This window comes from Cnephaeus nilssonii, assembly GCF_951640355.1.
Source record: "Cnephaeus nilssonii genome assembly, chromosome: 3".
NCBI classification, from domain to species: domain Eukaryota; kingdom Metazoa; phylum Chordata; class Mammalia; order Chiroptera; family Vespertilionidae; genus Cnephaeus; species Cnephaeus nilssonii.
The window spans coordinates 7,906,788-8,020,066 of NC_137074.1; the positions used below are offsets into that span (position 1 = coordinate 7,906,788).

Here is a 113,279-nt window from a genome sequence, read left to right on the forward strand (position 1 = left end):
GGATGACAGTGGGAGGTGAAGGGCAGAAGGGGGAAGGTGGGGCTGAGTCCCCACCCCATGGAAGACCGCTTTTGAAAGAGGAGACAGACCAAAACAAAACAAACAAAACAAAACAGCAAATAATTTTTTTTTTTTTAAGAAAGAGGAGACAGGGCATGGGTGGTGGGGTGGGCACTGGCCAATGGTCCAGCCAGGACACCCTGAGGCAGAGAGCCTGCGAAATGGCCAGGATTGAGGGCTGGGCGCCTTGGTGTCCCCAAGTGTCTCATGGCCTTGCGGATGTCTCCCCTAGTCAGCTCCTAGTCCCACGGGCAAGTGCGCCCCGGCGGGGTAGGGGCCCTGGGCCTGGGACCTTGGGTGTGGAGCTCATGGGTCCTCTCGCGGGTCTGCGTGGTGATACCAGGTGTGGATCGGACCCCGGTTCCGGGCCCTCCAGGGACCTCGGCGGAACTGTTGCCGCTGGAGCGGGAACCTGGCCCGCAAGTGCCGCGGGGCAGTCCGGTCACTCCCAGCCCCGCCCGCCTCCGCGGTCACCCTGCCCGCGCCATCTCTCGGGGAGCTGCGCCCGCGCGTTGCATGCGTGGCTGTTCCTGGCAGACGGGCCAGTGGTCCCGGGGCGCCCGGAGCGTGGGCCCGGAGGTCGGAGGCGGGGCACGAGCTAGCGGTCCGGATGAATGAGTCAATGAATGAATCGAGGACTCGAATGAATGGGCGCCGCCGCAGTGCCCTTCCTGGTAAAATTAAAAGGGCAAACCCAGCATTTTGGGGGGGTAGTTGCCCCCCTCTACGAGGCAGGAGCGCAGAGTGACGTCGGTCGCCTAGATCCGGAGCGGGGAGCTGGAAATAAGGAATGGCTGGGGGCAGGGTGGGAGTGCGGTTTCGATTTTTTCCTGTCCCGGGGGCGGGGCATGAGGGACAGGAGGGGCGGGGCCTGTTCATAGCCACGCCCCCGCTCCGCCCCGGCGCAGCGCAAGCCCCGCGGGTTTCCAGCCGCGCTGAGGTCACAGGCAGGCGGCCTGGCGTCCGAGCCGAGAGCCTGCGCCGAGCGGGGCCGGAGCGGAGCCCGAACCGAAGGAGAGCCCGAGCCCCTCTAGCAGGGAGAGGCCGCCGCGCACGGCCCCGCGCCCACCCTGCAGGCCGGCATGGAGGAGGAATGCCGGGTGCTCTCCATCCAGAGCCACGTCGTCCGCGGCTACGTGGGGAACCGGGCGGCCACGTTCCCGCTGCAGGTACGCTTACGTAACCCGCGGGGTCCCGCGAGCCGCCGCGCGGACCGAGGCGGGTGGCCACCGCCGGCCCGCGTGACCTTGGCCGGTCCCCGTCCGGCTAGGAGCGCCTGGTGGGTTCCTGCGGGTAGACCGGCTCCGGGGCGCCGAGTGCGGCGGAAGCCTCCGTGCTCGCCTCGCGCACCCGGCGGTTCCCACCCCTTCCCGCTGCCTGACCCCAGCAGACGGGTTCTCTGTGGGCGAGGAGATGCCGCGCCGTGGCCCGGACCCTGCCCCAAGGCGAATGAGACAGGGTGGGCAGGTGTTTGCAGTGCTCACCTGCCGGGAGCTGTGTTCTGTCTGCCCTTGCCCGCTGTGGGTCAGGTTGCCGGGACAGGAGGAGAAGGAAGCTCACAGTGAGGCCCCGCCAGCTAGGATGCCCCTCCCCCCCCCCATGTGGGCCCCCACCCTGCCGCTGGCCATTCCGGGAGGTGGTCGCTGGAGAGAGAAGGGTCTACCTGCTGGTGCTGGCTGTGAAGAAGAAGAGCCCACAGACCAGTTCGGGCCCCTGCAGGGTTTGGGTTTAGAAGCTGTTCTTTCAACGTGTCAATCTTTCCATCTGGCCTTCCCCGTGGGCTGCCCTCCTGCCTTCCCAGCCTGTTCTTGCTGAGGGGCTCACCATTTCCTGTGGCTCGCTGGGCATTCACTGCTTCATACTGCAGCCCTTGGAGGGGCAGGAGGAGGCCTGGGGGCCGTGAGGTGGGCTGCTGGACAGCAGGCAACACCACAGTGCTGGGCACCTTGGCAAGGTGGTGACTCTCCTGGCCTGCCTGCCTTTGGTTTGATGTTGGAGCTAGGAACAGGTATGGCAGGTCCCAGGGCCCCCTGCAGGGGCACAGGCCGGCCAGAAAGACCATAGGAAGGGCCAGAGCTTCCGAGTAGAATTTGAGGCTGACCTAGGCTGCCATTCCCAAAGCCTGAAGAGGAAATAGTGGAGCAAAAACTTGAAGGTGGAGAGGTACAAAGGTTCAAGTTCAGAGTGACCAGCCAGCCCGGACGTGTGAGCAGCTCCACAGGTCTGGTCCTCATCCCTCCTGCTCTGGCCAGCAGAGGGCAGACTCGTGGGGTAGCCACCCTGCAAACTTGGGGTGTCCCACAGTCCCCACTCCTGGTCACTGCTCTGGAATGCCTCCTCCTAGCTTGTGGGGGGAAGGGGTGGAGACTTGGCAGGTAGGTGGAAGTCTGAGTAGGGCCATTGGGGTGGGACTGTGCCCGGGGGGTGGGGAGGGGGGAGGTGAAGCTGCAGGGTCCTTGGGGCAGAGCAGGAGCAGCCCAGGGAGGTGGAAGGAGAGGGCTTTGAGAACAGGTTCTGCTCGCTGCCCAAGGGCAGCAGCAGCTCCAGCCTGGCCTTGGCCGGGGAGCCGTGGGAACCGCCCTTGGCAGAAAGTGTGCTATTAGTTCCCCGCGGGCTCCTTTGTGCCCTCTGCCCAGTCCCCCTCCCCTTTCTCTTTCCACAGGGCACACTGTTTTCCCTTCCTCTGCTCACCAGGGTCCTGCAGTGACGTCCCTGTTCTTGAACTCCCAGGCACATGCCTTCAACTTCCACACCAAAACCTTCCTCCTCCAATCATCCAGGGGAGGCTGCTCCTCCAGGCCACCAACCCGGAGAAGTGCCTCTTAAAGACAGAGCTGTGGTTTTTAACCTGGGCTTTCCCCAGGGCCCTGCATCTTTACTTAGGGGCACGTGTGCTGGGGCTTATGGGACACAGGCTGGGGGGCAAGGGTCATGTCATTTCCTTCCTCCTGTCATGGGCGGGGGTTGCTGACACATATTCCCAGCCCTGCACTTCCTCCCCTTAAGGTTTCTGGGGCTTAGGGGGAGCATGGCAGGATGGGGGTCATGGAAAGCAGGGACCATTAGGTTAGTGACCTTGAAGAGGCCACCTTCTCCACTGAGCCCTCTGGTGTTCGGTTGCCTCCTGTACGAATGGGCCTGACGCTGCTTCACAGGTCATTTTAGGCTCAGGGGAGATGGGGAGTGTGCACAGTTCTCTGAGGTGCCCCCTGTGGAATGAGGTGGGCCAGCAGCGCCTGGGGGTGTTTTATTCACCTCTCCCCGTGCAGACAGTCAGGCATGCCTGAGGCACCCTCAGGAGTCCAGGACCACTGTCAGGAGTGGATGTGGGTCGGGGCCCTACTTCCTTGTGTCCTTTGCCCTAATTACTTCCTCTTCCTGATTGCGGAAATAAGATGTAGGTTGGAGGGAGGGGAGGAGGAGAGGGATAAGGAGAGGGAGAAAGCCAGGGTGGGTCTCAAAATACGCTTCCTTGTTTCTCAGTGGGTTAGAGTACCAGCCCGCGCACCGAAGGGTCGGTCGCAGGTGTGATTCCCAGTCAAAGGCACATACCTGGATCGCAGGTTCCATCCCGGCCCTGTGCGGGAGGCCACCCAAGATGTGTCTCTCTCACATCGATGTTTCTTCATCTCTTTCTCTCTCTTCCTTCCTCCCTCCCTTCCACTCTCTCTAAAAAAATCAATGGAAAAAAGTACCTTCGATTGAGGATTAACAACAACAAAAAATAAAGAAAACACACTCCCTGCAAAGCTGGAACTCAAACAGAACTGCGTTAGTCAGTTCAAGTGGCCATAACGGATACCACAGTCGGGGAGCGGGGGGCTCAGACACAGGTGTTTATTCTTTCCCAGTCCTGGAGGCTGGAAGTCTGAGACAAAGTGTGGGAAGGGCTGGTTTCTCCCAAGGCCTCTCTCCTTGGCGTGTGGAGGGGGCCTTCTTCCTGTGTCCTCACATGGTTGTCCCTCTGTGTGTCTGTGTCCTAATCTCTTCCTCTTATGAGCATACCAATCATGCTGGACCAGGGCCCATCTAGTGGCTTTGTTTAACCTCAGTCACCTCTGTAATGGCTCCATCTACACTAATAAAAGAGTAGGATGCAAATTGACCGTGCCTTTGCAATGCCCACCAGCCAATCAGGAGTGAGTATGCAAATTAACCCAACAAAGATGGTGGGTTGATTTGCATACGCAGGCGCTAAGTGGCTGGGGTGGGGTGGTCCACACTGCCCCAGCTGCTCTGGGCCTCTGGGCAGCGTGGGAAGGTGGAAAGGCAGAAAGGCAGCTCTAGCTGGAGTGAAGGCAGTGCCAGCAGCCAGGGGAAAGAAGGCCCATTCTTGCATGAATCTTCTAGTCTCTAAATAATCTTCCATTCTGAGATGTTAGGGGTCAGGGCTTCCACATATGGATTTTGGGGGACACAGTTCAGACCATGACAAGAACAGTTTCCAGAAATATCGTATTTCATTGGACTCTTTCTGCACTTGCCCACTTAGTGCTTCTTTTAGCAGAGCCTGTGCAGGCTTGTTTCGGCCTTGGCTTAGCTCCTGTGACATGATCTGTTAGTACTACGGGGTGCTCCCCACCCCCACGCCTGAGCACCGCTGGAGCAGGGAGAAGCAGGGAGATGGGTGGGGATGGCCTACTGATGGGGCTTGAACCAGCCTTTGCCACCACAGGACAGGCATCCCCTAATACTGACCCAGGGCAGCTAGAGACTGCAAAGGCAGGCTCGTTCACAGCTGAGTGTGGAAAGAGAACTTGGAAATGATTGGAGAAGGTCAGCTCCGGCTGGGCCACACAGATTTGCCCTCATGCCACTCAGAGACTGGAAAATGGGTGTGATGGGGGCTGGAGAGGCTGCCTGCGGGGACTGATTTGGTGTCCCCAGTCTCGGAGTTCCGGCCCTCTGAGCCTTCCTAAGCCTCATCTGCAGAGTGATGCCAACAGAACCTTTGTGGGTTTAAGCAAAGAGTTTTTCACTTGGGCCCAACTGAGGACGGGGACATACAGCTGTGCACAGCAGTTTCAGGGAGTTACATTCACCAAGGACTCAGTTTTTCATCCGGTGGGGAGAATGTTCGGATACGGCGGGGGCGTCAAGCTCCCGGAGCCGGGAGTCCTGGGAAGGGTCTGGAAGCAGTTATTTCTACAGATTTACCAGGATGAGGAGAGAACAGGTTATCGCCTTCTCTAATCGCTATCTTTTTCGTTGGAAGTGCTGGAAATATATGTGGCCGCCCCACGGAAGACTGCGGTTAGGAACTGACTGTGCTCCCTTGGTTACTGATCAAGTTGGAGCAGTTTGACACCCTTTCCTTGTTCTGTGAGGACAGTCCTCCTGGTGATCAGAGGGTGCCTGGCTCCCAGGGTGCCACCTGGCTCCCAAGGTGCTCCTCGGCCAGCGGTCAGCCTGGTGCTGATCTGTGCCGGCTGGATGTCTGTGAGTCTTCAGGGCTGAGGCTCCCAGACCGCTTTGCCAGGTCCTGAAGCACACAGTCTCGGGCAGGCCGGCCCATGGGCTTCACCTTCCACGGGCAGAGAAAAACGTTATCCAAGAAAGAGAAGGGCCCTGGCTGGTTTGGCTCCGTGGTTAGTTGGCTCTCGGACCAAGGGTCTTGGGTTTGATTCCCAGTCAAGGGCACATACATGGGTTGCAGGTTTGCTCCTCACCCCCCATAGGGGTGCGGTAGAGGTGTGTGCAGGAGGCAACCAGTCGATGTATCTCTCACATAGATGTCTCTCCCTCTCTCTCTCTCTCTCTCTCTCCCACTCTCCCACTCTTTCTGAAAAAGCAATGGAAAAAATGTCCTCTGGTGAGGATTAACAACAACAAAAAAGGTGGGGAGAGGAAGAGAGATCCTGCTTTTGGATTCATTTCTGCGCTCTGGTGCAGCAAATCCATGGTACATTTTAATATTGAGGGGAACGTGTTAATGGGACCAGCGACAGAGGAGGTAGCCTTAGCTGAAAATCCATTTAAATATGGTGTCACCGAAACAGGAAAGACCACAGGAGGCCCCAAAGACACTTTCTTTTCTTTTCTTTTCTTTTTTTAATATATATTTTACTGATTTTTTACAGAGAGGAAGGGAGAGGGAGAGAGAGTTAGAAACATCAATCAGCTGCCTCCTGCACACCTCCTACTGGGGATGTGCCCGCAACCAAGGTAATGCCCTTGACCGGAATTGAACCTGGGACCTTTCAGTCCGCAGGCCGACGCTCTATCCACTGAGCCAAGCCAGTTAGGGCTCTTTTCTTTTTTTAAATATTGTTATTGATTTTCAGAGAGGAAGGGAGAGGGAGAGAGAGATAGAAACATCAATGATGAGAGAGAATCATTGATTGGCTGCCTCCTGCCCGCCCCCTACTGGGTTGGGGGGGATCGAGCCCGCAACCCAGGCTTGTGTCCTTGGCTGGAATCGAACTTGGGACCCTGTAGTCCACAGGTCGACGCTCTATCCACTGAGCCAAACCAGCTAGGGCCCCAAAGACATTTCGGGGGTGGGGGGGTGACTCAGTTTGGGGCCTGCCGAAATCAGCCTCATTCTCTGGCTCTTCGGGCCCATCTGTGCAGGAGCGGTCAGCAGCGGGTGTGCTGAGAGGCCCCGGCGGGGAAACCTGGATTCAGACTCCTTTGGCCACAGTAGCTGGAGCAGAGGTTCTGCTGGAGCCCACCGGGAGCTACAGAGCTCAGGGACCTGGGCGTGTGAGCCCACATGCTCCTGTGGGCGGCTCCCAACAGGTTCTCCTGGAGGCACCCCTGGGTCCCCAGGGACCGCTGCAGGGCCACATGGAGCCATTTCCACCTCGCACCTTTGAGAACCCCCTGAGCCCCAGGGTGAACTTCTTCAGAGGGTCTCTGATCAGTCCCTTGGAAGATGTTTGCCACTTTTTCCTTAGAGTCCCCAGGATAGAAGGGACCTTCTCCAGCAGAGTTGCATTTGGAAGATGCTGGAAGAATGGCATCCTACCCTTAAAAAAAAAAGTTGGTTTTAGAGAGAGAGGAAGGGAGGGATAGGGAGAAAAACATGGATCGCCTGCTTCCCATACCCACCCCGACCAGGGATCGAATCGGCAACCTAGGTAGGTGCCCTGACCGGGAATTGAGCCTGCAACCTTTTTGATATACGAGAGGACTTTCCAACCAACTGAACGGGGCACCCTGCCCTTCAATAGACATAGTTTCTGTCTTAACTGTTTTCATGGTGACTCATCCTTAGCAAACAGTACAAGAGCTGCCACCAAAAAGCACGCCTCCCTCCCCCGCACTCAGCAGTCATCCAGTCCCTGGGAGTGACCCACGGGGTTTGAGACCTCCTGAGCGTCCTCCAGACGTCCCCGCATGCTGTGCAGGCCCCACAGACCTGCTGCTTTCCTCTGTGCTGTGTGACTCTCCCATTTCCTTCTGGAATCCCCCGGTCTGATCCAGACGTGCTCCAGTCCTGGAACATGGATGTTGGTTTTGCTGTTTCTCCCGGAAAGTCCAGAATTGCTTAATATCTTGATTTCTAACTTTCTTGCGTAATTTGGGGTTGAAGTTTCAGTTTCTCTTGGCCTGTCATAGAGAAAAGCAAGAATTTAATTGGTTCCATTTTCTGATCTTTTCCCCACCGTGTATTTGTGTGTGTGTGTGTGTGTGTGTGCGCGCGCGCGCGCGCGCACGCATGTGAGGTGTGAGTATGCATGTGCTGTGGGCATAGTTGTGCATCTGTGCACGTAAGGGTGCATACGTGCTTGGACATGTGTATGTCCAATTTTGTTGTGTGGTGTTGCTGTTCTCTGCGTGGGACCCTGTCTTCTGTTTGAGTGACCGCCCTCACGGGGACGGAGAGGGAGCATCTGCCAGCAGGTGGCTTCCGTGCTGTGGGGGCTGATGGGCTTTGCCGCTCGTGGGCTTGGCGGTCCCCTTTTGCACACCCCACGGAGCTTTTGATCTGGAATCAGCCAGTTCTATTCACAGAGCGAGCTGGAAGAGTGACGCTGTGGGACAGAGTCAGGGGAGTTTCTCAAGGAGAAAGGAAGGAGGCATGGGGACATGGGCCACCCAGAGCAGGCGCCCTGTTACCCATCTGTACCCAGGTGCCATCGGGAGCTTGGGATGAGACCCCCCCTCTTAGGGCTTTGCAGTGCCACCCAGCAGACCCTGACCCTGTTCAGGGCCTGGCGGGAGCGTGGAAGCCAGGGAGCGGGGTGCACCGCGCTGGTGTACATGGACTGAGGTGATGGGGTCCAGGGCTGTGACAGCTGAGGCAAGGGCGCACACGGGACAGCAGCGGCTAAGGCGGACCCGGGAGGCTGCTTCGTGGAAGACAGGGCTGTTTCCAGTAGGAGTTCCCGTCGGAGACCAGAGGGCGGTGGGTGGGGGACCAGCTGAATTGTAAGACTGACCGGTAACCAGTGGTGGAAGGGACAAGGCTGACCAGGATGACAACAGACACGCGACACTCATGTCCCCTCTTGCCTAATTCTGATTTTCTGTGCAAGTGGCTAAAAGTCTTGCAAACAAGCCACAGTGAGCGTTCTTGAAGACAGAGACGCCTCCTGGTGCCCAGCACGAACTTCCCCCCTAGAGGAACCAGGCGGTCTGGATGGGGTGAGGAGCTGCCCTGGAACATTCCAGCGTTTCTGGCTGCTGCTGTGATGCAGGCGGATCGCAGAGCCGCGCCTGCCTCGCAGTTAGCACAGTGCGTGGATGATTCAGCCGCGAGGTGGGTGTGCAGCCGCTGGGGCCTGTGTCCCCCACCGAGGCTGACACGGGAGCCCTGCCTCATGGCCCCAGCAGGTGCAGCTGTCCCTGAGGAGGGGTGTTGTGTCCGGAAAGGCGGATTGAGGTCTGTGTTGGGGCAGAAGATGGGTGCCTGCGTGGATCGAAGACCCTGCCTACGCCCCTGTGTTCCTCTCCGTGGCTCGGTGACTGCGGAACGTTGGGGAGCTCTCCCGGGTACACACGTGCTCCGATCGTTGCAAATGCTTCCCCCCCGCGCTGGCAGGGGCAGGAAGCTGGAGCCACTTCCAGGCCATCCCACTGGCCTGGGCTTGCTTTGAGCCCTGGAGCAGGCAGTCTGAGGGGCCTTCCCTCTGGGCAGGGCCAGTGCCTCCTACATACCATGCACATGTCTCCCCTTCGCTGCCACTTCACTTCTCTTCCTGCAGCAAGTCCAGGTCGCCTGCCACGTGCCAAGGGTGGATTAGCATTGACAGGCAGCGTGTCCTGCCCAGGGACCTCGCTTGCCAGCAGTGCCCTGGTTTTGACTGGCTGTGCATTGCTGTGGCTCCTCTTGGATCTGAGCCCTGGCTCCTCAGCTAAGCCGTGCTGATGTGGTCACGTGAGGCCGCCTCTCTCCGCAGCCAGAGTGGGAGTGGCGGCATGCTCAGTGTGGGCACCTCGTCTTTCTGAAGGGGGAGTGCGTTTGCTGGTGGAGCGTGGGGCTGGGGCTTTTGCTACCACTGGCTTCATTCAGAGGCACCGGCGGTGGCGGACTCATCCTGGGGGGCTCCCGGTTGGCAGGGCGTCCCTAAGCCATCAAAACCCCACCAAGTGCAGGTGCAGAGCCGAGAAGACAAGACATTCCTTATGTGCCCTAAACAGGGTCCTGGGGGCTGAGTGAGCGATGGTCTGGGCTGCGGAGAGGCGCGCACACAGGTTTCAGACGTTTCAGGGTCAGGAAGTGGCCACAGTGTGGAATGCACGGAATTGGGTGTGGTGGTGGCACACGCAGCCCTGGGACCTGGCTTCCTGCCACGGGCAGCAGCGAGCCGGGAAGGTTAGGGCTCACGGGGTACACCTAGGGGCCAGGGGAGGGGACGAGGAGAGGTGGTGTGGCGCTCACAGGCCCTGGAGTGAGGAGCCCTTGAACAGCCTGCACTGGGCTGCCACAGCGGGGATGGGGCACTAGGGCGGGGAATTCCAGGAGCACCCAGCCCCCAACTGGTGGGACAGGGAAGTCACCCCCCTGAAGGAGGGCCGAGCTGGGGGGCGGGCTTCCTGTTGCAGCGCGAGGTGGCGGAGGTCCTTCCCCTGACCCCAACCTGGGCTGAACTAGTCAGTTGGTCTTCTGTTTCTTTAATTTTTTTATTCTTTTTAGAGAGAAAGAGAAAGAGAAACATCAGCTTGTTGTTCTAGTTATGTATGCATTCATTGGTTGATTGGGTGCCCTGACCCAGGACCAAGCCCACAGCCTTGGTATCGGGATAACACTTGAACCACCCGGGCTGCCCGGCCTGGGCTTTCTCTCTTTTTTTTTTTTCCTTTTTTTTTAAAAAAAAAATTCTTTATTGTTTAAAGTATTACATACGTCTCCTTTTTCCCCCATTGCTCTCTCCCCAGCCGCCACCACTCGCCCCTCTTTTTTCTTAAAATGACAGTTTATATCTTCTTTTTTAAAAATAAATAGATTTTATTGATTTTTTACAGAGAGGAAGGGAGAGGGATAGAGAGTTAGAAACATCGATGAGAGAGAAACATCGATCAGCTGCCTCCTGCACACCCCGCACTGGGGATGTGCCCACAACCAAAGCACATGCCCTTGACCGGAATCAAACCTGGGACCCTTCAGTCCGCAGGCCGATGCTCTATCCACTGAGCCAAACCGGTTAGACAGTTTATATCTTTTTACTGTGTGCTGGCAACTGTTAAAAAACTGGCTTAGGCCCTAGCTGGTTTGGCTCAGTGGATAGAGCGTGAGCCCGTGGACTGAAGGGTCGCTGGTTTGATTCTGGTCAAGGGCACGTACCTCAGTTGCAGGCTCGATCCCCAACCCCAGTTGGGGGCCCGTGCGGGAAGCAACCAATTGATGTGTTTCTCTCTCTCTGGATCTCCCTCCCCCTTCCTCTCTCTCTAACAATCATTGGAAAAAATATCCTCGGGTGAGGATTAACAGCAGCAGGAAACTGGCTTGGGGTGGGGAGGGTGTGTGCCAGTGTGTGTGGTGTAAGTACTGCCCCCGGCTGAGCCCAGCCACGCAGTGAACTGGGGGGCGGTGAGGGTAAGACAGTCACTGCATTTGCATTTAACGTGGTTCCCTAGTGCGTGTTCTGCCTCAGCTGTCAGTTCCGGCTGATGCAGCGCTGACGCACAGCTGCGTGGCTCATCCCGCAGCCTCGGTCTTCAAAGCCAGCGACGTGCGTGGAGTCCTCTCAGCCAGATCGCTCTCCTTTTCTGCCCATCAGCCGGAAACTGCCTGCTGCTGAAGGACGCGTGTAATTAGATCAGACTCGCGTGGACACGCTGCCTTTTGCTGCGGAACACGGTCACATCCACGGGTTCCGCCGCACTCGGATGGGGTTGTGCACGGGCGCGCAGGGCCATGGGGCCCCACAGCGCTGCTTCCCGTAGGAGCCCCGGCTGTGTGAGCCCGGCTCCGCTGTAAAACAGCCTGTTCTCACCCGCAGGGACCAGCGTCTGTCCTGTCAGCTGCTCTCCTATGGGGTGGTCTTGTCAGCCAGTAGGGTCCACGGGCATCCTGGTCTGTTCCCATGTCCTGTGACTTATGTGCAGGCTGTCAAGGGGTAGGAACTCAGATCTGCCCCCCATGCCGAAGCTGAAGGCCAGGCAGCGCCCAGCTGCTCACCGTGTGTGTGTGTGTGTGTGTGTGTGTGTGTGTGTGTGAGAGAGAGTGTGTGTGTATATGTGAGTGTGTGTGTGAGAGTGTGTGTGAGAGTGTGTGTGTGTGAGAGAGTGTGTGTGTGTGAGAGAGTGTGTGTGTGTGAGTGTGTGTGTGTGTGAGAGAGAGTGTGTGTGAGTGTGTGAGAGTGAGAGAGAGTGTGTGTGAGAGAGTGTGTGTGTGTGAGAGTGTGTATGTGTGTGAGAGAGTGTGTGTGTGTGAGAGTGTGTGTGTGAGAGTGTGTGTGTGTGAGAGAGAGTGTGTGTGAGTGTGTGTGTGTATGTGTGTGAGAGTGTGTGAGAGAGTGTGTGTGTGAGAGAGAGTGTGTATGATTGTGTGTGTGTGAGTGTATGTGTGTGAGAGAGTGTGTGTGTGTGTATGTGTGTGAGTGTGTGTGTGTGTGAGAGAGTGTGTGTGAGAGTGTGTGTGTATGATTGTGTGTGTGTGAGAGAGAGTGTGTGTGTATGTGTGTGTGTGTGAGAGAGTGTGTGAGTGTGTGTGTGTGCGTGTGTGTGGTCTGCTCTGACCCCTGGGCCAGGAATCAGCCTGTCTCTGGCTCCCCCGGGCTGGAGGAGATGAGGTGTAGCAGGCTGGGGCCAGTCCAGAGACAGAAACCACAGCAATTATTTTCAGAGAGTTTAATAGAGACAGCTGTTATCGGGAGAACCGAACAGGGAAAAGGGCAACACAGGTATCGTGTGGGAGGCCCCTGCCTGCAGCCCAACACCCGCCCTAAGTAGCTGACGTGGGACCAAAGAGAAGAGGTTGGGGAGTTGGAACTTCACGCTGGGAGAAGGGGGGGGTGAGGCTGGCTGTGCTGAGAGTGGTGGGAAGCCACAGTGTGGATGTCACCGCCGGGGCTCGGAGGACAGAGAGCTGCTGGGTACAGCCCTTCCCTCCCCCAGTCTCTCCTTGTTGGCCGTGCCCAGAGGCAGCCACTGGCTGAGCTGGGTGCGAGTCCCAGCGTCTCAGCCCCCGCTCCACAGGCCCAGCACAGAGTAGGGGGGGGGGGGCAGGGGTCTGAGCTGAAGCCTGGGTTTGGACAGCAGGAGGTCCTTTTTCTAGGGCCCAAGGCCTGAAGGTCGGTCCCCTGTCTGACTTTCTCCTGGGTCTGGCTCAGCCCTGCACCCGGGTTTGGCAGGTGCCCTCAGAGGAGTTTGGGATCCTGGCGAACACGCCCATGTCACTGGTGGCATCTGAGATGGAGCTGGCCACCAGGGGCTTCGCGCTCACTGTCATTGCAAAGCAGGACACGGCGACTTCACCTTTCCAGCTCGGAGGAGTCGTTATCCACCCCAGAAGCACTGAGAGGGGTTCGGGCAGGATTGGCAGGGCTGGTGTCATGGCTTCCAATCTGTCTCTTCAGGATTTGAAATTCTGCAAACTGTATGTGCGTCCAGGAGGCCATAAATCCAGGCAAGGACATTTGCAAAGCTCCCATTTTAACTTTTTACTTTAGTAAGAGTTGACTTTTTATTACTTTAAGTTCTGATAATACCGGCTTAAAATGTTTAAAAAGACGTCCTAAGCGTGTCACTCAATGAATTCACCTGTGTAACCGCCGCCCCCGTGAAGACATGGGCGGTGAGCCGCACACAGCCGTCCACCCGCTCCCCGTCACTGCCGCCACCGTCCCCGGGCAGCCGCCCCGACTGCCGGCAGCAGAGGCCCTTTTGTCTATTTTGAATGTTAAGATGAGACGTGGAGGTTGTTCAGGTGAAGAGGGAAGGAGTGGGGGGTGGAGGTTGTTGGTGCACAGAAGCGGGGGGGGTTGCTAGAGCAGAATGGCAGACGGAGGGCAGGGAGGCCCCAGGGCCAGCACGTCCCTGCACTTCTGTCCTCTCCGTCGTTTCTTCCTTACACACTTTCTGCTGCTTCTTGTCTGTCTCACACTGTCTGTCTCTCAGTCTCTGTTTTTTAAAAATATATTTTTATTGAGTTCAGAGAGGGAGAGAGAGGGAGAGAAACATCAATGATGAGAGAGAATCATTGATTGGCTGCCTCCTGCATGCCCTCTACTGGGGATGGAGCCCCCAACCCGAGCATGTGCCCTGACTGGGAACCGAACCGTGACCTCCTGGTTCATAGGTCGATGCTCAAACCCTGAGCCACACCGGCCGGGCTCTCAGTCTCTGTTTTTTTTTACGTGGTCTCTCTCACTCGCTCTCTCTTGCCCTGTCTCTCTGGGAGACTGTACAGCTGATGGACCCACTTCTTCCCTGTGCCCCCAGTAGGCACTGAGATTTTAATTTAAAGGCATGGCAAGTGTCTGTTTCAGCTCCTCCACAGTTTGTTGAAATCTCTCGTCGGCTCCCTTTTGTTGTCTTGTGGATCAGCGTTAAAGATCCTTGTTCTCCCGTTGAGCTCGGGGAAGGGGGAGGTGTAAAGTCCGTGGACCAGGTCAACCAGAAGTCCCGGAGTTGACTAGAGGCTTTCCTGCCCCTGGGCCTCTTATCCTTATTCACTGCCCTGGCCAGTCGTGTCTCCTGCGTCATGTCCCCTCCTCCTCACCCTGGGCAGGGCCATTGGCCTCACACTTCCCTGGTGGCTTCCGGCTCGCCACTGCTTGTATGTGGCTCATTGGGGGGTGGTCTTGGTTGGTGGCCCACTGGTTTCTTTGCGCGCTCCGTTAGTGAGATTTCCAGGAGTGATCCGAAGGCACTGAGCCCCAGCTGGTGGCGAGTGGCCTCTGTGTCGCAGCCCATCACCTGGCACAGACACCACCAGAGTGCGGACACGGAGCCTGGCTCGGGGAGACCCTCCTGGGGGCCGGCATGCGTTGGCTCCGCTCCTCCAGGCCAGGGGGTCACTGCCAGCCACAGGCTCTCTCACCCCGGGTCCTTCTCTGTCTGTCTTGCAGGTTTTGGGGTTTGAGATCGACGCGGTGAACTCTGTCCAGTTTTCAAACCACACAGGTAAGGCACAGGCTCAGCCGAGTGTGGGTGTGAGAAACGTCCCTTTAGAAATGTGGGGTCTTGTGCCCCCATCTGACAGAGCTGAGAGGGCTGCCTTGTGTGAGGGTGGAGGGCTGGGGTCTCCCATCTGCAGGGTGGACTGCCCACCTGAGTCTTAGCCCCACGGCTTTGCGCTGGCTGGCCAGGGCAGGTGCGGTAACCAGGGAGGTGGTGCCTCAGTTTCCCCCGGTAAAACAAGGACGTGATCCTAGCACCTACTCTAGGGCTCTGCCATCCTCTGTACATGAGTTGCTCATGCCCCCCGTGACGCCATGGCTGCGTGGAGGGCCCCATGCTGCGGGTGGACGTGGGGGTGGACCCTGATTGTCTCTGTTAGAGACTGGTGCCTGGGCGAGCACACGCATGGGGGCCTCGAGGATTTCTGGACAAGCCTTGCAGTGGAGTTGCTGGCTGGAGGGTGTGTGAGGGGCAGTGCCTTAGAAGGCCCTTGTTTTCAGGGGTGAGCCCCCTGCTCCCCGCACCCCCTGACCCCACACTCCCCACGGCCGCGGAGGCAGGAGGACAAAGCCTCCTTGGTTCTTGGAAGTGTCCCCACATTGCGTCTCATGAGATTGCTCTGAATCCAGGAAGAACCTCCGGGCACAGACGTCTCCGACCGCCTGGGGAGCCCCGGGGGCCCCGTGGGAGGTGCCTTGGCCTCAGCCCTCGGGAGGGATTTCTTGTAATTCTTCTGGGTGCAGTGTTTCCTGGAAGGGAGAGGGGATGATAGGTCATAGGCAAGGAGGGAAGAATTCTGTGGGTTTGGATGAAAAGGCTACAACTCGCCCTGGAAGTCCTTTTTTGCTTTCACTTGGCGGAGTGTGCTGGACGCTCTGAAATTTGAAGAAGTCCCAAAAAGTTTGAGTCAATCCAGCAAACTTCCCTGAATCCCACATGTTTTTACTGGCTGTTTCAACCACCTTCCCTTTTTTTTTTTTCTTTCTTTCTTTTTTAAAAAATATATTTGTATTGATTTTAGAGAGGAAGGGAGAGGGAGATAGAAACATCCATGATGAGAGAGAATCATCGATCAGCTGCCTCCTGCACGCCCCACGGGCTGGGGATCAAGCCCGAAGCCAGGGCATGTGCCCTCACCGGGAATCGAACTGTGACCTCGTGCTTCATAGGTCGATGCTCAACCACTGAGCCTCAGGCTCTTTCTTCCTTTTATTTTTATTTTTTATTTTTTAAAATATATTTTTGTTGATTTCAGAGAGAAAGGGAGAGGGAGAGAGAGAGACAGAAACATCAATGATGAGAGAGAATCATTGATAGGCTGCCTCCTGCACGCCCCCGACTGGGGATGGAGCCTATAACCCGGGCATGTGCCTTTGACCGGCATCGAACCTGGGATCCTTCAGTCTGCAGGCCGACACTCTATCCACTGAGCCAAACGGGCTAGGGCTTTTTTTTTTATAAGTAAATGAGCCAAACTGGCTTGGACACTAAATGACGGAATTAAACTTATTGGTGAATATTACATTGTGCCATAATGACATTAGCTCAACGTAAGCAAGGATTTGGTTCACAACTCCTGCTGCCCTTTGCAGGGGCGAGGGGAGAGGCCTTCCGGCCTCGGTGGTGACGGCTCCTCCGGCCTCCTGTGGACCCTCTCAGGGGATGGGGGGCTGGCTGTCCTGAGGGTCTGAAGCAGGGAGGCCTCTGCCTGCCCCGGGCGGGATGGGTGAGGAACAGACCACAGTTTGCCTTCGAGCAGTGGTTCTCAACCTTTCTAATACCGCAACCCTTTAACCTTTTGCACTCGGATGTCGAGTGTGACTCGACATGGTTAGCATTAGAATAAAGGAATCGAGAAAAAAGCAAGCGAGTGCAAAGGGTTCCTCATGTTGTGGTGACCCCCAACCATAAAATTACTTTCGTTGCTCCTTCATAGCTGTGATTTTGCTACTGTTATGAATCGTCATGTAAATATCTGTGTTTCCCGATGGTCTTAGGCTCTACAGCAGCGGTTCTCAACCTGTAGGTCACAGGGTCGCCCAAGACCATCAGAAACCACAGATATTTACATTGTGATTCATAGCAGTAGCAAAATTACAGTTATGAAGTAGCAACGAAAATAATTTTATGGTTGGGGTCACCACAACATGAGGAACTGTATTAAAGGGTCGCGGCATTAGGAAGGTTGAGAACCACTGCCTTAGAGCCTACGCAGGTGCGGGCATGGGTAGGGCTGGGATGGGGGCTTCTCTCCCAGGGAGGCACCCCTCTGGCTCCCGGATGGGCCTCCTCACCCACAGAAAAGAGCCTCCTGCCTCCCATCCAGCCTTCGATGCCCTGTGGGGCCTGCCTGGCGAGAGGACCCCTCAGGCAGCTCCCCCTGTGGGTGACTTTGAGCACCTGTCTCTGCAGCCTAATCAGAGGGCCTACAGGGGGAGGTCTCCCCAAGGCCACCTCTGTGGCTCAGGTGCCAGCCCCTCGACCTGGAGTAGCCAGGTGATGCCTCGCTGTGCCCCAGCCCATCTCTCTACCCCTCACCCCTGCCCACGCCCTGCTGCTCAGAAGTGAGGCTGGTCTGGTTCTCACACCCACTCCCTGTGGTAGTGTGGCATGTGGCACCTGGCACCTGAGGCCCAGGAGCTAGTGCTCAGGCCACAGTCTGGTCAGAAAGCTGGTCTCACAGAGGCTGTGCTCTGCCGTGGTGCCCGGTGTCTGAGGCCTGGTGGGGGGCTGTGTGTCTCACCCTCATCACTGCTCTGATGGGCTGAATTGTGTCCCCTCCGATTCATGTGTTGAAGCCCTGACCCCCAGCACCTCAGAGAATGACTGTATTTGGAGACGGGTTGTGTAGAGAGGTGATAAGGTTAAATGAGGTCATTGGGATGGATCCTAATCCAACATGATGGTCGTCCCCATACGAAGAGATCGGGACACAGGCAGGCATAGAGGGACAACCATGTTTGGACACAGGGAAAGGGGTCATCTAATCCCAGGAGAGAGGCCTTGGGAGGGACCAGCCCGCCCACACCTGGACCTCGGCCTCCAGCCTCCAGCCTCCAGGACTGTGTTGGAGCCGCCCAGTCCGTGGAACTTGGTCTCAGCAGGACTCGAATATGCTACACGTGCAATGGAAATAAACCAACCCTGGTCGGAAGGAGGTTAGGAAAACAGACGGGCAGGAAGGACCACTGTTCTTCCCACTCTGGGCCTGCAGCGTTTTTGTGGCCGCCCAGCCCTCCTGGAGCAAACACCTGCCCGGACACAGCCAGAGGCTGCCAGCATTTGGTGAACGTGAGAGCCGGTGAGGCCAGTCCTGCACTGGGGAGCTGTTGGACTCTCCCTGCCTGGCCCTCCTGACCCTGCTGACCCTGCTGACCCCGAGGGTCTCTGATGAATGGAGCCAATCAGGTTCTTCTACTGACAGACTCACCCTCCTGTGTCAGTTCAATCTGGTGTCTCTCAAGGGACATACAGATGCGCATTTGCCCCAGCTGGGTGTCCCAGGGCCACGCTGCCTGCAGAATCGCTTTGACAGTTGGAGTTGTTCAGAATCAGGTTGACTCTTGCTCATGCACACAGGCTGCCAGCAGAGGGCGCCGTCGCCCTTCTCCTCCTCCAGGCTGAGCAGCCTGGCTATGGGCGGTCTGAGTTAGTCCAGATCACCACCTGGTGGTCCATGTGGAGGGTCGTAGGGATAACTCTCCGGTGGTTTTTACTTACATGCTTGGAATCACATACTTTAAGGCTCTCCCATTGCCATAAAGGACACCAGGAGGAATTCTCGTGGGTGAAGTGTGGGGTGTCCATGGCGTGGCCCTGCCCCTGGGGAACTGGGAGCCCTTGGCCTGTCCCCATCTGAGCCTCTGTGGGCAGGGGCTCCACATGGCAGGCAGGTCCCCTCAGGATGCTCACATGTCTGTCTGCACCTGCGTACCTATCGGGGATGAGAGCAGATTGAGCATCTGGGCCCATTTCTAATTCACGTTTGGCTCTTGGTCACGATTTGATCCAAGACTTGCTTTGGCCGCATTTCAACCTTACGTGGAGGTGGTGGGGGTAGAGCTGGGATGTGACAAGCCCTTACCTGCCAGGGTGCCCAGATGACAGCGATCAAACAACTCAGCCTGGATGGGGAAACTTGCACAGTAGAAGCTGGCAAAGCAAGTGACTGTGACATGTGGGGACACAGCCCAGGGGCCCCCTCGAAAGGCAGGGAGAAGTGACAGTTGTGTGAGCCCAGCATGTCCTTTTCGGAGTGTCCCTCTCCCCGTCCTGTCATATGACACGGGTTCCACAGGTGTCCATGGGCCGGCCTGGAGAGCTGATGCCCTCGCTGCCTTGGATTCATTCCAGAGGGAACTGGCGGTGGGAGGTGTGACCCCTGATGCCAGTAATGACAACCACAGTCTGTCAGCCAGGGTGCTGTCAGGGGCGCTTTGAGGCTGCTGGGCACCCACAGGGATCAGCCCACTGAGACACCGTGCCTGGGAGGTCTCAGTCAGCCCCCGTGTCAGTCCCTGGGGAGGGGACCATTCACCCCACCAGCGTATTTGAGGTTGTCTGGGCTGTGCTGGGCCATCAGGTGAAGCTGTCTCACCCGTGTGCCGTGTGCCGTGTGCCCAGCCCTGACCGCTCTGCTCTCCCCAGGCTATGCACACTGGAAGGGTCAGGTGCTGAACGCAGACGAACTCCACGAGGTGTACGAAGGGCTGAAGCTGAACCACGTGAATAAATATGACTACGTGCTCACGGGTAAGGGCCCCGAGGGCGCAGGCGCTGGGACCTGCGAGCCTGGCTCCCGCTGGGATGGACTCGGGAGTCCCAGAGCACCCCACGCCTGGGCTGGTCCCCGGTCCCTGCCTCCTTCGAGGAGGGGAGGCGCATGCCACCGAGCACCTGGTCCTGTCCAGGCCAAGTCACACTGCTGGGCCCACAGTGGGGTTGCAGTGCGCATGGGGTGGGGCCAGGTGGGGTGTTGGGAAGAGGTTGGGGTGAAACACCCAAGTAGGCAACACGCTGCCGCCTTATGTTGGTCTTATTTATACCCGCCCTTGGTAAAAAAAAAGTACCTGTTTGTGTTTATATACGTGGTTAAAAGTGAATGTGTTTATTATTGAAATGGACAGGACAGAAGAACATCCCCTGTACACCCATCACCGAGGCTTCCTCCTCTGGGGAGGTGCCGGTGACCCTCGCGGCTGCATTTGTTGGGGGACACTTGGTCTTCCCCCTGGCACAGGATGGTTTCCCTTTGCCGCGGTCGGTGGCTGTGAGCCTTCTGTTTTGTGAGGGGGGCCTGCTCTCCCTCCCACAGGGTACACGAGGGACAAGTCCTTCCTGGCCATGGTGGTGGACATCGTGCGGGAGCTGAAGCAGCAGAACTCCCGGCTGGTGTATGGTAGGCGCTGGGCGGTCACCTGCTGGAGTGGGGGAGCCTGTGCCTGGGTGTAGGCTCCCTCTTGCATCCCAACTTCATGGTCCACCTCCCAGCCTGTACGCACTGAACCCGGGGGTGGAACACCTTCACCAGGAACCTGGCCTCTTTGTGGGGGGCAAGCAGGTTGTAAGCTGGCTTTACCAGTGTCAGTGTGCCACGGTCACTGCATTTGAGGTTTGTGACGCCCCAGGTGGCCCGGATGACAGCGTGGGAAATTCCAGGTAATGAGTGAATGAGAATGGGAGGCCATGCTTCCCCAGGCTTTTAGGTGAAGTTTAACAACAAATACCATGTGAAAGGCCTTGGCCGGTTTGGCTCAGTGGATAGAGCGTTGACCCAAGGACTGAAGAGTCCCGGGTTCGATTCTGGCCAAGAGCACGTACCCGGGTTGCAGGCTTGATCCCTGACCGTGGTCGGGGCATGTGTGGGAGGCAATCAGTCTATGTGTCTCACATCAATGTTTCTCTCTCTGTCTCTCCCTCTCCCTAACACTCTCTCTAAAAATCAATTGAAAAATATCCTCGAGTGAGGATTAAAAAGATAAAAAAAATACCTGTGAAAGGCTCTTTGTTCCTCGGCTGCAGCCCTTGCTGATACGATGCCCTTTGTGCCTCCGCAGTGTGCGACCCGGTGATGGGCGACAAGTGGGAGGGCGAAGGCTCCATGGTGAGTGTGTCACGCCTGTGTGAGAGCGTGAGCGCAGCTGTTGCTCATGCTAAAGCAGGACACCCACCGCTGATGGACGAGGCGCTGCTCTGGGGGAGGCGGGGCCCTCGGTCGGAGGGGGCAGGGCTGGCAAAGAGGTTTCCCATAAAAGGGCCAGAGAGTCGGTATCTTAGGGCCTTAGGTATCTTAGGGCCACGCTTCCCTGTTGTAGCCAAAGCAGCCAATTTGCAGACCAACGGACATGGCTGTTTTCTGGCAAAATTTCATGTACGGACACTGGTTTGAATTTTCTGTCATTTCCATGTGTCAGAGTGTGTTACTCTTCTTTTGACGTTTCCCCCAACTATTAAAAAATGTTAAAATTGCACTCGGCCCGTGAGCCGTACACAGACGGGCAGTGGGACAGGCCGTGGCTCACTGTCCCTGTGTGGAGCCCTGTCCCAAAGGTGGGGAGCCCGGTCTCATGTGGGGTCCCCGAGCTGGACTCGAATGTTCCGGTTTCGTCTCCTCCTCTGTGTGCGTCAGCCTGTCCCTCTCTCCTTTTCCTTCAGTACGTTCCAGAGGATCTCCTGCCTGTTTACAAAGAAAAGGTTGTGCCGGTCGCAGACATCATAACTCCCAACCAGTTCGAGGCCGAGTAAGTGACTATAAATGGCCAAAGCGTTCCGACCTCCCAGCGGTGACGGACACAGCGCAGGAAGTGTCCCCACATCCCTTCTGTGGGTTCGGCTTCCCAGAAGGTCCTGCCTCAGGGGAGTGGAACCTGGCACCGGGGTGGGGGCAGGGCCTCCCCGAGTCGGAGCCACCTGCCCCGCTGCGTGCTGGGGTGACAAGGTGCCCAGGGCCGATCTGGCTGCTTTCTAGCCGTCAGCAGTAGCGGGTGGTTATTGTACTCCTGGACAGCACGAGTCTTGGGGACAGAGAGAGGGAAGAGGTGCTCTGGCAGGTGGCTGCCACAAGGGAGGGAGTCCATGCAGCTGACACGGGCGGTCACCCTGAGCTCCGGAACCCACTTCCCAGATCTGAACGTGAGGCGGGGAGCCGTATGCAGCCCTCTGCCCAGTATCAAAGGGCCCCGCCTCATGTATTGAAGAACCAGGCGCTGAGGGTGTAAGGGGCGCTTCCCGGCGCCATGGTGTGCAGCTAAGTGCCAAGTGGGTGAAGTTTGGCTCTGTTGGACCATCAGCCTGGTCCCCTCTGTCTTCGAGGCCACTCTTTACAGTCAGAGTGGGGGGACTCCCGGACTCTCGGGTTACCCCGAGCCAGGCCTGTCCATCGCCCTGAGGACCTTGGCCTTTGGTGGGCTCCGTGAATGAGAACCCGAGCCACAGGCAGCTGTGACTGTGGATGCAGCTCACCTTGCTGGCCCCGGGTGTCCTGGCGTGGGTCCCTAAGGGGGCCGTGTGCTGCTGTCCTTTATGTTGTTATGTGTACACATGCACCACAGTCTGGAACTTCAGCACGCTCCGTGATGTGTGAGTTCCCGTTTAAAACTAAAGTTGACTCTTTTTAAAAATACATTTTTATTGATTTCAGAGAGGAAAGCAAAAGGAGAAAAAGATAGAAGCATCAATAATTGAGAGAGAATCGTTGATCGGCTGCTTCCTGCACACCCCCTAATGGGGATTGAGCCCGCAACATGGGCATGTGCCCTGACCGTGACCTCCTAGTTCATAGGTTGATGCCCAACCACTGAACCACCCCGGCCGGGCCTAAAGTTTACTCTTGACCCGTCCCCGAACACATCATGGTGGCCACTTGGTCCGTGATGGCCAACAGGCTCTGAGTTAGTTCCCTGTGGGGGTTGGGGGTGGGTGGGTGGGTGGGGGTACCAGTGCCACTGTCGCTTTGAGAACGTTCCAGGCAGAACTCAGCAAGCAGCGTCTCACCTGTGTCCGCCTGTCTTTCAGGTTACTGACTGGCAGAAAGATCCACAGCCAGGAGGAAGCATTAGTGGTAAGGAGACCTTCCAGGTCCTTAGTGGGACAGGTGGCCTGTCCCTGGGGAGGGGACACGCACTCCTGTGGAGATGGGAGACAGACACCCCCAGGGGCCAGCTTCCGGCTGCCTGTCACCTAGCCTGAGGGCCAGGGGGATGCATTGTCAGTTTCCTTTCTCACCCCGGTTGGTCACTTGCAGCTTCAGGCTTGTCAGGTTTGGGTTAACCCACTGTCTGCTCTGCTCTGGCAGGAGGCCCTGTCTGAGCTCACTGGGGCGGCCGTAACAAAGTCCCACAGCGGCGAGCAGAATGGGGAGTCTCCTCCCGCTCCGAGGCCTCCGAGCCAGATGACCTGGGGTGGGAAAGGGCCGGGCATGGGTACAGGCACCCCTCGCTATGAGAACTAGAGGAATCCACAGTGCCCGGTACGGGAGGGCGGCGGGGGGGGGTGGGGTGGGGTGTTAGCTGGCCTGTCCCCTGTGTGCACGTGTGTGTGTGTGTGTGTGTGTGTGTGTGTGTGTGGTGGGGACATGTCTCCCACGGCCCACACTCAGCTCTAGAGCAGGGAGTGCCCACTCGCATGATCACAGGCACTGCTCTGAGGCAGTTGCGCAAGGCAGACAGGGCCTCCTCCAACTCCTTGAGAAAAGCCGAGTTGAAGAGTGGCCGCGCCTCGTGGCTCTGTGACCCCCAGCCCGAGGCCCTGGGCTGAGAGAGGAGGGACGCGGCTGCTAGGCCGTGACGGGGGAGAGCTGAATCCTAGCCCAAGGGTCTGGGACTTGGAGTCCATACTGGTCCCCGGCGCGAGAAGTTCCGAATGTGTGTGCACGATTCACGGTCAGCACGGGAGCCTTCCCAGGCCCCCCGCGTGACCCCGTAAGATGGTGCGGCTCCGCTGGCTGGCGCTGCCCCCGGGCGGCAGGTGATGCGCCTCCTGCTGCGCTGAGGCCCTCCTGCCTCCGCCCGGGTCTCTCCAGGCCTGGCCCCTGCTCGGTTCAGCTGGTTCCCTTTCCTGAGGCCCGAGCGGGCCTCAGTGGGTATTCTGTCACCAGGCCTGTGCCCTCGAGGGCAGGGAGCCCCCAGCCCCCAGCATGTCGCTGGACACACAGCAGTGGATGTTTGTTGAATAAATAAGCGAGTGAGTGAGTGGCTTCCCAGAGCGGACGGGTGGTGGGAGCCCAGCATCGCTTGGCGTTTGCTGTGTGTGGAGCCCAGATGAGGAAGGACAACTGGCCCAGCTGGTTGGCACCTTCCTCCAGAAGGTGGGCACCTGTAGGGTGCGGATGGGGCTGGCAGGTGCGTGCCCTCGGACTTCAAGCCGAGCGAAAGGGGACAGTAGCTCTAACCTGGCAAAGCTGTCACTGGCAGGGGCCAGTCCGTGGGTTCCGGTTCTCAGCCTCTGTTGTCTCCCCTCTTCCCGCCCTTAAGCCAAACCCTGCCAGAGTGCGTGGGGGTGTGAGTGCCGCTGTGCATGGCGGTGTGGGCTCAGGGTGAGGGGCAGAAGTGACGGCTTTCGGGCGCTCCCTGGCTGATGGGCTCCCTGTGCCTGGCAGGTGATGGACGTGCTGCACTCGATGGGCCCCGACACCGTGGTCATCACCAGCTCCGACCTCTCTTCCCCGCGGGGCAGTGACTACCTGATTGTGCTGGGAAGCCAGAGGATCCGTGAGTCCCACCGCTCCACCCTGCCCTACACTACCCCAGCACTGAGCCCCCTTCCCCGCGGGGCAGTGACTACCTGATTGTGCATCCCTTCCCCTTGGGGTAGTGACTACCTGATTATGCATCCCCGGGTCCCATGCCCGTCCCACCCCGCCCTGCCCCGCCCTACCCCACTGTGCCCCAGCACTGAGCTCTCTTCCACACCTTTACTCCGCATGCCCCTTGAGGCTTCTGAGAAGGTTTGGAATTTCCTGAAGTCCTGTCACCCCCACCCCAATCCTGAGAAAGATGAGACTAAAAATGAGGAAGGATTCCAGGAATCAGGTGCAGTGGAGCATGGGGAGCTGCACCTCCCCCATGGCCGCCAAGCAGCCCTCGACATCCATGATGGGGCGGCAGCATGAGGATAACGTGCCGACTTACCTCTGGGGTCACAGGGAACAGCCCTGCTGGAGCCAGGCTCTCGGGGACCCAGGGGTCCACACGCCTGACCTCCCCAGAGCTGGGGCTGGGCTGACCTCGCTTCGTGGTCTGCTTGCTCATTGTTTCCTCCTGCGCGTGCCCCCGGGTTGGTGAGCTCCGCACAGCGTTAAAATGACGGGCTGGGTCACTCCCACTGCCCCAGAGAGCAGCGTCTCACGTCTCCCTCTGCATCTGTGTGCAGGAGCACACGCACTCACACACTTGCACATGCTCATTCACAAGCTCACACTCACGCTTGCACACATGCTCACACACGTCAGTAAGTTCCCATAGTCCCTGCAGCTCTAAGCGCCGTGGTTACTCAGGCTCCCTCCACAGATCACACGATCCGGCCCCTCATCAGCTGCGCAGTCCCCCCACGCCGTCCTGACGGTGGTCAGCAGGGGCTCCCATCTTTCACTTGCTCCGCTGTGGGGTATTGGGGGCACCGGGTGGGCCCTGAGCCCAGGGGTCGGTCGGAGTGAGCCTCCGTGGGTGACGTGACCCTTCCGCGTGCAGTGCAGGGGCTGAGCGGGCAGGAGGGCAGGCTGGGGCTCAGGGCTGGCCCTCTGCTGGTGACGGTCTGGGGTCCCAGCGGGCCATGCTGTCCCCCAGGGCACCCTGATGGCTCCGTGGCGATAGAGCGCATCCGCATGGACATTCACAAGGTGGACGCCGTCTTCGTGGGCACCGGGGACCTGTTTGCGGCCATGCTCCTGGCGTGGACACACAAGCACCCCAATAACCTCAAGGTCAGCAGGGCATGCCCCTCCTGCCCCGTTGACCCCTTCATCTCTGAGGGGGGTGGTTATGTCCCTCCAGAGCGCTGGAGGGTGTGAGGATTCCGTAGCTTCGGTTTCCACGTCCTGCCCCACCTCTGGCTGAGTCACAGCCCCACCCCTGCTCAGCGTCCCTCTCTCTCGTTCCCAAGCAGGGTGCCAGGCCCAGCCCAGGGAGGCCTGTGTCAGCAGAAACCTGAGGGCTCTGGCTCAGGACTGAGGTGTGCAGCCTCGGTGTCGGGGAGCCTCTGTCAGCAGAGCCGTCAGTGCGAGGTGTCCTCAAATGTAGTCCCTGGGCTGGTTTGGTAAATGGGGGTGTGGGGGTTTTCTGTGCACTCTGTGGTCCAGCTCAGGACGCCCAGGCCTGCTCTTTGACCTCCTGCTGTCATATTGTTCTGTCTGATGCCCCATCAGCTGGCAGCCATGCCTGTCCTCCATCAGGAACGTTATAGAAACGTCGTCAAGTGGGTGAGGCCTGCTGCCCCCTGAATTTGGGAAGGGCAGACTTCTGTCTCGTGGGGTCCACTCGAGGAAAGGACAATTTGGAGCTCAGGATCTGGAATCGGTTTCCTCTGAGGCTGTTGACAGAGCCCCTGGAGGGGCCCCGTTTCCTCTGAGGCTGTTGACAGAGCCCCTGGAGGGGCCCCATTTCCTCTGAGGCTGTTGACAGAGCCCGTGGAGGGGCCCCATCTCCCCTGGGGCCCAGGCCTTCCCAACACATCTGGGCCCTGTGTTTGTGCAATGCAAGGCTTGCCCTGGGGTTCCTCCCCTCTCACCCATCGAAGCCAAAATGTGTCATCCGCTGGCTGGTTTCACACCTCCTGCCCCCCGAAAGCCAACCTGCTGAGAGTGCAGACCAGCCAGTCCAAGTGGCAGCAGCGGGAGCTCCATCTGTCCAGGCAGTGGCATCGTGGTGCCCAGAGGAGGGCTCGCTGCTGGGCCTCTGAAGGCCGAGTTGGTTTAGGAGGGGCCCTGGGCCCCGGAGTCGGGGAGGCAGTTCTGTTGGCTTCCCCGGCACCTGCGGAGCCCTGAGTCTGACTGTGAGCAATGACTTTGGCCGACCTTGGGGCACAAGTTCTTTCCCGTGTAGATTCTTTATACTTAATTCATCCCAGAAACACTTACTAAGCATCTACTACTAAGGATGGATGGCCCTGCGTCACAGTCCCTCCCCAGAGCTGTCTGGTCCAGGGGTGGGGGCAGTTAGTGATGCAGGCACCTGCTTAGCTCTGTTATTCTCCGGGGGGCGGCCCAGCTCGTTGGGGGAGCACGTGCTGGCCAAGCCAGTGCCCTGGTGACTCGGGGTGGAGACAGTGCCCTCGCAGGCAGCTGTGGGCGGCACGGTGAGTGGACGGTCTCGAGGTGGCCGGGCACAGCGGTCCCTCCTCCCCGCAGGTGGCCTGTGAGAAGACCGTGTCAGCCATGCACCACGTTCTGCAGCGGACCATCAAGTGTGCGCAAGGTACCACCGCAGGCCCGTGGGCGCCTTGGCGATCCCGAGAGCCTCCCGCTTCGGGGCCTCAGGCAGAGCGGTGGGAGGGGGAGAGGTGGCACCTGCACAACTGTGAATGGGGTCCCCGGGGCTCCCGCTGTCCCCCCGGCCTGGCCTTTAGCAATGGGGCCAGTGGGCTGCAGCCCGGAGCTCCCCTCCGGCTGGGGTCTGCCTCCGAGGCGGTCTCCCTGCTCTGCCCCGATGCTCACGCACTGTCTGTTCTGCAGCCCAGGCTGGGGAAGGACAGAAGCCCAGCCCGGCCATGCTGGAGCTGAGGATGGTCCAGAGCAAAAGGGACATCGAGAACCCGGAGATTGTCGTCCAGGCCACGGTGCTGTGAGGGCTCCTGCGCCCACCTGCTGGCGCGGCGCCGGCGTCTCCTCCTCCGTCGTCATCCCTGTGAACACGTAACGTCTGCCTTAGAGCTGTGACCGGAACTTGATGTTTTTTTTCCTTTTGTGAGTGTCCAGCATCCACTGGTCTTCATTGTGAAAATGTGCCAGTCGTGCTTTTTAACAATAACACAGTGATCGCAGAAATTTGTAATTTGGAGACCCAGCCCCCCTTTCCCACGAAGGCTCCTGGGCCTCCCTGAAAACCAGCTCTGTGGTCACCCCCTTGGGGGCGTCCTCCCCAGCTGGGGGGCGGGGGCATGGTGGGAGGGGCTGCTGCCCGCAGAGGGTCAGGTGGGCTCCCACCACTGAGTTGCCCGCTGTGTACTGTGGCGGGCCGGTGTCTGTGTGTCTCTGAGAACGAGTGTGGTGTCCCCATCCGCATCGGACGGATTACGCCAAGTACCTCCCTTGTCGTCCTGACCTCTCCCCCCTGGCTCCTGTGTCAGGAGTCTGTTTCTTACGTTGCTGCTCGGTGGGTCCCTGGGCGTTTCCGATGTCCCGCTCTGTTTCCCCATATGGACTGGTCAGTGCCGGTGGCCCAGACACACACAGGTGTGCACAGTCCCTTTGGCGGGGACCTTCCAGGACCCCGAAAATTCCAGTCCACAGATCTCACGAGTATCAGCGGGACCGCCCTGTCACCCACGAGTGTCTTTAGGGACCAGCTGCACGGGGCGCAGAGATGCCAGGAGAAGGACGGCTGGTGCGGGGCTGAGGGGTCAGGCAGATGCCACAGGGGCTCCTTTTGGAAAGCTCACCGAGTCGGTGACACAACAGCATAAGCACTGCGTGTGGCCACCGGCTGCTGGTGACGAGCGCGCCGCGCCAGGGAGTTCGCGTGCGGACAGGTGCGGGGGCAGAGCTGGGCTCCTCCGCAGCCGACACATTTCAGCCCTAGGCCCTGACCCCGGTCCGGTTGTCCACTGCCAGTGTGACCTCCTTGGCTCCACTTGTCCAGAGTTTTGGGGCACCCTAGGCTTGGCTGGGGGCAGGGTGCCCATCTTGAAGACTCAGCCTGCCTGAATCTTCACCCCCTACTCCCCAACCCCCCGCCCCCACTCTGGGAGCCCACAGCCTGGAGTGGAGACACAGGACGTGGGGCCCCGTGGGGCTCCTGGGAAAGCAAACTCTCCGAGGCCAGCCCTGTGCCCGCGGTTCCGTGCCCACAGGTGGGGCCCGCACAGCTCCTCAGTAGTCCATTCCTCAGTTTGTAGAAAACGCCCGAAAAAGAAGAGAGGCCCCTCTCCGTTGAACTCCCGCACCACGGCACGGCCTTCCTCCCCCACTGTGACTTCTGAATGTCTAACTCTCACGCTGTCGTGCTCGCGATGGCCCGTGCACAGGGTCAGGGCGCTGTGTCCCTGGCTCCTGGTTCCGAGCACCAGGCTCCTCTGAGCCCCGGGGCGGAGCCCGGCCTCCTGGTCCCTCCCTGCAGGGCCCGAAGGACCAGGAGGAGGAAGGAGCGGCCCGCAGCCTGGCGGGGGGGCGGACAGCCTCCCCGACAGGGTGCTCACAGGGACCAGCCCAAGTCACCCAGGCCCTGGGTGCGTGTAGCACATTTAATGGGAAATACTGCCACTGCCAAGTAGAGCTGGGGAATGGCCAACGAGAAGTTTCTTTCATTTCAATAGTGAGAGCCAGTGGAGGGCTGGGCAAGGAACCAGGTGTGCCTGTCCTCCACGAGATGCCAAAAACCCACCCGGAAGGCACGGCGTGGGTGCTGGGCTTGTTCCTTGTGTGCCGGGAACTTGAAGGGAAGCTCACGCTCCGCAAACCCTGTTCGTCTCGGCTCTTCGGTTTTATTTCAGAGGCTTGGCCCCACGTTAGGGCTCATTCTCTTACTTCCCTACATTCTCCAGAGGATGATGGGATTCATTCCTCCTCAAAGCTTCTGTAGGACCACGGACTCCGGTGCCACCGGAGGCTTGCCCTTCGGCTGTAAAGCCCTGACCGCGAGCAGGCAGGGAGCCCCGACCCCGAGGAGACGGAGACGGGCTGAGCTGTCTGGGCTGCGAGAAGGAACTTGGGGGCCCAGGAGCCTCTGCAGCGTGCGGGCTCCTGTGGAAACGTGAGCTTCCGTGGGAGGCCGAGCCCCACATTCCCAGGCCCGTGTTGCTGAGCCTGTGCTGTCTGGGCTCGTCTCCACACGCACACGCTCCATGTCACGCTGACGGCAGACGCCCCGGGCTGCCTACGTGTAGAACTTCCCAACCTTGGTTCCTGGCAGTACTTTTTGATACAAGTTGGGTCCAAATTAGAATTGATCTTTGTTTTTACTTTGCATAGCTCAGCAACATGCAAAATGATGGTAATTTATGTTAACGTGGAGGATTGTTGTCAGAGTGCAGATTTCAAGACTTTCCAGCGTTTCGAACCTTCTCCTGTAGACCTTAAAAGATGAATTCCAAACGATGATTCCCTCTTCGAATCAGTCTTAAATCATTGCCAAATCCTGCTGAGGTGATTGTGTTAGTCTGCGTTACTTTTGCAATATATGTCAGTGATTGTAAAATGATGCTTTGCTTGTCGTCCTATTCTTACACTTGTTAGAACCAATTTTTAAAATGTTTAGTTTTCCAGGGGCTTGAGCCTGGCCTGGCGCACCTGCTCTGAGTAAGAGGAGGGTGTTTTAGTGTTGAACCCAGGCCAGAGGGTGGGGCAGGCTGGGATTACGGGATGTCCAGGGAACTCCGTGTTCACTCCTCCGGTGACATGTACACAAAAGGAGGGAAGCCTGTTCTGACCGCTGGCCCGCCACTGCGCGCACACCCTCTCCTTGTCCTTCCTGCCTTTGGATGGGATCACCTACCTGCCTGGGCGTCGGGTCCACACCTGTGTGAATCAGAGACACCATGTGACTACTGTACTCGGCGGGAGAACAGCCAGGAATCCCTGTCTTCCTTCTCTGCCGCCCACCTAGTCTCTTGGACCTCCTTCACCCACCTCTCTCCCTGGAGCCCCCCGCCAGTCCCTACCCGGGCTAGCAGGAGGGGAGGGGAGTTTGTGACTGAGCAGAGTGGAGTATGTGCAGATGGGGATGTTGTGAGTGAGGTCCGGCTCTCTGAGTCTGGGTGGGAGCCAGGTGGCCCTGGACTCAATTGTGCTCACCAACAGAGCAGTGGGATGGAGCCCGCCTGTTTTTATACCACATTGGGGTTCCCTTCTCATCATCCTCGGAGGCTCTTGTGTTAGGGCTCCCTGCAGAGCCAGCTCCTGTGTCCCTGGAGGGAGCGTGTCAGGTGTACAAGCTGAGGGGCCCCTCAGGAGGACCCCAAGCCCTGGAGAAGATGGCTCTGGGAGGCCAGGCCCCTCGCCCGAAGCCAGGGAAGCCTTAAGCTGTGGCCCTGTTGGTCTGGATGGACGTCATTCCCCCAGGAGACCTCCTGCTGCCTGCAGTTCTCCCGTGAGCCTTGGCCTGCGGCAGCGTTGGGGTGTGCGCTGCGGTCGGCCGCTTTGTGACAGGTGCAGCATCGGGCAGCTGGCAGGTGTTGTAGGTGAGAAGAACGTGAGATCCTGTGTTTTTACAGAGACCCTTGTCCTGGTGATGGGAGGTGTAGATTCCGGTTTCAGAATCCAGCCACACACTTCAGTCTCTGCCAGCAGAAGGGCAGAGGGAGAGGGTGGTGGGCTGGGAGGGGTCTGGGCCCCACCTTGGTAGATGGCAAACATCAGCTCTGCTTCTGGGGAACGTTTCTTCAGTGTATAAATCTCTGTCCGGTGATGGGCACCAGGCTGCATTCTGTGGTGATGCACGGGAGGGGGGGCCCTGCGTGTGTCCCATCCCCCGCTGTGCTCCGAGGCTCCTCCCAGCATCACCCCTCACCGCTGTCTGGAAGCCCCCACTCGGGGTTCTCGTAGCGCATGTGTCTTCTTGTGGGTATCTGCACTTTCTTCTCAGTGCAAAGTGTTTTCTTTAACTGATTAAAAAACAATGTCTTACAAACCACATTCCTGCCTTTCATTCGAGATTTGAGCTCACCACACTATGTGTTCATTCTGTTTGTAAGACAGAACTCGGTGAATACTGTTAGGTCTGACTTAGGGGATATTTTAAAGCTATATTAGTGGGGGGCTCTTCCTAGAATTGTCTTTTTAGATGCTGGCAGAGGAGACAGGTCTTTTAAAAGCGTTTCCACTGTCCAAGCCACGCGGAGCCTGTGCTGCAGCGAGGCGTCTGCCAGCGTCACTGTGGTCACGGGGAACGGAGCCCCAACCTGCCGCCCCGCCTCCGCCCCAGCCCACCACCACGACTGGCAGGTTCTGATCTTCGTGCGGCAGGAAGCCCATTCCGCAGGAGGCTCCGTTCCAAGGCTGTGGGGCGCTCGCCGTGGCTGGGACATCGTGGCCTGCAGGCCAGCCCTTCCCAGTGGCACCGCCCGAGCCCGCACTGCAACCCCCGTCCTGGCGATGGAGGTGCAGATGTTCGCATTTAGGGAACTGGAAAGGAATTCCAATCTCCGTGTAGACCGGGTGGTGTTTTGAATGTTCTAAGCTTCTAGCTGTGCACCTGCTAATCCAGAGTTGTAGTTGGCATTTCAATCAACGATTGCAAAACCGGCCCAGCAGACGGAGCTACTGACTGAGAGCCCAGCCGACGCAGCCCTGGGCCTTCCAGGCAAGGAGCTCGGATCCGGAGGCTTCTCGGGGGGTGTGGTCAGCCTGGGAGCGAAGCACAGACCCCGGGTCCAGCGGTGAGGGGACGATCTCTGTGAGATTCAGGCAGTGGCTGCATTGGCCCCGCGGTGACCAGCACTGCCCACTGGGAGGGTGGGCACGTGTTTGTAAATGTAAAACGCAGCTCCCCATTGTAGAGGCCTGTCTGTGTGCTGCTCCTGTTGACTTATGATTCTCCACAAATAAATATTTTCATGCAATCGTGGTGAAGCGTGAGGAATTCTTCTCCACAGGATTCCCTTTTGTTAATCATCTGTGCAGTGCCTACACTGCGGTAACAAGCCGTGGTCGCTGCTCTCCCTTCAACATCTCCCTCTTTAAAAAAAATATATACCGTATTTTCCGGCGTATAAGACGACTTTTTAACCCAGGAAAATCTCAAAAGTCGGGGGTCTTATACGCCGGAAAATACGGTATCTATATCTCTAATAATAAAATAAAAGGGTAATATGGTAATTAGACCTGACGTCATTCCGGACGTCCTTCCTGATGAAGTCAGGGCCAGAGGGCAGCCAGCCTGGTCCCGGGTACTTGCAGGCAGCCCGAGGGAAGCCAGCCCGGGCAGGGGGAGGGCTGCAGGAGGTTGGCTGGCCAGACCTGCCCCCTATTGGGGTGGGGGAGGTGCAATCAGGGACGGGCTGGCTGGGGGAGGGGCTGCAGGCCTATTGTGGGGCAGGCTGATCAGGTGTGGGGCTGGCATTGGCGGGTGGGGGGAAGGGAGAGGGCATTTGGCAGGCAGCCCTGCTCTTGATCAGTGTGGGAGAGTCCGATCAGGGGCAGGCTGGCAGAGAGGAGGGGCCGAGAGGTTGGCCGGCTGGCCCCACCCCCTGATCAGGCCAGTACACTGGCCACAGTGGGCGTCATAGCGACCGGTCATTATGGTTGTTCTGGCCATTATGGTTGCTGGCTTTTTATATATATATATAGATATTTTAATATTTATACCCTATCTAATAAAAGAGAAACATGCAAATTGACCGTACCTCCGGTACACCCACAGGCCATGCCCACCAGCCAATCAGGAGCGAGTATGCAAATTAACCCAACAAATATGGCGGCGGCCAGGAAGCTGGAGCAAGCAGGAGGCTTGGGTTGCCCCCAGCGATGGAGGAAGCCAAGCTTCCCGCCTGCCCTGGCTGGCCCTGGCCTCCGCTCAAGGCTACAAAGTTTCAATTGTAGAAGGTAAATAAATTCCAGATACCAGGGCCTCCGCTTGGGTCGCCGGGGGGCATGGCTGGCCTGCAAACCACCGTAGGCCCCTTGCCCAGGCTGCCCCATGCCCCAAGGGAACCCCAACCCTGATCTGGAACACCCTTCAGGGCAAACCAGCCAGCCCCCACCTGTGCACCAGGCCTCTATCCTATCTAATAAAAGAGTAATATGCAAATTGACCATCACTCCAACATACAAGATAGCTGCCCCCATGTGGACACAAGATGGCCACCACAAGATGTCCAGCAGGGGGGGGCAGTTGGGAGGGACCAGGCCTGCAAGGGAGGGCAGTTGTGGGTGATCAGGCCAGCAGGGGAGGGAAGTTGGGAGGGACCAGGCCTGCAAGGGAGGGCAGTTGGGGGTGATCAAGCCTGCAGGGGAGGGCAGTTAGGGATGACCAGGCCAGCAGAGGAGGGAAGTTGGGGGCTACCGGGCCTCCAGGGAAGGGCAGTTGGAAGGGACCCAGGCCTGCAGGGGAGAGCAGTTGGGGGGACCAGGCCTGCAGGGGAGGGCAGTTGGGGGGGACCAGGTCTGCAGGGGAGGGCAGTTAGGGGTGACCAGGCCTTCAGGGGAGGGCAGTTAGGGGCAATCAGGTTGGCAGGGGAGCAGTTAGGCATCAATCAGGCTGGCAGGGGAGTGGTTAGGGGGTAATCAGGCTGGCAGGCGGAAGTGGTTAGGGGCAATCAGGAAGGCAGGTAGGTGAGCATTTGGGAGCCAGCAGTCCTGGATTGTGAGAGGGATGTCCGACTGACCTCTAGGGGTCCCAGATTAGAGAGGGTGGAGGCTGGGCTAAGGGACACACACCCCCGTGCATGAATTTCGTGCACCGGGGCCTCTAGTATATATATATTGATTTCAGAGAGGAAGGAAGAGGAAGAGAGATATAGAAACATCAATGATGAGAATCATCGATTGGCTGCCTCCTGCATGGCCCCCATCACTGGGGGTGGAGCCTGCAACCTGGGCATGAGCCCTGACCGGGAATCAAACTGACCTCTGGGTTCATAGGTCGATGCTCACCCGCTGAGCCATGCTGGCTGGGCACACATCTCCCTCTTAAAGAAAGGGCCTGCCCTGCCCTGCTCACCGTGGCCCACGTCCCCTCCCCGCCAACCCACTCTGGTGCCCCACCCACTCAGGGTTCCTGCAAGACCCCCCCCCCCCGGGATCAGGAGGGTGGGGCTCCCTTTCCTGGCCCATCCCTGCTAGAGTCAGAGGACAAGCTCTGGTCATTGATCAGGTGTCACTGCCCCTCCTGGGTTCCAGTTCCTTCACACCCGGGTGGGGACAGCTCTGGTCCTACTGGCCCAGCAGGTACATACACCCTCCCACATCTTTGTAGATAAATCCTCAGGTCATCCCCAAGCAACAGGCTTTATGAGAAAGGCGCCTGACTCTGCCTCTCAAACCCTCTGTGACCGCCCTGTGCTGCTTAGCTGTCCCTGCCTGGACAGCTGGACAATTAGGGCCTGTGACTCTCAAGGGTGGGCGGGTCCCTTTATCGCTGTCTTCTTGGTGCTGGAGAAATAGAAGGCACTGACCAGTGCCTCGAGTGCTTAGTAAAAGAGATGGGGTGTCAGCACCCCAGGGGGGACATGGAGGGAAGGGGCGCTCTTACCAGCTTAGCCTGAAGGGCTAACTGGCAGGCCAAGTACCAGAATCTAAAAAGTATCCTGTAGAGGGGAGGTGGATGCCAGGAGAGCCCAGGTACGAATGGGGGAGGGCGTCCCCACAGGCCAGCACCCAGAGCCCAGGGTGGGCAGAGGAGAGGCTGGGCCTGGTGGGCAGATGGAAGAGCTCAAGCCCAGCATTTGTCCCCCAAATCCTCTGCCAAAGGGTTCCCCCAGACTGGCTCTGGTTTACTGTCTTGTGCTATGTTTTTGGTGAGGTGAAATTCACAGGAAGTACACCTAAGTGTCTTCAACTGCACAGCCCAGGGCATTTGTACCTCCCAGCGTTGTGTAACTGTCACCTCTTTCCTGTCACAGATGCCTCATCACCCTGATACAACCCACACCCATTAAGCAATCCCCCATTAATCAGGCAGAGCAGGGCATGGCTGTCAGCTCTGCTTAGCCCCGTAAATGCCATCTCCCTGCCGGTCCCGGCAAGTCCCCAGGTGGGAACTGTGTTCGGTCTTCTGTTCAGTGCAAATTTGCTTGACTCTAAGAGGGTGTCATGAAAGCTTTATTCTTCCAGTTCATGGAGGGACGGGGACGCACACAGCTCACTGTGCAGAGATTTCTCCCTGCCGCTCTCCAGGCTCCGCATGCTCACCGTCCCGCCCTTCCTTCCACGCTCCTCATGACCTCAGGACGCAGACAGCCTGATCGTGCCACAAAACGCCACACACCCCAGGGGAGCCAAGTGGGGCTCAGGAATGTCAGACTGACATTAACCCTCAGGAGCACACACTGAGTGGCCAGATTATTATGACCACCTGATGTTTGTAGGCAAATTAGCCTAACTCTGCATCGTATGGGATATCAAAGCCGAACGCCTATTCAAACACCTTTGCTGTCTGCAGTTACCAAGATAAAACGTCTCCAATTTGCACAGGAACACAAGGATTGGACAGTTGAGCATTGGAAAAAAGTCATGTGGTCCGATGAATCACGTTTTCAGTTGCATCATGCAGATGGCAGAGTGAGAATTTTGCGGAAATTACATGAAAGCATGAACCCCACATGCATGAGTACAACCCTTCAAGCTGGTGGGGGCAGTGTTATGGTTTGGGGCATGTTTTCCTGGCATGATTTGGGCCCTTTAATCTGTGTGGAACAATGTCTGAATACCATACCTAAGTATTGTTCCTGATCAAGTTCATCCTACCATGTTGATGGCGTATCACAATGGAGATGGCTTCTTCCAACAAGACAATGCGCCATGCCACGGTGCTCGTATTGTGCAGGAGTGGTTTCAAGAACATGAGGGAGACTTTACCTTGCTTAGGTGGCCCCCACCATCACCAGATCTCAATCCAATTGAGCATTTGTGGGACGAAGTTAAAAGAGCCATCAGGCATCTGGTTCCACAACCATCAAATCTCACAGAACTGGACAGTGCTATTCATCAGGCATGGTGTCAGATTCCTCGCATCACCTTTCAACATCTTGTGGAGTCAATGCCAAGAAGAATTGCTGCAGCATTGAAGGCAAAAGGTGGCCCAACGAAGTACTGATAGGGTGATCATAATATTCTGGCCACTCAGTGTGTGTTCAGTGTATGAATTTGTGCATGGGTGGGGTCCGGCCAGCCTGGCCAGGGGGAGGCAACATGGGCGGTTGGCCGACCTGCCTGCTGGTCGAACTCCTGGTCAAGGGGACAATTTGCATATTAGCCTTTTATTATATAGGATATACACTGAGTGGCCTGATGATTATGTGTTCAGAGATCATAATAATCTGGCCACTCATTGTATTCTACCTTGACCCTGAGCCACACAGATAGAAATCTCACCAAACTGTCATTACTCCTATGATGTCAGGGGCATCACACAAACACGGGGCAAACCAACCAGGTACTGACTGCACTGAGGGGCAGGACCCTGCTGAAACAGGCAGGCCCTCCCAGATGCTCAGGCTTTGAGCAGGTGCCGCACAGCCTCCCAGGCCGCCAGTGCTCAGGGCAGCTGCGCAGCAGGTTTGCGCAACACTTTGGGCCCTGCCATGTGACTGCTGCTACGGAAACACAGTGTGACTGTCTGAGCACATCTAGCACTCATGGTCTAGAATCGGGTTTGCTGGAATCCTTTTACTTATGGGGGCAACCGAGGCCTGGAGACAGGGTGCAGAGCCCAGGCAGCAGGGGGCAGAGCTGTAGTGGGAACAGGCTCCTGGGGCCCTGGGTCTACCACCTACTTGCTGGGACCTGGGGCAACCCCGCTGGGCTGTCCTCCTCAGGTGGAGGGGTCTCAGCTGGCTCAGGCTGGCGCGTGGCCGTGAAAGACCTTTGTACACACGACTGGACACGTCTATATGGTGGTTATGGTTTCAGATGAAGAAAAAAAAATCCACAACAAAGGAAATTTGCAAAAACTTAAAAATGTATTTATTTAGAGATCACCTAAGGCCGCTTGGAAAGCAATTTAGCTGAGATCATTGATTGGGAGGAAAATCACGCCATTAAAGTCAGAAGCAGAGACACCAGATTGGTGCAGAGCAGCACGGAGACGCCGCTCATTTATGACCCCGGCACGCGAACACGTGACAGAGAACCACGTGGCGAAGGTTCAGTCCAAAATCCAGAACTAGAAAGGGATCAGCTCGTCCTGCTTGGTCTTGTTGGTCTGATAATTGTGCAAGGCCAAGGGTTTGTTTTCCTGAGGGAGACTTTCAAACACTTGAATGTGCACAAAGTCATCATCTTCAACTTGAACCTGCGAAGAGAGAGTGGAGTGAGGGGGGCAGGTGCTGCCTCTGACCCCAAGTCCCTGTGCCTGGCGGACTGTGTGAAAAAGGCCCTGAGAGCCTGGAGGCCGAGTCCCTTCAGGGCATCAGCAACTAGGGCGGTGACATTCCCATCTTCCTCCTTCGGGCGCAGCAGACGCCCATCACCCCCGCCAGCACCCTTGGCACGCTGCATTCGCTCCTCAGAGCCCTTAATTCCCTGAAAGGCTCAGTCCTCTCCTCCACGGAGGCCTGCATGAGTGCATGCACACTCATTTATTTCATTATTTTTAAAACATTTTTATTGATTTTTAGAGAGAAAGAAAGGGAGAGATACATCGATGTGAGAGAGACACATCGACTGATTGCCTCCTGCATGCGCCCCAACTGAGGCCAGGGATCGAACCCGCAAGCCAGGTACCCGCCCTTGACCGGGAATCAAACCCGAGGCCCTTTGGTGTGCAGGCTGATGCTCTATCCATTGAACCACACCAGCCAGGACTACAGGAACCCCCCTTAAGCACCCCTGTCCTGGCCCTTATAGGTCCCCTCTTCCCCCACGTCTGCATGAGCTCCCTTGTAGCTGACACTCCACCTTGATGAAGTAGTTAGTCCCCGCCACCACCTGGCTCTTGTACTCCGTGGCCTTGAAAGTGGGGTACTTCTTGTTTTCCTTCTCCTCCAGCTGGGCCTTCACCTAGGGGGCAGGAGAGAGGGGAAAGCGGTGTCTTCCTTCCTGAAAGAGTGACTGACACGGGAGCTGCGGCCTCCTGTCAGATGTTACAAACTGACCCCTAAGGCCCGCCCTTTACAGATTATTCCTCGCAATGCAGGACCAAGCATGTCAAACTCGTGGCCGGCAAGAGGCATATGGACCAACTGCGCCTTCGGGGAGGGGCCCTAACTAGGGATAAGAAAGGAGGGGGATGGAGTCAGCACTAAGGACAGGAGGGAGGAGGAGGGTCAGGAAGGGAGAAGCAGGCCCCTCCTGCCGCTCCTCTGCCCTCTGCATGCGGCTGCAGGGTTCTCACTGCAGGCCGACCTGTCTCAGTGCTTACCTGTCCTCAAGGTGCCATGTTCGGTCTGCAGGGATCTGACCCTGCGGACGGTGGACAAGCCTGAGGGGATGAGTGACACACACAAACGCACAGGGGAGTCTGGGAAGGAATCGCCTCCCTCGTGGCCTGTTTCAGGAGTGGAGGCAGGAAAGCAAGGAATGGTGAGAAAACCGAAATGCAGGCCATGGGACGGGGCATGTGGCAGCCTCCAGGCTCTGCCCATGGTGGCGGTTCACGCGTTTACTGTTGGCCAGGAGAGAGATGGGCTGTGCTAGAGCGAAGGGGAGTACGAAAGGCCTGGGGGATGGTTAGGAAGCTGCCAGTTACCAGCCCTCAAGAGGCCAGGAGACAGCAGAGGGCCAGGGAAGGCCAAGGTCAGGATTGGTGGGTGCTACCTGAGGAGGCTGAGCCAGAATTTGGGACTCTGACATCCTTCTGGCCAGGGCTCCCTCTCTGACCTCTGTTCTCCTCACCTGCAGCCCAGAGAGCTTGGGGAGGAGTCAGTACTCCTGCAAGAGGGTGTCCCTGCCCTGTCCTCTAGGAGCCACAGGCAAAGCCGCGCCCTCAAGAACTGCCTCCCAGGGGCAATGGTGACTGCCCTCTGACTTGTCACTTTCAAGGGACCAACACCACATTGAGGAGCCCCAGACAGCAACCCCTCTCTCCTGAGTGAGCTGATGCCCAAAGTTCAGCAAGTGAGGAATCCCTTAGGCCTGGGAAACCGGGAGCCGCAGGAGGCTGGGCTCCGGAGCCGTGGGAGAGGAACCTCCCCCAAGCGGGCTCACCTCGCAGTGTCTACAAATTCCTCATTTTCAAAGTCTCACGGGACTGACTCACCACGCTTTACTGTGGTCAGATGGTCTGAACCAGTGGTCGGCAAACTCATTAGTCAACAGAGCCAAATATCAACAGTACAATGATTGAAATTTCTTTTGAGAGCCACATTTTTTAAACTTCAACATCTTCTAACGCCACTTCTTCAAAATAGACTTGCCCAGGCAGTGGTATTTTGTGGAAGAGCCACACTCAAGGGGCCAAAGAGCCGCATGTGGCTCCCGAGCCGCGGTTTGCCCACCACGGGTCTAAACCACCTGAGCAAAGTGGGTGGGGGGTTGGAGGGGTTCTATCGGGTCAGGGAAGAAGCAGGTTTGTTTGACTTTGTGTCTTCTCAGAACCTGCGCCTTCCTGTGGCCCCACCATGTCTCCTTCCCCAGAACCTTGGGTGAAGGCACCCCAGTGATGCCCACTATACAGACGAGAAAACTGAGGCACAGGCGTCCAGCGCTGCCCACGGGCTGAACCAGACTCTGCCTCTGCATCCCAGCCTGGTGTCTGTTTTTGTTTTAAAAAACATTTATTTGGAGATGACTTCAAACTTACACGAGTAGTACTAGAATAAGGAAGGGTAGAAGTGTGGGCCCCCTGCATACCCTTCCCCAGGTTCACTGACCGCCAACTTCCATCCACCTGCTCTGTTTCCATCTCTCGGATTCTCCCCTGAACCCCCAGGACACACACCAGGCCCTCCCCGCTAAGCCTGGAAGCGCAGAGCCCAGAAGCCGAGGCCCAGGGTCCATGTCCCAGCGCCAATGGTCTCCGCGTCCCGGCGGGCGCTGCCCCTCTGCGGACGGGGCGGGACCTGACCAGGCTCGGGAGGACCGGGGCCGCCTACCTTGTCGGCGATGGCCTGGATCTCAGCAGTGGCGGGCCGGGCGGCCGAGTACCCACCGAGCACCATCCTGGTATCGCTCATGGCGGAGCAGCGGGCACAGAGGAGCAGCGAGCACAGAGGAGCAGGGAGCACAGAGGAGCAGCGGGCACAGAGCAACGGTCTGCGAGTGAGATCAGCAGTGAAGACAGAGCAAGTGATGAGCTGGGAGCCAGACTCTCCTTCTTAAATCGGCCTGTCAGCGGACGCGGGGCGGAGGGCGGTCCGGTGGGAGGGGCGGGGCGCCGAAGCCGATTAGGGGCGGATCGGGGTGGGGTCGGGGTGGGCGGCATCCAGTGGGGTAGGGCGGGGGGAGCTGGGTGAGGGACGGGCGCCTTGCACAATCTGGGACCCCGCGGAGGGCGCCGCCAGCGGACCACTAGCGAGTACTGCAGTGCGCGCACCCTGTTTGGTGTTGGTCTTACTGGCCTGGGAGACACGCTGGGGACTTATTGGGCTCTGAGCGCCTCCAAAATGGGCCACTTTCTCATGATTATGTTGAGCAGAGGGCAATCAAGGCCCAGTCATTGGGGTGAGGAGAACTTACACCTCTCCCTTCACAGCATTTAGGTAAGGCCCTGGCCGGTGTGGCTCAGTCCTTTGGAGCTTTCTCCTGTGCACCAAAGGGTCCTGGGTTCAACTTGGGGTTCCATATCCCCGTGGGGCCCTAAACTGGAGACAACTGATCAATGTTTCTCTCACATTGATGTTTCTCTCTTGCTCTCCCTCTCCTTTCCTCTCTCTAAAATAAAGCAGGGGGACACTTCTCGGCGGCTGGTGCGGACGCAGAGACCACGCCATCTTGGGAAACAGAGCTGCCCGAGACTCGGATCCTGGCTTCTGACACAAACCAGGACCCTGCAGCCACTGGGGACAGAGAACTGCTATCACAGCCTCAGACAAACAAACAAGAATCCAGACTTCCCGTGAGTCAAAGAGCCTATCCCCCTCCTCGCAGGCGCTGATAGCGCCATAGTAACTGATAGACGCGCCCCTCCCCCAAGCTGCTGAGCGCCCACAGGCGTGCGGAAAGCGCCATAGTAACTGATAGACGCGCCCCTCGCCCAAGCTGCTCACAGGCGCGCGCACAGACAGCGTCATAGTAACTGATAGACCCGCCCCTGGCCCAAGCTGCCCAGCTTTGCGCAGGGACGCGCTCCCTCTTAGGGAATTTGGCGCGCGCTCGCGCACGGGACAGAAGCAGCTCCCCGTCGGGGAAATCTGTCAGTGCGCACAGAGGGCTCCCCTTCGGGGAGTTTGGGGGAATTTGGCTCGCGGGGCACAGCTCCCCCTTCGGAGATTCTTAAAAGCGTGCACAGAGGGGCTTCCCTTTGGGGAATTTGGCGCGCAGGACGGACTCCGCCCCCCTTCTGGGACTTTGGGAGAGTGCACTGAGCCGGCTCACCTTCAGGTTTTTAAGAATGTGCGCTCTAGCCGGTTTGGCTCAGTAGAGAGAGCACACACAGGACGCAGCCCCACTTCAGGGAATTTGGCACGCCGGACACAGCTGCCTGGGATCCCTGACTCACAGCGCATTCACACTAAGAGCCAGCGACCCCAATTGTTGGTGCGTGCACACACAGGGACCCTGATTCTCAACGAGAAACCTCACAAGGCAACAGAGACTTTGACACTCGAGTCTTGGTGCAGACACAGGGAAACTCTGACTCCTGGCACATGCTAAGGATCTCATTCTCGGCACATACCAACAGTGTGGTGCAGACAGGGCCCCTGATTCTAAATGTGCACACGAGACCACACGGAACACTGGGGACACTGATCCTGGGCAAGTTTGGTTCCCACCAACCAAAGACAGTCACACGTCCTAGTGTCAGAGCACTTCAGTGAAACTAGGGTGGAGCGAAGTCCCCACAGCACACGACCCAGGTCCACGCAAACAGAAGCTTGAGCTTTCTGGTAATAGCCAGAATGGGGAAACGAAATAACTCACAGAGGAAAGAAAATGTGGAGTCGCCAAGAAAGGAAATTAGTGAAAATGAAGCTTGCAACATGACCGAAAAGGAGTTCAGAGTAATGGTCATGGAATTTATACATCGGATGGATGAGAAAATCAACAACTTATGCAAGAATCAGGAAGAAATGAAAAGTGATATAGCTACAATCAAAAACACCATGGAAAGTTTCAACAGTAGATTACAAGAAGCAGAGGACCGAATTAGTGAGTTAGAAGATCAGGTACAGAAACAAGCTCAAGCTGAACAGCAATTGGAGAAAAAAATTAAAAAGCAGGAGGAAAGCCTAAGGGAGCTTCGGGACAACATGAAACGAAGTAACATGCGTATAATAGGGCTGCCAGAAGGACAAGAAGAGCAGCAGGGATTAGAAAATCTATTTGAAGAAATAATGACAGAAAACTTCCCGGATATGGGAAAGATAAAAGTTACACAAGTAAAGAGAGTCCCAAGCAGGATCAACCCCAAAAGACCCACACCAAGACATGTCATAATTTCAATGGCAAATATAAATGATAAAGAGAGAATCCTAAAGGCGGCAAGAGAGAGACAGAGAGTTACCTACAAAGGAACACCCATCAGATTGTCAAATGATTACTCATCAGAAACACAACAAGCTAGAAGTGAATGGAAGGAGGTATACAAAGTGTTGCAAAGCAAAGGACTGAATCCAAGAATACTATATCCAGCAAGACTATCAATCAAAATTGAAGGGGAAATCAGGAGCTTTGCAGACAAAAAAAGCCTCAGGGAGTTTATCACCACCAAACCAGCAATGCAAGAATTGCTAAAGGGAATACTGTAAAAAGAAGAAATAAACAGGTAAGAAGGAATACAGACACAAAAATAGATATGACTGCAAACAAATACCTTTCAGTAATAACTTTAAATGTAAACGGACTAAATGCTCCAATCAAAAGACATCGAGTAGCTGAATGGATAAAAAAACACGACCCATATATATGCTGTCTACAAGAGACCCACCTCAGAACAAGAGACTCACACAGATTGAAAGTGAAGGGATGGAAAAATATCTTTCAGGCAAATGGAAATGAAAAAAAAGCTGGGGTAGCAATACTTATATCTGACAAAATAGACCTCAAAGTAAATGCCATAACAAGAGATAAGGAAGGCCACTTCATAATACTAAAGGGAGAAATCCAACAAGAAGAAATAATTCTGGTAAACATATACGCTCCCAATATAGGAGCACCCAAATACATAAAAAAACTCCTGGAGGATATCAAGGGAGAGATTAATAGCAACACAATCATAGTAGGAGACTTTAATACCCCACTATCACCACTGGACAAATCCTCTAAACAAAAAATCAGCAAAGAAACAGCAATCCTAAATGACTCACTAGACCAGATGGAATTAATTGACATCTTCAGAACATTTCACCCCAAAGCCACAGAATATACATTCTTCTCAAGTGCACATGGGTCATTTTCAAAGATAGACCATATGCTGGGTCACAGGCAAAGTCTCTTCAAATTCAAGAAGATAGAAATTATATCAAGCATCTTCTCAGATCACAGTGGCATAAAACTGGAAATCAACTACAATAAAAACAATCCAAAGAAATCAAACACATGGAGACTAAACAGCATGCTATTAAACAAGGACTGGGTCACCAGAGAGATCAAGGAAGAAATAAAAAACATCATGGCAACAAATGACAATGAAAACACAACAATCCAAAATCTATGGGACACAGCGAAAGCAGTCTTGAGAGGGAAGTTCATAGCTCTACAGGCCTATTGCAAAAAACAAGAAACAATGGTAATAAATTACTTAACCCTACAACTCAAAGAGCTAGAAAAAGCGCAGCAAGAAAAGCCCAGTGTAACCAGAAGGAAGGAAATAACAAAGATCAGAGCGGAGATAAATGACATAGAGACCAAAGAAACAATACATACGATCAACAAAACCAAGAGCTGGTTCTTTGAAAGGATAAACAAGATTGATGGACCTCTAGCCAGGCTCACCAAGAAGCAAAGAGAGAGGACCCAAATAAACAAAATCAGAAATGAAAGAGGTGAAATAACAACAGACCCTGCTGAGATACAAAGGATTGTTACAAAATACTACAAACAACTCTATTCCAACAAACTGGACAATCTGGAGGAAATGGACATATTCCTAGAAAAATATAACCTTCCAAAAATCAATCAAGAAGAATCTAAACAGCTCAATAGGCCAATAACTATGGACGAAATTGAAGCAGTCATCAAAAAGCTTCCGGCAAACAAAAGCCCGGGGCCTGATGGCTTCACAGGAGAGTTTTACCAAACATTCAAGGAAGAACTAAAACCTATCCTCCTCAGACTATTCCAAAAAATTCAAGTGGAAGGAACACTTCCAAGCTCCTTCTATGAAGCCAGCATCACCCTAATACCAAAACCAGATAAAGACAACACAATGAAAGAGAATTACAGACCAATATCCCTCATGAACATAGATGCCAAAATCCTCAACAAAATTCTAGCAAATCGGCTCCAGCAGTACATCAGAAAGATCATACACCATGACCAAGTAGGATTTATCCCAGGAATGCAAGGATGGTACAATATCCGCAAATCAATAAACGTGATACATCACATAAACAAATTGAAAGATAAAAATCACATAGTCATATCCATTGATGCAGAAAAAGCATTTGACAAAATCCAACACCCTTTCTTGATAAAAACTCTCAACAAGGTGGGAATAGATGGCTCATACCTCAACATAATAAAAGCTATATATGATAAACCCACAGCAAACATCATACTCAATGGACAAAAACTAAAAACATTTCCCCTAAGAACAGGAACAAGACAGGGATGCCCACTCTCACCACTCCTGTTTGACATAGTACTGGAAGTATTAGCCATTTCAATTAGACAAGAAGAAGAAATAAAAGGCATCCAAATTGGAAAAGAACAAGTAAAGCTGTCTTTATTTGCAGACGACATGATATTGTACATAAAAAATCGGAAAGACTCCGTCAAAAAACTCATAGACTTAATAAATGAATTCGGCAATGTAGCAGGATACAAAATTAACGCCAAGAAATCTATGGCCTTTCTATACACCAATAGTGAACTTACAGACAGAGAGACTAAAAAGGCAATCCCATTTACCATCGCACCAAAAAAATTAAGATACCTAGGAATAAACTTAACTAAGGAGGTAAAAGACCTATACACGGAAAACTACAGGACACTGAAAAAAGAGATAGAGGAAGACGTAAACAGATGGAAGACCATACCATGTTCATGGATTGGTAGAATCAACATCATTAAAATGTCCATACTACCCAAAGCAATCTATAGATTCAATGCACTCCCCATTAAAATACCAACGGCATATTTCACAGACCTTGAAAGAACTCTCCAAAAATTCATCTGGAATAAAAAAAGACCCCGAATAGCCACAGCAATCCTGAGAAAGAAGAATAAAGTAGGAGGGATCTCAATACCAGATTTCAAGCTGTATTACAAAGCCACTGTTCTCAAAACAGCCTGGTACTGGCACAAGAACAGACATATAGATCAATGGAACAGAATAGAGAATCCAGATATTGACCCAAACCACTATGCTCAATTAATATTTGACAAAGGAGGCATGAACATACAATGGAATAAAGACAGTCTCTTCAATAAATGGTGTTGGGAAAATTGGACAGATACATGCAAAAAAATGAAGCTTGATCACCAACTTACGCCATACACAAAAATAAACTCAAAATGGATACAGGACTTAAACATAAGACGGGAAACCATAAAAATACTAGAGCAATCCACAGGCAGCAAAATGTCAGACATATGCCAAAAGAAATTCTTCACTGACACTGCCCCTAGGGCAATGGAAGCTAAAGAGAAAATTAACAAATGGGACTACATCAAAATAAAAAGCTTTTTCACAGCAAAAGAAACCATCAACAAAACAACAAGAAGGCCCACTGCATGGGAGAACATATTTGCAAATGGCATCACTGATAAAGGTTTAATCTCCAACATCTACAGGCAGCTTATACAACTTAATAAAAGGAAGATAAATGATCCAATAAAAAAATGGGCAACAGACCTAAATAGAATCTTTTCAAAAGAAGACAGAAGGAAGGCCAAGAGACACATGAAAACATGCTCAACGTCACTAATTATCCGAGAGATGCAAATCAAAACAACAATGCGGTACCATCTCACACCTGTCAGAATGGCTATCATCAACAAATCAACAAACGACAAGTGTTGGCGAGGATGCGGAGAAAAAGGAACCCTCGTGCACTGCTGGTGGGATTGCAGACTGGTGCAGCCACTGTGGAGAACAGTATGGAGTTTCCTCAAAAAACTGAAAATGGAACTCCCATTTGACCCAGTAATCCCACTCCTGGGAATATATCCGAAGAAACTAGAAACACCAATTAGAAAGGATATATGCACCCCTATGTTCATAGCAGCGCAATTCACCATAGCTAAGATTTGGAAACAGCCTAGGTGCCCGTCAGCAGATGACTGGATCAGAAAACTGTGGTACATCTACACAATGGAATACTATGCTGCCATAAAAAAGAAGGAATTCTCATCATTTGCAGCAACCTGGGAGGAATTGGAGAACATTATGTTAAGTGAAATAAGTCAGTCAATGAAAGAAAAATACCACATGATCTCACTCATTTATGGATAATAAAGAACATTATAAACTTGAACAAAAAGATAGATACAGAGACAGTAAAGCATCAAACAGACTGTCAAATTACAAGGGGAAGGTTAGGGAGAGGTGGGGGAGATAAGAGATCAATCAAAGGACTTGTATACATGCATATAAGCATAACCAATGGATGCAAAACTCTGGGGGGTGGGGGCATATATGGGAGTGGGGTGTGGGGAGGGCAATGGTAAGATATGTACACATATAATACCTTAATAAAAAATTGGAAAAAAAAATAAAATAAAATAAAGCAGGGGTGGGGGGGGGGACTAAAAATAAAATAATTACATTAAAAACATGTAGGTAGGTTGCCTGGTCCAGAAAGAGAGCAGAGATCAGAGTTAATTTCTTTTTAAACCTGAGGCGCACCTGCATGGCAGGGTAGACAGCTGGTTACCAACCATCCGCTCTTCCCATCTTCCTGTGATGTGTCCTCCTCCCCTTTGTAGCTGCAGACCCACACCCTGGGCCTTAGCTCAGGAAGCTATGAACTCTGAACTCCGCTGCCACACTGCCTGCAGGGCAGGTTCCAGGTGGGAGAGACCCAGAGATGAGTGGGAGCTGGACCTGAGAGTCCCCAAGAGCAGTAGGGAGAGAAGTCTGTGCCCACTGGGCTCCAGAAGTAGCTGGGGGACAGACTGCCGGGGCATCCTGGAGTCCAGGACCAGGCCCTGCCTGGCCTCACTCCCAGTGCATTGGACTGCTTTGCACTTCTCATCTGCAAGACCTGGTCCAGCACCCGGCTTGCACCTGCCACTCTGGATGTCACCAGCGTGTGACCCAGGGACATAGTGAAGGGCTGATGTGTGTGAGCAGAGGAGGCACAATGGAGTCCAGTGAGGAGACGCCTCCCAGGGCCTCAGGTTGGAGTGGGAGTAGCATTCCAGCTGCACCCCCTCCCCCACTCCAGGGCTGCACCTCAGGGGATGCTGGGCCTCTCCCACCACTGGGTGCTGACTGCAGGAGCAGGCCCAGCCTTGCCTTCTGCAGGGCTCAGTGGGGAACCCCAATGGGAGTGGCCCATGAGCAGGTAAGTGGGAGAGGCAAGCTTTTCTGGTGCCTGCCAGGGAAGAGCCTGGTTTGTAATTCAAGGAAGGGTGGGAGGCCAGGTGTGGAGGGGAAGGAGAGACCCTAAAATCCAATCATGAATGAATGAATGTGTGAATGAAAAAGGGCCTACATAGCAGACCGGACAAGCTCTGGGCGCTGCATGGTGAGCCTGAAAGTAACCACAAAGGTGATTCGACCATAAATTCCTGGCTGGGCAGGGCATGCGGGTAATCACATCCCACGCCTATAGCTTCCTGGTAAAAGATCCATCTTTACCTTAAGCAAGCCCTGCCTATTGTGCTTATGCATGTAGGAAAGATACCTTTGATAAGTCAGGGTGAATTTCTCTTCCAAACCCCTTGGAGGCATAACCACACTGGCACCAGTTATGTTGTTGCCACATACATCTCTACTTACTGTAAGTGTTAACTGTCCTGTACCCACCAATGGAAAAGAAGTGGGTGTTTCTCCATTTGCTTCCTGGTAGTCGACCCCTCACAGGTGTTGTCACAGCTCCTTGCTGGGGAGGTAAGTGTGGCCCGTGCGACTTCACCTGGAGAGGATTCTGGAAGCCTCCTCTGGGGGTCTCCTGACTCCCTCTGTATGCCCTTCTCCTGTGCTGATTTGCTGTGTGTCCGTTTGCCTTAAGAAGTCAACAGCAGAAGCCTCATATCCGCCTGCCCCACGTCCTGGGGGAGATGGAGAAACCGGGCCCCAGCGCCTGAGGCTGGGTGTGGCCCAGGGGGACGAAGAAGCCACGTGCCCCATGATCCCAGGCTGCAGCCAGCCGGAGAAGTCGCCCACACTGCATTTCAGGGAAGACAGAGAAGCCCCCCACCTGCGGTCCAGGTGCCAGTACCTGCGGCTGGCTGTGGCCTGGGAGATGGAGAAGCCGCCCACCCTGTGGTCCCGGTCGCTAGCACTTGCAGCTGCAGCGCAGGCGAAGCCACCTGCCCACCATCCCCGGTGGCTGCAGCCGGCCTGGGCAGCTATGGCTGACCAGAGGGAAGGAAGCCCTGATCCCGGGTGCCTGTGGTTGGCTGAAGAAGGGAATCGTCGGTCCCGGATGCAGGGCCAAGGCAGAGGTGGTTAGGTGCAATCAAGCCAGCGGGGGAGCAGTTAGGGACAATCAGGCTGGCAGGCAGAAGAAGTTAGGGGCAAGCAGGCAGGCAGGCAAGTGGTTAGTAGCCAGCAGTTCTGGATTGTGAGAGGGATGTCTGACTGCCACACATCCCTCTCACAATCCAGAACTGCTGGCTCCTAACCACTTGCCTGAGGCATCCAAAATTGGAGAGGGTGCAGGCCGGGCTGAGGGACACACTTCTCCCCCCACTATAGCTCCACTGTACACGAATTTCGAGCACCGGGCCAGTAGTGTGTGTGTGTGTGTGTGTGTGTGTGTGTGTGTGTGTGTGTGTGTGTGTTTATCAATCAATATATATTGATTTCAGAGAGGAAAGAAGAGGGGGAGAGAGATAGAAACATCAATGATGAGAATCATCGATTGGCTGCCTCCTGCATGCCCCCACCATGGGGGATGGAGCCTGCAACCTGGGCATGAGCCCTGACCGGCAATCAAAATGACCTCCTGGTTCATAGGTCGATGCTCACCCGCTGAGCCATGCTGGCTGGGCACACATCTCCCTCTTAAAGAAAGGGCCAGCCCCGCCCTGCCCTGCTCACCGTGGCCCAAGTCCCCTCCCCGCCAACCCACTCTGGTGCCCCACCCACTCAGGCTTTCTGCAAGACTTTACCTTGCTTAGGTGGCCCCCACAATCACCAGATCTCAATCCAATTGAGCATTTGTGGGACGAAGTTAAAAGAGCCATCAGGCAGCTGGTTCCACAACCATCAAATCTCACAGAACTGGACAGTGCTCTTCATCAGGCATGGTGTCAGATTCCTCGCATCACCTTTAAACATCTTGTGGAGTCAATGCCAAGAAGAATCGCCGCAGTATAGAAGGCAAAAGGTGGCCCAACGAAGTACTGATAGGGTGGTCATAATAATCTGGCCACTCAGTGTGTGTTCAGTGTATGAATTCGTGCATGGGTGGGGTCTGGCCAGCTTGGCCAGTGGGAGGGGACATGGGCGGTTGGCCGACCGGCCTGCTGGTTAACTCCTGGTCAAGGGGACAATTTGTATATTAGCCTTTTATTACATAGGATATACACTGAGTGGCCAGATTATTATGCGTTCAGAGATCATAATAATCTGCCCACTAAGTGTATTCTACCTTGACCCTGAACCACACAGATAGAAATCTCACCAAACTGTCATTACTCCTCTGATGTCAGGGGCACTCTTTAATTCTATTTCACACAAACACGGGGCCAACCAACCAGGTACTGACTGCACTGATGGGCAGGCCCTCCCAGATGCTCAGGCTTTGAGCAGGTGCCGCACAGCCTCCCAGGCCGCCAGTGCTCAGGGAAGCTGCGCAGCAGGTTTGCCCAACACTTTGGGCCCTGCCGTGTGACTGCTGCTACGGAAACACAGTGTGACTGTCTGAGCACATCTCGCACTCATGGTCTAGAATCGGGTTTGCTGGAATCCTTTTACTTATGGGCGGCAACCGAGGCCTGGAGACAGGGTGCAGAGCCCAGGCAGCAGGGGGCAGAGCTGTAGTGGGAACAGACTCCTGGGGCCCTGGGGCTACCACCCACTCGCTGGGACCTGGGGCAACCCCGCTGGACTCTCCTCCTCAGGTGGAGGGGTCTCAGCTGGCTCAGGCTGGCGTGTGGCCGTGAAAGACCTTTGTGAACACGTCTGGACACGTCTATATGGTGGTTATGGTTTCAGATGAAGAAAAACATCCACAACAAAGGAAACTTGCAAAAACTTAAAAATGCATTTATTTAGAGATCACCTAAGGCCACTTGGAAAGCAATTTAGCTGAGATCATTGATTGGGAGGAAAATCACGCTATTAAAGTCAGAAGCAGAGACACCAGATTGGTGCAGAGCAGCACGGAGACGCCGCTCATTTATGACCCCGGCACGCGAACACGTGACAGAGAACCACGTGGCGAAGGTTCAGTTCAAAATCCAGAACTAGAAATAGGTCAGCTCGTCCTGCTTGGTCTTGTTGGTCTGATAGTTGTGCAAGGCCAAGGGCTTGTTTTCATGAGGGAGACTTTGAAACACTCGAATGTGCACGAAGTCATCATCTTCAACTTGAACCTGCGAAGAGAGAGTGGAGTGAGGGGGGCAGGTGCTGCCTCTGACGCCAAGTCCCTGTGCCTGGCGGACTGTGTGAAAAAGGCCCTGAGAGCCTGGAGGCCGAGTCCCTTCAGGGCATCAGCAACTAGGGTGGTGACATTCCCATCTTCCTCCTTCAGGCGCAGCAGACGCCCATCACCCCGGCCAGCACCCTTGGCACGCTGCATTCGCTCCTCAGAGCCCTTAGTTGCCTGAAAGGCTCAGTCCTCTCCTCCATGGAGGCCTGCATGAGTGCATGCACACTCATTTATTTCATTATTTTAAAAACATTTTTATTGATTTTTAGAGAGAAAGAGAGGGAGAGATACATCGATGTGAGAGAGACATATCGACTGATTGCCTCCTGCATGCGCCCCTACTGAGGCCAGGGACTGAACCTGCAACCCAGGTATACACCCTTGACCAGGAATCAAACCCACGGCCCTTTGGTGTGAAGGCTGACACTCTATCCATTGAGCCACACCAGCCAGGGCTACAGGAACCCCCCTTAAGCACCCCTGTACTGGCCCCTATAGGTCCTCCCTCCTCCCATGTCTGCATGAGCTCCCCTGTAGCTGACACTCCACCTTGATGAAGTAGTTAGTCCCCGCCACCACCTGGCTCTTGTACTCCGTGGCCTTGAAAGTGGGGTACTTCTTGTTTTCCTTCTCCTCCAGCTGGGCCTTCACCTAGGGGGCAGGAGGGAGGGGAAAGCGGTGTCTTCCTTCCTGAAAGAGTGACTGACACGGGAGCCGCGGCCTCCTGTCAGATGTTACAAACTGACCTCTAAGGCCCGCCCTTTACAGATTATTCCTCGCAATGCAGGACCACGCATGTCAAACTCGTGGCCGGCACGAGGCATGTGGCCCACCAGCTGCGAGTTTGACATGCTCGTGGCTGTTCGCGCTAATGATAAAGTGCAGCAGACAATTCCTTAATTCCACCGAAGTTCCAAAGGTATGATTTCAGCATCTCAGTTGCCCCTTCTTTTCTAGGTGCGGGAAGTTTTTATATCTTCATCATTATGACACTACCTACAAGTTTATACCCTGCTTTTCTTTTTTACCTAAGACACAAACAATTCATTTGAACGCTGTATATAATTTTTAATGACTCTTTTTAAATGAAAAACATAAAAGTTTAAAATTTTAAACTAAAGACAATTTTAATTTTAGATTTAATCTTCCATCTCATAGATGTGCCTGAACTCTCTTGACTTCCCCCTCCTGGGCCCTGAGGCTGTTCCTAAGCTCTTTTGAAGCAGAGGAGGCAGCAGAGAAAGTGCTTTGCAGGTAAAGGAGTTTCCTGCATTTTTAGGTCATTTCCTGAGGACGCCATGCCTTTGGGCAGATGCGGATCCTGGTCTGAGTCTCAAACAGGAATCAAACTTTGGGTTCAATCCCGTCTCCCGGGATCTTGGCCTCTTATTAACCGAGTCTCTTCATGGAGGCAGGAGAGAGCAGGCTGGTTGGTGTGTTTTTCTTACTGTAAAATCAAACCTGGTTGCAAAGTCTATGGCTGCTCTCTAGACCACCTGGCAGGCACTGGAGCATGCTGACTGTGGCTGGAGTGACTAGACTCGGGGTAGAAAGTTAGAGGACTTGCGTTAAGGCAGCTTGATGAGCTGTGGGAGCTGACAGGGTGACTGGCATGACAGGCCAGTGAGTCACTGGCCAACGGAACAAAGGCTGCATGGCCGCCCTGCGCCTTCGGGGAGGGGCCCTAACTAGGGATAAGAAAGGAGGGGGATGGAGTCAGCACTAAGGACAGGAGGGAGGGGGAGGGTCAGGAAGGGAGAAGCAGGCCCCTCCTGCTGCTCCTCTGCCCTCTGCCTGTGGCTGCAGGGTTCTCACTGCAGGCCGACCTGTCTCAGTGCTTACCTGTCCTCAAGGTGCCATGTTCGGTCTGCAGGGATCTGACCCTGCAGACGGTGGACAAGCCTGAGGGGATGAGTGACACACACAAATCCACAGGGGAGTCTGGGAAGGAATCGCCTCCCTCTTGGCCTGTTTCAGGAGTGGAGGCAGGAAAGCTAGGACTGGTGAGAAAACCCAAATGCAGGCCATGGGACGGGGCATGTGGCAGCCTCCAGGCCCTGCCCGTGGTGGCGGTTCACTGATTTGCTGTTGGCCAGGAGAGAGATGGGCTGTGCTAGAGCGAAGGGGAGCACGAAAGGCCTGGGGATGGTTAGGAAGCTGCCAGTTACCAGCCCTCAAGAGGCCAGGAGACAGCAGAGGGCCAGGGAAGGCCAAGGTCAGGATTGGTGGGTGCTACCTGAGGAGGCTGAGCCAGAATTTGGCACTCTGACATCCTTCTGGCCAGGGCTCCCTCTCTGACCTCTGTTCTCCTCACCTGCAGCCCAGAGAGGTTGGGGAGGAGTCAGTACTGGAGGCAGCAAGAGGGTGTCCCTGCCCTGTCCTCTAGGAGCCACAGGCAAAGCCGCACCCTCAAGAACTGCCTCCCAGGGGCAATGGTGACTGCCCTCTGAGTTGTCACTTTCAAGGGACCAACACCACATTAAGGAGCCCCAGACAGCAACCCCTCTCTCCTGAGTGAGCTGATGCCCAAAGTTCAGCAAGTGAGGAATCCCTTAGGCCTGGGAAACCGGGAGCCGCAGGAGGCTGGGCTCCGGAGCCGTGGGAGAGGAACCTCGCACAAGCTGGCTCACCTTGAAGTCTCTACAAATTCCTCATTTTCAAAGTCTCACGGGACTGACTCACCACGCTTTACTGTGGTCAGATGGTCTGAACCAGTGGTCGGCAAACTCATTAATCAACGGAGCCAAATATCAACAGTACAACGATGGAAATTTATTTGAGAGCCAAATTTTTATAACCTAAACTTCTTCTAAAGCCACTTCTTCAAAATAGACTTGCCCAGGCAGTGGTATTTTGTGGAAGAGCCACACTCAAGGGGCCAAAGAGCCGCGTGTGGCGCGAGAACCGCAGTTTGCTGACCACGGGTCTAAACCACCTGAGCAAAGTGGGTGGGGGGTGGGAGGGGTACTATCGGGTCAGGGAAGAAGCAGGTTTGTTTGACTTTGTGTCTTCTCAGAACCTGCGCCTTCCTGTGGCCCCACCATCTCACCTTCCCCAGAACCTTCGGTGAAGGCACCCCAGTGCTGCCCACTTTACAGACGAGAAAACTGAGGCACAGGCGTCCAGCGCTGCCCAGGGTTTGAACCAGGCTCTGCCTCTGCATCCCAGCCTGGTGTCTGTTTTTGTTTTAAAAAACATTTATTTGGAGATGACTTCAAACTTTCACAAGGAGTACTGGAATAAGGAAGGGTAGAAGTGTGGGACCCCTGCATACCCTTCCCCAGGTTCACTGACCGCCAACTTCCATCCACCTGCTCTGTTTCCATCTCTCGGTTTCCCCCCTGAACCCCCGGGACACACACCAGGCCCTCCCCGCTAAGCCTGGAAGCGCAGAGCCCAGAAGCCGAGGCCCAGGGTCCATGTCCCAGCGCCAATGGTCTCCGCGTCCCGGCGGGCGCTGCCCCTCTGCGGACGGGGCGGGACCCGACCCGGGCTCGGGAGGACCCGGGCCGCCTACCTTGTCGGCGATGGCCTGGATCTCGTCTGTGGCGGGCCGGGCGGCGGAGCACCCACCGAGCACCATCCCGGTATCGCTCATGGCGGAGCAGCGGGCACAGAGCAATGGTCTGCGAGTGAGATGAGCAGTGAAGACAGAGCAAGTGATGAGCTGGGAGCCCGACTCTCCTTCTTAAGTCCGCTGGTCAGGGGACGCGGGGCGGAGCCACGCGGGGGCGGGGAGGAGGGCGGTCCGGTGGGAGGGGCGGGGCGCCCAGGCCGGTTACGGGCGGGGGCGGGGTGGGGTCAGGGTGGGGGGCATCGAGTAGGGTGTGGCGGGGGGGGGGGCGGAGCTGGGTGAGGGACGGGCGCCTTGCACAATCTTGGACCTCGCGGAGGGCTCCGCCTGCGGACCACTGGCGTGTACTGCAGTGCGCGCACCCTGTTTGGTGTTGGTCTTACTGGCCTGGGAGACGCGCTGGGACGTATTGGGCTCTGCGCGCCTCCAAAATGTGCCCCTTTCTCATTATTATGTTGAGCAGAGGGTAATGGAGACCCAGCCATTGGGGTGAGGAGAACCTTCACCTCTCCCTTCATAGCATTTAGGTAAGGCCCTGGCCGGTGTGGCTCAGTCCTTTGGAGCTTTCTCCTGTGCACCAACGGGTCCTGGGTTCAACTTGGGGTTCCATATCCCCGTGGGGCCCTAAACTGGAGACAACTGATCAATGTTTCTCTCTCACATTGATGTTTCTCTCTTGCTCTCCCTCTCCCTTCCTCTCTCTAAAATAAAGCGAGGGGCGGGGGAGGACTAAAAATAAAATGATTACATTAAAAACATGTAGGTAGGGAGCCTGGTCCAGAAAGAGAGCAGAGATCAGAGTTAATTTCTTTTTAAACCTGAGGCGCACCTGCATGGCAGGGCAGACAGCTGGTTACCAACCATCCGCTCTTCCCATATTCCTGTGATGTGTCCTCCTCCCCTTTGAAGCTGCAGACCCACACCCTGGGCCTGAGCTCTGGAAGCTATGACCTCCGAACTCCGCTGCCACACTGCCTGCAGGGCAGGTTCCAGGTGGGAGAGACCCGGAGATGAGTGGGAGCTGGACCTCAGAGTCCCCAAGAGCAGTAGGGAGAGAAGTCTGTGCCCACTGGGCTCCAGAAGTAGCTGGGGGACAGACTGCCAGGGCATCCTGGAGTCCAGGGCCAGGCCCTGCCTGGCCTCACTCCCCAGTGCATTGGACTGCTTTGCACTTCTCATCTGCAAGACCTGGTCTAGCACCCAGCTTGCACCAGCCACTCTGGATGTCACCAGCGTGTGACCCAGGGACATAGTGAAGGGCTGATGTGTGTGAGCAGAGGAGGCACAATGGAGTCCAGTGAGGAGATGCCTCCCAGGGCCTCAGGTTGGAGTGGGAGTAGCATTCCAGCTGCACCCCCTCCCCCACTCCAGGGCTGCACCTCAGGGGATTCTGGGCCTCTCCCACCACTGGGTGCTGACTGCAGGAGCAGGCCCAGCCTTGCCTTCTGCAGGGCTCAGTGTGGAACCCCAATGGGAGTGGCCCATGAGCAGGTAAGTGGGAGAGGCAAGCTTTTCTGGTGCCTGCCAGGGAAGAGCCTGGTTTGTAATTCAAGGAAGGGTGGGAGGCCTGATGTGGAGGGGAAGGAGAGACCCTAAAATCCAGTCATTCATGAATGACTGAATGAATGAATGTGTGAATGAAAAAGGGGCTACATAGCAGACCGGACAAGCTCTGGGCGCTGCTTGGTGAGCCTGAAAGTAACCACAAAGGTGATTCGATCATAAATTCCTGGCAGGGCAGGGCATGCGGGTAATCACATCCCACGCCTATAGCTTCCTGGTAAAAGATCCATCTTTATCTTAAGGAAGCCCTGTCCATTGTGCTTATGGGTCTAGGATATGATACCTTTGATAAGTCAGGGTGAATTTCTTTTCCAAACCCCTTGGAGGCATAACCACACTGGCACCAGTTATGTTGTTGCCACATACATGTCTACTTACTGTAAGTGTTAACTGTCCTGTACCCACCAATGGAAAAGAAGTGGGTTGTCTCCATTTGCTTCCTGGTAGTCGACCCCTCACAGGTGTTGTCACAGCTCCTTGCTGGGGAGGTAAGTGTGGCCCGTGCGACTTCACCTGGAGAGGATTCTGGAAGCCTCCTCCCGGGGTCTCCTGACTCCCTCTGTATGACCTTCTCCTGTGCTGATTTGCTGTGTGTCCATTTGCCATAAGAAGTCAACAGCAGAAGCCTCATATCCGCCTGCCCCACGTCCTGGGGGAGATGGAGAAACCGGGCCCCAGTGCCTGAGGCTGGGTGTGGCCCAGGGGGACGAAGAAGCCACGTGCCCCATGATCCCAGGCCGCAGCCAGCTGGAGAAGTCGCCCACACTGCATTTCAGGGAAGACAGAGAAGCCGCCTGCCTGCGTTCCAGGTGCCAGCACCTGCGGCTGGCTACAGCCTGGTAGACGGAGAAGCCGCCCACCCCGCATCCTGGGCACCAGTACCTGCGGCTGGCTACAGCCTGGTAGATGGAGAAGCCGCCCACCCCGCATCCTGGACACCAGTACCTGCGCTGGCTACAGCCTGGTAGATGGAGAAGCCGCCCACCCCGCAGTCCTGGGCACCAGTAACAGCGGCTGGCTGTGGCCTGGGAGATGGAGAAGCCTCCCACCCTGCGGTCCTGGGCACCAGCACTTGCAGCTGCAGCGCAGGTGAAGCCACCTGCCCACCATCCCCGCGGCTGTAGCCGGCCTGGGCACTTATGGCTGACCAGAGGGAAGGAAGCCCAGATCCCGGGTGCCTGTGGTTGCCTGGAGAAGGGTATCCTGGGTCCCGGATGCAGGGCCAAGGCAGAGGTGGTTAGGGGCAATCAAGCCAGCAGGGGAGCAGTTAGGGACAATCAGGCTGGCAGGTAGAAGAAGTTAGGGGCAAGCAGGCAGGCAGGCAAGTGGTTAGGAGCCAGCAGTTCTGGATTGTGAGAGCGATGTCTGACTGCGGGTTATCCCCTGAGGGGTCCCAGATTGGAGAGAGTGCAGTCCGGGCTGAGGGACACCCTTCTCCTCCCCTCCCCCCGTGCAGGAATTTTGTGCACCGGGCCACTAGTGTGTGTGTGTGTGTGTGTGTGTGTGTGTGTGTGTATCAATCAATATATATTGATTCAGAGAGGAAGGAAGTGGGAGAGAGAGATAGAAACATCAATGATGAGAATCATCAATTGGCTGCATCCTGCATGCTCCCACCACTGGGGATGGAGCCTGCAACCTGGGCATGAGCCCTGACCGGCAATCAAAATGACCTCCTGGTTCATAGGTCAATGCTGAACCTCTGAGCCATGCTGGCTGGGCACACATCTCCCTCTTAAAGAAAGGGCCTGCCCTGCCCTGCCCCGCCCTGCCCTGCTCACCGTGGCCCAAGTCCCCTCCCCGCCAACCCACTCTGGTGCCCTACCCACTCAGGCTTTCTGCAAGACTTTACCTTGCTTAGGTGGCCCCCACAATCACTAGATCTCAATCCAATTGAGCATTTGTGGGACGAAGTTAAAAGAGCCATCAGGCAGCTGGTTCCACAACCATCAAATCTCACAGAACTGGACAGTGCTCTTCATCAGGCATGGTGTCAGATTCCTCGCATCACCTTTAAACATCTCGTGGAGTCAATGCCAAGAAGAATCGCCGCAGTATAGAAGGCAAAAGGTGGCCCAACAAAGTACTGATGCGGTGGTCATAATAATCTGGCCACTCAGTGTGTTCTGTGTATGAATTTGTGCATGGGTGGGGTCCGGCCAGCCTGGCCAGGGGGAGGGGACATGGGCGGTTGGCCGACCGGCCTGCTGGTCGAACTCCTGGTCAAGGGGACAATTTGCATATTAGCCTTTTATTACATAGGATATACACTGAGTGGCCAGATTATTATGCGTTCAGAGATCATAATAATCTGGCCACTCATTGTATTCTACCTTGACCCTGAGCCACACAGATAGAAATCTCACCAAACTGTCATTACTCCTCTGATGTCAGGGGCACTCTTTAATTCTATTTCACACAAACACGGGGCCAACCAACCAGGTACTGACTGCACTGAGGGGCAGGACCCCTGCTGAAACAGGCAGGCCCTCCCAGATGCTCAGGCTTTGAGCAGGTGCCGCACAGCCTCCCAGGCCGCCAGTGCTCAGGGCAGCTGCGCAGCAGGTTTGCGCAACACTTTGGGCCCTGCCATGTGACTGCTGCTACGGAAACACAGTGTGACTGAGCACATCTTGCACTCATGGTCTAGAATCGGGTTTGTTCGAATCCTTTTACTTATGGGCAACCGAGGCCTGGAGACAGGGTGCAGAGCCCAGGCAGCAGGGGGCAGAGCTGTAGTGGGAACAGGCTCCTGGGGCCCTGGGGCTACCACCCACTTGCTGGGACCTGGGGCAACCCCGCTGGACTCTCCTCCTCAGGTGGAGGGGTCTCAGCTGGCTCAGGCTGGCGCGTGGCCGTGAAAGACCTTTGAGAACACGTCTGGACACGTCTGTATGGTGGTTATGGTTTCAGATGAAGAAAAACATCCACAACAAAGGAAATTTGCAAAAACTTAAAAATGCATTTATTTAGAGATCACCTAAGGCCTCTCGGAAAGCAATTTAGCTGAGATCATTGATTGGGAGGAAAATCATGCCATTAAAATCAGAAGCAGAGACACCAGATTGGTGCAGAGTAGCACAGAGACGTCGCTCATTTATGACTCCGGCACGCGAACACGTGACAGAGAACCACGTGGCGAAGGTTCAGTTCAAAATCCAGAACTAGAAATAGGTCAGCTCGTCCTGCTTGGTCTTGTTGGTCTGATAGTCGTGCAAGGCCAAGGGCTTGTTTTCATGAGGGAGACTTTGAAACACTCGAATGTGCACGAAGTCATCATCTTCAACTTGAACCTGCGAAGAGAGAGTGGAGTGAGGGGGGCAGGTGCTGCCTCTGACCCCAAGTCCCTGTGCCTGGCGGACTGTGTGAAAAAGGCCCTGAGAGCCTGGAGGCCGAGTCCCGTCAGGGCATCAGCAACTAGGGCGGTGACATTCCCATCTTCCTCCTTCGGGCCCAGCAGACGCCCATCACCCCCGCCAGCACCCTTGGCACGCTGCATTCGCTCCTCAGAGCCCTTAGTTGCCTGAAAGGCTCAGTCCTCTCCTCCATGGAGGCCTGCATGAGTGCATGCACACTCATTTATTTCATTATTTTAAAAACATTTTTATTGATTTTTAGAGAGAAAGAGAGGGAGAGATACATCGACGTGAGAGAGATATATCGACTGATTGCCTCCTGCATGCGCCCCAACTGAGGCCAGGGACTGAACCTGCAACACAGGTATACACCCTTGACCAGGAATCAAACCCACGGCCCTTTGGTGTAAAGGCTGACGCTCTATCCATTGAGCCACACCAGCTAGGGCTACAGGAACCCCCCTTAAGCACCCCTGTACTGGCCCCTATAGGTCCTCCCTCCTCCCATGTCTGCATGAGCTCCCCTGTAGCTGACACTCCACCTTGATGAAGTAGTTAGTCCCTGCGACCAGCTGGCTCTTGTACTCCGTGGCCTTGAAAGTGGGGTACTTCTTGTTTTCCTTCTCCTCCAGCTGGGCCTTCACCTAGGGGGCAGGAGAGAGGGGAAAGCGGTGTCTTCCTTCCTGCCAGAGTGACTGACACGGGAGCCGCGGCCTCCTGTCAGATGTTACAAACTGACCTCTAAGGCCCGCCCTTTACAGGTTATTCCTCGCAGTGCAGGACTAAGCATGTCAAACTCGTGGCCGGCACGAGGCATGTGGCCCACCAGCCGCGAGTTTGACATGCTCGTGGCTGTTCGCGCTAATGATAAAGTGCAGCAAACAATTCCTTAATTCCACCGAAGTTCCAAAGGTATGATTTCAGCATCTCACTTGCCCTTTCTTTTCTAGGTGCGGGAAGTTTTTATATCTTCATCATTATGACACTACCTACAAGTTTATACCCTGCTTTTCTTTTTTACCTAAGACACAAACAATTCATTTGAACGCTGTATATAATTTTTAATGACTCTTTTTAAATGAAAAACGTAAAAGTTTAAATTTTTAGACTAAAGATAATTTTAATTTTAGATTTAATCTTCCATCTCATAGATGTGCCTGAACTCTCTTGACTTCCCCCTCCTGGGCCCTGAGGCTGTTCCTAAGTTCTTTTGAAGCAGATGAGGCAGTAGAGAAAGTGCTTTGCAGGTAAAGGAGTTTCCTGCATTTTTAGGTCATTTCCCGAGGATGCCATGCCTTTGGGCAGATGCGGATCCTGATCTGAGTCTCAAACAGGAATCAAACTTTGGGTTTAATCCCGTCTCCCGGGATCTTGGCCTCTTATTAACCGAGTATCTTCATGGAGGCAGGAGAGAGCAGGCTGTTGGTGTGTTTTTCTTACTGTAAAATCAAACCTGGTTGCAAGGTCTCTGGCTGCTCTCTAGACCACCTGGCAGGCACTGGAGCATGCTGACTGTGGCTGGAGTGACTAGACTCGGGGTAGAAAGTTATAGGACTTGCGTTAGGGCAGCTTGATGAGCTGTGGGAGCCGACAGGGTGACTGGCATGACAGGCCAGTGAGTCACTGGCCAACGGAACAAAGGCTGCATGGCCGCCCTGCGCCTTCAGGGAGGGGCCCTAACTAGGGATAAGAAAGGAGGGGGATGGAGTCAGCACTAAGGACAGGAGGAGGGTCAGGAAGGGAGAAGCAGGCCCCTCCTGCTGCTCCTCTGCCCTCTGCATGCGGCTGCAGAGTTCTCACTGCAGGCCGACCTGTCTCAGTGCTTACCTGGCCTCAAGGTGCCATGTTCGGTCTGCAGGGATCTGACCCTGCGGACGGTGGACAAGCCTGAGGGAATGAGTGACACACACAAACGCACAGGGGAGTCTGGGAAGGAATCGCCTCCCTCTTGGCCTGTTTCAGGAGTGGAGGCAGGAAAGCAAGGACTGGTGAGAAAACCCAAATGCAGGCCATGGGACGGGGCATGTGGCAGCCTCCAGGCCCTGCCCGTGGTGGCGGTTCACTGATTTGCTGTTGGCCAGGAGAGAGATGGGCTGTGCTCGAGCGAAGGGAAGCACTAAAGGCCTGGGGATGGTTAGGAAGCTGCCAGTTACCAGCCCTCAAGGGGCCAGGACAGAGCAGAAGGCCAGGGAAGGCCAAGGTCGGGACTGGTGGGTGCTACCTGAGGAGGCTGAGCCAGAATTTGGGACTCTGACATCCTTCTGGCCAGGGCTCCCTCTCTGACCTCTGTTCTCCTCACCTGCAGCCCAGAGAGCTTGGGGAGGAGTCAGTACTCGAGGCAGCAAGAGGGTGTCCCTGCCCTGTCCTCTAGGAGCCACAGGCAAAGCCGCGCCCTCAAGAACTGCCTCCCAGGGGCAATGGTGACTGCCCTCTGACTTGTCACTTTCAAGGGACCACCACCACATTAAGGAGCCCCAGACAGCAACCCCTCTCTCCTGAGTGAGCTGATGCACAAAGTTCAGCAAGTGAGGAATTCCTTAGGCCTGGTAAACCGGGAACCCCAGGAGGGCCTGGGCTCCGGAGCCGTGGGAGAGGAACCTCGCCCAAGTTGGCTCGCCTCGCAGTGTCTACAAATTCCTCATTTTCAAAGTCTCATGGGACTGACTCACCACGCTTTACTGTGGTCAGATGGTCTAAACCACCTGAGCAAAGTGGGTGGGGGGTGGGAGCGGTACTATCGGGTCAGGGAAGAAGCAGGTTTGCTTGACTTTGTGTCTTCTCAGAACCTGCGCCTTCCTGTGGCCCCACCATCTCACCTTCCCCAGAACCTTCGGTGAAGGCACCCCAGTGCTGCCCACTTTACAGACGAGAAAACTGAGGCACAGGCGTCCAGCGCTGCCCAGGGTCTGAACCAGGCTTGGTTTCTGTTTTTGTCTTAAAAAACGTTTATTTGGAGATGACTTTAAACTTACACAAGGAGTACTAGAATAAGGAAGGGTAGAAGTGTGGGCCCCCTGCATACCCTTCCCCAGGTTCATTGACCGCCAACTTCCATCCCACCTGCTCTGTCTCCATCTCTCGGATTCCCCCCTGAACCCCCAGGACACACACCAGGCCCTCAGCCTGGGCGCGCAGTGCCCAGAAGCCGAGGCCGGGGTCCATGTCCCAGCGCCAATGGTCTCCGCGTCCCGGCGGGCGCTGCCCCTCTGCGGACGGTGTGGGACCCGACCCGGGCTCGGGAGGACCCGGGCGCCTACCTTGTCGGCGATGGCCTGGATCTCGTCTGTGGCGGGCCGGGCGGCGGAGCACCCACCGCACATCGTCCGGGTAGCGCTCATGGCGGAGCAGCGGGCACGGAGGAGCAGGGAGCACAGAGCAATGGTCTGCGAGTGAGTTTAGCAGGGAAGACAGAGCGAGTGGTGAGCTGCGAGCACGGCCCTCCGTCATAAGTCCTCCGGTCAGGTGACGCGGGGCGGAGCCACGCGGGGGGCGGGGAGGAGGGCGGTCCGGTGGGAGGGGCGGGGCGCCCAGGCCGGTTAGGGGTGGGGTGGGGTGTGGGTGGGGTCGGGGTGGGGGGCATCGAGTGGGGTAGGGCGGGGGGAGCTGGGTGAGGGACGGGCGCCTTGCACAATCTGGGACCCCGCGGAGGGCGCCGCCTGCGGACCACTGGCGTGTGCTGCAGTGCGCGCACCCTGTTTGGTGTTGGTCTTACTGGCCTGGGAGACGCGCTGGGGACGTATTGGGCTCTGCGCGCCTCCAAAATGGGCCACTTTCGCATGTTTATGTTGAGCAGAGGGCAATCAAGACCCAGCCATTGGGGTGAGGAGAACCTTCACCTCTCCCTTCATAGCATTTAGGGGTGCAGCCCTGAAGGCTGGATGAGGGTCAGCCGTGACTGCCCACAGGTGCTGCTGCTGCGTGGGAGGGGCCACCCGCCCGCAGGGGCAGGCCATTTGGGGCGGGGACTGAAAGCTGAGACCACCTTAGCCCTTGTGCCATTTTCTGATGACTTTCGCCCTGAACCAAAGATTCACTGGGGGCTGCACAGATTTTTCTCCAATTCTACCATTCCTTCTATCTGTGCTCGCTGGCATTCTTTGCTAAAGCACCTTCTGACATCAACCAGGTTAAACTACCGCCCCCCTAAAAGGCGGGCACACGCTTAGTGACCTTTTTATGACAACTGTCTAGTGCTGTCATTGCGGTGTCCGGCCACTACGGGGCGATGGCGTGCGGCCGGGGAGAGGCCCTCCTAGGCGCCTGTAGTCAGAGAGGGCGCCCGGGCCACGCCGGCGCGGTCGTGTGACGTCACACCGCGCGACCAGGCGAAGCGCGGCGGCGCGGTCGCTGGTACCTGGAGCTCTCCGTGCGATCGCCATGGTTCCGCAGCTCCCCCCTGAGATCCAGCTGGCGCAGCGCCTGGCAGGGAACGAACAGGTGACCCGGGACCGGGCGGTGAGGAAGCTCCGGAAATACATCGTCGCCAGGACTCAGCGGGCTGCAGGTTGGCGCGTGGCCCGCGGGGCCGCCTCGGGGACTGGGCCTGCCGGGTGGGGGCGCGGCGCAGCCGGGCGGGGCGGGGGCGGCAGCGGTCCCGGCTGGGTGGCCTCTGAACCACGTGGTCCGGCGCGCCTACGGGGGTATTTTCGTCGGCCCCTCCCCGCGGCATTTGTCACTTGTCACTGTAATGCTCCTTGTGTAACTATTGGGTTGTCTTTTGAGTTTCACTGTAGCGTATGCTCCGCCAGAGCAGAGAACATGCTTGTTAACTGGTCTCTGTTGTAACAGTGGTTCTCAAAGTGTGGTACCCCATCGGCACCTTCAGCGTCACCGGGACGTTTGTTGGAAATGCAATTTCTTGGTCGCATCCCAGCCTTGCTGAATCAGAAACTGGCCGCAGGGTCAGCGATCCGTGTGTTACGAAGCCCCCGAGTGATTCTAACACTAGTGCTCAGGTCTGAGAACCACGGCTCATTAAACACAGTGCCAGACACAGGAACTCAGTAAATATTTTGAGTGATTTTATGTGTCTTCGTCCCGTACTAGCCTGATGACGTGACCTTTTCTTTTGAAATTTGAAAGAGGCAGAAAAGTGCACAAACCCCAAGTGTAACACTGGATGAATTATCCCCCTAGAATTCACCTGGGTAGCCAGCCACCATCCAACTCAGGAAATAGTGACTCACTCAGTTTTGAATCTCCAAAAATGTACAGTGCCTGATACTTGGAGATTCTCACTTTTTATTGAAGGAATGAAATGGCAGTTACCTGGGGGAGTCCCTGCGGGCCCAGGCCCAGTGGATTCCGAGTTAGGAGGATGTCTTGAGAGGAGAGGGAAGGTACCTTCGTTCCTGGTACTAAAAGGCTGGGGTCCACTTAGTCTGAGTATTGCCGTTTTGGTGCAGGTGGTTTCACTCATGACGAGCTGCTGAAGGTGTGGAAAGGACTGTTCTATTGCATGTGGATGCAGGACAAGCCGCTCCTCCAGGTGAGTGTATGGGAAGGCGGAAGAAGCTGGGGCAGCAGTGTCAGCAGGAGGCCAGATGGGCGTGTGGTTGACTCTGGGCGAAGTTTAGAGCTTTTTTCTTTTTTCTTTGGGCTTTATTTATTTATTTATGGCAGGAAGGTGAGGGCCTTCGTTTAGAGAGGGTCTTGTACTTGTTGAGTTGAGCACCATAGCCACACAGGTGATCACCAGCGCACGGGTGAAGCCTGGGTTATCTGTCTGGTGTTTGTGAGCGGTCACAAACTGAGCCCTAAATGATGGAAACCAAGGGAGAGGGTCTAAGTTCTCTGAGACACAAATTTCTCCTGAAGCTTTTTTAACTTGTCTTTTTAAAAAGAAAACTATTTTTTAGAGCAGTTTTAATTTACAGACAAATTGAAAGAAGGTACAGAAATTTCCCATTATCTCCTGCCCCCCCCCCCCTCACATGCACAGCTGCCTTTGTTGTTAACATCATCCACCAGATGGTACATGTGTTATAATCCATGAACTAACACTTGACACATCATCATTATCCACAGTCCATAATTTACCTGAGGGTTCACCCCTGGTGTATGGTCTGTGGGTTTGGACAAATGTATAATGACATGTATTCATCACTATGGTATCTTTTTTTTTAAAATATATTTTATTGATTTTTTACAGAGAGGAAGGGAGAGGGATAAAGAGTTAGAAACATCGATGAGAGAGAAACATCGATCAGCTGCCTCTTGCACACCCCCTACTGGGGATGTGCCCACAACCAAGGTACATGCCCTTGACTGGAATCGAACCTGGGACCCTTCAGTCTGCAGGCTGACGCACTATCCACTGAGCCAAACCGGTCAGGGCACTATGGTATCTTATAGAGTAGTTTCATTGCCCTAAAATGCTAGCCTTTGTAAAACAGTGGTTATTAGAATATGAATTGTTTACTCTTCTTCAAGATCCCTTGGGTGGTGGGCAGTATTTAAAGTGCAGAATCCTGCACTGTATTCCATGCCTACTAAACTAGAGTCTCAGGGAAGGCTCTGGAATTTTCCATTTAGAAAGTGCACTGAGTGCTACTTGGCCAGTGACAGAGGCAGGCAGTGAGAAAGTTAGAGGGGTCTGGTTGGCTTCCTCTCTCTGCTGGTCAGGTGGCTGCATGTCCTGCGGGTCCCTGCTCTGGCCCGCCTTCTCCTATTCTCTCCTTTGATGGCCAACCTCTGTTGCTCAGGGCTCAGCCGGATCATGCGGGCAGTTACTGCCCTGTTGCCAGGTTCTGCTGGCCCAGCTGTAAAGTGAAGCCCTTCACAGCAGGGATGTAGCTTGCAGGCCTCACGCACACTGGGCTGAAGCAGCCAGTGAAGCCTGTCTCATGACGGGTGGCAGTTGAGTGTGTTGCTTGCTGTTGTGAGACTGCATTTCCTCAGGGGCTGAAGGGGATTATTTTACTGTTTCCTGCACAGGAGGAACTAGGAAGGACCATTTCCCAGCTTGTCCATGCTTTTCAAACCACAGAGGCACGTGAGTATTCTTACCCCTTGGGAAGGCCAGAACCACTGAGTCAGTAGCTACCACACACAGAAGCCTGCGTTCTAAGATCTGGAGCAAGAGAGAAGTCCCCGTTGTAGCTGGTGTCTGCTGGTGCTTATGTGTGAAACACTTCAACTCGTATAAACTCATTTACCTAAAATACACTCAGCTCAAAAGTCTAAAGGGCTAAAACCCTACATTTTAAAATTAAAGTGGCAAGCTAGTGTGGTATTACCAAGCTGCTGGACTGAATCTCATCCGATCGTTGTGAAGTTCCTCAGTGAGCTTTTTCTCTTCTGACCACTGTCAGCAGTTGTTAACACTGCCGCTTGCCCATGGGGTCACTTGGGAGTCTTTAGAGTCCTGATGTCCAGACCCTGCTGTCCTTACGTGGAATTCTGAGGGGGGTGCCTAGGCACCTGCATTCTGCCTCCCTCTGCTGCCCTAAGGGTGGCCAGGGCCGGGGAGCATCACTGGCATAGGCACTGGGACCATTGCTAGTGGGTTTAGTTCAGACTTAAATAGGCAAAGGATCAAAATTTGCTGGGGCGGGGTGCGTGCACAGAAATCACAGAAACTACTTTCTCAACTTGGCAGAGTTTAATTGATTGGAGTCATCAGTGGAGGAGAATATCTACCTTCTGTACTTTTTACCTTCTAAGAACCTGCAGAAGAGTCTGCTCAGCAAAAGGCAGAGTATAGAGTGTTCACCTAGTGACACTGGAATGAGTCAGTGAATGCAGGCCCGTCCATTGCTGAACCATCTGATTAACCCTCAGATGTTGGAGAAGCCTGTAAGGGGGGAATAAGAGATGCCCCTTTGTGTCCTGATGTCAGGGTGTGGGCAGGGCTGGTTTCTCCTGAGGCCTCTTTGGCATGTAGATGCTCTCTTCTCCCTGTGTCCTCACATGTCTGTGTCCTGATCGCATCTTATAAGGACAGCAGTCTGATTGGATGAGGGCCCACACCAGTGACCTTATTTTATCTTAACTACCTCTTTAAAGACCATATCTATAATCCTATCTAATAAAAGACTAATGTGCAGATTGACCATCACTCCCACACACAATATGGCTGCCCCCATGTGGTCAAAGATCCTGCCCCCATGTGGACACAAGATGGCCACCACAAGATGGCCAGCAGGGGAGGGCAGTTGGGAGGCACCAGGCGTGCAAGAGAGGGCAGTTGGAGGCGATCAACCCTGCAGGGGAGGGCAGTTAGTGGTGACCAGGCCAGCAGAGGAGGAAAGTTGGGGGCAAACAGACTGGCAGGGGAGCAGTTAGGCATCAATCAGGCTGGCAGCGGAGTGGTTAGGGGGTGATCAGGCTGGCAGGCAGAAGTGGTTAGGGGCAATCAGGAAGGCAGGCAGGCGAGCAGTTGGGAGCCAGCAGTCCTGGATTGTGAGAGGGATGTCGGACTGCCCATTTAGGCCTGATCCCGATCGGGCCTAAACGGGCAGTCGGACATCCCTCAAGGGGTCCCAGATTGGGGAGGGTGCAGGCTGGGCTGAGGGACACCCCCCTCCGTGCACGAATTTCATGCACCGGGCCTCTAGTTATAATAATAAAAGCATAATATGCTAATTAGACCGGACGTCCAGCCGGGGCTGCAAGGGAAGCCTGGGTCCCAGGTGCCTGCCGGCTGCCAGAGGGAAGCCGGTGCTGGCAGCCAGGGGAAGGAAGGCCTACTCTTGCACGAATTTCGTGCATCGGGCCTCTAGTATTCAAATAAAGTCCTATTTCTAGGTATGGGGGTTAGAGCTTCAGCACAGGCGTCTGAAGGGCATAGCTCCCCCCTCGTGCTCTGGCATAGCCATTATCAGCAGGGTTTTGTGTTTGATTGGTTAGTACCGCTAGTGGGGCAAGTGGCGAGGTCCGGCACGGGTGTCAGTCAGGGCCTCAGCCCAGCCACAGGGAGGCCGAGGGCCCGGGGAGGAAGTGGCCTGAGCAGCCTCCTTTCTGGCTGGTGGCTTCGCATGCTCTTTGCGCCTGTTCTTCAGAGAGTGTGGCTGCCGCTCAGAGTTGTAGGTGAGCTCTGCTTTTCTTTCTGAGGTTCCTCATAGCTCCATTTCTAAGCCACATTCTCAGCTCAGCAGACTCAGACTGAGAATGGCAGAGGTTGGTGGCACACAACGCCCTGACCAGGTTTCTTCATATTCTGTCCTTTTACTTCCCAAAGTGGCTTCTGTATTCCTCCATGATTCTCTTGTGGCCTGTTTTCCTCCCCAGAGCACCTGTTCCTTCAAACCTTCTGGCAGACCATGAATCGCGAGTGGACGGGCATAGACAGACTGCGCCTGGACAAGTTCTACATGGTGAGGAAGCAGCCTGCGCCCCTCGGCCAGGTCCCCTGCAGTGCCAGAGTGGCGGGGGGGAGCAGGTCTGAGCACCCAGAGAGTTGGGGAGGGAGGGCTGAGGGTGCAGCATAGTGGTCTGGCCTTTGAGCCTCCCACCCCAACAGGGCAGTGCTAAAGGCTTCTGGTCAGTGCAGCCACCCTGACCTCTGATCTATAAGCCTGGTGGTCGTTCAGGGAGCCTAGGTTTTTTCGGGGTGCACATGCCTAGGATTATGCAGTACTTGACCCGTCTCTGAAGGTTGGCAAGTAGGCACAGAGTTCAGTCCTTGAAACACCGTACAGACGTTCAGTTCAGAGGAGAAGGGTGACAGTTGCCCTCCTGGAGAGTGGGGAAGCCGTGGATGCCAGTGGAGCTGTGGAGCTCGTGCCTCGGTGGAGGCCCTTGGGATGCCTGGGTGCCAGCACTTGAAGTTGGCTTCTTCCCGGGGGGGCAGCGATACAGTTGTGTGCAGGATCCCCTCCCCCTCCTGTGAATTTAGGTTACTGATTTGCCTTTAGAAACGGCTCCCCACCCCCATCCTGTTGAACTGTGGTGTTGTCACTACAGTGGTGTTCACTGGGACTTGGGACAGTCCCCAGATGAAGGAACAGTGTTGCTGTGAGAGCGGGTGACCCAGTGGGCACACTGAACAGGCAGTAGCCGAGCCTCACTGAGGACGCGTCCCCTCAGGGCAGCAGTTCGTGTGTGATTCTGTCACTCAGATCGGCTCAGCCTTGGCCCAGGGTTACGTGGACACCGCCTGGCAGATATTAAAGGGGACCAGCTGGTGGGCCAGGCAGAGAGCTGAGGAGGGAAAGGGATGGACACGAAGGCGACGGGCAGAGGAGCAGGGCCGGGGCCAGGCTTTGCACTTTCACAAAATCAGGTTTGTGAGCTCTAGGTGAGTCAGCACACGTGGCCCGAGGCGCAGGCGCTTAGGTAGGATGGATTCGGTTGCTTTTTGAGGCCCATTTCCCAGGTCCCCCCTGTGACCACGTCTGGCAGCACAGCCCCCTTTTGATGGCACTGCAGGTAGGGAATGATGCAGGACAGGTCTCCACTGTCCTGGGGACAGGCGTCCTGGCAGCTGGGAGTGCTCGGTACTGTCCTCTCACCTCTGACCACGACTGGTCCCTCTGCGGCATGTTGGGTCAGTATGCGGAAGGCAGGAGAACTGGGCCAGAAATGCTGTGAGCAATGTATTGGGATCTGGGGGGTTCGAGGGCAGGGATTGGGGCTTGACTTAAATGTTGAGGTTTAAGAGGAGAGTTTACTGCATGGAGATCAGAAAGAAAGGAAGATGTTCTCAGTTGTCGGACCCAGTTTTCACAGGGCCTCTGCCGCCTCTGGGGACCTGTGCTTCATTCCCGTTCTTACTCCTGAAACGGGGGCCCATCCACCTCAGCTGTTGCTCATGGTACCTCAGTTGCTACCCAGGTACCCTCTATGAGCCTGACTTCCTGGTGCGCTTGGAAAGTTGGGGCATCCCAGCCCTGGGTTCTGAGGGCTTGGTGTTCTGTCCACCTACAACTCCGGGGCCTGCTGTGTGTTTGGGGCTCGCAGACGACCCCGGGGCTGAGGGGCTGTCTGGGCAAGTCTGGGTTGCGCTGCCACTAACGGGGCCTCCTTTTGTGCCACAGCTCATGCGGATGGTCCTGAAGGAGTCCCTGAAGGCCCTGAGAATGCGGGCCTGGGAGGAAAGGTCAGTACTCACAGCGCGTCCTGAGGCTGCTTCTCGCGGCCGGTCCGGATTTCTGTCGGGGGGATTGGGTTCACGGGTTCTCTCTTAGTTATTTGTTGTAAAGGAGACGTCAGCCGTAACATTAAAGAGTGACCGATGGCACTTACAGTGAAGGTGTTTTAAAAATTATAGTTAGCGTGTGTTCGTGTAAATGTTTGTTTTCAACCTTGGTGGTAAGTTGTGAATTAGAATTGAGTTCTCATATAAAACATACTGTGTGTTCGTGTTTAGCTCTTTTATCAATGATCATTGCTCCCGGTTCTAGAAATATTTCATTTGTCCGGACTTCTCACTTTGCCAATAGCGCTTGTGCTGGGGTAATCTGTGTCCTCTAACCTGCAAGGGGCCTCCGTTCCTGCTGGCACCAGCGAAGCTGCTCTGCCACAGTGGGCGGCCTGGGCTCTGCTGGGGCTCTGCTCTTCCCAGCCCCTCCTGGGACCAGGCAGAGGCGGGTCCTGCCGCCTGGCCTGGAGCTGTGCGTCCAGCTGATGGGGAGCAGGTTTCTAGCCTCGGGGGTGGGGGCAGACAGATCCACCACACAAAGTGGGTTTCTGAATGTTCACTTTAAAATTTTTTAAAATTAATTTAAAATTTGGTTTCTTTATAATTGTTTTCTAATTTCGAGAGTCATACATGTTTAGTGTAAAGAACTCAGAATTTATAAGACATTAAAAAGCGATTTTAACTCCAACAGACACTTTTTAAGATGTTGCATTGCTTTGTGCACATGGTACAAACGTGGTATCATTCAAACATGACATTTGCAGACTGCTTTTTATTTTACTGAGGATGCACCAGAAACATCCTGCAGGATTTTAGGGCAGGGGTGGGGAAGACAGGAGGGAAGGGGCTTAGAAACAGTGTATTTTGAATTGATTTATAATTTAAAAGTGTACATTAAAGGAGTTAATTTCAAGTATGTGGATACTAAAACCAATCCCCAGATGTTAGAATAGCTACTGAACCAGAGACTTCAGCTTACAGCCCCCGGTATACGAGGACTTTTTACCTTTGGAAAACAACGTTAGCAAAACCTTGGCCCTGCCCACTTTTTCCCCATGTAAAAAAAGATCAGTAGGAGTTGGATTATAGTTAGCTGATTTTCTCTTTGTTTGTTTGTTCAGAGGCCTTGTGGGTGACTTTACTTGGGGTAGGAGTCCTTTGGTTATAGTGGTGTCATCCCTAAGTCCCCATGCGGACTTGAGACCTGGGGTCTCACTCATGTCAGGACCTTGGGCTGTGGGTTCCCCAGGAGCAGCTAGTGACTGAAGCAGAATTCAGTGTTAAAGGGACGGTTGTACTTCAGTTAACTTCCTATTGGTTTGTGATTATGGAGGTAGTTTCGTCCTCATTGTTGCTAATGGTTCAGTGCAGGGATCATGTTGGAGCACTTGGCCTCCCGTTGCCTGGGTGACCAGTGCTGGTGTGCTCTCTTCTACCCTTCTCTGTCCTGACGCAGCATCTGTGGCCAGTTTGTTTTTTGGTAAGGGTTCGTTAGCATGATCAGCAGCCCTGGGAGGAGGGCTCTTGCACCTGCTCTGGCCTCGACTCCTTTTTCCCACTTCTCCTTCCCTAACTGGTGAATCCCTCCTGTTGCCACCCACCCCGACATCCGGGCAGCCCCTTAAAGAACGCCCACTTTCCAGCTCAGGTGTAGAGGTCTGTGTGTCATCAGGTGCCCCGGAGTTCAGATGCATGTAGACCCTGAAGGTTGGTCTCCGAGCTCTCCGACCTGAGAGCCCAGGCCTCTGTGGTCACTGAAACCAACGTGCCAGGCAGCGGTCTGGTGTGACCTTCACGGGCATGTACTCGGTGAAGCGGCACCTGGGAGCAAGCTCATCCCCGTGTGTGGCCTCCATCTCCTTCCTTGGCATTTGCTGTGTCTTGGTGTGCCTTCCTGAGCAGTTCCCAGCGAGGACGCAGGGAGGGGTGCGGACAGCAGGTGGTGCTAGCCTCCTGTCGCCCCGAGCCTCTCCCTGCACTCGGGACAGGGAGGGCCTGTGAGTGCTCACACATCTTGCACTTCGTAGCTGAGCTTGAATCAGGCCATATGTTCTGGTGCTGGGAAGGTCCCGTGAATCGGTAATTGCCAGGGTCCTTTGTCCTGGAGGACCGTGTGCGGCCGCAGGTTGGCGTGCTGGAGGGCCGGGTGTCTGCGTGATAAAGGTAGAGAACACCATGCCCTGGTGCCTGTCACGGCTGCTGCTATATGTGCTCGTTTCTTTCTTCAGACAGATTGAGCAGCTGTTGGAGCTGCTGACGACCGAGATCCTGCTCCCCGATAGCCAGGCCCCCAATGGGGTGAAGAGTCACTTCATCGAGATCTTCCTGGAGGAGCTGGCCAAAGTGGGCGCCAGCGAGGTGAGTGGGTGGTGGGCTGGGCAGGTTGGCAGCTGAGCTCCTCCCTGGTGTTGGTGAATGAGGGCCTGAGGCAGCTCCCGCTTAACTTCCCCTGCAGCTGACGGCAGACCAGAACCTCAAGTTCATCGATCCCTTCTGCAGAATCGCTGCCCAGACTAAGGAGTAAGTGGCAGGGGCTCCCTCCTGCCGGCTCTTCTTTTGCACTGAGTACTTCAGGGGGCTGTCTTTGGGAAGTTGCTGTTCCCTGTTGGGAAGAGGGTACGAGTTGTGTCCATATGACAAATTCACCAGAGGGGCCGTTGGCCAGCGGTTTGGGAGAGATAGTCACAGGAGGCAGCAGGTTTTTTCCTGCGGATCCTGCCTAACGCCTGCCTTCGTGCCTGCCTCCCATTCAGCTCCCTGGTTTTACATAACATCAATCGGGGCATCTTTGAAACGATTGTGGAACAGGCCCCGCTCGCCATTGAAGACCTAATGAATGAAATGGAGGAGGAGGAGGGGGAGATGTCAGAGGATGATGGGCAGGAACAGGGCGTGCCATCCAAGAAGCTGTTTGAGAAGCCACCTGGAGGTGAGGTTTACAGTGTGTTCAGTACGACGGGTCTGCCCCCTCTGCGCCACCTGCCCTGGGCCTGTCTGCTCTCCTCGTTTCTGCCTTTGCCCCCAAAGTCTGTTCTTGGCCCGGTGGCCAACGTGTCCTTTAAAAACAAGCACCATGTCACTGTGTCCTGGTGTGCCTTCCTGAGCAGTTGTGTGCCTTCCTGTCACTCACTCTCCTGGCCCTCGCTCCATGTGCGCCATCCTGACTCCCCCGGCCCTCTCTCTCCCACCGGTCTCCACCCTCTGTCACTCCAGGGGCCCTCCCCCGACCACCCTGCTTGAAGCGAAGCCTCCCAGCCCTCGCCCTGCCTCACTTGCTGTCTCACTTCCTGGCATTACCCACTCCTCGTTACACAAATCACTTGTGCATTGTTCCCGCCCCATCTTTCCCACTGGCTGTCGACTCCACCAGGACAGGGAGCTCTATTGACCATCGATGTGGTAGCCTGTGTCAGGATTTGCTCCTTTTTAAGGCCGAATAGTGTTCCATTGTGTGCATGGACCACATGTTGCTTATCCAGTCATCTGTGGATGGACACTTGGTTTTGTTTTGTTTTTTTAATACATTTTATTGATCTTTTACAGAGAGGAAGGGAGAGGGATAGGGAGTTAGAAACATCGATGAGAGAGAAACATCAATCAGATGCCCCCTTCACACCCCCTACTGGGGATGTGCCCGCAACCAAGGTACATGCCCTTGACCGGAATCGAACCTGGGACCCTTGAGTCTGCAAGCTGACACTCTATCCACGGAGCCAAACCGGTTAGGGCGGTAATTATATTTTTAATTTTTTGAGAAACCACTGTACTTTTTCCACAGTTGCTGCACCATTTTACATTCCCACCAACATTGCACACGGGTTCACATATCCCACATCCTCGCCAACGCTTGTCATTTTCTGTTTTTTTTTGTGTGTGTGTTTTTAAAAATATATATTTTATTGATGTTTTACAGAGAGGAAGGGAGAGGGATAGAGAGTTAGAAACATCGATGAGAGAGAAACATCGATCAGCTGCCTCCTGCACACTCCCTACTGGGGATGTGCCCGCAACCAAGGTACATGCCCTTGGCCGGAATCGAACCTGGGACCCTTGAGTCCGAAGGCCGCCGCTCTATCCACTGAGCCAAACCGGTTAGGGCTTTCTGGGGTTTTTGATAGCCGTCCTCATGGGTGTGAGGTGGTGTCTGGTTGTGGTTTTGAGTTGCATTTCCCTAATGATTAGTGATGTTGAGCATCCTTTTATGTCCTAGTTGGCCATTTGTATGTCTTTGGAGAAGAGTCTGTTCAAGTCCTTTGTGCATTCTTCACTGGGTTGTTTAGTTGAATTTTAGGAGTCCTCTATATATTCTGGATACTAACCCTTTCCAGATGTATGATTTGGAGATAGCTGCTGCCATTCTGAGTTGTTTTTACTCTATCGATAGTCTCTTTTGATGCACAACATTTAAAAATTTTCATCAAGTCCATTTTGTCTATATTTTCTCTTGTTACCTGTGCCTTTTGTGTAACTCATTGCCACATCCAGTGTTGTGAAGCTTTTGTCCTGTTTTTTTCCTAGGAGTTTTATTAGTTTAGGTTTATATGTAGTCGTGGGTCCATTTGAGCTAATTTTTGTATGTGGTGGTAGGGAAGACCCAGCTTCTCTCTTTTGCTTGTGATGGCCAACGTTCTGGCACCACTCCCTGAAGAGACTGTCCTTCCCCACGGATGGGTCCTGGCGCCCTTGTGGAAGGTCATTTGACCATAAATTAAGGGTTAACGTCTCCCTCCTCCGACTCTTAATGCCCTTGCTGGCCTGCTCCTTGGCTTTCTTGTTAGTCAGCACTCCCCTCTCCGCCCCCAGCATGTTCTCTGGCCATCCTGCGTCTCACCTGTCCCTCCTGCGTCTCACCTGTCCCTCCTGCGTCTCACCTGTCCCTCCTGCGTCTCACCTGTCCCTCCCTTTCTCTCTCACTCTAAGCACCTGAGTGGCCCTAGCCCAGGCAGACCCAGGAGTCTCCTGACAGGCCTGCCCGTGCCCACCTGTGTCTGCTTGCAGCCTCGCTGTCCTCATCTGCCACACACACCTGCCCTCACGGCCACCTGTGGTCCAGAGCTTTTCTCTGTAGGCAGTGACGTGAAAGCCCCAAATGGTCTGAAACATCGTCTCCATAGGCCCGCCCTGTGGCTGGACTAGCTGCCCTTCTCCCTGGCCTCCAGGACTCTGGCACCCCATGTACCTAAGACGCCACTCGTAATTCCCTCTGAATTTCCCTCCTCAAGGACCTGTCAGGCCTTCACGTCCTCTGGGGCGTCTCCCTTGTTTCCAGGCCTGTGGTGGCCCCACTTCCCTCAGCGTGAGGCTGTCAGGGTCCCCCACTTCTCATGCTGTGGGCTCCCACAGCCACACCTGTGCACTCTGTGGGCCCTGGCAGAGAGGGCTGGTTCCCATTGTTTGAGTTGATGCAGCTCTTTCATTCTAGGCTCCTGTGGGGCTGCCCCGGGCCTGGGTGAGGAGCAGGGCGAGGACGATGAGGACAGCACTGGCGCCGTCCTTCAGGTGGGTGTCGTGGGCTGGTGGGCTGAGCTCAGCCTCTCTCCTCGGCTTTAAAGCTGACTCGGAGCTGGCAGAGCTGGAGGGGAGGAGGCGCCAGGAACGGGGAGGGCAGCTGTTGGCTGAGACTTGGGGGACCCTGGGTCTGCCAGAGCACGAGTCCTTGAAAACGGGTGGGGGCCGGGCACCTGGAGACGGGATTCAGAGGCTTCACCGTTGTCAGCCACCCAGCCCCAGGACTGCCCACCGCCTCCTGGGGCTGGGGCCAGTGAGGACCTGTGATTTCAGGCGAATTGGGAATGTGGGATACTTACAACTTTCAATATTGATTACTTTGGAAATTAGTCAGATTTTAGATACCTGATTTAGATAAAATTGATCAAAATTAATTTTACTTGTTTCCCTGTGGCTACCAGAGGATTTAAATTTACAGAGAGGCTCCCCTCTTGCGCCCCCCCCCTTTCTTTTGGGGGAGGCACTGTCCTGGGGTGAGCTGTCCCTTTGCTGAGGGGACAGCAGGTGCTTCAATCTGCTTGCTCACATTCTGGCAGCACCTGGCACTGACCGACTCTTTGTCTCCATGTGTCTCCTTATGAAACAGTTTGACTACGAGGCTGTTGCGAACAGGCTGTTTGAAATGGCCAGTCACCAGAGCACCCCTTCTCAGAACAGGAAGCGTCTCTACAAAGTGATCCGAAAGTGAGTGTTTCTCTGAAGGTGGCCGGCCTGCTCTTCCCACTGCCCTGGGTGGCCCCTTCCCTCTCGGGTGACCTCAGCTAGGGGGACGGGGGGGGGGGCAGTCCTCCACCTCAGAGTTCAGGTGGCGAGGGGCCTCACCGAGGGCCACCGTGCTGCCTGCACAGGAGGCTGGGGTTGTGGGGCTGCCTTCTCCGTACCGCCTCCTTCCTCCTCCGGGATCCACAGCCGTGGGCAGTGACTGTCTCTTGTTCTTGCAGGTTGCAGGACCTCGCTGAAGGTGAGCCCCAGGGAGAAGGCATCTGTCCCCTTCTCTCAGGAGAGCGTTGGACCTCGTAGGTTCACCCTCGCAGCATGAATAGTCTGCAGAGAGGGGGGCTGGGGTCCTGCAGCTCGTCTTAGTTCAGTGCTGGGCCTGGGGCAGCGTGGGCCCAGGAACCTGCATTTCTAGTAAGTTCCCAGCATGCTAAGGCTGCTGGTCTGTGGCAGACCTCTCCACGTCCTGGTGTGTGGCTGATGGAACTGGTACGGTTTCTTCTGCAGCCAGTTTTCTGGAAGGTTTATGATTAGAGATGGAGCATTTTCCCCGCCAACATTTCATTACAAAAATATTTACACATATAGCAGAGTTTAAAGGATTTTATCGTGAAGGCCTGCATAGCCACCACCTCGACTCTGTCATCGTCATTTCACTGTCCTTGTCCTAGCACGAATCTGCCCATTGAGCCCTCCCTCCCTCCCCCTCAAATACTTCATGCCCGTTGTGAATTAAAGTCCAGTGTTTCTTAGGTGAAATGTACATGCAGCGACAGGCATGAGCACTGTGCACCTGTGGGCTTTGACTGGTGCAGAGCCTTTCATCCAGCTGTGGAGCAGCATCGTTGCCCAGGAAGCTCTCCCGAGCCCCTCCCAGCATAAGCGTTTTAAAGAAGTGGCCTGGCACCCTACATGCCCCAAGAACAGGCTCTTCCCCATTGTGCCGACCAGGGTTTCGGGCCGGCTGAGCTGTGGTGGGCATGGAGCAGGGCCTCCTGGCACAAGCTCAGGGAGGGGCTGCTTGCTGGGTCATAGGGAGCAGAGAACTCACAAACGGACAGGCCTGCCCTCAGCCCCTGACCTCTGTCTGCCTTGGTCCTCAGGCCTCTTCCCTGAGGAGGACGTCCCAGAAGAAGCCTACAGGGGCCGGCAGGAGGGGAGGAAGGGGAGGAAGGCGAAGAAGCGTTCGCCCAAATCCCAGCTGCAGAACAAGACAGGTAGGACTAGTGCCGCTGACGGTGGAGGGGCTTACCCACTTGTAATGGGAACACACCTGTCACTCTCCGGGGGGCTGGCCTCCAGCTGTGACCCCTCCTGCCTGCCCTGGCTGCCCCAGCACCGTGAGTGCCCTGGACCAGATGCCCTGCAGCAGCACTGCCCCGTGCAACCGGGACTCGGCTGGTCTGGCTTCCGGGCCACTTGCTATCTTCCCCGCTCTCCTTGTCTGCAGATTCAGTCTGTGCTGCTGCTTCCTGATCCTTTTCATCTTGGATCTGTGTGCATCTGTGGGTTCTGACCCATCCACTCCTCATCCTCAGTGTCCTCCCGAGACCAGTTCGCCTCACCGCTCTCCTTGATTCTAGAGGCTTTCCTTCCCCTCCTTCCTCCCTTCCCTCTCCTCAGCTGTCCGCACAGTTGTGGTGAGAATGCGACAGCTTCACTAAGGACGACTCTGCTGCTGTCACCCCAGGCCCTGCGCCCACTGCAGACCACCGGGCATGGGGCTGCCTGTTGCAGTGAAATGGGCCGTGCCCTTTGAAGGGTCTCTCGATTCATTACTGCTCTGGCCAAGGCCCCGCCGTTCATACCGTTTCACATCTGGCCTTGAGGCAGGCACAGGGCCCACTCAAGCGCCTACTCCAGTGGCCCCCAAATGCCATCTCACGGCTCTGGTGCACCAGGCTGAGTCCCTGCTCCCGGCCCTGCTTCCGAGCCTGTCCCTTCTGACCAGCATCACCCCTGTCCGCCCCTGTCATGTCTGGGCCCGCCCGCCCCTGTCATGTCTGTGCCTTGATCCTTGCTCACCTTTCTGAGGCTGCCTCTCTGGTATCAGTAACCAGCGTGTCCACACTGGTGCGGGCCCGGCTGCTGGTGCGTGTCTGCTCCTGAGGCTGTCGGTGCTTCTGTGCCAGGTGCTGTGTCCTCTGCTGCCCTGGGGCTGGCACCTTCGGTCAGCATTGCAGTGAAGTAGCCCAGGCCTTCACGCCCCTCATTGTGTGGCCTTGCTGTTTTAGGGAAAGGTGAGCAGGAGGACCCCTGTGCAGACCTGAGTTCCAGATCAGCGAGGAAGAGGCGGCATCAGGGCCCAGGGGCTGACCCCGCTGCGCCCCAGGAACAGCCCGGGGGCCGTGGCAGGAGGGGAGTGCGCAAGAGGCGGCGGCAGCCTCAGGCAGGGGCCAGAGCAAAGGTGCCTGGGTGCCAGGAGCCAGGCATGAAAAAGAAGTGGACACGGGAGAGCAAGAAATGACGTGGCCAGGCCCAGCCCAGGAGGACAGCGCTGTCTCCGCCACTCTTCCCGGTGTGCGCTATGTCGAATGAGCGAACAGGACAGGTGGGCCGTGCTCCCAAGACTCCAGACATGGTCCGAAGGTCAGCACTGAATGAGGTTGGCTCTCAGCCACGCCCCAGAGAGCGCTGCTGCTGTGCTGACCCTTGTCAGGCAGGACCCCGCAAACAGCCCTCCCTGGCAGGGCCGGGGACTAGCCACGCAGCGGGCGGCTGTAAATAAAATGCTACGCGTTCTTGGAAATGGGAGTCCTGCCCCGTGTGCTTAAGCTGGAAGGTTTCCCGTGGGGTGAAATGACAGGTGCCGGCTCCTTGAATAGTGCACCGGCGGGGTCCCTCGGTGCAGCCTGCGGGGGATCGGGCTGAAACCGGCAGTCCAGTGCCGCCTGCCACTCCTGCCTGCTGCTCCTGCTCATCTCGGCCCGATACACCTGCCACCACCATTGCTATGTAGGCTTGCTGCCGCTCCACTGCGGTCTCTGGGCTGCGGCAGCCAGCGTGAGCCATGTGTCTGGCACCCATTGGTCAGCTGAGCAGCACTCCCACTGTGGGAGCGTACTGACCACCAGGGGGCAGCTCCTGCATTGAGCATCTGTTCCCTGGTGGTCAGTGCGTGTCATAGCGACCGGTTGTTCGGTTGTTTGGTAGCTTAGGCTTTTATATATATAGATACCCATTTTTGTGGGTAAAATGGTTTATGCATTTCTCAAAATCTGGAAGAGGATGCCAATTGCTGGTAGAGGGTTTCTGGACAGGCTGTTACTCCACATTATAGACTTGTGTTTAGTGCTTGGGGTTGATGTGCCTGAGGCAGGCAGAGCGGCTCCTCTGCCCACCTTCGTCTCTGTGACTCGGAGGTAGAACCTGATCTGGCAGCCAGTGGGCAGACCTGCCCGTTCCCCATGCTTCTTTCTTTTTTAATTTTTATTGATTTGAGAGAGGGGAAGCTAGAGAGAGAGAAACACTGATGAGAAAGAACCATCAACCACCTGTCTCCTGCATGCCCCCTACTGGGGATTGAGCCCACAACCCAGGCATGTGCCCTGATCGGGAATCTAGCTGGTAACCTCTTGGTGCATGGGGCAACACTCAACCAACTGAGCCACACTGGCCAGAGCTGTTCCCCATTCTTCCCTTCGGCGCCTTCAGATTGTCCCAGAGGTCCATCCAGGAGGGTCTGAGCGGCTGTGTGTTTTCTGGACCCTGACCAGAGTACCGTGAAGGGAACCTACCGGGATGGTTTGTGCTTTGACGAGCCCTGGCTCCTGAATACCAATGAGAGGGGAAATAGGGATGTGAAATAGTGCTGTGTGGCTCCCAGTGGCCTCCGGGCAGTGGTACAGCCATCACCGCAGACGTATCATGTGGGCACTATCTTGGGTTTAGTGCACATCCTGTGTTCCACCGGCATCCAGGCCAATTGGGCCACTGCTGGGCCAAGGCGTGTGGGTGAGCCCAGCAAGAGGACCACCCTGGGGAAGACCCACTGAGACTTGAACTGAACCCCAATTTCCAAAGCCCTGCTTCATGAGCACATCACCTACCCAGGGGGAGCCAGGGCCATGTGGATCCCCTTCCATTCTGGCTACTGGGCAGGTGAGGCTGGCGAGGGGAGCAGGTTCAGGGGACAGGAAGAGGCAGCACGCAGCAAAGTCATCAGTTCACAGTTCCCTGTCCCCAAAGAGACTCACAATTCTGTTGTTTCTGTTGAAATTCCTTAGTCAAAGTAAGGGAACAGCGCGGCTGGAGTTGCTCAGCGGTTGAGTGTCCACCCATGCACCAAGAGGATTTCCGGGCCGGGCAGGATTTCTCTCCCTCTCCCTCTCTCTCTAAAGATCAATAAAAACATAAAAAAAAAATAGTAAGGGAACCAGCCATACTATAGATATATCTGATTGCAGGTCCTACACCAGAGCCCTTCCTTGCTGCATCGCCACCATGGTTACTGTCCCCCCGAGAACTTACAACATCGTGCTCCTGGCATAATGGCATCACTGTTAGAGGGCCAGCGGCTGCTGACTGACAATGGGCACTTCTCCCGTCAGGAAGAGTTCTCGTTGGGCAAAGTGGCGAAACCCTGAGAGGAAGTTCAATGTGACCACCAACCACTGTCCCCAGGAAAGCTTGTGTTCACAAGTTGGCGTTGATTTTATTTCCTGTTCTTTTAAAAACGCTTTAATGAGAAATCGTTTACATACCATGCAGTTCCCCCACCCAAAATGGACAGGTTGGTGCTTTTAGTGTATTCAGAGTCACCACAGTCAATTTTAGGACATTTCACCCCAAAGGACATCGTTAGCTGTCACCCTCCCAGTCCCTGGTGACCACTGGTCTTTCTGTGTACAGATTCCCTGACTTGGACTTTGAAATAATTGGGGTCGTACAGCGTGGTGTTCTGTGTCTGGCTTCCTTCACTCGGCACATTTTCAGCGTTCATGCTGTATGTGTCAGAATCTCATTTCCCCAGTGGCTGGATGCCATTCCATTGTGGAGATGGGCCACATGTTAGTTTATTCATTTGTCCACTGGGCTTGCCCCTCATCCTTTCCCTGCCCCCGGTTACTGGGAATAACGCTGCTGCGAGCGCTCACGCACAGGTTTCTGCGTGGCCTTGCATGTCTCACTGTGTATCTAGGAGTGGAGTTGCTGGGCCGGGAGGTAGGACGTGACCATGTTTAGTGTGAAGAAATGCCAGACTGTCACATGGCCACACCAATTTATGTTCCCACCCTGGGGTTGGGGGTCCCTGTCCAGGTGTGACCTGCTCATGGGCGCAGCCTCAGGTGAGCACTTGCTGGTGCTCCTTAACCTGTACGCCTGTGGTGTGGCCGCCGCAGTGGCACAGCTGGCCGGAGCACTGGTGGTCCAGCAGAGCCCTCTGCTCACCCGCAGGGATCACCCCTGCGTAGGGGTGCACACTGAGGAGGCCCACCCCTGGCTCCTCCCATCTCTGCCCCAACCTGGTCCCTTTTAGGACCCCATGAGGTGACTCTTCTCAGGAGACTTGGCTCAATCAAGTGTGTGACCTTGGGCCTGCGACCACTGAATCTTCACTTTCCAGTAAAATGGGAATAATGGGGCTGTGATGAGGGTTGTGTTGCTTTTCTTTTTGAAACAAAAACTTACAGGAAAGGTGCAAGTACAGAGAGGCTCCCACCCCTCGCCCAACTATCGCAGTATGTGCTGCCTTGATGTGCATCACCCCAAAGACTTCGGGTGAGTTTCCTACAACAGTGACATACTGTTAACCACAAAACAACCATCAAGTGGGAATAGCACAGGCCCCTCCTTGACGCCTAACCCACAGGCCTGTTCAGGGGCCCTTTTCAGCCAGTCCTTTCCCCGCTAGGAATGGGCCTCGTGTCTTTAGTCCCCTGCCATCTGGACCAGTTCCTCTGTCTTTGACATTTGAGACCAGATAGCGGTTACATCTCCGGCCCGTGATGCAGCACCCCCTGCTGTGGGTCTCTGAAGGTACCCCTTGTCTGGGCTCGAGAACTCTTGGCCAGGAGCACCAAGAAAGCGATGAAGGCCCGTGTCCTGCCTGGGCTGCGTCCTGCAGAAGGTCTTGGGGAAGTGGTTGGTGGTCTGGGGTAGTTTCTCATCAACTTTTCCTTTAGTCGTTGACCTACATCATGGCTGTGGTTTCTTGTTTCTTCAGTGGGTTACAGTCCCTTACTGTCACTTACTTGACTCCTCAGATTGTACCAGTTTGGCCATGGCAGCCTTCAGGCTGGCTCTGTTCTCTTTAAGGAGTCCCACCATGCCCTGAGCATTCCCTGCTTTTATTAGGGTAAGAAGCCCAGGCCCATCTAGACTCCAGTCTGGAGTCAGGCTGACCACTGATTCCACAGTGAGGCCTGGGGTGGGGGTGGCACAGCAGGGAGCAGCTGGGCCCAGGCTGCATGGGAGGGGGTCTCATTAGGGGAGAGGGGTGGGGAGGTGGGGAAGGTCCTGTGTGCTGGGCAGGGAGTGAACCAGGTGGTTTTGGACCCAACCCTCCAGTAGTTGGTTGGAGGGTGGAACTGGGGACAGTCCTGCCAGCAGCCCCAGTGGGGATACTCAGACCAATGTTTTGGGGAGCTCCAGCTTTTTCACAAATTGCCTTACAAAAATAGCCTCTTAATTACTTAGGGCCAGGCAGCAGGAGACTGTCCCCTCATCCTTGGCCGGAAGTTAAATGGGCAGCAAGACTCAAGACCCAGCGTCCAGGTGGTCCGTGTTGAGGCCTGGACTGCGGAGGCAGCAGGGGAGGGGCAGATAAAGGAGAGACACCACTCCCCATCCAGTGCCCTGCGCCAGCTGGAGGAAGAGGGGTGCCCGGTGGGAATCCATGTCAGGTGGCCAGCTTCAGCCCGAATGCAAGGACCGAGGCAGGGGGCCCAGTGCCATCTGAGTCCTCCGGGGCCCAGCCTGCAGTCCGGAAGGACCAGTTACATCTCGGATGGGAACATTCCCCAGTGGACTTTCATACTGCGAAAAGAACAGGCCAGTCAGCTGACTTGCTGGGTCAGGCTTGGAGACCAGATTGTAATGGGCCACTTAGCCTGTAAACCGGGCCAAGTGTATTTCCCACACTGGCTTTGGCTGGAAGGAGCTGTATCCGGAGGTGCCACGTCTCCTTCCTGCAGCAGCGGTCCGGGGAGTTTGGAGGGTTCCCTCAGATCCGGCCTCCTGGCGCTAGGATTTCATTTGGCACCGGCTCCTGAGCTGTTTCTTTGCTTTGAGCTGGTTGGTGACTAGCCAGACATGTCCACTCAGGTTGTATTGCAGATTGCTCCCACAGAACTGCCTGTGGGCGTGTTTGCAAATGAACACCCAGTGACATCGCTATCTGTCTATCCATTCGTCCACCTCTCTAGCTGCCCACCTACTCACCTATCCTCTCTTCCTACCTGTCATTCATCAGTCATCTCTGCCTACCTGCTTATCACCGTCCACCTCCCCCTCCCCCCCCCCACCGCCTCCTCCTCCTCACCTTAGAGAAGAGGTAACTGAATGAGAACCGTGGTAACTTTATCTTCCAAGTAACCCATCCCCCTCAACAATGTCATTCTCCCTGGGTGCCATCTCTGGGTTACCCCCACAATGGCGTCCTCTGTGGAGTTGCCTTATTTGTGGGGAGCCCTCCACTCTTGCTGTGGATGGGGGCAGGGTGGAGGTCCAGGGGGCTGCCCAGCCCTCTCTGGCCCTGATCCTGGGAATGTTGTTGCCTCTCCCCACCCCTTCCCTTGTCACCTCCCTCATCCACTCCCATCTGGGTCTGGCCCCAGGGAGCAGGTGCAGTCCCATCATTGGCCTCTGGGGGGCGGCCGTGGCATCTCCATTCCCTCTCTTCAGGGTCAGAATGCCATCCCACCCGCTGCCAGTGGCCAGCTCCACACTCCACCACACCTCCGCCTTATTCTTTTCCTCAAGGGCAGCCTCCGAAGGCACCTCCCAGGGTCTGAACCCCACAGCCGTGGCCCTCCCAGAGCTGTCCATCCCTATGCCCCATGCGGGTGACCAGGGCTCTGAGTATGTGGTGGGCACGGGCTGCTTGGTCACTCATCCAGCCTGGCACAGGCCTGGGGGTCCTTGGAGCCGGGTTCAGCTGTTGGGCAGCCCATGTCACATGGCTGGCTCGGAGGACTTGGCTTCTCACCACCAGCCTGGCTGGCTCACCGGTGAGGCTCGAGGGGCTTCCTTCCTGAGGGGTCTCAGGGTCTCAAGGCCCCTCCCCAGCTGTCCAGGCCCCTCCCTCCAGGGACCACCAGGGAGTCTGGGCAAGCTCCAGGCAGCTGTGTTCCACCCTCCAGGTCCCTCGTTTCCCACTGCTCGGAAGATGGGACCCAGGAAGACACTGCACCCCTGGCCTCAGACCAGGCCGGCCCAGCCCCAGCTGCCCGGGGCCCTCAGCCACTGCCCCCACCTGGGGCTCCACTGTGCAGTTCAGGGGACCCCCAGGGGTTGCTGTACTAGGGTCTCACGCAGACAAACCCCTGTCTCCACCAGGGCCTGGCACATAGGGAGTGACACGGGTCCCGTTCAGCACACCCTCATGTATCTCACCCAGGAGCCTGGACTGAGGATTTTGAGTTATGACAGTTGGTTGTTGGCGTTGCCCAGCTCCACCCTGGGCCTTCCGTGCCCCATGTCCCTGGCAGCCCAGCTCACACCCCTCCCTGCAGTCAACCCTTCTCCCTCCTGTTCCCTTCCCTCTTCTCTTCTCCTTTCCTTCCTGTGATTATTCAGTCCCGTGTTAGAGGTCAGCTGCGTAACCAGTGACTGAACACCAGGCCCCGCTCAGGGTCTCAGGCCAAAGTCCAGGTGTCGGCTGGACTGCCATCATGTGAGGCTCAGGGTCCCCTTCTCAGCTCACCAGTTATTGGCAGAATTCAGTTCCTTGCAGCTGTAGGCTCAAAGTTCCTGTTTCCTGGCTGGCTGTCACCCCGGGTCACTCTGAGCTCCTCTGGCCGCCCACAGTTCCCTCCTCGTGCCGAGGCCAGCAGGAGACATCCTTTACTGCCGTCTCGTCTCTGAGCGCCAGCTCGCCTGCAGCTCATCTGGTTAGGTCTGGCCCACCTGGGGGGTGGGGGTCGCGTGGGCTGCAGCAGGGTAGGCATCTTGGGTCCCCCAGAGAGTCTGGCCCTCATGGTCCTGCTCTCTCTCCTGAGTCTTACACCTCAGAGCTTGACCCAGAGCGAAGATCCGGGGGCCCCTTCCCTCTTCTGCCCCTGGACAGTTTCCTGCTCTAAAAGGTTTGCCAGAGAGTTAAAGGAGGAGAAAACACTGGAATGTTGGGGGGCGGTGTTGGGGTCAACTAAGCCAGAAAGTGGCCCCAAACTCCTTGGATGCCCAAGCTGATTTCCTTGGCCAGGGGCCAGGGCAGTGAGGCAGAGGTGGGGAGGGATATTCGAGGTCACCCCACTTTACCCACAGCCTCAAAGCCACCATCTCAGAGTCAGCGCTTCCCTGCTCACCCTCCACCTGCAATACCCCCAGTCCGCCCTGCCCGCCTGGCCTGCGTGCCATCCCCAGAGCCCGGGGCCGGGGGATGGGCTGACAAAGCAGTTGGGCATCAGCCCTGGCTGGGCCAGCAGGGAGCATTGGAGCTCATGGAGTGTAGGACAAATGGTGCTGGGGCCGGTTTGGCACCTGACTTGGTCGTGGCCCTGCAGCCCTGTCTCCTGCGTGCGGCTCACATCACCAGGGGGACAGCGTGTGACCACGCTGTGCGTGGCCGGCCCTGTCCTCTCCCGGGAGGGTGCAAGGTGGGCTCCTGTGCCGGCGCTTCCACCACTGCCCTTGGCCTGAGCTTCCTGGGGTGGATCCTGCCTCCAGGCCGGAGGGCCAGGCCACACACAGGGCTGTGCCCAGCACCCTCAGTCCTCCCTGCTCCACCCCGTGGCCCCAGGGCCTCGCACCCCATTTGCTTTGAGGCACTTGAGCTGCCTGAGCCTTGTTCTGGGGTGTTTCCTCCCCAGGTGGGGAGGCGGTGTGGACTGTCTGGTCAGTGCCCATCTTGGCAGCCCTCGCACTCTGAGAACAGAATGTCCCCCTGTCCCCTGAGGCCTGCACGCCCCACAGCTCCATCCCAGGGCACCCATGGGAGCAGGTTTCCCACCCACTGGCCAGGGCCAGGCCCCTTCCCTTCCACTTCTCTCAGCTTCCTGATTTCCAAGCCAACAACTTTCTCACAGCCCTTCACTTTGTGCCAATCAAAATGCTTCATTCAGATTTACCTGAATCCACCAACCCTCCCCACACCACCCCTTTCCCAGCCCTGCGATTCCGCTCCCCCGTTCTCCCTTCCTGGGACCAAGGAGCCGGCCGCTGTTCTCAGTGGTGACGGGGGTGGGCTTCTGGTGTTATGACTTTGTGTCCTTTTTCCCGGGGTGGGCGGGCAGCCTGGGAGAGAAGGAGCAGCCATACCCTCTGCTTTGCAGCCAGACCTCTACAGCCTCTTGTTGGACAATTGTTGGTTTGTTTTTATGAAAATCTATTTATATAAAAGCCTAAGCGACCGTTTGACTGGTAGCTATGACGTGCACTGAACACCAGGGGGCAGATGCTCAACGCACAGGCATGGAAACATGGAACAGACTGATGAATCTCAGAGGGAAGCGGGGAGAGGGGAGGACGGGAAGAGATTAACCAAAGATCTTATATGTATACTAGAGGTCTAGTGCACGGATTTGTGCACTGGTAGGGTCCCTTGGCTGGCCTGTGGAGATCGGGCCGAAACTGGCAGTCCAACATCCTCTGAGGGGTCCCAGATTGTGAGAAGGTGCAAGCCAGACCGAGGGACCCCACCAATGCACGAATCCATGCACCAGGCCTCTAGTAGTTATAATAATAAGTTCTGCCTTGATACAAATCCAAGATGTGCTTGAATTTCAAAAATGGGGCCAGTGTGAATCTGAATGCTTCAGTGAGCAGCCTAAACTGGCCTAAACAGGACAGAATTCACTGGCTCTCGGCCCCGAAGACTTCTGGAATTGCCGGCCGCAGGTGAGGTCACCAATGGTCAAGTCCCTTTTCCACCTACGGAGCAGCAGCTCCGGGGCTCCCATGCCCCTCTGAGAAGCTCACCTGGACGGGGCCACCCTGCCCTGACCAAGCAGGAACCCAAGTCTTCACCTTTTCTTGGGGTAAAACTCCTGGCAAAGTGGAGACATGTATTAACACTAAGAAGCATCATGGTCATAGCCTCATTGGCCACCTTTCACCCCAACCCCTTCCCTGGATGCCCTCACACTGTGACATCCCACTTGGGTAGCCAGGCTCTGGGCACAAATATAAGCGTTTCTGCCCACCCCTCCCCTGCCTGAGTAACCCTGTGTCCCTCAGCGCTGTGCCCACTGGGCTGGGGGCTGGGCAGGACGCCTCGGCTCCTCACTGCCTGCTTCCTGCTGGTCCAGCTCACGGGTCAGCCTCCCCACCTCTCAGAGGCTCCACCCTGACTCCAAAGACTCCAGTCTCCAACTCCTAGGTCTGAAGCTGCCTCCTGCCACCTGACCTCCCCATCACGAGTCCTCAGCAGCTCCTCATGGGCCGGGCCTTGACCTTGAGAGGAAAACCGCACAGCTTATACTTACCCATTAGGCGACCAGACACCCCGTTACTTCGTGTGATTGACTTGAGGAAGAGCCAGAGTTCAGGCCTCAGCACATTTCTCTCCAGGCCCGAGCTGAGGGCTGCTGGCCCCGAGCTGTCTGTAGGGCGCCAGGCTGTGGGAGGGAGCCAGACAGCTGTGCCTCAGCTTCCCACTCTGTCACACAAGGATCGGCAGTAGTTCCTGCCTCAGAGGCTGAAGATTCAATAAATTAATATGTGTCGAGTATTTGGGAGCAAGCCAGGACAGAGCAGCTGTGGGCAAGCACTAGCCATCTGATTTTTTATCCTGTTTTCCACTCTGCCTGTGCTGGACAAAGGCCACCCCCAGGCGTTAGGAGGACATCGGGAAGTGGACAGGGAATGGGAGAGTCTGGGCAAGTGGGAAAGGCCGGGACACTGTAAACCTGTGTGTGGAGAGCGACCTTGCCCGCCTGGCTGACCGTGACCAGGACGGAGCCACATGCCCGCCCACCCGCAGGGAAACGCAATTGGCGGTTTACTTCAAGGAAGCGATATTTTTGGAGAAGCCTCTTGCAACATGAAAATACACGCATTGCTTAAGAGAAAAGAGGCCGTTTTACTGATTAACCTGCCGGAGACGGACGCCCATTAGCCCACGTTCCAGGCCTGTGGGTAGCGCTCTCTCGGAATGTAAAGGTCACGTTAGGGAGTAATTGGTGTCTTAAATAGTCACCTATAAATAGGACAGATGGAGTCGGAAGCAGCAAGGAACGAGGAAAGGTGCTGGGAGCAGCAATTACCCCAGAGTGAATCGCGTTTGAGGTGACAGACGCCGCTGGAGGAGAAGGGGGCGCAAGGCCACGGTCCCTGCCGCCAGCCCTGCAAGAACCAGGCGCTCCCGCCAGGCGGCTGCAGGGGCTGACCCCGCGGGGCGGGTCCATGGAGCCGCCTTTGCTCTCTAGATGGTTCCTGCCCGCGGGCTGGTGGGGGCAGTTCTGGCCCCAGAGCCCACCTGCCCTCCCCCTGGCCCTGAAGAGCCAGGTGACCAAGCTCAGTACAGACCACAGTCCACCCAACAAGGTGGGGCTTCTCAGGGGCGATGCACAGCAAAGGGTCACCCCTGCTTGAGCAAAGGGGTGAGCCCTGACCCACCTGGGGAGCCTGACCCCTTCTCCCTCCCCTCTTAAGAGCTCAAGCTGCCCACGGGCTGGGCGGGGTCAGGGGGAGGTGAGGGAGATGAGTAGGCAAGCTCAGGACCAGATTTTGGATTTATTTAAAATTTTGACATTTTGTTTTTGCTGTCGATTTTCTGGCATCAGTTTTGATTTGGTAAAATATTGTGTTAAAGCCTTAGCCGGTTTGGCTCAGTGGGTAGAGCGTTGGCCCACAGACGGAAGGGTCCCGGGTTTGATTCCGGTCAAGGGCACATGCCTCGGTTGCAGGCTCAATCCCTGGCCCCAGTCAGGGCACGTGTGGGAGGCAACCAATCAATGTGTCTCTCTCAGGTTGATGTTTCTCTCTCCCTCCTTTCACTTTCTCTAAAAATCAATGAAGCCCAGCTGGCGTGGCTCAGCGGTTGAGTTCTGGTCAGGGCACATGTCCGAGTTGCAGGCTCGATCCCCAGTGCAGGAGGCAGCTGATCGATGCTTCTCTCTTATCGATATTTCTCTCTATATATCCCTCTCCCTTCCTCTCTCAGAAATCAATAAAAATATAAATAAATATTTATTTATAAAAAATAAAATAAATAAAATAAAAAAAGTGTTAAAGTACTATTGAATTGACCTCAGTTGCTGAGTTTTTGGTGCCTCTTAAATTTTTCGCCTTCCCCACACCTGGCCCTACGGGACACCAGCCCAGTCCACCCTCCCTTCCTCCCTCCCTAGCACGAGAGTTTCGGTCCTTTATACACAGTTTGATGGTGACACAGTCACACCCTTGGGCTTAGTGAGATGGGAGGGATAAGAAGAAAAGACCCTGCCCTGGCTGGTTTGGCTCAGTGGCTAGAGCATAGGCCTGGGGACTGAAGGGTTCCTGGTTCAATTCCAGCCAAGGGCACATGCCCGGGTTGTGGGCTCGGTCCCCAATAGGGGGTGTGCAGGAGGCAGCCGATCAATGATTCTCATCGTTGATGTTTCTATCTCTCGCTCCCTCTCCCTTCCTCTCTGAAATCAATAAAAATATATTTAAAAAAGAAGAAGAAGAAGAGAGGACCCTGCAATCACCCCCCACCCCGCTGGCGAAGGGTGATGACTCCTGCTGTCCTCACATGCCCGCACCCCCCCTCCCCCTGCTTCAGTGGTGGGCCAATCAGTTCTATTTCCTCTGAAGTGAAGTAAAACAAAAACCACATGAATGCCTTGTCAGGGTGACAAGCAGAAGCAGCAAAGATTGAGCAGTTAAACAGCAGGTGGAGAACAGACTTTATATTATTTTTCTGCCTCAAGTTCATCTTTGAGTATCAAAGCCAAGGAGCATAAAGAGCCAGAGGGTGAGCTCAGACCCTGAGTGTGCATGTGTGAGTGTGAGTGTGCAAATGTGAGCATGTGCGTGTGCACTTGAGTGTGAGTGAGCATGGGAGCATATGTGTGTGAGCATGCCAGTGTGTGTTTGTATTGCGTGAGTATGTGTGTGAGCATGTGAGTGTGAGAATTGTGTATGTGTGTGTGAGCATGTGAGTGTGTGTGAGCATTGTGTGAGTATGTGTGAGTGAGCATGTGAATGTGTGAGTGTGTGAGTGCACGAGTGTGTGAGTGAGTGTGAGAAAGACAGCTGAAGGAGCCCAGAGGAGAACCCGCAGTGAGATGCCGTCTCCATGGGGAACGTTTCTCAGTTCTAGTAACAGCCTGGCAGCCAAGTCCCAGGTTTCCCTGAACAGAGGAGATGCCATGATGAGCATGGGTTGCGGTGTGCCGTGTGCTGTGTCACAGCCACGGAGACCTGAGAGGTGTGTGTGTGGGGGGTCCTCTTCCACAGCCAGGTGGACCCCTGCCTCAGTGCTCTCTCCTCGGCACCTCACCCCCCACCCTGGGGCTCGTGTGGGTGCATTCAGTGTGGCAGGGCCTGACACTCCATCTGATCTCTGGAGGAGTGGATACACCAGTTGGGGTCCTTACCTGACAGCAGTAGAAGCTGGCTCGTTCAGTTTGAAGGGGTGTCAGAGAGCGCAGGGCCACGGGGAGGCCAGAGATGCTTCCAGAAGCAGCCAGCACCCCAACCTTGCTGAGACCTGGCCCACTAGAATCAGCCTGAGCCTGCTGGCACCCACAGACACAAAGGTTTTGTGCTGAGCCTGCCCCTCCAGTCCCCCTCCCCTGGTCCTGTGCCTGGTGGCAGGGGGTGGGGACCGGAGCTGTGGCTCCGACCCAGGCGACGCTGATGACCTGGACACTTCCCCAATAAAGACAGGCCTTTCCAGACATGTGCCACCAACAGGGACAGAGTTGACACACACAGCCAGCTGGATGGGTCTACGGGACATTTTGCGTGAAAAGACCAATCCTCGAGGTTATGTGTGTGTGATTCCATTTAGAGAACTTCCTGAAAATGCAAACTATGGAGCCAGAGGGCAGATTGGTGGTTGCTGGGGGTTGGAGGGGCAAAGCTGTGGGAGGGCAGCCGGGGACCATGTGGGGACGGGATGCCCCGTGTCTCATCTGTATCAATGTCAACACCTGGCTTATGATACTACTGTGCTGCTGTTTGTTTGTTAATCTTCACCCCAGGACATTTTCCCATTGATTTCTAGAGAGAGTGGAAGGGAGGGGGAGAGACACAGAGAGAGAAACGTCGACTTGAGAGAGACACTCGACTGGTGTATCTCCTCTAGCACGCGCCCGACCTGGACCAGGGCTGGAGCCTGCAACCCAGGTCTGTGCTCTTGACTAGAATTGAACCCAAGAGCCTTCAGTCCGTGGGCCGACATTCTATCCCCTGAGCCAAACCAGCAAGGGCTCTTTTTTAAAAAATATATATTTATTGATTTTAGAGAGGAAGGGAGAGGGAGAGAGAGATAGAAACATCAATGATATGAGAGAATCATCAATCGGCTGCCTACCCTATACCTCCCACTGGGGCTGGAGCTCACAACCGGGGCATGTGTTTTGACTGGGAATTGAACCATGACTTCCTGATGCTCAACCAGCGAGCCACACAGGCCAGGCTGTACTGCTGCTGTTTTGCAAGATGTTGCCATTAGGGAAACTGAGTAAAGCACCTCTCTGTGTTATTTCTTTTCTTTTTTTAAAAAAATCTTTATTGTTGAAAGTATTACATATGTCCCCTTTTTCACCCCCTTGACCTCCTCTAGCCCGCCCCGCCCCCACCCCATCTCTGTTATTTCTTACAACTGCATGGGAAGTGACTCTTATCTCAAGATAAAAAGGTTAACAATGAAACGAAGACGGCGGGCAGCCAGGCGGGGACAGATGCCCGTGTGCCGGGTGGTGGCGGCCCCACTGGCTCTCCCACCGGCCCAGGAACTGGCAGACCCGGGACACGGGCCTGACAGCTGGAGACTTGCTCCCGCCCGATGTCTCCTGGCCAGAGATCGGGGGTGGTCCCAGGAAGATGAGCCCGTGGGGTGGCACTGCCTCGCCTTGCCTGGCTCTCAGCGTGTCATCCGCTGTCCCCTCTGACGAGCTTCACAGTTGCCGTCTCCAGGGCCGCAGAGCAACGCCATCCAAAGCGGATCACAGCTGTGCTTCTTGCACATTCGAGAAGTCTGGCAGCTCCAGGGACAGTATACCGGCTCTTTCATTTATTTTTTATTGTTTTTTAAAATTTCCCCCCTATTTATTCATTTATTTATTTATTTTCTTTATTGATTAAGGTATTACATATGTGTCCTTATCCCCTCATTGCCCCCCCCCCCCTTGTGCCCTCACCCCCCTGTTGTCTGTGTCCTTTGGTTAGGCTTATATGCATGCATACAAGTCCTTTGGTTGATCTCTCCCCCTTCCCCCCACCCTCCCCTACCTTCCCTCTGAGGTTTGACGGTCTGATCTATGCTTCTCTGTCTCTGGATCTGTTTTTGTTCATCAGTGTATGTTGTTCATTATCATCCACAAGTGAGTGAGATCATGTGATATTTATCTTTCTCTGACTGGCTTATTTCACTTAGCATAATGCTCTCCAGCTCCATCAATGCTGTTGCAAATGGTAGGAGTTCCTTCCTTTTTACCGCAGCAGCAGCGTAGTATTCCATTGTGTAGATGTACCACAGTTTTCTAATCCCCTCATCTGCTGATGGGCACTTAGGCTGTTTCCAAATCTTAGCTAATTTTTTATTACTTAAAAAAATATTTTTATTGATTTCAGAGAGGAAGGGAGAGGGAGAGAGAGATAGAAACATCAATGATGAGAGTCATTGATTGGCTGCCTCTTGCACGCCCCCTACTGGGGATGGACCCTACAACCGGGGCATGTGCCCTGACTGGGAATGGAACCAATGACCTGGTTCATAGGTCAATGCTCAGCCACTGAGCCACACGGATTGGGCGGCTCTTATTTTTACTCTTTTCTTTTCTTCAGTTTGCCAGTGTTTCATGTCGACTGTGTTTGCAAAGGAGCATGAGCACCCGAAGCTCTGATGATCCGTGCTCGGTAGGAGCAAGACAGAGGCCGTGTGGGGGGGAGGGCACATCCCTTTGCTGATGTTGGCGTGGATCTGGGGTTCCATGGCCCTCTCACTCAGGGAGGAGCTTCCTGGGGCCTCTCTCTGTGGGGCCCCGCCTGCCTCCTTGGCAGGAATGTGGCGTCTGCCAGATGCAGACCATCCAGGCGACCAGATGTCTCCTCATTTGTGTCTCACTGTCTGGACTCGGCGTCCCCACAGACGTCACTGTGCAGGTGAGATTCCAGCGCGTGAGGCTCTGTGTGTTCGCCTCGGGTTTAGCTGACATGAGAGAGGGATGGAGCCAGAGACTCACCGGGGACCACACAGCAGAGGCCGGACACAGCGAATTCCAGCCACCGGGTTGGCTCACGGAAAACAAAACAAAGCAAAAGCCAACAAAGCAAATCCCACCCTTTGGTGTCTCCTGGTGGCTTACAACTCAATCTGCTCACTTCTCCTCACTCATTTTCCTTCTTTTTTGGTGGCAGCAGTGGGATACGAACTATTTTCCTTCTATTTCTGAGTTGCTGGCACTGTGTGGTTTTACCGGCTTGCCGTCACAGAGAAGAAGTGAGGACTTGATTTTAGAGCCGTCAGTGGAACAAGCATTGCTGTCCTCTGGTGTATCCGCTCTCTCTCTCTGGGCCCAGCGCACACGGGCAAGAACCTCCCCTGCATCCAGAGGGGCCGCCATCCCTCAGAGACCCTCCTGACCCGAGAAGGCTTCCCTTGTTTGCCGTCTTAGCTGTGTGTGTGTTGGGAGGAAAGAGTTTGGAGAGGGTGAGGGACACAGGTTTTAGGATTAAAAGTCCAGTGCTTAGACTTTTTACACTTGAGCTTCCCCAACACTGTTTGGGAAGGTCACTTCACGTCACAAAACAGCCCCTGGAGCTCCAGCCATCATAACCACATCCCAGGCAGGAAGAAGGAGGATGAGGGGGAGAGTGCACCTCTCAGCCCAGGCAGTCCTCTCGAAGGAACTTTCTAGAGTGTGGGGAGCCAGGGGACGTGGTTGGAGAGTCTGTAAGGAGGATTCTCCGAAAGGTCGGGCCTCTGAGGGGACCTTGCCGAAGGCGGCAGCCCCTCCCTTGACTTTTCCAAACAAGTCCGAGCCCCCGGGGTGTTTGCTAGAATCTCCATGTTTAGCCTTTAAAGCCCCGACCTTGTAGGAGCACGTGCGTTCTCAGGGATGCTCACCTGCTGATTGTGCCCAGAGGTTAATTTTCCTTCGAGCTGTTGTGACAATAAAAGCCTAAGGAGGCCGGCGAACAGGGTCCTCGGCGGCGACAGCCAAGCAGTCCCTTTCCATCTCTTGCACAGAAACGTGTGTCAGAGCAATCTGTTCATCCGTCGCTCAGGGTCTGCGGTCAGCCCGGCACTAGAGTCTCAGGTCATCATTTATATCTCTCCGACCCGATCGCCCCCAAACCTCGGAGTTGGCAAACCCCACTGTAAGGGCGCTGAGGAAGGTTTTCAAAGCTGTGCTCGTGGCTGCATCACCAACACTGAGACTGTGTTTGCCCAAGGGAGGAGGGAGCATGCACATCGGACAGGTGGCCCTCGGAAGGGGGCTCCCCTGCTCGGTCTGTTTTGTTTTTGTTTTTAGCTCCTATTTTCTTTGTTTGTGGCACTCACCACAGATTATAACTATGGCTTTTGTTTGCCTCCCCATAAGAATGCACACTCCATGAGCGTGGGCTGGGCCGATCTGTCCCCCCAGTCCTGGCTGCAGCCCCTGTTGGCCTACGGAGCAGGGCAGTGTTTGCTGGAGGGTGGGTCTGAGCCTGCTGCATGGGGCCAGGTGGGTGGAGACCTGCAGCAGCGACTCAGGGGCCTCCCCCGACCCCCCCACTCCCCAGCCCGGGGCCTCGCTTCCCACTGGGATCAGATCTCGGTGGCCATGGTATGAGGGTGAAGGAGAGAGGACTCACCGAAGCCCTCCGACCAAACACACGCTTTGGCAGAATCACTGCTCAGCCCAAGTTGCCACAGCTGTTAAGGAGGAGGCCGGAATAAAGTGGGGACCCATCAGCCCTGAAATTAGTCCAGAAATTTCATTTAAATTCAAATAATGCCAATGGAAAGCATGGAGGGGTTTCATTTTTTAGTTTCTATTATGAAGTTAACCCATGATTATTGATTTAAAAAGCCATGACTGTTCTCAAGAGTCACCACTGTTTTTTAATAGACTTGTTCGTTTTTGCTTTAATCACCCACTTATTTGTCTGCTGTTGTCTGAGCTTGTAGCCAGCTAGGTGCTGGCTGTGGGCACGTGGAAGGAGTACAGACCAGGACGGTACACCCATCTGCAGGGCATGTGGCTGCTGGGGGGTGGGGGGAGGCTGAGGGGGGGGTTGGGGGGCAAGATGAGAAGGGGGGCTCAGGGAACACCCAGCTGGGCAGGGTCGGGCAGGAGTTAGGGGAACCTGGCACCCCCAGCAGGCAACACGGGAGTGTTCCCACTTTCCCAGCGTGGGCTCCTGGTGATGGCAGGGGTCCCAGTGAAGGGGCCCCCAGTTCCCCCCGTGCTGAGTTGCTGTGGCCCCAGGCTTCTGGCCATCAGAACCCCCAGTCCCCATGGTGGGCATCTTGATGGGTTCCAGGGATGAGAACACCAGCCAGAAACAGGGAAATGGCATCACTGGCCGAGTGTTGATTTCCACGGAGAGCAGACAGGCTTCTAGAACCTCACCTGGCCCTCTCGGAAGGGAAGGGAAGACATCCCGTGGGGGCAGAAGGCCATGCCTGACTCATGGCCCCATCTGCCCTCGATGCTCCGGGGCTGCTGCTTCAGACCAGGTGGGAGGAGGCTGCCCACACAAGTGGTGTTGTGTGTGGGCCTGAGAAGGTTCTCCGGACACTCTCCCCACTTCCAGGCTCCTGAAGGAGTACCTGCCAGGACCCCGCTCTGCTATTCTGGTTTTAGGTGGTTGGGGTGGTGTAAACTCTTTTGCTATCTGGAAAGCAGGCACATGCTGGGTTGTGGGCTTGGTCCCAGTGGGGGGTGTACAGGAGGTGTCCTATCAATGGCACTGTGTAATTTTATCTGGCTGCAGTCACAAAGGATAAGAATTGCTCCCTAATTATAAGGAGGTTAAGCAATTAGGACCCAAACAGAGGCCCCAGGGCCTAGCTCTCAGACGGGTCTTTGTAGTTTTCTAGAATCCTCCAAAGTTTCGATTTCTGCTCCTTTTTATGCAAACAGGAAAAGTAACCCAGAGAGAGGTGTGGATGTGTCCCAGGTCCCTCAGGTCATCAGAGGCACAATGGGCTCTCCTCCAGGTTGTGAGGGGGTGAGGGGGTGTTCCCCGAGGATTCCAGGCTGGGTCTCCCACCCACAAGGGCCTAGGGGATCCACTGCCCCCTGAGGCCTCCTGGCTCTGTCTGCCCCCAGGTGACCTTGGCCTCTGCTTCGTCTTGGACAACACGCTGGGATCTGCTGAGAGGGCCGAGGAGACCCCTGAGCGGAGGGCAGACCTTCAGGAACGTGGTCCTTCTCCCTCAGGTTCTGTCTCTCTCGGGACCTTTCCCAGTCCATCATGAGACACAGAGCACCCTGGCCTGCGGTGGCTGAGCAAGGAGCACCCGAGGGAGGGGTCCACCCGTCGGAACAGCCCAAATCCTCACGGGGACCCCCCTGCTCCGATGAGCACTGGCCCTGAGGATGTGGCAGGAAGGGCGGGTCCCCGTCCCCACCTCTCCTGAGCGCCGGGCTCTCAGCGTCTTCCCTCTCCCTCCATGCCTGTAACCGCCCCGCCAAACTCCTCTTTTTTTAAAATTAATTAATTATTTTTTTAAATTTTTATTTTTTCCAATTTTTTAATTAAGGTATTATATGTGTACATATCTTACCATTGCCCCCCCACCCCACTCCCATATATGCCCTCACCCCCCCCCCAGAGTTTTGCGTCCATTGGTTATGCTTATATGCATGCATACAAGTCCTTTGATCTCTTATCTTCCCCACCTCTCCCTAGCCTTAGAAACCGCTTTCCAGAGGAACTCACAGGATCTGTTTCTGTAAGTGTTGGCATTCGGAGCTGAGATTGGCTCACATCCCAGCCGGCGTCTCCGTCCCCGGTGTCCACACCACAGGGCCTATTTCCAGCCACCGGGCTGCCTGCGGTGTTGAGGAAACCTGGGTTGGCCAGCGTCACCCTCTCGACCAGGCAGTCGATCGGTTTGTCCCAAGTTCAAGGAGGACTGTCTGCAGCCGTCCCTGAAGCCAGCGAGCTTTCTGAGTGATCACAGACAGGTTCTGTGCCGTTCAGTGTCGTCTAATTTTGTCCTGGAGATTTATGTTTTAAGGGGCGAGTGGAGTGTGGACGTAGGAATAACAGCAGCAGGTCACGCCGGTGCGCGGGGTCAGGAGGATGCACATTCTGAGCCCTGGCACCTGCAGAGGGCCAGGCCGCTGTCATCCCCTCCCCCGTCCCGCCCCCTCCAGGGATGAGGAAACAGGGTCGGAGTGTCACCTGGCTTAGGCAGTAAGGGGTCTTCAGCTCTTTCTTTCAGTCTATCCAGACGTTCTCATCACTGCAGGGGAGAAGATGCTTTAAAGTAACAATGCTTATCTTGTGGGATTGTTTTGAAGGTGACTCACTGAGTGCATGCAGCAGGCGCTCATTGTGTGCAGGCCCCTCCCTTCCCCGTGTGTGTGATTGCCCCCAGATAGCTGCCCCCTGTGGACGCAGCTGGGATTGCGGCTCCCCTGCTCTGCCCTCTGTGCTCTGGAACCCTCAGGGCCTGGGCCTCGGGCCTGGGGAGGAAAAAGGTTCAGCTGGAGCTCAAGGTTGGGCTGCAGGCTTCAGGGGACGGTTCCTGACCAGGTGCTGCTTGTGACGCACGTCTGACCACGGGGTGAGGGAAGCTCAGGTGCTTACAAGAGGCGGCAGGGCATCGGCGTGGTCTGCAGGTATGGGGAGGGTCGAAGGATGAAATGCGGGTTCCCTGAGCAGTGAGAACGTCAAACCAGCCACGTAACTTCTCAGTATGAGTTTGTCCCCATGCAATAGCTGAGATATACTTGTGCTAAAAATTTACTTGTGGTTTATCTGAAATTCCAATTGAACTAGGTGTCCTGCGCTTTTTGTTTGTTAAACCCTGCAAACATGGTGCTACGGAAAGACGCCAGACTCAAAGGGACAAACACTGACTGGTTCCACTTCTAGGAAATGCCCAGAACAGGCAGATCTGCACGAGGGGAAGCAGATGGGCGGTCACCAGGGGCTGGGGGTCAGGAGGGGGGTGGCTGCTTAATGAAAGGGTTCTGGAACCAGATAGTGGTGATGGTCTCACACACTGGAGGCTCTTAATGCACTGGCTTTTGTACTTCTTTATTTTTTAAAATATATTTTATTGATTTCAGAGAGGAAGAGAGAGGGAGAGATAGAAACATCACCGATGACAGAGAATCATTGATCGGCTGCTTCCTACACGCCCCCCACTGGGGATCAAGCCCACAACCCCGGGCATGTGCCCTGACCGGGAATTGAACCGTGGCCTCCTGCTCATAGGTCGATGCTCAACCCCTGAGCCGCGCCGGCCGGGCTGAATTGTGAGCTTCACAGTTAAAACGTCTTGCTGCATCTCCCCTCCACTCGCGGCAGTGGGCGGTGGTCCCTGTCATTGGTGAGGTGAGCGGGGCAGGCTGCTCCACTCTCTCACCAGGACCCCAAGGCTGACAGACGTGGCTGTACCCCCACCCCGGTGGGGAAGAGCCCCTCTTGGCCCCTCTACTGAGATGTCAGCGCTGCCCCAGCGGCCACCCTCTCTCTCCCTGTGGGTGTCAGGCTCTTCCTCGTTGCAGTCGGGACCCTGGAGCAGGCCCTGGTCTGCCTTCCATCTGGGGTGGGAGACCTCCTCTCCCCGCAGGGTGTAGGGCAGGGTGCAGGTCGTTGCTGTGGATTTGAATCCAGGAGCGTTGCCTGGGAATCTCTCATGAGCTGGCCCTGGTGTAGACACAGTGGCCAAGGCCAAGACAGGTCCTGCCTTCCCGAATCTGCAGTCTGCGGGGCGCCCTAGCGGCAGAGGCCGCCCAGAGGAATAATCCCCCAACGGCTCCATGGTAACCGAGCCCTAAGGGAGGAGGAGAAAGAGATGAGTGTGTGTGTTATGGAAGGTGTATTCCTGGCCACATGGCTTGGCTCAAATGGCCCTGGTTTTGTCAGTCCTTGAGATTTTAAACAAGTTATATCATCTTTTGAGCCTCAGTTTCCTCACCTGTGAAATGGGAGCAGGACAGTCATATTTAAGAAATAAGACCTACTCTTGGAGTCTGTGTGAGAGGGTGTGCTCACAGCCCCAGCTCCCTGTACGTGCATCTAGTGACTGGTCCTGCCTCCCACGGGAGAGGCCTGGGGTCTGAGGCACCTCCGCTCCTTCCGGCCTTGGGGTTCCCAGTCACAGAGTGCAGGCGGGACTTGGGGGTGAACATGGTCCCAGTCACTGTGGGGAGGGTCCTCGGTCTGGGGCAGCCCCTCATCTTACAGACGGGACTGACACCCAGTGTCACTTCTGTCTTTCCTCCAAGGACCCGCATGACGAATTCTTGTGGATTTCATTCCAGAAGAGACCTATTTTTCTCTTTAGATAAAGGCATTTCCCTTATGTTGGTGGAAACCCAAATCTATGCATGTGCTAGTGCTTCTGCCTTAGCTGCCAGAACACATCGGCCGGCCCAGCCAGTGTGGATCAGTGGTTAAGCTCAACCTATGAACCAAGAGGTCACGGTTCAATTCCCATTCAGGGGACATGCCTGGATTGGGGGCTCGGTCCTCAGTGTGGGGCATGCAGGAGGCAGCCAATCGATGATTCTCTGTCATCATTGATGTTTTTATCTCTCTTCCTCTCCCTTCCTCTCTGAAATCAACAAAAATATATTAAAATAAATAAACTAAAAATGCTGCAGCTTTTAAAAATAATTTTTAATTACCCAAGTGGTACAGAAACTTATTCTCCTTCTAAAAATTTAACAATGAACAATGACAGAGCAGGGAGCTGGGGGGTTGGCCAGTGCCTCACGTGCTGGGGGCGGGCGGGCGGGGGCAGCTGCCACCTCCACAGGAACAGAAACCCCACGTCAGGACCCTCCGACCTCGCTGGTGTGCTTCCGCCCGGAGTTCCTTTGTGTCCTTGGTGACACAGTGGGACACGGGCCAGAAGACCCAGCGGTGACAGCGCAGGCTGCCCGTCCCGGCCTCCCTTCCCCAGCCTGGGAGCGCGGGGCATCTGTCCACATCTCCCGTCTGTGCTGATGTGGAGATGGGTGGAGCCAGAGTACATACGTGTCATGCAGAGTACATATGTGTCATATGTGATATTTTCTCCCATCAATATCACCATGCACATGTCCTTTGGATACTTGCTATTTATTTATTTATTTTATATTTCTTTATTGATTTCAGAGAGGAAGGGAGAAGGAGAGAGAGACAGAAATATCAGTGATGAGAGAGAATCATTCATCGGCTGCCTCCTGCACACCCTCACTGGGGATCAAGCCCGCAACCCAGGCGTGTGCCCTTGGCCGGAATCGAACCTGGGACCCCTCAGTCCGCAGGCCGACGCTCTATCCACTGAGCCAAGCCGGGCAGGGCTATTTATTTATTTATTTATTTATTTTAAATATATTTTATTGATTTTTTTACAGAGAGGAAGGGAGAGGGATAGAGAGCTAGAAACATCGATGCGGGAGAAACATCGATCAGCTGCCTCCTGCACACTCCCTACTAGGGATGTGCCCGCAACCAAAGTACATGTCCTTGAATGGAATCGAACCTGGGACCCCTTCAGTACGCAGGCTGACGCTCTATCCACTGAGCCAAACCGGTCAGGGCTAGATACTTGCTTTTTATAGTAACTCCATGCCTGGGGAATCTTTTGAAATGCCCAGTAACAAATGATGTTTGCAGTGATACCAACGGGCTTAACCCAGAGTCAGGGACCTCCCACCGGTTAACAGACGTGGATGGTCTCTGGGGGGCGATGTAGTCCAGCTGGCGTTTCTATTTTGCCCGTTGCCCTGCGTGCGCTCCTGTGGGGTGTTGCTCCCCGAGGACCAGAACTGTGCCTCAATCCAGTAGCTCTCCTTGAGCCTGAAAGGAAGGCTCATCACAACAAGCTGCAGGAACAAGGTGACACAGTTAAACTCATGGTGGCGCTCAGAGGGCCTCTCGAGTTCCCGAGGAATGACGGTCCCCGTCCAGCCTCATGCTGTGTCCCCCGGGGCCCAGAGTCCAGTGCCACAGGGCGAGGCCTTCTGGCAGTCTCTGCTCAACAACCTGTGTCTGAGGATGACCCAGACACCCAAACTCGGGGGACTTGAACCCCTGCTGGGGGTGTGGGCAGGAGTACACAGGCAGCACCCAGAGAGTTGACACTCAGGCAGGAACGGGGCGGGGGGGGGGGGGTGGGGACGCGGGCGCTGGGTCAGAGACTCGAGGGGAGTGGACGGAGTCCGAGAATGCGGGACACGGGTCACAGGGCCAGGGGAGGGGGACGGGAGGCCTCTCGCCCCAGTGGGGCTGGTGCCAGTGCCTGGTGCTGAGAGCAGGGGAGGTCCGCTGGGAAGAGGAGGGGGGCCAGATGTGGAGTCCTCCATTTTCAGGGAAGCTCCAAAATAATAATAATAATAATAATAATAATAATCATCTGCCCTGAGGGTGCAGTCTGCTGGGCCGTGTGGGTGCTCACTTGGTGTCTGCTGGGCGAGCGGTGGGTGGGTCTGGTAAGCTGGGCCCCTGCCAGCCCCTCCCCTGTGGGCATTGCCTCAGCCGCTTGGCCGGGAATCTAGAACAGAGGAGCCGTGGTAACCCGCCTCTCCGGCCCGCAGCCCTGGGAGTTGTGCCTGGATAACAAAGCCAGGCCTGGGGTGGGGCCCAGATCAGGCCACCCCTAGACGTGTCAGGTGTTGAATTGTGTCCCTGAAAAGACGTGAAGTCCTGGCCTCCGACCTGTGGCCTGGTTTGGAAATGGGGCTGCTGCAGACGTAACTGGTGAAGATGAGGTCACGCGGGGGCAGGGCGGGCCCTGATCCGGTGACTGGCGTCCTCATGTGGAGGCCCGGTGATGGCACAGACCGGGGAGCAGCCACGTGGTGACGGAGGCGGAGATGGGGTGAGGCACAGCCAAGGACATCGGGAGACACCAGAAACGAAGAGGCAGGAAGGAGCCTCCTCCCTCCCCCCCCCCGGCCCCAGGAGCAGGCCCCCCCCCCCCCACCGCCCCCGGCCCCAGGAGCAGGGCCCTCCACTCCTAGATCCCACTCAGGAAGCTGCTCCCAGGCGCCGGGCCTCCAGAACGGTGAGGGTCAGCTCGCTGGCTCTCAGCCGCCCAGTGTGTGGTGCCTTGTCACGGCCGCCCCAGGACCCTCGGACCTCAGGTAACTTATCTCATGCAAGTGACTTCCCTGCATCCTGACCTCGCCCCCAGCCCCAGACATGCCTGGAAATGGAGAAGCACCGAATAAGCAGATCTGTAACCCTGTCCCTTTAGCTCAAGGCCATGAGAACCAAAACAGTAAACTGCCCAGCCTGCCGGTGTGGCTCAGTGGTTGAGCGTCGACCTATGAACCAGGAAGTTGCGGTTGTATTCCGGGTCAGGGTACATGTCCAGGTTTTGGGCTCGATCCCCAGTGGGGGGCGTGCAGGAGGCAGCCAATCAACGATTCTCTCTCATTATTGCTGTTTCCACCTCTCTCTCCCTCTCCCTTCCTCTCCCTGAAATCAATGAAAACATATTTAAAACAAAAATAAAAACAGAGTAAACTTGAAGCAGCTAAGGCAATAGGAAGCCGGTGGTGTAGACACAAAGAAGTTTCTAAAAGAACCCGCCTGTGGGTGCCTTCCTTCTTGATTTGGCCAACGGGCTCCCGGGAGGCCTCCTGGAGGGTGACTCTCGGGCCTCGGGTGGGCCTGGCCCCGTGGACTCGGCTCCGCGCTGTCCTTGCATCTCCTTGCAGCCCAGAGCTCCCACTTCCCAGCTCCAGTGGGCGGGGGACCAAGCTCTCTCCTTCCTGAGGTCTCACTTCTGTCTACACCGGGGCCGCCACCTTTCCTTGGGTGTCCTTGGCACCCCGTCTAAGCCAGGCCACTGCCCCCGTGCCCCGGGACTTCTCAGGCGGGCCTGGCCCCTGGAGCACAAAGCTGGGGCCTGGCTGGGCCACCTGTGTCCTGTCAGGAACTGTCCTTGGCCTTGAGGTGAGCGTGCTGCTGGGCCCGTTACCGTGAGGACGGCTGGGGCCAAAGAGGTGGGGCAGGCCCCTCGGAGGCCTCCCAAGAGACCAGGCGCCTCCACCAGGCACGGTGCCCCAGCCCAGGGGACACCCTTGATGGGGGGTCTTGGCCTGTGGATGCTGGCCTCTTCCTTCCTGAAAAAGAGCCCCGGAAGGAACATGCGACTCAACCCCCAAGGGGCTGAGGTGGGACCAACGTGGCCCATGACGTCAGAGCAGCTCTGACCTCAGACTGGTGTCAGGAGGAGCCCAGAGGCGCCCGAGTGAGTTAGCGAAACCTGCGGGTCAGGGGAGACCGAGGCCCGCTCACCCCGGGGCTGATGTCTGCGGCCTTCTTGTTTCAGACACCAACACAGGCTCAGACCAGAAGAATAGTGCTGGTTACCTTACTATATAGATCACGGTTATTTATAATTAGCATTTCAATTTCTGTGAGGAGGTCGCTTCTATATTGCTTGAAAATGGTCCTTGAGTATTTTAAACATTCCCTCAGCAATTTTACTGACTCTGTCGTTTGCAGTAAGCTGCGGCACCGTACCAGAAAGTGTGCGTGAAGTGGATCAGCCCCGTCCCTGGGTGAGTGAGGGCGGGGTCCCAGGCCTCCCTGCCCTGGTCATTGGTGTTTGCTGGGAAGCTGAGCAGTGGAGAGGGGAGCTTTCATCGGCGAGAGCGTTTTGGGGTCTCTCCATGACCATTAGGTCACAGAGCGAGGATCACAGAGAGTGGGGTGATGAGAACATGTAGGGCCTGATCCGGTCCCTCTGCCGACCCCTGTGGGGCCACACCCGTGTGCTCCAGCGCCTATCCCAGCATCTGGCCATCTGCAGGAGCTGCGCAAACACCTGCTCAGTGGAGAAATGAGGGGACACACTGGGGTAGGGGGGCATCGCCCACTGGCCACTGGGGAGGGAAAGCAGGCCGCCTGCCAAGCTGGTGGGCAGAGCCATTCCACGGGGCAGGACCTAGGTTGAGGGAGGACAGAATGTCACCCACCAGGTTGTTTGCTTGGGCTGCCGAACAAAACACCGCGGGACAGGAGGCTTAAACAGCAGACCAGCTCTGGAGGCTGAGCGCCCAAGATCAAGTTGTGGGCAGGCCAGTTCCCCTTGGGCCTCTGCTTGGTGTGTAGATGGCCATCTTCTCCCTGTGTCCTCAGGTGGTCGTCCCTCTGTGTGGTCTGCCCTGATCGCCTTTTTTTTTTTAAAAAAAAATATATATATATTTTTATTGATTTCAGAGAGGAAGGGAGAGGGATAGAGAGATAGAAACATTGATTTCAGAGAGGAAGGGATAGAGGGATAGAGAAAGAGAATCATTGATCGGCTGCCTCCTGAACACCTCCTACTGGGAATCGAGCCCGCAACCCCGGCATGTGCCCTTGACCAGAATCGAACCTGGGAACCCTTAGTCCGCAGGCCAACGCTCTATCCACTGAGCCAAACCAGCTAGGGCTGATCCGCCTTTTTTTATAAGGATACTAGTCATGTGGCATCAGGGCCACCCCGGTGACCTCCGTCTAACTTGGTCACTTCTGTAAAGGCCCATTTCCAAATACAGCCACCGTTGGATGCACCAGGGGTCAGAGCTTCCACATTTGAATTTTGGGGACACAATCTGGGCCTGGCTGAGTTGTGTCAACTACAGCTGCAGGTGCGTTAGGATCCCGACTTGGGATGGGAGGTGGAGGAAGCAAGATGGGGCAGAGCTGGGGGTGAATTGGACGCAGGCCCCACAAGACCTTGGTCAACTCCTCCAGGAGCTCTGGATGGACACTGGCCACGAGGGTGTCCCAAGAGGGGCTGGGATCGCTGGGCTCATCCCGCTCACCTAGTCCCCAGAAATAGCTCGACCTCTGTGAAGCGGCTCTCTGGCGAGGCTGATCCCAAGAAGCTGATGGCCATTTGCTTTGGAGACAGGAAGAAGTGCAGAGGTCAATGCCCTCGTCTCCCTGCCTCTGTGGACGGCCTCAGGCACAAGAGCTCTGTGTATCCCACCTGAGGCGACTAACCCGGAAGGCCGGACACAGCAGCCCCCTGTCCTCTCCTGGCCTCACTCCCGATCCCCTCCCCACAGCGGCCCTGGGATGGGACCCCCCGTTGAAGCATTGTGCTCCAGCCTCCCTCAGCCTCTGCACTCTGGGACCTCCAGCCTGGAAAGCCTGGACTGCAGGGCGAGGGTTTCACCTGCCCCCGGCACGGGGTCACCGAGGGCTCCTGGCGTGAGGGATCTGGCCAGCTGCACCTCAGGACGGTGACTCCAGCCACAGTGGCAGGGGCAGGGGCACCCAAGCGGCCACCACAGAAACCGAGGTTGGGGTGCTGGCAGCAGGAGGGGACAGAGGGGCAGGGGAGGGAGGTGCCAGAGGGAGGTGCCCTGTAATTTATCTGATGCAGAGCCAAGGACTGTGATTAACTTGGATCTGCTCCCAGCTGGGCTGCTCAAGCCATCCTGGTGTCCGACACTTCGCGTGTGGATTCGTGGCCGCGTGCCCCGGACGCCACCTTGAGTTGACCTCCGTGTCACAGCTCCTGGCTGGTTGGTACACGGACAGCCATGGCCTCTGAGTGTCTCACACTAAAGGTCAGCTTGGGCGGCAGGACTCTGTCTACAGCTAATGGGGGCGGGGGCGGGGGCAGTGTGGGCTGGAACAGAGGCTGGGGCCAGTGTATTCTATTGCGAATAGAAACCCTGCCCCAATTCCCGGTTTTATCCTTTCTAATGCGAACCTGTAACAGAGCGGTGGTGAGTTCGTTCAGCTGGTCCTGAAAGCAGCGCAGTGGGAAGCTCCCTGGGTCGTGTTTCCACAAGATGACAATCCTCGGCGCCATGGCTCCGGCAGCCTCCCGCTGGAATCAGGACAAAGGCACACCACCGGCTCCGTTTCTTTTCAGATTAACACGAAGGTAGCACAAAAGCTTGCAGCAGTTTGAAACACATCAGCTCCTCACAGCTATGAAATAGCCAGGAGGCTTCTTTATTCACAGAAACGTAAGGTGTTAGTTGTAACCTCCCCACGGGTTTTGGAAGGAGGGCGTGCGGAGGCCTGTCTGGGTGTGAGCGGCAGAGAGGGTAGTTAACTGGGTGTCCGTTATCGGCAGCTGTGTGACCATGAGCCTCAGTGGCTTCAAATCACTGTTTATTTAGCTCTTGTTGCTGGGGGCTGGCAGTGAGTGTGGGCTCAGCTGAGTGGTTCTTCCGCTGGGTTTGCCAACACCTGAAGTCAGCTGGTGTCCCGGCCTCACTCTCGCGACTGGCGGTGGGCTGGGTGATGGGTGACTGGCTGTGTTATTCTTAGCATCCACCAGCTTGCCGTTCATATGGTGGGATCCCAGTCTTGCCAAGAACGTCAAGGCAATGAGCCCCCTAGGCAAGACCTTTTATAAAGCCACCATTTAAAAAAAAAAATCCATTCATTTGTTTTAGTCATTTATAACATAAATGTATCATTTTGACCACTTTTTAAAAATACATATATTTTTATTGATTTCAGAGATGAAGAGAGAGAGAGAAACATCAATCCTGAGAGAGAATCATTGATCGGCTGCCTTCTGCACGCCCCACACTGGGGATCGAGCCCACAACCCAGGCATGTGCCCTTGACCAGAATCGAACCCTGGACCCTTCAGTCTGCAGGTTGATGCTCTATACACTGGGCCAAACCGGCTAGGGCTCATTTTGACCACTTTTTGTTTTTGCTTTTGTTTTGTTAATCCTCACCTGAGGATATTTTTTCCGCTGATTTTTAGAGAGAGTGGAAGGGAGGGTGTGTGTGTGTGTGTGTGTGTGTGTGTGTGTGTGTGTGTGTGAGAGAGAGAGAGAGAGAGAGAGAGAGAGAGAGAGAGAGAGAAAGAAAGAAACATCTATGTGAGAGAGACATATTGATTGGTTGCCTCCCTGGGTCCTCCTGGGATGATCATGCTCCTAACCCCCACCACTCTGTGTCCGGAGGCAAAACCCCAAGCCCTAACTGGCCCCAAGGGAAAAGCAGAAGCATGGATTTGTTTTGCAACTACGAGATTCACAGTCTTCAGTCCATCCAGATGCTAAAGGATCAGGTTTTTTTTTTTTTTAATATATTTTTATTGATGTGTGTGTGTGTGTGTGTGTGTGTGTGTGTGTGTGTGTGTGTGTGTGTAGAGAGGGAGAGAGAGAAACATCCACCATCAGCATGTGCCCCCGGGCATGTGCCCTGACCAGGAATCGAACCAGCAATCTTTTTGGTGCACGGGACAATGCTCAAACAACTGAGCCTTACGGGCCATGGCAGGATCAGGATTTTTGGGTGTTTTTTGTTGTTTTTTAGTGTAATGATGTGAACAATGACGTTTGGAAACTGGCCAGATGAGAACTGAAACTGAAAGGAAAGACCCAGGTGTTCCCCTCTCCTAAGTGTTTCCAAGAAGTGACACTGAGCTTGTTTTCAGCGCCCCGGGTGATGGGTAGACCAGTTTTGTCACCATGGCCAGTGCAAGCATTGTGCGGTCTAAGGGCGCTTATCCACACCTCTTTTTTCCCGGAAACAACTCTTCTGCTGTCATTCTGAGTATTCAGATTTTATTCATTTTACTAGTGGCCCAGTGCACAAAATTTGTGCACATTAAAGGGAAATTAACACATTAAGCACCCTGTCAGTCACTGGTGACTGACACTATACTTTTTGTCGGAAGACAAAACAGTCTGGGCGCTTAAAGTGTTACTTAGAGGAAATATTTTAATATTGCTATTTGCCCTTTCTCTATAATAGAAGTGTCAGAGATGAAAGAAAATTAGTAAAATGTATATGAAAATCCCCCTCCTGTCAGAGTCTGGGTTTTGCTGTGGGACCCAGAGTAAGTGCCTGCCCACCTGTGCGTGCCTCGAAATCACACGAGACCCAGACCCGGCCGGCCCCACCCCTGTCAAGCCCCGCAGGGTGAGGGGCGGTCCCCCGGCTCGACCTCAGGTCCCCCGGCCCCGGTGCAAGGGCAGGAGGGTGCGAGGGCGTGACAACCATTTGCATATTAGCTCTTTATTGTATAGGATTCCCAGTCAAATCAAATCAGTATCTGCGCTATGCCTACATCCTATGCCTGGGGTGTTTAATAGCCTCCCCAAAAGCTACTGAGCTACTCCTCCCCTTCATACTAACCCACTGGGTTGTTTTTTTTCTGGAAGCATTTCCCTGATCCCACTAGAAATAGTCCCGAGTAACTCCTTTTCCCATTTCTCAGGAATCGAATGGTGTAGTCGGCCTGCGGGATGGGCTAGCCCCGTGGTCGGCAAATGGCGGCTCTCGAGCCACATGCGGCTCTTTGGCCCCTTGAGTGTGGCTCTTCCACAAAATACCACGGCCTGGGCGAGTCTATTTTGAAGAAGTGGCGTTAGAAGAAGTTTAAGTTTAAAAAATTTGGCGCTCCAAAGAAATTTCAATCGTTGTGCTGTTGATTCTTGGCTCTGTTGACTAATGAGTTTGCCGACCACTGGGCTAGCAATACCAGGTCTGAACAGGTGAATTTTTAGAAACAGCATGATTTTTTTTTTAATCCCAGAAAATATTTGAAAAAGAATTTGTAAGAAGAAAAAAATTAAAAATTATGCTTGCTTGCTGGGTGTGTGCGCGTGTGTGAGGTGGGGTGGGAAGGAGACTATCCAAGAGGTTACACTGAGGTCACACTTACTGCGAGTTTCCGTCCCACGGACCCTGTGGACAAGAGCCTGCCCAGGGCAGCAGCTCCCACCTTTGCCAGGGGCCTGGAGCACCGCAGTGATGTAGAGACCCACAGCCTTCAGGTCAGAGGGTCGTCTGCAGAGTTGGCGTGCAGTCCTGGGAGGGCCTGAGCACGCAGCATTTCTAAGAGGGGGTGGGGTGGGGGAGGGTAAGGTCTCTTTTTCAGGTACCTGTGTCTGGTGGGGGCCTCCAGGGAGTACCTACTGAGCAGGGTTAGGGTGCAAGGAGCTTTGGGGGGGGGGCGGCGCTGTAACACCTGTGAAAGATAAAGGGGGCAGGACTGGGTAGGTGAAGCCTCAGACCTCCACACAGCTAGCCGGCTCAGAGCAAAGATTGCCTGTTAGGGGCATCTGGTTCCAGTACCCCACCTGCTCCTATTGGCTGGGGCTGCCTGGAGAGGGAGCCCTCAGGCTGCACCCCACAGCCCTGTTCTGGCCTCCTGTCTCTGCCATCAGCCTGTCCCCTGGCCCCGCTGCCTGCTCTCTGCCATCCTCAGTCCTTCCGTGGGACTCACCTACCAGTAAAAGGCGGCTGCTGCTGGTCCAGGCTGCAGCTAACAGCTCCGGAGCTCTCGTTGAGGCAGGCCCTGTGCTCCGGGCGCAGGTCCTCAGTCCCTACAACATGACAACTGCACACAGCGGTTACTATCTGCAGAGGGGGCTCTGGAGCTGAATAGCGCACCTGCCCTCACAGCCATGCAAGGGGGGGTCCAGGCTCAGACCAGGCTTTACCCCTGCTTCCCATGTGCTGGATTCCTGACCCCCTGACCTCTCCCCGCCCCCCGTCTGTTCTCCGAGCAGCACTGGCTTCTCCTGCCCTTGGGACTTTGACTTTGACCTCCAGGCTGATCAGGCCAGGCTTCTCTCTAGTGCCCCTTCTGCGTGGCATTTTTGTAGTTTCAGCTGATGTGGCTGAAAGAGATTTCTCAACAACCACCTTGAGGGCGGGCTCTCAGGGTGTCCTGGGGGCCTCCAGTCTCCACCGCAAAAATCCCTTTTCTTCTTTTTGCCCTTGTAGAAGCCCATGTTTAAAATAATTTGTCTCCCGAAAATTGCATTTATCACTGTTTTAGTCAAAAGCACCTAACACCTACCTACCAGCATTTGAGATTAGTGACAACGTGCTGGACTTATAAATCTCCAACCAAGTTATTTTCTTTAGCGATGGGATATTTTTACATCTTGGAGAAATGTAAAGTTTGCCAGAGATTGTTAAAAATGCCTGAAGTAGCCCCCGAGCGGTGACTTTCTTGGCCTATTCTTGGCGATCAGGGAAGTCCCCAGTGGGAACTTCCTTGTTTCACAGAAAAGGAAACCAAGGCCCAAAGGGATAATGACCTTGTCCAAGGTCACAGGCCAGCTGGCTCTCAGTTCCCTGGGCAGTGGTATTGGGCTGATGTCCAGCAGCCCTGGGAAGCCTCCCCTGGGTTGTCCACCAGCCAGTAGTCCTCTCCCAGAGCCCATGCCATTGGCCATGCACCTAAATGTGCCGCGACGGGCAAGTTCTCCAATGAGAGTCTCAGATCTAGAAAGCCCACCGTGTGCTCAGAGGTGGGCACCTGCCTGCCATCTGACCTTGGGATCACCTCTGGGGCTCTGGCTTACTTATCAGTAAAATCGGATCCCAGCAAGTTTGTTCTAAGAATTAGAAGTCATGAACCAGGGATGCCCCCTCTCCCCAAAGGCCCAGTCACACTCATGGGGGGCCCTTAAATGTCATTTTCCTTCTCATTCACGGCAGAGATGCCCTCTCTCTATAAATCTGTGCCACATAACACTCTAGGCAAGAATTGTCCTCTCCCTATTGTAACTTGGGCCCTGGGGTCCGAGGTTCTCTCCTAACAAGGAAGCATCAATCACTAATGGGGTCAGGAGAGGCCCCAGCACAGGGCCGAGTCAGGGTGCTCTGGGGCTGCCTGGATTCTGGTGGGGAAGATGTGCAACTTTGCTGTGCCTCAGTTTCCACAAATGTGAAATGGATGCCTTGTTCCCATAAGTAGGTGAAATGCTCTCCTACAACAGGCTCTCAACAAGCCTGAGCAATGACCACATTTCCCATCAGTCCGCACACCACAGGGCCCAGCCAGCAGCCAAGGGCTGGTTGGCGGACTTCCAAGTTCCATTTAACTGTTTACTCTGTTCATATGAGCTTTTCCTGCTCAGCTCAGGTATGAGTGGTCATAGCTTCTAATTGAATGTAGATTAGCTCATACTGATGACACTTTGTGCTGTTGAGAACAATGCAGTATTTTTTTGTTGATATAAAAACTCAAAGTAATTTTGTTGTTGTTGTTAATTCTCACGGGAGGATATTTTTTCCATTGATTTTTAGAGAGAGTGGAAGGGAGGAGAAGAGAGAGAGAGAGAGAGAGAGAGAGAGAGAGAGAGAGAGAGAGAGAGAATTAATGTGAGAGACACATCAATTGGTTGCCTCCCACACCTGCCCTGACTGGGGCATGGGGATTGAACCTGCAACCCAGGTACATGCCCTTGACCAGGAATCGAACCTGAAACTCTTTGGTCTGCAGGTAGATGTTCTAACCACTGAACAAAAACTGTCCAGGGCGTTTTTTAGTGTTTTAAATTTAAAATAGCATTAAATGAATATTCTGGAGTGCACTTAACCAGGTCTCTGTCGGTTATGTCCAGGCTTTCTGTAATTCTGTGCTGTACGTCGGAATGTTCTTGTACACACACCTGCGGTGCTGGTGGGATTTATCTGTGGGATGAATGCCTGGAAGTGGCTGTGCAGGGTCCAAGATTTTTACATTTAATTTCTACAACATTGCAAACCGTAACTTTTTTTTTTTTTTTTTTTTACAATTATAAGGGAATCGTGAATAGAGCAGGTGCATGTATGTTTATTTCCATCTAGGTGCTTGAGGGCTTAAGAACAGGCACAGCCAGCACCTGACATTTTAAATAGCTTTCCCTGAAACCGGTTCAAGCTCCGG

At 55.3% G+C, this 113,279-nt stretch overlaps 5 protein-coding genes across 5 annotated transcripts; 2 read left to right on the forward strand and 3 right to left on the reverse strand.

Moving 5' to 3' along the window:
• Nucleotides 1-976: 976 nt before the first annotated feature.
• On the forward strand, nucleotides 977-32,380 carry PDXK (pyridoxal kinase). The gene is made up of 11 exons (XM_079767183.1): nucleotides 977-1,229; nucleotides 14,523-14,577; nucleotides 19,222-19,326; nucleotides 19,889-19,972; nucleotides 20,631-20,677; nucleotides 21,229-21,314; nucleotides 22,588-22,633; nucleotides 24,170-24,281; nucleotides 25,356-25,492; nucleotides 26,915-26,981; nucleotides 27,239-32,380. Exons 1-11 carry the CDS (start codon nucleotides 1,143-1,145, stop codon nucleotides 27,349-27,351), a joined length of 939 nt encoding a protein of 312 aa, XP_079623309.1. The 5' UTR covers nucleotides 977-1,142; the 3' UTR covers nucleotides 27,352-32,380.
• Nucleotides 32,381-37,317: 4,937 nt separating this feature from the next.
• On the reverse strand, nucleotides 37,318-40,506 carry LOC307094657 (cystatin-B-like). Its single transcript, XM_079763693.1, has 3 exons — nucleotides 40,411-40,506; nucleotides 38,276-38,377; nucleotides 37,318-37,670 (listed from the first exon to the last, which is right to left on the reverse strand). Exons 1-3 carry the CDS (start codon nucleotides 40,489-40,491, stop codon nucleotides 37,542-37,544), a joined length of 312 nt encoding a protein of 103 aa, XP_079619819.1. The 5' UTR covers nucleotides 40,492-40,506; the 3' UTR covers nucleotides 37,318-37,541.
• Nucleotides 40,507-50,996: 10,490 nt separating this feature from the next.
• Nucleotides 50,997-55,110, reverse strand: LOC307097023 (cystatin-B-like). The gene is made up of 3 exons (XM_079766876.1): nucleotides 54,923-55,110; nucleotides 51,955-52,056; nucleotides 50,997-51,349 (listed from the first exon to the last, which is right to left on the reverse strand). The coding sequence occupies exons 1-3, from the start codon at nucleotides 55,001-55,003 to the stop codon at nucleotides 51,221-51,223; spliced, it is 312 nt and encodes a 103-aa protein (XP_079623002.1). The 5' UTR covers nucleotides 55,004-55,110; the 3' UTR covers nucleotides 50,997-51,220.
• Nucleotides 55,111-59,480: 4,370 nt separating this feature from the next.
• Nucleotides 59,481-63,338, reverse strand: LOC307096683 (cystatin-B-like). Its single transcript, XM_079766281.1, has 3 exons — nucleotides 63,156-63,338; nucleotides 60,441-60,542; nucleotides 59,481-59,835 (listed from the first exon to the last, which is right to left on the reverse strand). Exons 1-3 carry the CDS (start codon nucleotides 63,234-63,236, stop codon nucleotides 59,707-59,709), a joined length of 312 nt encoding a protein of 103 aa, XP_079622407.1. The 5' UTR covers nucleotides 63,237-63,338; the 3' UTR covers nucleotides 59,481-59,706.
• An 851-nt stretch (nucleotides 63,339-64,189) lies between these two features.
• RRP1 (ribosomal RNA processing 1) lies at nucleotides 64,190-81,748 on the forward strand. Its single transcript, XM_079766758.1, has 13 exons — nucleotides 64,190-64,402; nucleotides 65,304-65,386; nucleotides 66,835-66,892; nucleotides 69,130-69,215; nucleotides 70,878-70,939; nucleotides 73,210-73,339; nucleotides 73,437-73,501; nucleotides 73,735-73,910; nucleotides 76,404-76,480; nucleotides 77,076-77,173; nucleotides 77,431-77,450; nucleotides 78,310-78,423; nucleotides 79,441-81,748. The coding sequence occupies exons 1-13, from the start codon at nucleotides 64,276-64,278 to the stop codon at nucleotides 79,671-79,673; spliced, it is 1,329 nt and encodes a 442-aa protein (XP_079622884.1). The 5' UTR covers nucleotides 64,190-64,275; the 3' UTR covers nucleotides 79,674-81,748.
• The last annotated feature ends 31,531 nt before the right edge of the window (nucleotides 81,749-113,279 follow it).

Coding starts and splice junctions, on each gene's coding strand:
- PDXK (XM_079767183.1), top strand. CDS start 1,143: ATGGAGGAGGAATGCCGGGTGCTCTCCATCCAGAGCCACGTCGTCCGC. Junction 19,973..20,630: donor GAACTCCCGGCTGGTGTATG/GTAGGCGCTGGG, acceptor GTGCCTCCGCAG/TGTGCGACCCGGTGATGGGC. Junction 25,493..26,914: donor AGCACCCCAATAACCTCAAG/GTCAGCAGGGCA, acceptor TCCTCCCCGCAG/GTGGCCTGTGAGAAGACCGT.
- LOC307094657 (XM_079763693.1), bottom strand. CDS start 40,491: ATGAGCGATACCAGGATGGTGCTCGGTGGGTACTCGGCCGCCCGGCCC. Junction 38,378..40,410: donor TCCAGGCCATCGCCGACAAG/GTAGGCGGCCCC, acceptor CCTGCCCCCTAG/GTGAAGGCCCAGCTGGAGGA. Junction 37,671..38,275: donor GGACTAACTACTTCATCAAG/GTGGAGTGTCAG, acceptor CTCTCTTCGCAG/GTTCAAGTTGAAGATGATGA.
- LOC307097023 (XM_079766876.1), bottom strand. CDS start 55,003: ATGAGCGATACCGGGATGGTGCTCGGTGGGTGCTCCGCCGCCCGGCCC. Junction 52,057..54,922: donor TCCAGGCCATCGCCGACAAG/GTAGGCGGCCCG, acceptor CCTGCCCCCTAG/GTGAAGGCCCAGCTGGAGGA. Junction 51,350..51,954: donor GGACTAACTACTTCATCAAG/GTGGAGTGTCAG, acceptor CTCTCTTCGCAG/GTTCAAGTTGAAGATGATGA.
- LOC307096683 (XM_079766281.1), bottom strand. CDS start 63,236: ATGAGCGCTACCCGGACGATGTGCGGTGGGTGCTCCGCCGCCCGGCCC. Junction 60,543..63,155: donor TCCAGGCCATCGCCGACAAG/GTAGGCGCCCGG, acceptor CCTGCCCCCTAG/GTGAAGGCCCAGCTGGAGGA. Junction 59,836..60,440: donor GGACTAACTACTTCATCAAG/GTGGAGTGTCAG, acceptor CTCTCTTCGCAG/GTTCAAGTTGAAGATGATGA.
- RRP1 (XM_079766758.1), top strand. CDS start 64,276: ATGGTTCCGCAGCTCCCCCCTGAGATCCAGCTGGCGCAGCGCCTGGCA. Junction 66,893..69,129: donor TTTTCAAACCACAGAGGCAC/GTGAGTATTCTT, acceptor TTTCCTCCCCAG/AGCACCTGTTCCTTCAAACC. Junction 70,940..73,209: donor ATGCGGGCCTGGGAGGAAAG/GTCAGTACTCAC, acceptor TTCTTTCTTCAG/ACAGATTGAGCAGCTGTTGG.